This window comes from Cricetulus griseus, chromosome 4 (assembly GCF_003668045.3).
Source record: "Cricetulus griseus strain 17A/GY chromosome 4, alternate assembly CriGri-PICRH-1.0, whole genome shotgun sequence".
NCBI classification, from domain to species: Eukaryota; Metazoa; Chordata; class Mammalia; order Rodentia; family Cricetidae; genus Cricetulus; species Cricetulus griseus.
In genome coordinates, this window is record NC_048597.1 from 226,848,620 (window position 1) to 226,992,798 (window position 144,179).

Sequence of the window (144,179 nt, forward strand, 5' to 3'; positions counted from 1 at the left end):
CTCCTTTCTGTCTTGTAAAGATTGACAGAGTATGACCCAGAGCCAGATGTGGCCTTGACTAAGTCTCTCGTTGACTTTACGTGCCTCAGTCTCCTCATCTAGATAAAGAATGCTGAAACCAATTTCTGTCTAATGGAGCTTAGGAGAAAACCTGGCGAGGTGTCAGGTGGCGTGCCCACCTGGCCCAGAACAAGCTCTTGGTAAATGTTAGCTCTCTTTTCTCGCCGCTGCTTTGATTGCTCCTTGTGTGTGAGGGACAGGATTGCCCACTGAATGACCCCAGAGGTTCTATCGTGGTTGCCAGGCAACAGACTACCTGAGCTCTCTCTCCTCCTCCTCCATCAACAGGGAGAGTGTACGTATGGGATTTGAACTTTTCCTAAGGCCCGGGGTGCTTGAGGCTGACATCCCAGGACTGTTCCTGACATGCGCTTATTCTTGCCCCCACAAAGCCCTCAGACATAAGGGCATGGTTCTTGGTGCTTGGTGCGGGGCTGGGAACATGGGGTTCTGATGCTCATCTTGTCGACTGTGTGCCCTTGGCACTGACATTCAGCAGCCAGCCTACACCGTGAGCTAGGTTCACCCCACCTCACCAGGGCCCTGCCTCCTGCATCTGGCTACGCTCTCTGCCATGATGTCAACTGCTCCTGGGGTCTCAGACATGACCTCATACAGAGAAATCCTGCCCACACCTGACCCTATATTTCTGTGCCTGACTAGAGAGAGATAGACCTACCTTTGGCCCAGCATCTTGAACCAAACCAAATCAATTTGGGGTTTTCCTCCTCTCTAGTCAAAAAACAAAAGGAATGGAACAAAACCTGGATCTCCTTATCTGCATTACCTTGGTAACATGTTTGTTTTTCCACCTTAGACGATAATTATTTATTTATGTGTTTTCTATGGATTTAGTATGTATGGTATCTGTCCATGTTGTTGGAGGAGGATGCATGTGTGTGCAGAGGCCAGGGGAGGGTGTCCAGGAACAAGTGTCCTGCTCTATCACTCTGTCCTACTCCCTAACCCCGGAGCTAGGCCAGCGGCCAGCAAGCCCCGAGAACTCTCCTGCTTCGGCCCCAGTGCTGGCATTGCAGGCAGGAGGGGCCATTCCCAGCCTGTGCATAGGCGCTGGTGATTCAGACTCGGTTCCTTGGGCTTGTGCGGCAAACACTCTCGCCAACCGAGCCTTCTCTCTGGCCCCACCTTGGGGGCTTCTCTTGCCATCTACCTTGCTACCAGTCCCCAACTCTAGGGGCCTTCCAGACTCTTGGAGTATCCAGCTGGTCCCAGTGTCACATCATGTCAGCCCTGTGTCCTCCTCAGCTCAGCGTTCCTTCTCCACCGGGATCAGGGTCACTGTTGTTTTCTTCTCCTCTCTGCCCATTCAGTCCAGACATTTTCTCTGCACTGCTCCAACGCCTCCAAGTTATCAACAGGGCGATAGCTCACTCTGGTATTTGAGTCTTTTCACAAATAGACAGAGAAAGAGAGAGTGTGTGTGTGTGTGTCTGTGTGTCTGTGTGTGTGTGTGTGTGTGTGTGTGTGTATGTCTGTGTGTCTGTGTGTGTGTCTGTGTGTGTGTCTGTGTGTGTGTGTGTGTGCGCGTGCGCGCGCACACGCGCATGCGCGCGCACACGCGCATATTATACAAATGGATGTGTGGTACACAAGGATGTGTGTGCATGGGTGTAGAGGTTAGATGTCAACTCAGGCCTACCTTATGTTTTAAGAAAGAGTCTCTCACTGGCCCAGAACTTGCCAAGTGGGCTGGCTGGCAAGTGAACGCCAGGTGCTTTGGTATCTGCTTCCCCAGCACTGCGCTGGAAAGCATGACAAACCACAACTGGCCTTTTCTCATGGATTCTTGGGACTGAACTTCCATCCTCATGCTTGCAGAACGAACCCTGCTGACAGCTGTCTCCCCAACACTGGTTCCTTCTAGAGGCCCTGTTGCCCGTGTCCCACTCACCACACTCCACATGCGGTCAGCTGGGCAACTGGAATGGCCTTACATATCCCAACTTCCACAGTGCTGCTGGGACTGTCTCCTCCACTGCACACACTCTGCCAAACAGTCTCAACTTGTCAAAACCCTACCTGTCCATCAAGCTCAGCCAATTGTCACTCTCCCCTGAAGCCCTCTTCCATCCGCTTCCCGAGAGCAGAGCTGTGCCTGGTGTCTGGCATTTGTTACATTGCGGTTCTTTATCACCTGGGAACACTTGTGGGATTCTCTTCCTAATTAGCATAGATGCTCTACAGGTCATGGGTCATTGGTTCCCAGCTGTTACACAAGGTGTGCCAGCCTCATCCTCAGGACACGACTAGTGACAGGACAAGTGTGTGAGAGGCTTCTATGTCTGTGGGGTTAATCGGGACATTCCCTGTGTCCCCACCCTGGGGGAATGAGCCCCGGGCATCATTTCAGCCTCCAGGGCTACATCCGGTTTCCCAGCACTGGGATCACAAGCACCCAACACTACCTCTGGCTTTCTCCAAGGCTTCAGGAAGTCTCCATGTCCTGCCTTGGGTCTCCTCCCTCAGCCTTGTGGCTGTGGGAGCACCAAGCTGTCCTAGATCACGGTGGGGCACTTAGGAAGAGCGAGTTGGGTGTTTGCTGCCATCTAGTGAAGGAAGTGTAGTCCAGCCTCCGGCTGGAGCTGGTGCTTGCCTTTGGAGGAACCCACCATGCCTAGCTAGGATAGACACATGCAAGGGGCCTGGAGCTTCTGCACAGAGAAGATCCTATTCAGCACCATGGACGGTGTGCTGCAGGAGCAACAGCCCCCCCTGGTGGATCCTCCCACCTCCAGCAAAGAGGCATTCCCCAAGAAAGAAAGCCAGCCCGTTTAGAAAATTTGGTGTGTTTGGGGGTGAGGGGGAGTGTCCGGCGCTGAGAAAGGAAATGTGAGCGCTCATCCCTAACCAAGATGCTGTCTCCAGTAGACAACATGCAAAGGAAAACTGCTTTTCTCCAATGGCGTCTCACTGGTATATAAACTACACTTAAGGACAGATCCCATGCCCAGCAATAGATGCCCAGCACAAAACAAACTCGGTGGTATTTTTGTAGATTTTTTTTTATTATATTGCTTTTTTAATCTTACTGGTCTTTTGCTTGTATATTATGGCATCCAATTTTGTGTTTTTATGAGTTTTCTCTATCTTTGTGTGTGTGTGTGTGTGTGTGTGTGTGTGTGTGTGTGTGTGCATGAATGTGTCCATGTCTATGTGTGTTTCAGTTTCTTTTTTTGGTTTTTTGTTTTGTTTTGTTTTGTTTTTCAAGACAGGGTTTCTCTGTGTAGCTTTGGAGCCTATCCTGCCACTCCCTCTGTAGACCAGGCTGGCCACAAACTCACAGAGATCCACCTGCCTCTGCCTCCAGAGTGCTGGGATTAAAGCCTGGCTTCAGTTTCGTGTGTGTGTGTGTGTGTGTGTGTGTGTGTGTGTGTGTGTGTGTGTTTCCCTTTTTTATTCTTTACTCTTTTTTGCCTGATTGTTTCCTAAAGGGGGAGGGAGGGATGAGAGAAGGTGTGGAGTTGGATGGGTGAGAATGTGAGAAGAATCTGGGAGGAGACGAGGGAGAGGAAACTGTGATCCAACTATATTGTATGAAAAAATATTTTCAATTAAAAATAAGGGAACCTTGGCAGGGATCTGTAAGGTCCCACCCTCAGAGGCATTATCTAGCCTGCTCCATGGGTTGCCACCTGGACCCTAAGGAGAACTTGACCATGACTTTGGACTGATCTTTACAGTCCTACATGGGAGGCTCATCTCAAAGGATCCCTGGTCCTGCAAGCCCCTCCTCCTTCTTCCTATCATGGTTCCAAAGCTTGACCTACCCTCTGTTGCTGTGACAAACACCATGACCAAAGACAACCTGGGGGAGCTCGGGGTCTATTCCAGCTCTGTCACCAGGTAACAGTGCGTGACCAAAGGAAGTCAGGGCAGGAACCTGGAGGCAGGAACTGAAGCAGAGACCATGGGAGAATGCTGTTCGCTGGCTCACCCTCTGGCTCCGGCTTGACTAGATTTTTATACAGCCCAGGCTCATCTGCCTGGGGATGATGCGTCCCACTGTGGGCTGGGCCCTCCCACGTCCATCATCATCAAGACAGTCCCTCATAGTCCTGGCCAAAGAGCAATCTGATTGAGCAATTCTTCACAGTTCCCTCTTCCCAAGTCACTCCAGATTGTGTCAAGTCAACTATAAAAACTAACTAGCCCACCCTGACTCCTTGGGCGCTGGGATTACAGAGGGGTTGACACCCCTACATGACTGATACAGTTTCAGGAGTGCTGAGGATCAAACTCGGGTCCTCATGGTTGCCCGGCAACAACATTCCCAACTGAGCCACCCCCAATCCCCGGCTCTAACTCTGCAGGTACTTTAACCAGAGTCAACCAGACTTCCTCATTGGTTCCAGCACATGGTGGGCTGCAGCCAGCTCAGGCTAGCTCTCGAGCATTCCATACACGCATTTCTTTTCAGCTCCTCATCCAGTAACTTCTGCATTTGCAGCTTGGAACCAGTCATGGTAGGGACATTCACATCACAGAAATCTGTGACTGCCGAGACACGGGTCTCTTCCTTGTGAAGAGCCCACCACTAACACCTTCCTGACAGATGTCTGGCTCCAGGCCTTATTAAACCACAGCTTACAAAACCACCACCAGGAGGGTCATTTTAGCCCACTGTCCCGATGAAATGCAAACTGATGTTTTGTTTATCTGTTTATTTGTTAAACACCTGTGACAGAGAGGCCGGAACTTCTGAAAACAGTGCTAACTGGCAAAGTAAGGATCATGCTTCAGGCTTGAGCTACACACCTAAGATTCTTAGTTCTGGTAGAGAACACCGGCAGCAACCTTTTGCTTATTGCAGGTTTTGACTTCTCACTTAACATGCAAAAGAAACATGAAACATTAAACAAATATGTTGGGAAATGTGCCGAGAACACAACCTTAGATTTTCGTGTGATTTTTTTCCTTCTCATTCTTTTATATTTATATAATTTGAACTGTATTTCAAGCCTACCATCACTGTGCGCCCCCCCCCCCTTTGCAGCCCTTCCCAATGTCTTTTCTTCATTGAATCAGTCCCAGACCTCGGTGGGTAGCCTTATCTTAAAACCCTTCAAGAATCATTTTTAAATAAACACTAATACGCCACCTCTTTTAGCAGAGAAAAAAAGTGGAACGCTCGTCCAGTGAGCTCACTGCTTGCTCGTAGACTGAGCTGTGGACCTCCAGAGCACACAGGCTGGGAGCTAGGCTGGGGCGGTAGGGGTGGAGATGAGGGCTCAGTCATAGTGAACTTTGATCTTGGGCACATCCAAGCTAGACAAGTCTCCGTTGCAAACTGTTGGGCGTGACGAACTCGACCTGTCTTGCAGCTTCAACTTGATCATCTTCTCCACGTGTTTTCGGTAGGCCCTCTGGATGACGGCGGCACACAGCTCCTCCTCCTTTCTCTTGGTGGTGGTGACTATGGGCTCGTACAACTTTCTGAAAGGATTGGCCTCCATGAACTTATCCTCCATCAGCGATTTCATGGTGTCCAAGCCGCTGGAGTTCCCGAGGACCCTGGTGGTGAAGGCAAAGAGAACGTCCATGCAGTGGAGACGATCGCCCGTCACCATGGGCAAGTCCATCACCAGAAACTGAAACTTGTTAGGCTTGGCCACGCGCAGCGGCTCAGGCAGGGCGTCCGCAAAGTCAGAGAGGGCCGAGTACTGGATGAACTGCGTTGCTTCGGGGTCAAACTTCTCCCAGATCTCATAGAAGATTTCAAAGTCGTCTTCGCCCAGGGGGTCCGCGCTCTCCTCGGTGGCCGTGTTGAAATTCTCTAGAATCACCGCGATGTACATGTTGACCACGATGAGGAAGGAGATAATGATGTAACTGACGAAATAGATGATGGCTACCCGGGGCTGCTGGCAGCTGTCTTGGGAGGAGGAGTTGGTGTCGGCTTTTGAAGCCAGCATGGGGCTGAGCAGAGAGTCCCAGCCAGCTGAAGTGGTCACCTGGAAGAGGCAGAGCATGCTGCCCGAGAACGTTTCAAAGTTGAAGATGTCGTCGATTCCAGAGCCCCTCTCCACTTTGGAGAAGCAGTTCATCCCGAAGATGGCGTAGATGAACATAACGAGGAAGAGCAGCAGGCCGATGTTGAACAGAGACGGCAGAGACATCATCAGAGCAAACAGCAGCGTCCTGATGCCTCGAGCAGCCCGGACCAGTCGGAGGATGCGGCCAATCCGCGCCAAGCGCACGATTCGGAAGAGCGTGGGAGGGAAAGGAACGCTGTTCTCCAAGCCAGAAACCAGGGAACCTGCAGAGGGAGGGCCAGTGAACTCCCAGCGTGCACCGCCCTTGCGACCCCAGCTAGTCCTACGCGTTACCTACACTTTGTCCTTTATTTGCAAAACTAAGAAATGCCCGCCTGTGTTTCAATTTGAAAAATACATCTCTAAGGGCCACGAAGTCTTAGATGGGACTTTTGATGGGGGCGGGGTGGGGTATACATTCGAAGACAAGCAAGGGAACTGTGGAAGGCTATACAGGGTTTTTTGCCTATGATGATGTTCCTTTTAGCTACCCATGGGACAACACCTACCATGGTTGTCCCTGTTTACCGAATGCAGATGGAAGGCAGGCCATTGTTTTTCACATGCTGAACCTTTCAGAGGGCATGGTGAAGCTTCTGCTGGAGTTTGGCTTAAGCCTTGCTTGAGCTACAGAGGGAAACTGTAGGATCGGAGAGACCTGAGTTTATTGGGACAAGGGCTCCTTCATCTAGGTCTCCCTACAGCCCTCTGCAGGTGAGGACACACTAACTGCTGTGTGGGGCGCTGGAGGGAGGAGGAAGTCCTGAGATGCTCCCCCTTTAGCCCACAGCTGCACACTGGGCTCTCCTGTTTGGCATTCCACTCACTCTGGGGACCACTGAGGTGCCCAGGCTCACCTGAAGCTAACATGTGACGTTGAGAGACATGCTCTCTGTTGTGGACACCCTGGAAACGGAGTCTCAAACAGGGCTTTGTGCAAACTGATGAATATTTGGACCCGAAATGTCACCCTGTTCTCGCCTTCCCTGCTGAGCAGGCAAGAGCTAAGGGGTGTTAGGAGTTTACATTTTGGCCCAAATATTATAGAATGGCTGGAACATGCTTGCCTTGTGTAGACATGGTTTTCCCCTTGCTCTGAGGTCATTAGGGATCATGACAGTGAAATGTTTCTGCCAGTCTCCTGATGACTACAGAGAACTCACTAGCTATACCTCATCATCTGAGTGTATGAAAGCGGTATGCTAACTGAGTAGACGATCCTAACAAGGTTTGATGGTGTCAACTCAGCAATACCGGCCCTTTCAGGCTCAACCTTAAATACCACCTGGACTAATCAGGTCTGTATGAATCTGTCCTTTCTCTAAGTACAGGTGTGTGTGTGTGTGTGTGTGTGTGTGTGTGTGTGTGTGTGTGTGTGTGTGTGTGTGTGTGTGTTTTAAAATGAGTAAGTGCTATCCACCAGTCACACTGCTAACTCCCAGGGAGAGGCTCACTGATCACTCATTTAGCAGTCATTACTGCAGGAGCTGAGGAAGGAGCCTGGGGAAGAGTGCAGGCCAGGTGTTGGATATGCATACATAAAGGCCCATGGACTTCCACCCACACTAGGGAACAGAATTTGGCTTCATGTGAACAGTCTGTCCTGCACTGGGCCCTGGAGCAAAATTTCTAGTAGTTCGTGTGACTTCAGGCACCTAGGAGCTGGTGGAAGGATCCTAGAGACTTTTCTAGCAGCTTCACAATGCCCCGCATGTCCTGGAAAGGGCAACAGAATGATGACGCCTTTGCATGTGGGCAGAAGGGCTCCTGGCACTCCCTTTGTGTGTGTGTGTGTGTGTGTGTGATTGTGTGTGTGTGTGAGAGAGAGAGAGTGTGTGTGTGTGTGTGTGTGTGATTGTGTGTGTGTGAGATTGTGTGTGTGAGAGAGAGAGAGTGAGTGTGTGTGTGATTGTGTGTGTGAGAGAGAGTGTGTGTGTGATTGTGTGTGTGTGTGTGTGTGAGATTGTGTGTGTGAGAGAGAGAGAGAGTGAGTGTGTGTGTGATTGTGTGTGTGTGTGTGTGTGAGAGAGAGAGAGAGAGAGAGAGAGAGAGAGAGAGAGTGTGTGTGTGTGTGTGTGTGTGTGTGTGTGTGTGTGTGTGTGTGTCAGGGAGGGGGGTCAGGTCCCAGACTCCTCTGATCACCATCACCTAACTTCTACTGATGTCACTTTCACCTGAACTTGTGGTTGGGACTAACTACTAAAGACCATAGGTCTATTTTGCTGCCAATACATGGGCCTATTTAAACTATCTACATAAACCTCATGGCTTTGAACCCAGGCCGACCCTGACACAATCATTTGGTAGCAAGGGTAACCAACACTCAGATCTAATGCCTGTGATGCAGCCTTTCCAAGATGGGAAGATTTGTAAGATCAGTTTTCCTTGTCCCCTTTGCACTCTGAACTATGAGGACACCTCATGGGCCCCACTACACACACACGATGTAAAAAGTGAAGTTAAGTCAGATGGGGCAGCTCACACCTATAATCTCAGCACTTGGGAGGCTGAAGTAGGAGGGCTAAATGAATTTGAGGCCAGCCTAAGCTATATGGTGAATTGCATGTCGACCTGGACTAGAGTGAGACTCCATCTTAACATTCCTCCTCAAAAAAGAGAAAAAGAAAAAGTCAAATTAATGGATTATCTAAAATCAGACTTTAGAGACACAAACTCTAATGGTTTAGCCGCTTGGAAGTATACTAAGCATGCACAAGGATGGGTTTTGATTCTCAGAACTGGGGGGAAAAGTAAGAGAGACGGCTGGAGAGATGACCCAGAGGTTAGAAGCAGAACCTGCTGTTGTAGTGTGCTTGTCTGTAATGAGATCTGGTGCCCAATTCTGGCCTGCAGGGATACATGCAGACAGAACACTGTGTACATAATAAATATACATAATAAATAAATAAATCTTTTGAAACTCCAAAAAAAGAAAGAAAAAGATAATAAAGCATACGATGATAATTCTTTTTTCTTCCATTCTTTATGGTTTAGGCAGCATGTCTGTGGTTATGAAAAATCCACTGACTACAGACAGGCTTGCTGGTGAGTGTGTCAAAGCACCTGGGACATGCCCAGCCCAGGCCCTGGCTCCTGAACATGGATTCAGGATAAAGAACAGGCACCGCTTGTCATGTGAGGCTGTCTTGACGCCTCGGCAGGAGGCAAGGAAGCCCCGGCATTGCCATGTGCTTCAACAGCTGCTCTGGCCCCCTTGTGGGTTTTGAACACAGGCACCAACAGCAGTGCTAACAGCCAAACTCCTAAAACCACAAACCACCCACCAGGGCTCATGGTGGCTCTGAAGAGATAGAATTCTGATTCAGCCACCTGAGATGTCAGGAACCCCTGCAAAAACTGTTAGCAGAGAGACTTTGTTTCCCTCCATTGGACAAGCAGATTCAACTGTGTGCAGTCAAGAAAATGGAAATCACTGCCTTGTGGCAATTCCTAAACAGGGCATGACTTCCCTAGCCCTCCCCACTTTGCCCCAGACTCTACATTAAGCCTAATCTGTTGCTTTGTGGAGAAACTTGACATGCTTTCAAATGATTAGCTTCGAGGTTTACTTCTGCCTCACCCTGGAAAGCCCTGGCTACAGGTTTTACTTACTAATGATAGAAAGAACCACGACCACACAATCAAATAAATTCCAGCCATTGGTGAAGTAGTATTGCCTCAAAGCAAACATTTTGATGAGACATTCTATGGTAAAGATGACCACAAAGGCTATGTTGATAATATCAAAGATATTCTTCACTTCTTGGGTCTGGCCTTCATATTCAGCCATCATGATAATCATATTTAGGACAATAAGACCCAGAATGATGACGTCAAAGACCTGGCTTGTGACCAGGTCAAAAACAAAGGCTTGACATTTATTCTGAGGAGGAAAAAGAAAGAATAAAATTATGTCATTGAAACAACAAAATTTGTTTTTTTTTTTTACAATGAAGGCAGTTTCTTAGAATATGCACAGACCCTTTCAAAGGACAAGAGATTCTTATAGCCTCCCATTGTTGCTTTGCTTCAAGTTCCATAGGGTGACTGTTTTTATGTGCTTAGGCTTTACTTTTAATTCTACTTTAAAACAAAAATGCAAGTCAAAATATCCTCAGTCTATGGGGCCTCTGGTAGTGGATCAGTACTTATCCCTAGAACACGAATAGACTTTGGGAGCCCACTCTACATAGAGAGAAACTCTCTAAGCCTAGACACGGGGGAGGGCCTAGGCACTGCTCCAAATGATAAGACAGACCTTAAAGATCCCCCATAAAGGCCTCACCCTTCCCTGGAGGGCAGAAAGGGGATGGGAGGGGGGCCTGTGGAGGGCAGGAGAGGGGAGGGACAGGGAATTAGGATTGACATGTAAAACAAGCTTGTTTCTAATTTAAATAACAAAGAAAAAATATCCTCAGTAGCAACACAACTTTAGTGGTGTGATGATGTGGTGTGATGGGTGTGGTGTGATGGGTGTGGTGTGATGGGTGTGGTGTGATGGGGTGGTGTGATGGGGTGGTGTGATGGGTGTGGTGTGAGGCTGAGATAAACAGCTTGTGTCGGCTTCAACAATATAAAAACAAACCTCAATGTCCACATCCGCATTTACCTGAGAGAAGGACACAGAGAACATCTATTTCTCTTGGACAAAATGGAACAGACACCTCCAAGGCTCTGTTTGTCCATTCAGAATAATTAGAACTTCAGCAAAACTCTGCATTAAAGTCCGTTGTCAATCCTGGTTGGAATAGGCTAAAAAACAGCATCCCAGCCCCAAAACTACCAAAGGTGGAGGAGCACTGGTGACTTCATAGGATGACTGGGGGTGACGTTGAACATTGGTTTCTTTTTTCCAAGTATTAATTTTTTTAAGATTTATTTTTGCTAGATGTAATGGTGCACACCTTTAATCCCATGCACTTGAGAAACAGAGGCAGGAGGGTCTCTGTCAGTTCAAGGTGGCCTGGCCTACATAACAAATTCCAGGCCAATCAGAGCCACATAGGGAGAACCTGTGTGAAAAGAAAATTAAATGTGCCCGCTTCTGGCCTCTGTGAACACTACATCCATATGGACATACAGACACACAGACACACTTACACAAGTGATTTTAGAGCAGTAAAAAGAATACTTCCTTTAAAATCAACAGGAGATATTTCAGAAGCCTGTGCCCTCACCATCTTATATCACACAAGTGTATTTAATGCCAGTTGCTCTCACCAGTGGCCTTGGGATGGGTTTCTGAGGTTTTTTGGTTCCTAATTTTTTCATTGCATTATAGTATTTCTTCTGTTCTTCTGTCATAAAAATGTCTTGGCCACCTAAGTACATGGAGAAACCGATAGCTAGTTAGTTACTGCTAGCCATTTTTGAAAATCATGTCCCGAATTTTTAGAAATAATTTTAAAGTGACATATCACTTTTGTCAATAGTTCCTATTCCCAAGGGAATTAAAAGAATATGGACTCAGAGACCAGATGGAAAATTGATTTTTAAATAAGGGATAAAAGAGAAACAAAGTCAATTCAATCAGTTACAGCCCATTTTTTAGAACACAAAGTTTACACTTTTTTGTTTTGTTTTTAGTTTGTTTTTTTGTTTTGTTTTGTTTTTTGAGACAGGGTTTCTCTGTGGCTTTGGAGGCTGTCCTGGAACTAGCTCTTATAGACCAGGCTGGTCTTGAACTCACAGAGATCCGCTGTCTCTGCCCCCCAAGTGCTGGGAGTTTAAACATTTTAATGAACATACTACAGAATCTTTGTAAAAACTAAATACAGTTCAGTTTGCGTGAATTAAAATATACATAATAGAAAATATTCCATATTAGAATGCTCTAATTGAAATTAGCTACAAAAACCTTAGAATAAAATCCCACAGAAGAGGGAGATGTGTGGAAGGAGGGGTAAAGGAGGGAAGGGGTTTGACTAACACACATTATATACATGGATGAGCATGCCAGATAACATGAACCCACAATTAATATGTACAAACAACTGGGTGAAATTTTTAAAAAGAGAAGAAAAATACTATAAAATGGTACTTAAATTATCTTAAATAATTAATGCAACATTTCTAGTAAAAGTTAATTAAAATCTTCCCAGAACAATGAGTTTTAAATATTCTCACTGCTAATTAGGAAAACAAGCTAGGATTTTTCATTTCTAGAAATTTATGGACCAAAATAATAATCTAGAAATGTCAGATTAAATAGAACAGACTTCTTTAGAAATATGTAACTGAATTTTTACAGAAGTTTGATTTTTAAAAAAAAAAAATCTCCAGGCTCTGAAAATTAAGAGATAAGAAACAAAATGGTTAGTTTTTCCCAAAGTCAGTGCTGGAGGCTGGAGAGATGGGAGCAAACTGTTCTTGCAGAAGACTTAAGCTTGGCTCCCAGCACCGACATCTGGCAGCTCACAACCATCTGTAACTCCAGCTCCAGGGGATCCCATGCCCTCTTCTGGCCTCTTCAGGTTCTGCACTCATGTGTGCATACACACACACAAACACACACACACACACACACACACACACACACACACACACACACACACACACGCAAGCATCTTTTTAAAACAGGATTGGCACGTTCAGGGCAGTATGGACGTAGACAAAAGCATCTTTTTTTGTTTTGGTTTGTTTTGGTTTGGTTTTGGTTTTTTGAGACAGAGTTGCTTTGTAGTTTTAGAGCCTATCCTGGCACTCACTCTGGAGATCAGGCTGGCCTCAAACTCACAGAGATCAGCCTGCCTCTGCCTCCCGAGTGCTGGGATTAAAGGCATGCACCACCAACGCCCGGCCAAAAGCATCTTTTTTAAAGGGAAGGCAAGTGTCCTTTGACAATGAAAGCCAACAAGAAACTCAGTTCTCATTAGCAGTAAAATGCTGCTCTTCTCCAATCATTTGACTACAGACTTGTGTCTACAGGGCTTGGGTTTGAATCCTCTCATGTGGACCAAAGCTTGCATAGTCCTAGAAGTCAGCCTTGCTTCCTGGTTATTTCTGGATACCAGGTAGAAATAAGTCATATTCATTATAATAGTGTTAACTTGACTTCTTGAGACTATAATACATATGCCTGGGAAAAAGACAACGAGTAACTGTGGATATTTAAAATATTGATTTTTGTGTTAAATGACACATATGTATGTTTGTGTGTGGGTATGTTAACATGAGTACAGAGGCCAGTAGAGGGCGTCCAATGCCCTGGAGCTGGAGTTAAAGGCAGTTGTGAGCTGCTCAACCTAGGTGCTTGGCTCAACCTAGCTCAACCTAGGAACCAAACTCTGGTCCTCTGCAAGGGCTGTGCATGCTCTTAACCTCTGAGCCATGTCTCCAGCCTCTGCCTGTAGAAATTTTAATTGTCCATCATCACCTGTGCTCTTGATACCAAGTTTCTCAGTGTAAAAAAGAGAAAGAAACACACCAGGAGAGAGGGGAAAACCATTAGACATCCGCTTCTTTATCTGTGTTTCCTTGTAGCTTTGGACTTGAAGCAGCTCCTCTCTCTGTCTCTGTCTCTGTCTCTGTCTCTCTCTCTCTCTCTCTCTCTCTCTCTCTCTCTCTCTCTCTGAAAAGACCTAGAAATAATGACAGTGCCTATACCAGATGTGGTTTTGAAAACCCCCAGAATTCATTAGTAGACAGAGGGAAAGAAGATCCAACTTAAGCCTGGGTCAACCTGTCACACCAGACACAAAAATGCTGCCACATGCGAGGGACTTGTTTTACATGAATCCTGATTTGGACCCAAAACTTCACTATAAAGAAAGAAATAAAAAGATAAAAAAATTAATAAATCTTTCATGAAAATTAAAGATAGTTGTGAATAACTGTATCAAAACATAAAAAAGTCAGTGATCTCAAGTGAAGAACTTAATGATGTGTCCGCCCAAAGGACTCAGAAAAACAAGAACAAATAGGTAGATGGGGAGAGATGGAGTGGATCACCACAGAAACTAATGAAATGGAAAGAGGACAACGCAAAGAAGTGAAGAAACTAAGGACTGGAGAGATGGCTCAGCACTGGCTGTTCCTCCAGAGGTCCTGAGTTCAATTCCCAGCAACCACACAGTGGCTCACAACCATCTGTAATGAGATCTGGTGCCCTCTTCTGGTGTATAGGAATGCAGGCAGAACACTATATATGTAATAAATAAATAAATCTTTAAAAACAAAACAAGAAACAACTAATTAACAGAGCTAGAGACAAAAGAGGAGCCAAACGCACACACCGCATACAGAGACATACCCCAAAAAATTGCCAAAATGAAATTCATTATTTTATATACTAACTTTGAAAATTAAATCTTGTGCATACTTGGGAGCTGAGGCAGAAGGGTGGTTATGAGTTTGAGGCCAGCTTGGGCTAGCCTGTGAGTTACAAGCTAGCCTGTCTCAAAAAAAAAAAAAAAAAAAAAAAAAAAAAAAACCAGTAGCAGCAGCAATGGCTATCTTAACAAAGAAAATTAAATAGAGACAATCTGATGAATTTGAAGAATTCATGTAAAGTTTTTTAGGTAATGTAATGACATTGTGGTTATGTTTGAAACCAGACATGTGGGCAAGCAAGATGGCTCAGCAGGTAAAGGAGCTTGGAGACCTGAGTTTGAGCCCCTGAACCCACACAAAGATGGAAGGAGAGAACCAACTCCACAAAGTCGTCTCTGACTTCTACATGTCCCATGCTCACCAGTGTATCATGGACATGTATACAATAATAAACAAAGTTTAAAGACAAGTTTGAAAAAAAGTTTGAGACCAGCCTGGGTTTATTGTGAAACCCTGTCTGAAAAAAAAATACAAAACATCAAACTCCGAAATGTAACTCTTCCTGGGACTGTTCTTTGTTTTTCTGTAATGAAAAACAGATACGTTTTAAAATATTTATGGTGAGATGAATTGAATCCCACAGAAGGGTCTGTGGAGGCGTCGCTGGCAGAGGGACGCTCTTAGTAGTCAATGCAATGCTGGGTGCTGGGTGTTCTAGATTCATTCTAGAAAATTCTTGTACACTTTTGAAATTTTCTGTAATAAAAAAATAATAATAAAGAACCAAAAGGATGCTGTGGTGTGATCCACAAAAGGCTTTCCAGCAGTGGGGTTAAGTCGAAGCCGCAAGGTTGACATCAAAATTGCTAGTATTGAGCCTGGTCTACAGAGCAAGTTCCAGGACAGCCTCCAAAGCCACAGAGAAACCCTGTCTCGAATAAACAAAACAACAACACAAACAAACAAACAAACAAATTGCCAGTATTGACTGCAATCAGGACATGCTTTACAGAGGGGACTCTAAGCCACGCCTCCTCCCAGGGCAGCAGGCTCAGGATGGCTGTGACACAACAAACAGCACAGGACTCCCTGCAGATGCTGAGGTCAATCAGTCAGAGCAGGTTGAGGTCAGTCAGAGCCAGTTGAGGTCAGTCAGAGCCAGGTGTGGTCAGTCAGAGCCAGGTGAAGTCAGTCAGAGCCAGGTGAAGTCAGTCAGAGCCAGGTGAGGTCAGTCAGAGCCAGGTGAGGTCAGTCAGAGCCAGGTGAGGTCAGTCAGAGCCAGGTGAAGTCAGTCAGAGCCAGGAGAGGTCAGTCAGAGCCAGGTGAAGTCAGTCAGAGCCAGGTGAAGTCAGTCAGAGCCAGGTGAGGTCAGTCAGAGCCAGGTGAGGTCAGTCAGAGCCAGGTGAGGTCAGTCAGAGCCAGGTGAGGTCTGTCAGTCAGAGCAGGGTGAGGTCAGTCAGAGCCAGGTGAGGTCTGTCAGTCAGAGCAGGGTGAGGTCAGTCAGAGCCAGGTGAGGTCTGTCAGTCAGAGCAAGGTGAGGTCAGTGAGAGCAAGGTGAGGTCAGTCAGAGCAAGGTGAGGTCAGTCAGAGCAAGGTGGTGTTCAGATGAATTAGAAGAGGACAACAGAGGAAAAAAGAAAAAAAAAAAAACCTTAGGATTGTTATAAAAACCAAAGATAAACTCGGAGCAGAGGGATTGAGAAGAGCCTTGTGTTCTTAAAGGAAAGAAAGTCCAAAGGGGGATTTGATTCCACAAAAATACTCAAGTCTCTAAGTTTAAAAATATTAATGCAAAAATGTAAGAAGTGGAGCAGGGAGGGTGGCTCAATGGGCAGAGTGCCAGGCAGAGTGCAAGAATGAGAGCCTGGGTTGGTCCCCAGAACCCACATAAAAAGCCAGGTGTGGGGCTGGGTGTTGTGGCTGAGTGGGAGAGCACTTTCCCGGTATGGACAAGGCCTTGGGTTTCATCTCAACACTAACAAAAAATAGAATATACGAAAGCTGGGTGTGGCAGGCAGCACAGGCCTGTAATCCCAGCGTTGGGAGAGACAGGCAGATCCCTGGGGCCAAATCAGTGAGTTCCAGGTCAATGAGAGACACTGCCTCAAAAAAATAAGGTAGAGAGACACTGAGAGAGATCCCAATGTCAATCTCCAACTTCCACACACATGAACACGTGTACACACACACACACACATGTATACACACACAATGTAAGAAGGAAGTCACAAAATGGACTTAGTAGGTTGCATATACATGAGAAAAGAATGGCAATTTGTCTTTAAGATAGTCAGAAGATAGAAACAGAAGGTCCTTGCTGGTATTTAGGAGCGCCAATTGATAGTGAGGCCTGTAACTTCACAACTGATCAAAGAAACAGAAGACCACGGAGCCACACTTTGTGCATCTGTCTAGGAAAGAGACGGTAAGTGGGAAGCAGGGTGGTGAGGACTCGGTGCAAGGCGGTCCCCAGTCGGGAAGGTCGCTGGGCAATGCCTCTAACGTTTTCATTACAGGGAGTTATACTAAGAAAATAATCAGAGATAACCAGAATTTTATGAATGTTCGTGATTGATTAAGCCATCAAGAAAGGTAGAAACAACTTAACTGGAGAAAAAGAGAGGTACGGTCAAGAGAAATTATGGTCTATAATTCAGCTCCTGTGTGCGTGTGCATGTGCGTATGTGTGTGTTGGTGTGTGTGTGTGTGTATGTGTGCGTGTGTGAGTGTGTATGTGTGCATGTGTGAGTGTGTGTGTGTGTGTGTGTACGTGTGTGTGTATACAGGTGTGTGCATCCATGTGTGTGCAGAGGTCAGAAAAAGGCATTCTGTGTCCTATCCTATCACTCTCCACCTTCTTCCCCTGCCACAGGGTCTCCACAGTGAACCTGGAGTTAGTCTGGAAGCTGGAAGTCCCAGCAGCCCTCTTCTCTCTGTGCCCAACAGCACTAGAGTTACAGGCATATGGAGCTGTGCCCAGCTCTTTACACGGGGATGGGGAATTTGAACTCAGATCTTCATGATTGCACAGCAAGCATTCCTAACCACTTAGTCACCTCCCCAGCCCTGAACATTCTTACAGCAAAATTGGCTTTATAAAAAAGGCTATGACTAATGAGTTCATATACCTGAAAATTAAAAGTATGAGAGGATACACACACACACACACACACACACACACACACACACACACGGGGGTAGTTAAGAAGTTGGCTGGAGAGTGAGCTCAGTGATTAAGAGCACGTGTTGCTCTTAAAGAAGAACTGGGTTCAATTCTCAGCACCCATATGGTGACTCACAACCATGTGTAACTCCAGTTCCAGGGGATCTGGCACCCTCTTCTGGCCTCCTGGGCACTGTACACATGAGGTACACAGACATATATTTAAGCACACCACCACACATAAAGCAAAAAAAAAAAAAATGTCTTTTTTTTTAACTGAAGAGGATTATTCCAAATTATACCAAAATGGTGAGGCATTGTCTAAAGTGATCATCATTTGATGACTGGAGTAAATGGATCTAAATTTTCTTTTATTTTCCTTAATTTGCAATGTTAGTCCAGGGCTCCAGAGATTTTCTACATCAGAAAAAGAAATTATCAGATTGTTACTGCCTGAGACAGGAGCCTGCCTAGCTCACGTCTCCCTCAGTCATCTGACAGAGCAGCTTCAGGAGATCCAGGCTGCTGGGAGCCAAGACACAGTAACCCAAAGAGGGAAGCCTTTTCCCTCCATTGTGGATAACAAAATACTCTTGAGATGATGTTGGTGTGTGACTGCAGGATCACACATGCTAATCACGCTGGCTACTATTCTCTTCAGGGCCAATTAGCAGCACCTGGTACTCAACAATAAGAATCTGAATTAAGACAGAGCTCCAACACCATGTCTGAGCAGAATTCAGATTCTGTTCCCTCAACTTTGAGGAGACCACTTGGGTCTTTGCCAGGCTAGAGGAGCCGAGATCCCTGGCTGCCGTGAGCAGACCAGAATGGCACCATGAACAGTCTTCTACATGACAGTCACCTCCCCTCACCACCTCAGCAGACCTGGGTGAGCCAGCCCAGCTGGGCCAGCATGCATACTTATCTTTTTCTGCTGCTGGTTGAAGTTGTCAATAATAACGCCGATAAAGAGGTTCAGGGTGAAGAACGAGCCAAAGATGATAAAAACCACGAAGTAGAGATAGGCAAAGCGATTTGCCTCAAAATCTGGCTGCTCATCTTTCTGTTGGGGACATTTTAATGAGAGAAAAACAGTTACTGAAGAAAATTCAAGCCGCCCTAGCTGCCTAGTCCAGAAGACCAGCATGGATTTCCCCAGCAAGTTTAACCACACAGCATCTTGCTGGCAGCTGTGAACCACTGGGAGCCTCTTCTTTGGATTTCTTGCTTAGCTCAAGGTACACAGGGTGGGGAGATAGGAAGCAGGAGGTTAGGGCTTTTCTCCCACCCAATGAGAAGCAGTAGGGGAGGAATGTGGTGGTGTTTGTCTTTTGAAAGTCTCCAAATGCCTGCACAGATAGGCCTTTGAGAATGAGCCCAGCAGAGGACACGTCCACCTCAAGAAGAGGTGACCGGACTTCACGGCTGTTCCACACCTCCCGGATGTCAACATTCTGCCTGTGGCTGTGTCTTCTCACTCGTGAGTTGCCAGCACCTGGCACACCTTCTCATAAGTAGATCCTCGAGGCACAGGAACGAGCCATGAATAAGTGAGTGAGAGAGTGAGCTCCTGTGTGGTCAATAGCTGATGACAGACATGCTTTCCCAGCTCAGGGCATGCCTCAAGCCACTCAAGAGCCTTCTTGGCCGGGCTTCTCTCTCTCATTCATTCATTATCTATCTATCTATCTATCTATCTATCTATCTATCTATGTATCTATCTATGTATCTATCTATGTATCTATCAATCTATGTATCTATTTATCTATGTAAAGAACATGTGTGATATGCATGCATATGTCTATGTTTGTTCACATGTGCTGTGCATATGCTTTTAAATTTATTTGTTTATGTGTGTGTGTGTGTGTGTGTGTGTGTGTAAGTATGCCATAGTAATTATATTTAGAGACCGGAACAACTTGCAGGAGTTGGCTCTCTCCTTCCACCATGTAGGTCAGAGGGGTCACACTCAGGTTGTCAGGCTTGATGGCAAATTACCTACTGAGCCATCTTTCTAGGCCTTGCTACCTTGGGCAGAGTCTCTCATTTGAACCCAGAGCTCCCCAGTCTATCAGCCCACTTGCTTCTGGGATCCCATCTCCATCTTCCAAGTACTAGAATCACAGGCAGAGAGTGTTTCCATGCCAACCCAGCATCTATGTGGATTCTGGGGATCCAAACTCTGGTCCTCACTCATACACACATATCACACACAGAGACAATAAATTAAAAAATAAACATTTAAATTGCATATATATGGCATCTGTAATTGAGATATAAATATTACAATAAACTATAACATTAACGGTTAAGTATCTTCTATTAGCTTTGGCTTTCCAGGAATGAGACTTTATTCATGTACTGAGAACCAAGCTAAGTGATTTGTGTCTGTGCATTATCTACATGTAGATGTCAGTCTGTGGAGCCATGAGGAAAGCAGTTAGCCGTGAAGACCCTCCTTCCTCAGTGCTGCATCTCTCCTGTTTCTGCTACTGTCTGTGGTCCTCACCACATCTCAGGCATCAACTCTGCAGCCTCCCCAATACAGTAACCACACATGCGTCATGATAAGAAACTAAGAAAACTTCCTCCTTTGCCGTCTGCTCACTGTCCAGCTCCGGTAACTCCCTTCCCAACCTTTAACTGAACCAAACGAGGAATGGGAAACAGACTAGACTACTGACTGCATTTCCAACTTTCTCTTTCACTGAAATTCCACAGTTGGAAACCACAACCTTTACTCCCCAGAGAACCTGAAGCCATGAGAAGTTACTTTCTTGCCCCAGTTTAGTCCAGTCTTAATGCTTCCCTGAGGTTAAGACAAGCAGGCTCTGAAAGGTGGTTTCCTCCTCTCTGTCACTTGGAGATCAGCTAGAGCACATCGGGCTGCCTTGCTAAGATGCTTAGACTCTGTCAACTCAACACAAATTAATGTCACCCGGGAAGAGAGATCCTCAACTGACAATTGCTTCTGTCAGACTGGCCTGTGGGAAAGTCTGTAGGGCATTTCCTTAATTCCCAGTTGATGCAGGAGGACCTATCCCTAGGTAGGTGGACCCAAGTTGTGTAAGGAACATAGCTGATCAAGCCAGAGAAAGTATGTTTGCTAGTTTTATGTCAACTTGACACAAGCTAGAGTCACTGGAGAGGAGGAAGCTTCGATTGAGAAAATATTTCCATCAGATGGGGCTGCAGGCAAACCTGCAGGACACAGCCCATTATGGGCAGGGCCATCAGTTGGCTGGGAGGATCCTGGATGCTATAGGAAAGCAGGCTGAGCAGGCCATGGAGAGCAAGCCAGCAAGCAGCTCCCTCCATGGTCTCTGCAGCAGCTCCTGCCTCCAGGTTCCTCCCTCCATGGCCTCTGCAGCAGCTCCCGCCTCCAGGTTCCTGTCCTGACTTGAGTTCCTATCTTTGCTTCTCCCCTCAATGGACTGTGATGTGTAAGCCGAACAAAGCATTTCCTCCCCAAGTTGCTTTTGGCCATGAGTTTCATTACAGCAGTGGTAACCCTAGGAAGGACAAGAAGTAGGCCAGTTTTTCTCTGGGGCCTCTGCTTCAGTTCATACATCCAGATTCCTACCTTGAGCTCCTGCCCTGGTTTCTCTCAGTGATAGCCTGTAACCTGTAGGTTTAAACAAACAAACAAAACCCTCCCCCTTCCCCAAGTTGGTTTGGTCAGCATGTTGTCACAGCAACAGAAAGCAAGTTAGGACACATGGGATTCTCTTCTTTCACCCTTCTCCCCTTACCACACAGAGGGAAAACGTTGGACTCTACAGAATACTGGGGTGTCAGGCCCAGCAGAATAGAGTAGAGCTCTTTTTATCAAACAATGTCTATAACATAGTTCTGCCTCCAGAAGAACAAGACAGAGAGGACCTGGAATGATAAAGTTGTCATGCAGGAAGTTTGGGGCTGTCTGGGTGCTCATATCATCTCTGGTTGGAGCGCAACATTCTAGAACATAGTGAGACATGGACTCACCCCTCTGGAATCAACAGCAGCCTTCATAATGTCCAGCCAGCCCTTATATGTTGCCTGAAACAGACACAGAAAAATTTGGACACAGCTGTAGACTTTTTTCATCGACAGATGCATGCCTGTGAAATATTGCCTGGCCCTGTGAGCAGGGTCCGTCCTGCCCCAGAGAGAGGTCCACACAGTAGAACGGTTGGAAGAAACGGGGTGGGAGGGAGTCATTCATTTTCTCTTTCTTCCTTCTCCAAGACTAGTGATTTTAAAACAAAGTGAATTGCTACACTATAGGTCATTTGGGAAGAGTGGGGTAAGGTTGGGCTACCTGCCCCACACCTGGTTGCTGCGGCTTAAAAAGAGAAGTATTGCCAAAAGCCTGCTCCTCCCTGGCAGATGCTCTCAACAGCAAGCGAGGAACCCCAGAAGACAAGGCAAGCCGAACAGACCCTGACAGGGGCCTTGGTATGTGTGATGGCTAGTCTTCACTGTCAGCTCGACTGGCTCCAAAATCACCTAGGGGTACACACATCGGGGAAGGTGGTGAAGGTGTTTTTGAGGAGGGTTAGTTGAGAGGAGAAGACTCGTCCTGAGTGTGGGTGGTATCATCCCACAGGGTTGGGGTCCCTGAGTGAATAAAAAGAAAAAGGCGATCCGAGCACCGGCACCCGCTTCTTTCTGTCCACTCCTGACTGTAGAGCCAGTGTGACCAGCTGCCATATCTAGAGAATCTGCTCCACCATGTCTTTGCTCCCCACCATGGTGGTCTAGTTCCTCAAACCACGGGCAAAAATAACCCTGCCTTAAGTTGCTTTTGTCAGGTGCTGTGGTTTAAATGATAAATACACCCATATCCTTGTGTGTTTGAACACTTGTCCCCCATCCCCGTGTTGGTGCAGATCATAGAATTTTAGGGTGTGGACCCTTGCTGAAAGAAGTGTGTCACTGGCATCGGGCTTTGAGGATTTATAGCCTGCCACCCCTCCTGTGTACAGATGAAATGTAATCAGCCAGCCTCCGGACCCTTCTATCATGCATTGCTCTGCGATGGAATGGGTTCCCTTTGGAGCTATAAGCTAAAATAAAACCTTTCTTCCCTAGCTTGCTTTTTGTTGGTTATTTTATCACAGCAACAGAACAGATACTAAGGTGTCAGGTGGTTTGTCAAAGAAATGAGAGACGTAACTAAGCTAGACACTCTCCGTGAAATTTCGCAAAGACGCCCCACCCCTGTGCCACCCCTGGGAAGAGGACTAGGATCCACAGTCTCGGTGGACTAATATGATTTTAGGCTTCCAGGTTTTCTCTCCCTGGAAGAAGACATACCCAAAGCACTCACCACCTGCAGCAGAGCGAGGTAGGCGTTCCCCACGTTGTCAAAGTTGACTTTCGGGACCTCCCACGAGTAATTGCTACTTTGACATTGGCTTTGGTTTCCAATTTCGGTATGATTCAAATATTTATTTATATCTGTTCCATTAATGCATCTTCCAAATTTCCCAGAAAAAAAATTTACTCCCAGGATGCAAAATATGAGCCAGAAAATGAGGCAGACCAGCAAGACATTGAGAATGGCAGGTATAGCACTGATGAGGGCGTTGACCACAACCTTTGGGAAGCAAGGCAGAGGAAAACATAGCAGATGGGGCGCCCAGCATGCTCCCCATCTTCCCCAGCGGACCTAGTGTGTGGGACTGGACCTCTAGAGTTACTTTGTCTTTACCCTGATCATCCCTCTCCCAACCCATGATGAGCTCTGCTTTCTGCTCATACGGCCACCAAGCATGACCTCAGAAGTGCCCTGTGAAGATGACACTAGACACGGGGCATGTCTTTACCTAGGATGCTGAAGGGAAGACAGAGGCGGCCTCCACTGTCAAGAAACAGACCATGGCATAGTCTTTTTCTCAGCTTCTCATAGTCCAGGCCCAGGTCTGGCTGTGTAGGACCCCAGTAAAAAACTGACCAAAGCCCGAGGGCAGATGACCTCTGCCTGTCATGTTAACTAAGTTTCCACCCATCCACCCAGACATGTACCTTCATTCCTTCAAACTGAGACAGCGCCCGCAGAGGCCTCAGTGCTCGCAGAGTCCGGAAGGACTTCAAGCTTGGTAAGTTCATGAGACTGACCACAGACACCTGTGAGAGGAGACACTGCTTGGTGAGGACAGCTGCCTGGGCAGCCAGGACTGCCAGCACAGGCTCAAGGGCTCATGTGCTCTCTCTCTCTCTCTCTCTCTCTCTCTCTCTCTCTCTCTCTCTCTCTCTCTCTCTCTCTCTCCCTTTTTTCTTTTGTTCCCCCTTGGTGTGTATGCATCTGTCTGTCTGTCTGTCTCTGTCTGTCTGTGTATCTGTGTGTGCATGTGTGTGGAGACCAGAGGTCAACTTGTGGTGTCTTTCTCAATTGCTCTCCACCTTATTGTTTGAGACAGAGTCTCTCACTGAACCTGGAACCAAATCCACTAAGAATGACTGGCCAGTGAAGCCTAGCATACCCTTGTCTCTGCTTCCCTAGTTCTGGGGTTACAGATGTGTGCTGCTCTGCCCAGTTCCTAGTTCCGGGGTTACAGATGTGTGCCACTCTGCCTGGTTCCTAGTTCTGGGGTTACAGGTGTGTGCCACTCTGCCTGGTTCCTAGATCTGGGGTTACAGATGTGTGCCACTCTGCCTGGTTCCTAGTTCTGGGGTTACAGGTGTGTGCCACTCTGCCTGGTTCCTAGTTCTGGGGTTACAGATGTGTGCTGCTCTGCCTGGTCTTTACATGAATGCCAGGGATCCACACTTAGAGCCTCATGCTTACATGATCACCTCTCCAGCACTATCGAGGACTCTATTTCTGAGGTGTTGAGCACAGTGGCAAGCCAGATCCTGCTGGAAGGGCAAGAGCAGTTGCAGTGAGGAGTGTGTTTGTATCACTTGAATCACAGAAGACACTGAGAAACTGGTGTGAATTCAAGGAAACCAGATGGCCATGACATCAACACACAGGGCAAGCCCATAAATCAGATCCTAGATTGGGCGGGAGCATGTGTTGGATGGCTACATTACAAAATGTGTGGTCAACATTAAGTATTTTTTATTTAGTACTGGGGAGATAACAGAAAAGTGCCTGCCTCTCATGAATGAGGGCCTGGGTGTGGGTCCCAGCACCCATGCAAAAAGCCAGGTGTGGAAGCCCATGCCTGTCATTCTAGGGATGGAAGGTGGGGACAGGAGGACCCCGAGGAGGCCAGCTAGCTTAATGTACATGGTGAAGCTCCAAGCCGTGGAGAGATCCTCCAATAGACAAGAAATGGAAGACACCCGAAGACAGACATCTGTGGTTGTCCTGACAGCCATACTTAGGCTATACACATGCAGTGTACATCCAAACCCTTAGGTGAACTCACACAAATTCACACATGTGTGCATGTACACCATGCAAAAAAAATAAAGTGTTTGAATGCATCATATTTAAAATAATGTTTTTACTTTGTTGGGAGAATATTGAAGCAGTTTCCAGCAAACTCTCCTCTTCTACTCAGAAAGTATACTGATAAGTCTTTCTGCCAAGCTGCCAGAGTCCCGCCACCATGTGGGCAGTCAAAATAACACATAGAGTCTTATATTAGTTTACAATGCTGCTGGCCAATTGACTAGGACTTCTTATATGCTAGCTCAGTCTTAATTATCATAAATCTATTTATTTTATAAGACTTATCTTATTGAGGACACCTGGATGGGTGCCCACGTGGTGGCAGGGCTCAGGCGGATGGAGTAAAGACTGATTGTAACAAGAAAGGACGGCGAAGGTGGCCTGTTCTGAAGTGCCAAAGCAAGGCTCTCATTATGGGAGGGGACATTAGGCACCTCTTCATCTCAGCCTCAAGTTAGTTTCTGTTCCATCAAATCTGGAGATCGTGATCAGATTCTCCCACAAAGCAGCCATGATCTTTTCCACTGTCATCTCTGTTCAAAGGGACAGGTATTCCAGTTTTTATTTTTATCTTTTCCTGACTTGCATTGATCATTCTGCTCTTTTTTGAGCACCCCCCATGGTGTATAATGTAAATTGTATATTGTGTATTATACACCATGATGCTGCTACTTCCCGTTTTTTTGTATGAATGTGAGTACCTGCACCCAGCCACACATGTTAAGATCAGAGGACAGCCGGCAGGCGTCTCTTCTCTCCTACCATGACCTGGCTCAAGCACCTTCACCCACTATGCTAACTCGCTGGCCCATACCGTTAACTGCTTTGGAATATCACAGGACACAAGAGGTCACATTTTCCGGACCTGTTCTCCTTTGGTAAATGACTAGGCTTCCTCCCTTTCTTTGTTGTAAAAAATATCATAAGCTGACAGACATGTGTGTTTTTCTTGGATACATGTCCAAGAGTTTCCACGGGATCTATACTAGGAAGTGGCATGTCTAGCTTATAAATAGGCACGGTTTGTAATTTTATCGAATAATGCAAAACTTTCCCCATAATGGCTATTCCAATTAAGTTGTTAGCTGTGATTAGAGATTTTAATTTCCAATTCTCTTCTTAATTCAGGTGTCACTTAACTGTAAAAAATGTTTTTCAGTCTGGGTGATGCGAACTCTCACTCGTGAAATGAGTCAGCAATTATTCACACATGTGTCAGCAACCCCAGTTTCTCCCATCTGTGCCCTTGCTCAGTCTCACCTTTGGGTGTCAACTTCCATGTGATTTGTATCATATAGTTCATATATTATGGATATATACTAATACCTGTCATGTGCACAACAAATACTAAGTCCTGGGGTCTAATTTGTCCTTAGTTACAATTTTAGCATTGCTGAGTAGAAAATAGAAGTTGTACGTTTTCAAGGAGTTGAGCTTACATATTTTTATGTTTTAGGTTTGTGTTTTCCTACTCCAAAATTATTGTAAGTATCGTTAACCTTTTTCCCATTTATTTATTGTGGGAGGGCACTGTGTAGAGCTCGGAAGTCAGAGGACAACTTGCAGGACTTGGCTGTCTCCTTCTACCATACAAGCTCTGAGGATTGAACTCAGGTCATCAGGTTTGGTGGCAAGCACCTTTCCTACTGAGCCATCTCATGGCCCCCATTGTATGTAATCTTGATTGATTTGTGTGTAATCTTGGTGGTTTTAATAAGAATGGCCCCCCATGGCTCATCGTTAGTGGAACTAACTGCTTGGTAGGATTAAAAGGATTAGCAGGTGTGGCCTTGGTGGAAGTGTGGGAGAGGGGGGGTTTTGAGGTTTCAAAAGTGCTTGCTCACACTCTCCATGTGGATCAGCTCCAGCACCACGCCTGCCATGACCACTGCCTGAGCTACATGAGAACCCATCTCAAAAACAAGCAAGGGTTACGCTTGTCTCGTTTGGTTAGTTTACAGTTCCCCTCGTCTATCCTTCAAAACAGCTTGGTTAATATTGAATTTAGTAAAACTTGCCTGTGCAAACCACCTGGGCCTGCTGATGTCTGTGACACTGTGGCTTTAGATGGCTTTTTGACATATTTAAGGATCGCTGCTAGGTTTATACTATCTATTGTGAATTTGCTAAATTTAAAGTGTTCATAGTCCTTGCTTTCGTGTTTTTGTCTTGATGTGTATGCACACTGCGTGTGTGCATGTGGAGGCCCTGAAGTCAACGTCAGTGTCGTTCTCAACCGCTCTCCACCTTATCTTCTGAAACCAAGTCTCACAGATTCTGGAGCTCACTCACCAGTGTGGCTAGCGAGCCCCAGGGGTCCTCCAAGCTGGGGCTCCTCAGAGCTGGGAAGACGGCACCATGTAGATGTACCTGGCTTTTGTGCACAGGAGCTGGGGATTGCACCTCAGGTCCTCATGACTGTACATCAAGCACTTTGCCACCTAAGCCAGTGCCCCAGCCCCTTCCCTGCTTTCCTAAGCAGAAGTGGGATCAATATAACGGTGGCACCTGTTAAAACCCTGCACCCTGCAGTGAGACTTCCTAGGTTTGAGTCTCGCCTCTACCACTTCTCAGCAGGTAGTCTTGAGCATTTCAGAGCCTTTGAGTTACTTTCTTCCTCTGAAAACAGGGAAAATAAAAGCCCTTCCACAGAGAGTGACTATAATAAGTAGAAGGAAGAAGACATTTGGCACAGGTGGCAGAAAATGTGGCTGTCGCAAGATTTTTTTTTTCTCCAGACATAGCATGATGCCATCTTGGGCTTTGTGCCTGGTAGTCATGGTAACTAGAGCAGACTGGTAGAGTGCCAGCCAGGTCTATGGAAATGCAGCTATGGGCATTCCCTAAGGGGCTGAAGAAGGAAGACCTGAGATTCCCTCACCTGTGCCCTCCCTCTCCCACCGCAGGTCATCCTGGGAGACCCTAGAGTATGTAGGGAGTGGACGGTTGACTGACAACAGGGCTCCACGATGCACCTGCCTGTAGATGGGGCCAGACTCTGCCGTGACGCAGCTGCTCTGGGGTCACCCACACCCTGTAAGGAAGCCCAACGGGCTCACCAAGTGGGACTAGAAATTGTACTTTAGTGTATTGGTGCCCATCTGGGATGAATACACAGACGTTGGTTGTTTCTCCCCAGGAAAAGTTAAGGCAACAGCAATAAGGAGAAAGCAGCAGAGCGCATCCACTATTGCTATTATTAACGTCAGCACTGCAGGCCTGGAGGGACAAAGCCCAGCATCACCACTGATCTGTTCTGCGCCCAAAGCTAGTTGTTGACCTTCTGAGCTGCAGGAGCCTTTATCTTTAGTGTGGCCGACATCACAGAGTGCTGATGCGTTCCCCACCATTGTGGGGAATAAGACAACGTCCATGAACCTTCCTCTCCTACCTCCTAAACATCAGTATCAGAAAAATAGAAAAAGAAAAAAAAAGTTGGAAGGAGAAGGAAAAATAGAGAATGCCCGAAGCTCCTCTAGGTTTCCATCAGACACAAGCGGTGATCAGAGAGGTGGAGCAGTGCCATCTTGGACATGCTTGGGACAGTATGTTTATGAAAGGCAACTGTGAGAGGCAGGGCCCACGGGGGCTGGACCACAGCTGGACAGATGACAGGGAGCAGTAAGTACTGTAACAGTGCACGGAATTATTTTGGGAGGCACGCATATGAGGACCACAGGAAAGGCAGCCCCCTCTTCCATCCCTGCCCCAACCCGAAAGGGCACAGAGACAGTAAACTTACGATTACAATGAGGAAATCGAGCCAGCACCAGGCACTGGTGAAATACCTTCGAAATCCAAAGGCCACCCACTTTAGAATCATCTCCAGGATGAAGATAAATGTGAAGATATTGTCAGTACACCTTAGCAACCGCTCAATTTGGGGCCGTTTGGAGATGTTGACATCTTCAAATATCTAAAAGAACAAAGCATAGCCGTAAGCCAGGTAGGATATGTGCAGAGCACCTTACTGACTTTGAATTTTTTTTATATTTTATGTGAATAAAAACTAGTTGGTATCTTGGTGATGAAGTTTTGCTACGAAAAGATTAAGGCAGATCTTTTCCAATAAAATGTATTTCTTGGTTAAATAAATATGGAAAATTCCATGTCCATATTTCTCTTATCCCAGTGATCTCATGGCCTCTCCTCATTGGCCCCCTATGATGGCTAATGTGGTCAAGTTAACAGTCTAGAATCACTAGGTAACACAGCTCTGGGCATGTCTGAGAGAGAGTGATGGGGATGTCCTTTTGTGTATATGTTTCTCTTATTGGTTGATGAATAAAACACTGGCCAATGAGGCAGGAAGATAGGCGGGACGAGGAGACAAGGAGAATTCTGGGAAAGGTAGGCAGAGGAAGCCCGCCAAAGACAGTCACTATGTAGGGACTGGGAAGAAAGGATGTGCCAGGCATTTTCCGGTAAGATAAAACCACGTGGAAATACACAGATTAATAGAAATAGGTTAATAACTAAGACAGAGTTAGCCAATAAGACGCCCTAGCCATCAGCCAACAGTTTAATAATTAATATAGCGTCTGTGTGTTTATTTAGGGACCTGGCAGGACAAGAAAAATCCAGCAACGAGAGAGTTTGTAGGCTGCGTTAACAGAAGTGGGAAGAACCCTAACTATGGGTGGTTCCAGCCCATGCTAGGATCCTGAACCAAATAAAAAAGGAAGAGCAAACTGAGGACCCCAGTCATCTCTCTCTCTGCTTCCTGACCACGGCTGCAGTATGACCAACTGCCTCATGTTCCAGCTGCCAGGACAGACTGTACCCTCACAGTGTGAGCCAAAATAACCCCTCTCTCTCTGTGGTGGTGATTTTAATTGTCAGCACAGTCTTGTTGTTAATTTTAATTGACAAAGTCTTCAATCACCTGGGAGAGAATCCATGGCGGATTGTATAGATCAGGTTGACCGGTGGATGTGTCTGTGCCTGTAACCAATAGTCTTGATTATAATTAGTGTGGGAAGAGCCAGCCCACTGTGGGCGGCACCATTTCCTGGGCAGGAAAGAGACCCTGTATTGTATATGTATAGCGTGGGTGCTAGGTATGGGTGCATTCATTTCTACGCTCTTGACTGAGGCTGCTGCCTATTGGGATTGTGGACTGTTGGCCTACTAGCCGCTTCAAGTTCCTGCTTTGACTTCTCTGCAATAATGGACTCTAGCCTGTAATTATGAGCAGAGTAAATCCTTTCTCTTTAAAGTTGCTTTTGTCGGGGCATTTTTATCATAGCAGCGGAAGCGAAATTAGAACATCTCCTTAAGTTGTTTCTATTGGGTGTTTTCCACATCAGCGAGAAAGGTAACTAACATGCCTCTGAATATAAGAGTGTCTTCCTACATAATAGATTGCCAAGTTGTTGTCCTCACCGTGCTGGGCTGCACCTTGAACTGTGAGCGAAAATACAGGGTGAAAGTCGCTAGCACAGCTCTTGCCTCGTCTCTATCCTGCTGGTTCCTGCTCAGCCTTGTGAACGTGGCTGAGTTGACATTCAGCAGGAAACTGCCCTGGTCCTACAAGGCTGGGCTGAGCACTGGTCCTGCTCAGCACCCTTCAGCCTCTCCAGCTCTGAGCCCATCACTCACAACGGTGGTCTGTAATCACTGCATCTGTCTTCTCTTCTGGACACCATGCTCCTGGAGGCCAGGGGGTGTCTACATTACCTGTCTGCAGATAACAGCTAAATCCAGACAGCACAGGCTAGCTTTCTCTTCTGGAAGTTGGCTTAAGCAGGTCAGAGACATGCAACTAAATTTCAAAAGGCTCCCTGTCATACCAGGGACAATTTTTAATAAGAGACATTTGTTACTACTGTGCAGTTGTCCAGACCCAACCTTCTCAGAGCCTAACAAGCCCCACACCACCTTGGGAACTTATTGTGATGTAGGCTCTGACTCAGTGGTTTGGGAAGGGCTCAAGACTCGGCTCTTAGAGCTAGCTTCTAATAATGTCAATGGTGTTGGTCCTTAGGCCATAGGCAGTGGTGATGGGTTGGACTTTCCTTATTCTCACTTCTATGCAAGCATGTACAGTGAGATGGGCCAGATCTTTCTCCTGGTGCGCTCAAAGTGGTGTGTTCTGTACTGTTCTGCCCAGCCTACGTCTGCCTCTCTGAAAGCAGATTGGGAGCTAGGACTCTGCCTGCTGGCAGGTCTCTGATCATGTCTTCTCTCCCTGACACTACAGGGCATGTGTCTATGGCTTCTAATAGCACCACTGCCTAACTGCTGCTTGGCACCATTGCATGAAATAATACAAATGCAAACATGCTACCCTTGACACACAAGCAATGGGGAAGTGATCACCAAAGACTGGCAACCAAAGTCCATCAGGGGAGTTCCCAGGATGGTTCTAGAGGAACCCGCATTTTTGTTTGAGGAATAACCTCTACCGTGTGTGAAGTATGGGGGTGACACTGGTGCCTGTCCCCAGTTAGCATGGTCTGTTCTCCTCCTGTCCTTTCCCTTAGGACTACGCATGTACGAAGCACTAGACAGAAGGCATGGGACACAAGAAGGCTCTTCTGCAGAGTCTCTTCTGCTACAAACTGTCTGTGAAATGATCTGTCACTCCAAATCAAGAAGCGTTCTAGTCACTTAGCATGACAAACAGTGAAAGTTTAGTTTCCTGTTTGAGCCATGTTAAGGAGAGATACAAGACAGGAGAAGGAGAACGAACAGGAACCTGAGGAAGAGTGGGGGTTGAGAAAAAGGGAAGAAGGTACATGATAAGGGAAGCTGGGAGTGGCTGGAAGGAGTGAAGAGAGACCACAGAGACACTGGGGACCCTGACTCTGAAGGCAGATAGACTCGGAGTTACTCATCAGCCTCACTGAGATCTACATCACACCTTGACCAGGAAGGATCATGAACAGAATACAGCATCTTCACAAGTGATGGGAAATATCCAAGCAACTGGTTATATCCTGATCCGTTCCCTGTAGCCCCTCCCCTAATATTTTGTCCTTGACAGCAATATCGTGCTCTTCAGGGAAAGTGAGAGGAGGAACTGTCTGAAGTATGTGACACAGTGGAAATGTCTGGGAATCTTCCGGAAGTGGGGAACAGGTGGGCAAGCCAAGTCCAAGGGCTAGACGTTAGAAGGTTCTTTCGGACACTGGCCTGAGTTAATCCTCTCCGACAGGGAAAGCACCTCGGAGTGGGGACTCTGACTATAGACGTGTGAAACCCGGCACACTGAGGAGCTGTCAGTGAAGAGCCCCCCTTGCTGCCCCGCTGCCCACTCTCCTCCCCAAGAGCACCCCTTACCAATGCTCCACTGCTCAGCAGGATGACAAAGATTATAAAGCTCTCAAACCAGCTGTGCTTCACAATTTGGTAGCAGGTTTTCCGAAGATTCCACCACACAACCCAGCGGGGCTTTTTCTTGTCTGTCTTGTGGCATAGAAAATGACAACTGAGGCCTGAAAGGAATCATTTGCAGTGTTAGTGTCTGGAGTGAATTGTGTTACTAACCTCAGCTCATCACTTTATGCCCCTTGCCTTGTGAACTGTAGCTTCCCCCACCAGAAATGATCTCTTTCCAAAGCCTGAAATCTGGGCTCAGCTGTGCTGCCCTACAGGAAGACATGAAGTCACAGTGTGCCAGCTTGCCTGTTTCCACTTGCCCTCTTGTGCCAGCTCTCCAAAGGTGACAGCTGCAGGCTAGCCCATTGGTTCTCACAGAAACAGCTGCAGGCTAGCCCATTGGTTCTCACAGAAACAGCTGCAGGCTAGCCCGTTGGTTCTCACAGGAGATGAGCCATGTGCGGCAGAGCCAACTTGGTCACATGATCAAGCTAGATCTGCTGACCCCCCACCCCCTCACTGACACCACTGACATGAACAAAGCCATCTACATTCAGCAGAGACGCCCAGCCCAGGTAAACTGATATGGAGGCCTATTTACCATTGTTTGCCACCAATGATTTGTGGTTGCTAACAATGCCAAAACTGTGGGTAGGGAAGTTGTAACATACAGATAGCACCCAAAAGGTTTCAAGAAACTTGAGGTGAGGGTTCCAAGGCTTTGTGGACTCAAGCCACACATGGGAGAACTTCATCAATTGTAAAGAGGTTTAGAGGCAGCCTTTGCTGTCAACAAAGGCACACTTTTATCATGGACCACATTGCCCTGCAAACCTTACTCCCCTTCCTCTCCATCCATTCTGACAGCAGATGTCCCAAGGGCTCTACAAAGTGACTGATCTGTTGGTCCAACTAGTTCTCCAGGTGGGCTTCCAGATGGTTACTCTTTTGGGCCATGTGAATGGAGCACACCCAAGCCAAGAGTTTCTTGAAATCCCCTCTACCAGAATCTAATAATGTAATAATATGAGTGATAGAAACGGACATTCATCCAAACCACAAAGCTACAGAGAACATAAAGGCTCCTTGAGCTGTGTGCAAAACTATGGCATATGCCTTTGGGCAAGCATCTATCTGTATGTAAAACTATGGCCACTTACCTTTGGGCAAGCATCTATCTGGTTGCTTTTTGGGGGTATCCACATTGTGCGAATTTCTGCAGATATTCAGGTCAACTGTACTGCACTCTGAGAGCACACTTGCAGCATCCGAGTTCTGCATGTCAGAACAGGGCAAGAGGAAGGCAGTCACCAAGACGACCAGGCTAGAACCAACTAGGCAAAGGCTTCCAGACACAAGGGTGTTAGTGACATGCTGTTCCTGCTGGGACTTTTTATTAAGTTCTTTATTGGCCTCACTTCAGGAGAGAAGTCTCCATGGCTAATAAGCAGCCAGGTACATGTGTACACAGTAGCTCAACACTTCCCCCCCCTACAAATCATAACCCTAATAGACCGCCAATTAGAGGAGTAGATAATAAGAACACTACTCTACTTAGACTAATCTTCAGCTATCCCGACCATAGAAGAATAGGTTAGGTCAGGCTGGATTTAACTACCCTGTAGGAGACATTCTAGCAATGCCTAGAGACAAGGGTTTTATTTTAATAAAGGAGAGAGAGAGAGAGAGAGAGAGAGAGAGAGAGAGAGAGAGAGAGAGAGAGAGAGGGAGGGAGTTCAGGCCAGACAGAGTACCATCTTGGGAGTTACTCCTCAGAATCTAGGCATCTTGGTTTGTTTGTTTGTTTGTTTTGTTTTTTGAGATAGGGTGTCTCATTGGTCTGGAGCTAACAATCTGACTGGCTAGTGAGCCCCAGGGATCTTCCTACTCTGCCTCCACACTACTGGGGATTGCAAGCATCTGCCACCATGCCTGGATTCTTGTGTGGTCCCTGGAGATCAAACTCAGGTCCCTGTGCTTACAAGACAAGCAATCTTCCAACTGGTCCATCTCCCTAGAGCTAAAGACATTTTTAATTGTCACAACTAGTGAGATACTCCTGATTCTAGTGAATGGATGCCAAGGATTATGGGCAGTCACCCTAAAATTCACAGGAAAGCCATCAGTTGTCTTGCCCCAAATGTCAAGGTAGCAAAACTGACAGACACTAACTTGATGGTGACGTCCTTCTGCATATCTGTTTCTCTTATTGCTTGATGAATTAAACACTGTTTGGCCAATAGAGTCAGGAAGATAGGTGGAACTAGGAGATGAGGAGGATTCTGGGAAAGGTAGGCAGAGAGAGACCACAGGAGATGCCATGTAGCTACGGGGAAGACAGGATACACCGGCGTTCTCTGGTAAGATAAGGCCATGTAGAAATACATGGATTAATAGTTATGGGTTAATAACTAAGAGAGATCTAGCCAGTAAGAAGCCCTAGCCATCGGCCAAAAGTTTATAATTAATATAGCATCCGTGTGTTTATTTGTGGCTGAGAAGAGCGGCAGGATCTGGTGGGACAATAAACTCCAGCAACACTAACTTACACCTTTGTTTGAGAGTCAGCGTTGGCAATCATGACTTCATTTATTCTGATACTGTCCCACAAGGCTATTCTGGAGAACTGTGGGGGGGAGTCACATGCTCCTCCCAATCGTACCCTGGGAATATTACCTTTTGAACACTCTGTATGGTTAAATGGGGATCTTCTTCAGCGAACACCTCAGTTTCCACATCTTGGTCATCTGGGCTGGTGGGCTTCGTGGTCTCCAGAGGGACATCATAGGTCTGACACACAGAAGCCCAGAGTGGAGTTAATATCTCTCTGGACAATTCACTGGACATGAAGAGAGTTCGATTTCTACTACTAAAAAACTCAACATGGAAGTTTACTGGAGAAACTACTGAACAAAACAGAAACAAAAATGTATTGTAAAGTGACTTAATCAAAACAGTATGTTTCCAGTCCAAGACCCATCCTATCCAATTAACTTGGAGGTAAAATATCCCGTGGTTGGAAGGGAAGGAGAAATAGAGACGTGTGTGTGTGTGCGTGTGTGTGTGTGTGTGTGTGTGTGTGTGTGTGTGTGTGTGTGTGTGTGTGTACATGCCTGATGTCTTTCTGAATCATTCCATCACCCTATTTTTGAGAGAGTCACTTACTGAACCCAGAGCTCACCAGTTGGCTAGACTGGCTGGGCTACAAGAAGCAGGGGTTCCCTGTCCTCATATCCCCGGTGCTCAAAGCACTTACCGCCATACATACCTCTTTTCGTTTGCTCGTTTTACTGTGTGCCGGGGATCTGAACTCAGGTCCAAATGCTTTACCTGCTGAGCCACCTCCCCACCCACAATATGGAGATTTAATATATTTTAAAATGTGTCCATTCAACTCAATAGCTGACTAATAAATCACTGAATAAACCGTACTGGTATGTGTTGCCACAATTTACTAAAAAGTAAAATTCACAATTACCTGATAGACCATGAAGAATAATTGAATATGGAGGGTCTCCTAGCAATTTAGGGTGGTGTCATTGTGACAAAAATCTAGAATCACCTGGGATCTGAGCCTCTGAGCACGCCTGTGGAAGGGTTATCTTGATTGTGTTGAGATGAGAAGACGGTCCACTGTGGGTGGCACCATTCCCTAACTGGGATCCTGAACTGTGTAATGGAGAAGGAAGCCGAGCAGTGGCATGGATCACTCTCTGCCTCAAGGCTGCAGATGTGATGTAAGCAGCTACCTCAAGCTCCTGCTGCTTTCATGGCGACACCATGGTGAACTGTACCTTGAACTGCATGTCAGAACAAACCTTCTGCCTTAGACCAGAGCAACAGAGAAGAAAGCTAAGACATGTAGGAAACAAAAAACCATAAAGGAAAATACAAAAAGAGCACTTCACAAAACGGAAGGCTTGGTGTGGTGATCTGCAAGGACATCTAGAAACGGCGTGTGACAGCTAATCCTGGTTATCAACTTGACTGCTTTGGAATCAGCTGAAACCCAAGCTGCTGGTTAGTTGATCTGTGAGGGTTTTCTGACATTCCCTATGAAGCTGCAAACACAGCACTCATTTGAAAGCCCTCCTGGGATTAGCCTGATGTGTCAAAGATCATACACATTTTATAATGGAATAGCCCTGAACCATACCTAGAACACAATGGGTAACAAGTGCCCCGTGGTGACTGTATGTTCCAGCCACTTCCATACCTGAACTTTGGCACCCGCTTGTGAGACAGATGGGACTCTGAGTTCACCATAGCCTTCCATGTCATCCTCTTCCTCTGCGAGTGGGGCCAAGCGAGCCCCCTCGTGTCCAGCGGTCCAAGTCCTTAGTGCATCGAACTCCCCCCAGGGCTTTGTATCAAGGGGAATAATGTCTTTGTCCTCGCTGTCAAAACTTCCTGTGATCTCTTTTGGCTTTGGTGAGTTTTGCCTCCTGCATTTCTTGCAACAAAAATCCCGAAGGGCACGCACCAAGAAGGAAAAGGCCCGGTAGAAGCGATCCAGAGCCAGCTGCACTTTGGTTTTCCGGGTCTCTCCTTCGGGGCTCCCATCCCTCTCCTCGTTGCTGAAGGAATTGAGCAGCAAGGCAATGAAGAGGTTAAGCACCTGGGGTGGATAATAAGGGAAATTTAGCAAAGGAAGAGGCACTTGGAGTTCCTTGAACAACCTTTCCCCCAAGGCTCAAATTCTAATCTAAGGAGACTTCTTGCACCCTCCCAGCAAAGCTCTCCCACATAAGTGAGTGACAGGATGAAGACCAAGAGAGAACGGGGACAAGATGCACAGCAACTGACAGGGTGCAAACATGGGAAAGGGTGCGTCCGGAAACTATTGAACTGAGAGAATCCAGACATGGGAAGACAAACACCACAGGCTCTCTCCCGCACGCAGGTCCCACTTTTAAGGTTTTGTGGATGAGTGTGTATGCGTGTGAGTGTGTGTGTGGTTATCAGTCATGAAATAGAAAGTAAACTACAAGATGAGGAAAAGAGTTGTTTTTGTTTTTTGTTTTAAAGATGGAGTTAATAATAGAATACATGTGACATGGAAGCAGAAAGGGTCTTACTGGGGGTGGAACAGGAAGGGGGAGGTGGAGGGCCCGAGAAGTGGTCAACGAGCGAATCTTGTGGGTTAGGAAGCTGGCTCGGCAGTTAGAGTTCAAATCCCCAAAACCCACATAAATGCTGGGTGGGCTCGAAAGCCCTCCTGTGATTCGAGCCTCAGAGACAGCTGGGAAAACTCTAAGCGAGCTGGCCAGGCAGAACAACCACATCTGTGAGCTCTGGGTTTGGCTGAAAAGTCCTGCCTCAAAGAAAAAGATGGAAGAGTGATCCAGGATGATTTCTGACATCACCTCAGGGCCTCCCTCCAACACACACACACACACATGCCTGGACATACATGTGTGCCCACATATACAAGCGCCCACACACATATGAACATGCATACACACTCACGACACACACATACACATGAAAATAAGAAAAAAAAAAAAACAAGTTATGCCCGCCGCGTGTTGGTGCTTTTAATCCCAGCACTCGGGAGGCAGAGGCAGGCGGATCTCTGTGAGTCTGAGGCCAGGCTGGTCTACAAGAGCAAGTGCCAGGATAGGCTCCAAAGCTACACAGTGAAACCCTGTCTTGAAAAAACAAACAAACAAACAAACAAACAAATTATGTATGTAAATGTCACAATGCCTTTCTCTGGCCTGGTGTTCACCAGGTAGGCTAGGCTGGCTAGCCAGCAAGTCTCAAGGGATCGCCTCTCTGCATATTCCCATAGCACCGACACAGCAGCCACCACAAGGCTCCTCATTTACATTCATTCTGGGATGGAATTTAGGCCCTTGGGCCTGTCCATCAAGCATTTTCCCACGTGAGTGAGTGTTTTTAAGAATGAAAAGTCAGGCCAGGCGTTGGTGGTGCACGCCTTTAATCCCAGCACTCGGGAGGCAGAGGCAGGCGGATCTCTGCGAGTTCGAGGCCAGCCTGGTCTCCAGAGCGAGTGCCAGGATAAGCTCCAAAGCTACACAGAGAAACCCTGTCTCGAAAAACCAACATAAATAAATAAATAAATAAAAAGAATGAAAAGTCATTCCCATGTTTCCCCGGTAGACACCTCTTTATATCTTATCCACCGAATCAAGTCCCACAGTCCAGTGGTTCTCACCCTGTGGGTCATGACCCCTGTGGGGAGTCACATATCAGACATCCTGCATACCAGATGTTTACATTATGATTCATAACAATAGCAAAATTACAGTAATGAAGTAGCAACGAAATAATTTTATGGTTGGGGATCAGCACAACATGAGGAACTGTATCAAAGTGTCTTAGCATTGTGAAGGTTGAGAACCTCTGGCTTAGTCAATCACTGACCAAGAGAACAGGATTTCTTACAACAAGCATCAGGGGTATACCCGAACGGGCATGGCCAGTAAACCACATGACAACACATGTCCCATGTGTTAAAGAGGTTTTGTCTCGTGTCTATACCTTTCTTGGGTCAAATTAATGATATTTTTTTCAGCTTTTATGTGTAAGAGTGTCTTGCTTGCACGTGTCTGTTCGCCAGCTGTTTGCTGAATGCCCGAGGGGTCCAGAAGAGGACATTAGGTTCCCTGGAACTGAGTTACAGATGACTGTGAGCTGCCATGTGGGTGCTGGGGATTGAACCCTGGGTCCTCTGGAGGAGCGGCCAGTGCTCGTAACCACTAAGCCATGCACAGCTGGGCAGCCGCACAGATGAACTCACAGCGGTTAGGACAGTGTTCACGAACCTGTGCAAGCCCGAGCTGGACCAAATCCCAGCCTGGAAAGGGTGGAGGGGGAGGTGGAGTAGACATTTGTAATTGATAGCTGCAGCAGAGGGTCAGCTCTCTTTAAAAGCGTCACTCCTGGTAAGTTAACCACACTCCAGGGGAAGGCCACGCAGCCAAGAATATGAATGAGCAGGAAAAACTTGACTTGATGGGTTAAAAGAAAAAAACAAAACTGTACTGAGGTGGGAGGGAGAGAAGGTGGAAATGATCAAAGCAGAGCAAGTGGAACGGAGCCTGAGCCACTCACCACAAGTTTCCCTATCACCATGATCAACAGGAAGACGACGACACACAGCAGAGATCCGCCCATCCCCTCCATGCATTCCCACATGTTCTCGATCCACTCCCCGCACAGGATGCGGAAGACCACCAGGAAGGAGTGGTAGAAGTCTCCCATGTGCCAGCGCCGCATGCACTGCGGCTTCGTAGTACACATGGTCTTGTTGAACTTTTTGCCAAAAAGCTGCATGCCAACAACGGAAAAAATGAAGACCACAATGGCCAGCACCACAGTCAGGTTTCCAAGCGCACCCACGGAGTGGCCGATGATCTTAATGAGCGTGTTTAGAGTGGGCCAGGATTTGGCTAACTTGAAGACTCTCAGCTGTGAAAACAAATAACAAACAAACAAAAAAAAAAGAAAGTTATGCTCACCCATCCAGGGAGCCCATCATCCAGACTATGCCCACACATCCACGGAGCCCATTATCTAAAAGCAAGTGACAGTCCTCAACCATGGCAATTAGGACTTTCAAAACTGGCCACATCCACCTGGTGCATAGTTACCGGCTTCCTATATAAAATGCTAATTTTCATTTAAAGCTCTTTTTCCATGTTTTTATTTTATTTGTATAGGTGTTTTGCCTGTATGTGTGCAGTATTGGAAGAGGCCAGAAGACGGATTCAGGTGCCTAGGACTGACATTACAGACAGCTGTGAGACGGCTATGGGTGCTGGTAATTGAACCTGGGTCCTCTGGAAGAGCAGCCCGTGCTCCTAACCACTAGGCCATCTCTACAGATCCTATTTAAATCTTTTTTAATGTATGTACTGCTGAAGCGAGCACATATTTAAATCTTTTTAAAAATTATGTTTATTTATTTATTTGTGGAGAGAAGGACACACATAGCTGTCCTAGTTGGCTTCAGCTGTTATCTGAGGGAGTCCCGACTAAAGGGCTGTCCAGGTCAGATCAGAGCAATCCTCTTTGGGCAGCACCACCCCTACACAGGTGGGTCTGTGCAGTGTAAGAAAACTAGATTAGCATGGGTCTGCGAGCTAGACAGCCAGTAAGTAGCATCCCTCCATGGTTTCTGCTCTGATTGCTTCGCTGCAAGTGACTTGCTGCGCTGGTTTCCCTCAAAGACAAACTAAGACCTGGAAGTGTAAGCCATATAAACCTTTTCCTCACAAAAGTGACTTTGGGCCTGAGTGTTGAATCACAGTAGCAGAATGAGACCAGAATGGTGGTCAAAAGGACAGCTCACAGGAGTCAGTTCCCCTTCTACCATGTGGGGCCCAAGGATCAAACTCAGGTCATTGCACTTGGCAGCAAGCACTTTTCCCTACCTGAGCATCTTACCAGCCCTACATTTCATTTTAAAATTGCAAATACCTTGTTCTGGGGCTGGAAATATGGTTCAGAAGTCAAGAACACTTGATGCTCTTTCAGAGAACAATCCCCAGGTCCCAGCACCCTCACTGGGCAGCTGGCATCCAGATCTGACGTTGTCTTCTGACCTTGCCAGGCCCCTGCACACACGTGGCATACATTCAGACACACACACACACACACACACACACACACAAAACTTTTTGAAATTGTTTTAAGGAAATCAACCTTAACTGCTGGGTATGGCGGCACACACCTATAATCCCTGGCCTTGGGAGGAATGGGAATTTAAGGCCAGCCTGGGCTACCCAGGGAGGTGGATATGTGCAAATTTTGTCCTGGAATTAAGGTGAATTAGTCCAAGGTAGTTGTTACTGAAATAAGAGAGGAGCCAGTGTCAGGTGTGGTGGCCCATACTTTAGCCTCAGTGCTTGGGAGACAAAGGCAAGTGGATCCGCAGGAATTCACAGCCAGCCTGGTCTACAAAGTGAGTGCCAGGACAGCCAGCCAGGACTATATAGGGAGACCCTGCCTCAAAAAGACCGGGGGGGGGGTGGGTGGGGGACGGGTTATGAGGAAAAGTGGGGAAATGGGAGAGGAGAGGGGAGGGGAAGAGAGGCCAGGGGAGGAGATGAGGGGGAGCAGGGGAAGAGAGAGAGAGGAGGAGGGGGGAGGGGAGGAGAAGGGAGGGCAGAGGAGGGTAGAGGAGGGAAGGGAAGGGAACAGACAGGTGAAATGGCTCAGTGGATAAAGGCACTTCCTGCCTGTCTTAGGACCTAGCTGTGAGCCCCAGGATCCGCAGGGTAGCAGAGCCTCATCAACTCCAGCAAGCTGTCCTTGATTCTGCCGGTGTACCACGGCGTGCACACACCCACACACGTGCGCAGTAAAAATAAGTTTATGATGGAAAAACAAAACAGAAGAAAGCGCCTTACCACTCTGAAGGAAGCCAAGAAGGAGCGATTTGAGCGACTGCTCTTATCCGACAGGTTGTTGTAAAGCACGTCCGCAAGACTCAGGAGGGCCACAATGCTGTCGAAGATGTTCCAGCCGTGGCGGAAGTAGTGGTAAGGGTCCAGCGCGATGATCTTTAGACACATTTCGGCTACGAAAATCCCAGTGAAAACCTGCAATGGGACAAAGGAGGCCTGGAAACTAGCTTGCTTTGGAGACTCCTGCTTAAGGGTGGCCTGGGGGAACCAAAGCAGTTACAAAAAGAAATCACTAAATCAGCACAGTTGTTGAGGCCAACCTAAGGTCCAGGCACCAGGCACACAGCCACAGCACCTCACTACACTGCCATGGCTGCAGCCCACCAGGAGGCCATAGAAGCAGGGCCTTTGACTGCTGAGGCATGGCCACACCCATATTCTGCCTCCAGCAACATTCCTGCCTTAAACTGTTTTTATTAATTTCTTACGTTATCACACAAAGCAATGGGTTTGATGATGACATTCTGACACATGCTTGCCGTAATCGTCCCCTCCCCCTCATTCCTCCTGCTCTTGCTTGCTAGCCCCCACCCCAGGAAAATACATAAAACTGGGGAGTTCCCTTATTTTAAAATTTTAAAAGTATGTGTTGCTTTTTCAGTTAGAAAAAAAAAGAAACTTTACAAGGGGAAGATTGGATATTCTGGTAAGATTTTTCAATCCATGAATCCATTAGCTAATTAGAGTGAAGCAGCCACTGACTAATTGTGTGTGGTATCTGATACATGAGAGTCTCCTTTCCCCTTGAGGAAGAAAAGATGCCTCCCACAGGAGCCACGGATGAAAGTGAGCAGTTGTTCAAAGTTCAGCTTCCTCCGTGTCTTCAGTTTTCCATTTTTACTGAGACTCAATCTGTTCAGTAAGAACCAGTGACATAATCAGGAAGCAAGCCCCCACCCCACTCTCCCCGCAAACAATCAATACTCTCTCTCAGGAACATGCCCCCCTCCCACCCCGCTCCATACTGCCAGGCCTGGTTCGTCTTTCCTGAGAATTTACCAAAGCTCCACTGTTTCACGACAATGGTGTCCACAGGAGCACAGGGGCATGGAGGCCATAATTGTGGGTCTCTAGAGATGGTTGATATTCATTTTTCTTGGGGGCAGGGGATGTAGTGGAGACAGAGTCTCACGTAGCCCAGGCTAGCTCTGAATTTGCTATGTGACTGAAGATGGCCTTGAAAGTATGATCCCACTGCCTTCACTTTCTGAGTGCTGGGATCACAGACAGGCATCACCTCGCCTAATTTACATGGTACTGGGATGGAGCCCAGGGCTTCACGAAGGCTCTGCCAGCTGAGCTACATCTCAGCCTGGTTAGCATCTTCTGGGTTTTCTCACAGCACTCACAGTGTTACTATTGGGGTTGTCTACTCCGGCTTGAACATGACTAAAGAGACATTAATGTGCTAGAAGGTTAAACTGAGACCCATGGAAAACCATAGAGGCCACCTGCGCAAAAACTCTGACCCAGAGTCACCTTTCGCCTTTATTCCAGGTGCAGAACCCAGGCTGCAGTTTAGGTTGTTACCGAAAATGCCTGCATTTCAACAGAGTTACGGTTCAAAATTCCTTATGCCTTGCAAGAGCCCCTGATTACCCAGTTTCCTATTTTCAGTAGATTTATAAAAGCGTCATCCATGTTGTGGTGCTCCATGGCCAGGAAGACGGTGTTGATTATGATACAGATGGTGACGGCCAGCTCAGTAAAGGGGTCTGTCATCACGGTCCGAAGGGCCTTCTTCAGACACAGCCACTGGGGGCTGCAGTCCCACACCAGGTACTTGGATGCCAAGTTTTTCCCACATGGGAGGCAAGGCTCCTGGGATTTTTCTTGTTCTGGAAGAGAATTGGAAGGATGGGTAAGGCGTTTGCTCCCACCCAGCCTGGCCACTCTCTGCCGGCGTGTGCCCCCTCCTCTGTCTTCCCCAGGGTGTTTGTCACGTGGCCTGTCATCAGGGCACTTGAGTAGAAAAGGTTTTTCTGCAGAACACACAGCACAGAGGAGACGATCTCTGCACACAGCTAGCATGCTCAAAGCCAAGTGAGTCAGAAACAGATGCAGAGGCCTACTCAGATTCGCTACGAACTCGCCCTCCAGAGAGACAAGGTAGCATAGGTACAGGTTTCTTAAGAGAGGACGTGGTGGTGGCTGTAACTGCACAAGGGGTGGCCAGAGCTTAGGAGAAGAAAAGGTGGGTTAAGCGTAGGGACAATTGAAGGTACGACTGTTAATGTCCATTGTCAGTTTGGCAGGATCTAGAAATACCAAGGGGATGAACCTCTGAGCATGTCTGAGTGGAAATTCCCTGCATTAATGGAGGTGGGAAGACCTATCTTAGATGAGGAAGGCTCCATTTCATGGTCGGAGGCTTGGATTAAACAAAAACAAAACAAAAACAAAACAAAAACAAAAAAAATCAAGAACACTGGCAATTCTCTCTCTCCCTCCCTCTCTCTCTCTCTTTCTCCCTCCCTCCCCTCTCTCTCTCCCTCCCTCCCTCCCTCCCCTCTCTCTTCTCCCTCCCTCCCCCCCCCTCTCTGTCTCCCTCCCTCCCTCCCTCCCTCCCCCCTCCCTCTCCTTGACTACAATCACAAGATAACCAGTTGCCTCTCATTCCTGCCTCCATCCCCCTACCCCATCACCATGGAGGGCTTCAAACTGTGGTCCCAAATAAACCTTCCTCCCTTTCTTCCTTGGGTGGCCTTTGTTAGCTTATTTTGTTGCCAAAATGAAAAAAAAAAAAAAAGCAAAAATTCAGGTATTCATCAGTTACTTAAGCTCAGGCCCTTAGGCCCTGCACCCCTGATCTGCTGGGATCGTTTCAGGGACTCATAAAGGCCAAATAAAGTTACATCATAACTCAGAAATGACCAAGGGTCCAAACCCTCCCAGTCTTTCATGGACTCCAGCATCTATCCTTTACCTGTGGCTCCACTGCTGGCTGTTAATCACAGGGTCTCTTTGGCCCCCACCAGACTCATGGCTCTAACTTTGAGAACAATTACAATTACCACCTCTCTTTTCTTTTCTTTTCTTTTCTTTTCTCTTCTCTTCTCTTCTTTTTCTTTCTTTCTTTCTTTCTTTTTTTTTTCCTGACCGTTGTCATTGAGATCTGAGGCTGCTCAGCCTGCTGTGAGGCGTCTATGCCATCTATCCCACTCGGGGCCCCACCCAGGGACCCACTCGGGCGAGCCACTTTGCTGCATGCTCCTGAACACTGGGAGTCTCTCTTTGCCGTATGGCACAGTGGGTAGGTTCCCAAGAAACCTCTTGGGAGGGGGGAGGAGGCTTCTGGAGGGACGTAAAGAACTCACAAAGGCCCAGGCTTTGCCTCCAGTGGGGAGCTTACCCTGCATGGTGATGGTCAGGATGCTGACGGCACTCAGCGCCCTCTGCCTGTGGAAGTGATCCATGTGCTCGTCAAAGAGGTCCACCGGCAAGTTCTGGGACAGTCGTTTGGTTTGCTCAAGCAGTTGAGGCTGTAAGAGAAAGAGTAGTGAGCCTTCTTCTCAAGGCAGGATCTGACACTCCCAAAATTTCATAACGATGCCAAATGAAGATGCTGAGCGTTTGTACGGAGCGGCTCACTGTGTCTTCACAGCACGTTAGATGCGCAGTTTTCTTTGTCCATGTGTAACAAGCTAGAGAAGGGAAATTGAGCCGGGCGGGCGTTGGTGGTTCACGCCTTTGATCCCAGCACTAGGGAGGCAGAGGCAGGCGGATCTCTGTGAGTTTGAAGCCAGCCTGGTCTACAGAGTGAGTTCCAAGACAGGTTCCAAAGCAATACAGGGAAACTCTTGTCTCGGAACCGCCCCCTCCCCCCCAAAAAAAGAAAGAAAGAAAAGGGATTTGGTCATTCGCTGTCCTTATACTCCTGCATTTCTGGAGTCTGGCCTTACATTTTATGCTTCAGTCACTTCCAACAAAGAGAAAACAAAATACTTTTTACCTTAATGATAAGAATGATTTTTAAGGATTAATAAGATACTAGCATATTTTTAAATAATTTGGGGGTGGTTCGAGACAGGGTTTCTCTGTGGCTTTGGAGGCTGTCCTGGAACTAGCTCTTGTAGACCAGGCTGGTCTTGAACTCACAGAGATTCACTTGCCTGTGCCTCCCGAGTGCTGGGATTAAAGGCGTGCGCCACCACCACCCACCCAGCTTTAAATAATTTTTGCTATCAAGCATCAACCATATCTTAACTCTGTATCACAAGGTCCACTCAGTATCTTTGCTGGGATGTCCCATTGGTCCTCAGTGCTTATATGTCTATCTTTGCCACCCTTAAAGTATGTCCTTTCTTGTCCCAACAAGTCATCAACTCAATAAGCCACAAGCATGGAGCCCACCCCTGTTCAACTCATTCACCAGGCATCACCTTCTGCAGGTCAGCTCTCTTCATCCTTGATTTCAGCTATTTCCTATGAATTCAAACCCTCCCTCCCAGAAGAAGGAGGGAGGCTCCTCAGACTCAGCAAGCTAAGGAAACCCCCAAGATTCAAGAGCTTTGGAAAATTCAAAGATCCACCAGGCCAAGTCATGAGGTTTTAAAATGTCTCATGTAGTTTGCAAGTGCGTGTGTCACAGCACACGAGAGAGGTCAGAGGACAGCTTGAGGAGATTGGTTCTCTCTTTCTATCCCACCATAGGGGTCTGGAGGGTTAAATTTGGGTCATGGGGCTTAGGAGCCATCTTCCTGACCTGATCTGTTTCGGTGAGATTGTAAAAGTCAAAGACAGTTGCTGGAAAAAGTGGAGTCTGTCTGACTGGACACAGTTGTGCATAGATTTCTGGGGATAGAACTTTTGTGAGTTATCACCCACGCTGAGGAGGGCTTTTCAATGATACAGTTATCTTTTAGCCCCCCACTGTGCCTATAAGAAACCCCAATAAAATCATTGGCTCACCAAGCTAGGCTTGGGTGCAATTCTTTCTTGGGTCTTGTCACTGATGCCCTACCCGGGTGAGATGTTTTATTCTCCCCAGGAAAAGTTACACACTGCTCTAGCCCTCATGTAAGCTGCTGCCATCTCTTGCTTGGTGTTACTGTGGCAACGTCTTAATTGGTTTCCTCTAGGCTCTTCCAATCCCCTCTCTTCAATGTGTTTAGCTTGTTGAAAAAGAAATTTCAGCTTCAGACCATGAGCTTTAAATCATTATAACTAGGCTCAAGCAAGCATACCTTCATTAATCAAAATAGCAGCCATTACAATCAACGTGTTTTTGCCAACAAGAACTAAGTTTGTTTATCCAAATAGCATACAAATCCCCACTTTGGGGTTCCATGGACTCTCAGAAAGCCTCTCTGCATCCTGCTGGCTGTGGAAGCTTGTTCCCTGCAAAAAGTTGCCAAGATGCTTAAGACACGACGGAAGGTTAGTGAGATCAGGTGAATGTGGCAGATGAGACAAAACTTTGATGCCCTATTCCTTTCGTTTGTAAAGGGTTGGTTGTCATGTGTGTTCAGGCATTGTGGAAAAGAACTAACTGGCCCCTTGTTGGCCCATGCCAGCTACAGGTGGTGCAGTTTTGAGGGCACATTCTCTAATGAGTACATGCCTCACATGTAATGATGGCACTTCAGGAAACCAGACTGGTGGCAGACTGCCAAAGAGTGCCTAGGACCTTTGTCTGGAGCAGGCGTGGCTGTTGAAAGTGATCTGTCATAACCGGGCATCACTGGTTGTTGTATGAGATCTGCTGGTCCTCAGATGTCACAATCCAGTAGAGAAAGGGTCTGTTGTTGTGTAACATGAGTTCAAAACATGGTTTTTAGATTTTGGTCAGCTCTTGAGGCAACTGCTGTTGAGTTTTCTCAGCTCTCCAATGTGCTTCAAATGTCAAATGGCTTTAAATGATCCATGTTGAGCCCATTGACAACTTCTCCTCAAGTTGGAAGAAGATGGGACAATCAGTCACTGTCAACTCCAACAGCTGGCCTCTAGCCCTTCATCTTCAAGCCTCTTGTCTCCTTTGCAGGACTTATTGGGCCACCACACTACACTGTATATTCACTAGGAGTTGCTGGGCCAGTCCCTGACGTCATGAGTCGGCTCTGCTGCCTTGTGGCCTGATGGGGAATGTACTGTGTATGTTTATCTTATTGATTGTTAAATAAAATACTGTTTGGCCAATGAGATAGCAAGTTAGACCAGTCTAGGAGTCAAAGAGGATTCTGGGAAATGTAGTAGAGAAGTGGTGATCCAGGTAGGAAGTGACATAGCAAGGAGACTCATATTTAAGTAAGGAGAAACAGGAAGTGGCACTTTTTCCCGTTCGCCTCCTCCAGCGGCAGGATGTGAGCCACCCGCAAGGAGGGACGCCAATAAGGCATCCGACAAGATAAGTCTTATAACATATATAGATTTATGATAATTGAGACAGAGCTAGCAGATGAGAAATCCTAGTCATTGGCCAAGCAGCTTTGAACCTAATACAAGTTTCTGTGTATTCATTTGGGCCTAACTCAAGCAGGTGGCTGGTGTAAAGCTCACAAGTGGCAGTGGGGCTCAGGCGGCTTTGGGCAGAAAGATTTATCGTAACAGTGGTCCATTTTTTAAATCAAGTAAGAAAAACCACTAGAGTTTTCATTTTATCTCACTTTGTTTCCAAAGTACAAGGCAGGGATTCTCAGCCTGTGGGTGGCAACCCCTTTGAGAGTTGAGTGACCCTTTCACAGAGGTCGCCTAAGACCATTGGAAAAATACAGATATTTATATTACAACTGATAACAGTAGTAAAATCACAGTTCCAAAGTGTCAACAAAAACAATTTTATGGCCAGGTGTTGGTGGCACACGCCTTTAATCCCAGCACTCGGGAGGCAGAGGCAGGCGGATCTCTGTGAGTTTGGGGCCAGCCTGGTCTCCAGAGCGAGCGCCAGGATGGGTTCCAAAGATACACAGAGAAACCCTGTCTCAAAAAAAAAAAAAAAAGAAAAGAAAAAAGAAAACAATTTTATGGATGGAGGTCACCACAACATGAAGAGCTATGTTAAAGGGGTCACAGCATTAGGAATGCTGGAAATCACTTATAGATAAGGTAATAAATCATTAGCAAGAAAACACAAAGCGGGAAATGAGTATTAAAATGATATATAACAAATCTTTGCTTGTTAATATTATATTTCAATAGCATGCAGTGAATTTCAACAATGCAAAATCACGGTCAGTTTTGTATCAACCTACACCCAAGTTTTCAAAAACATCCATCTCCAGCTGGGCCTGGTAGGTCACGCCTTTAATCCCAGGACTCAGCAGACAGATAAATCGGTCTCCGTAAATTTGAGACCAGACTGGTCTACACAGGAAGCTCCAGGACAGCCAAGGCTAATTACTGAGACCTCATCTAAAAAAAAAAAAAACTTCTCCCTGAGTGTATTAGCACACGCCTTTAATCCCAGAACTTGGGAGGCAGAGGCAGAGGCAATCTCTGTGAATTTGAAGTCAGCCTGGTCTACAGAGTGAGTTCCAGAACAGCCAGAGCTACATAGTGAGACTCTGTCTCAAAAACCAAATAAAAACAAAAAACACACATCTCATTCTCTTGCTTAAAACTCTTCACAGATTCCTGGTTGCCCTCAGCATGAAGACTGAATGAATTCCTCAGCTTGGCTTTGAAGACCTTTTGTGACTGCCCCATTTTACCAATCCAGACTCTCACCATTGTCCCCTAGACACACACACACATTCACACACACACACACACACACACACACACACACACACACACACATAAATGCACACATACATGCATGCACACACACATACATGCACACACACACATGCACACACACATACATGCACACACACACACATACACACACACATACATGCACACACATACATGCACACACATACATGCATACACACATACATGCATACACACATACATGCATACACACATACATGCACACACATACATGCATACACACATACATGCACAGGCATACAAATAATTAAGTGCACACACACACATGTTCACACACACACACACACACACACACACACACACACACACACACGCACGCACATGTTTTTAAATGGGCTGTGTTCTGCTCCTTTGCTTCCAGGCCTTGGCACACATTCCCTGCTCCACTGGTAACGCCTGCTCTTCCTTTTGCCTGGTGAATCCCACTTGGCTCAGACACCGCTCTCCTGGGAATCTTTCCTGATTCCCTTCCAGTTCTCTGCTCTTCCTTCAGCTCCAGTCACTTCTGGGATGGTTCGCACCAAACAGATGCTCTTGGTTCCCTATACATATGCCCTAGGGCCTCACCTCTTCCTCTTGTTACCCAAGCCCCTCTGTCCCATTTCACAGCAAGTCAAACACACAACACTTGTGATCCCCAGTCCCTAGCAACTGTAACCAATGACGGACCAAAATTAATGCATCTATATATAGATACAGAAATAAAATAGAGACAGCTACAGATGGACAGACAGATATGCTCTAACACCATAGCTCCATGGGGTTCAACCTCCCAGGACCCTGGGTGGCAGCAGGCTAACAACGTGCTTCACTGGACTCCTTCCCTCCGCGCATAGCGCACTCTGCTCCCCCTCCCGCGCATAGCGCACTCTGCTCCCCCTCCCGTGCATAGCGCACTCTGCTCCTCTCCGCCAGGGACACTCTACCTACACTCTAAGGCCTTTGGCTTTGCTTCAGAGGGAGTCAAGAGCCACGACACCCTTTCCAAATTGTCTGTGCCAAAGGACACACCCTTAGCCTGTCTGTAACTAATCTAAAGAGTTCCACTTGGGAGACGGAAGACCAGGCTCATTTGTTCAGCTCTTGGTCCTGATCTGGCCACTGCCAGCCTAAATTGAGAACTTTGAGTTTTAATGTCTAAACTGATTTAGGTGATAAAATGGAATGAGGATGATCCGAGGCCCCTCCTCTGGTATAACTCCAGCTCATCTTAACCCTTCTCATCCCAGCCACTCAACTCTCACTACACCAGAGCCTGAACACCAAACATTTCTACTGGGTCTCTGAACCTGTTCTTGTGACTGAGAGGCCAAGTCTTTCTGTTCACGGAACTCCTTTGTCTTATGTCTATGATCGGCCTTTCTTTCTGCCCCACCAAGCCTGGATGCCTTTGCTTGTATTTGCAGTTTTCAGTTAGATGGCCTCTAGGTTGCAAGTACTTATGTCACTGGCAACTTGTTATCTTCATAAGAGAAAATAATACTTGTTTAGTTTCTCAGGTTGTCCGCCTCCATCTGCAGACTCACAAAGTAGTTACGGATGTGTATGTCACTGGGCTCAGTCTCGAATTCAAATGTCTTTTGAGCATAGATAATATTAGAAAGTTGTCACGTGCTTTACCTCACTGTAAATCTTAATTTGCTACAGCATCCCATGTATATAACTTCAACTCTTGTTTAGAAAAATAAGAGGAAACATTAAATAGGTTTGAGAAAAAAGTTCAAGTGGATGTAAATTATAAGATTATGTTTTTAGTTTAAAGGTAAGGGTAAATATTTTAAGTACAGGTAGTTTTGTTTGTTTTTTGTTTGTTGAGACAGGGTTCTTCTTTATAGCTCTGGAACTTTCTCTGTAGGCCAGGCTGGCCTCTAACTCACAGAGATCTGCCTGCCTCTGCCTCCTGAGTGCTGGAATTAAAGGCCTGCGCCACCACTACCAACCTAAGGATAAACTTTTTGATGATGGCTTTTGCCCTAAGAATAAAAAAATGCTAGATGAAGACAAAGCCACAAAAGCCAAAGCCAAGTCATAGATGGTCTGAATAATACAAGGTTTACAGAAAATAAGACTTAAGAATAACATGTGTTTGGTGGTTAAGTTTATAAATCCCTAAGGTTATAGTGGTCTATTCGTACAAACAAAAATTGACTTAAAGATGCATGCCTACCCACTTATGTCTTTGCTAACTTTGTTAATTTTTAGCCATTTGAGGAAACTGAGTCCTATAAAAGACTGTAAAGGAAAAGAACACTATAAAGGGTCGGGAAAATGAAGTCCCCAGTCTCTCTGTGGGCTGTGTCTATGGCTTAAAATTTATTTTGATGCTAAAAGATCTTCAAGTCAAAATTGCAATTTTTAAAACTCAAAATCTCAACAGGGATAAAATTATAAAATTCTAATCTTATAAAAGCTGCTAACTTACTGTAAATTGTCAGACACAGCTACAACATAAAAGCCAATCATCTGTTACCTCATAAGGTCCAGTCAGTTGTGCAACTGCATTTAACCTCACTAACAAAAAATTACAATAATCTTAATGTAAAATGTTTTCCTCATTAACTTTGTTTCTTAAACTTCCTTCCAAAGTCGTACAGTTACGACCTCCTGACGCATGTCCTGGATCTGTGGCATCAGCTACGTTTTGTCGTGGCCCCTGATTGAACCCTCCTCTGAGGCTCTCTGGCTGATGTCTGTCCCTTCTGCACCCCCACTTTGTCAGTGTGAAGCAGCTAAGAAGAGGCCAGTGCCCCCAACCCACTTGGGGCAGTTCGAGTGATCTCTGAGAGGGGTCTAATAGGACGTGGGCATCCAACTGATCCCTCTTTGTGTCACTCTGGACCTTGTTTGCAGGACTAGAAGTAAACAGCTGGGCTGAAGCCCTGTTTGCATCAGCTAACCTCTGACTCATAGGCCTTATCCTTCAGGATTAGCGGGACTCTGGCTGCTGTGGTCTGCAAGGCTAGATCTGGCTGCTGCTAAGGATGGAATCTGTGCCCTCCTCTGTAGCGGCCTCATCAGTGAACTTGTAGTTCACACAAGTGTAGTGGCCACACCCTTTGGGCGTGGTTTCGGGTGCAGATGTGACCCCTTTGAGGTAGAGGAGCTGAGGGTGTGCTCTCTTGAAGAGCATCTGAAGGGCAGAGACCACATCTTCTGGAGCGGGGAGGCCTCAGCGGTTATTTACTGTTATCTGTGTAAGCTCTTCCCCAATAAAACCCCTATTATCATTTATCTTGGGTCTGGTGAACTCATTTAAACCCTGCCTTCATTCCTCCGTGAACAATGCTGCTTCTTCTGCACCAACAAATCGTAACTGGTTCCAGATGCAGCACAAGGACCAGACAGAAACTCGGCCACAGCCCCCTCCTGTGTGTGGGCTTCTGGGTTCCTCCCTCTCTGGGTGCTCCTTCAATAACTTCCCCTTTATTATCTCCACACTTATACTTTACGCTGTCTTTTAAATGTTTGCTCACTGAACTCCCCCCAGACCCAAACAAAATGCTCCACATAATGGCTCCCAGTGGCTCTCACCCTCCAACAGCTCCATTCCTTCCTGATACACCTGGAAAAGACCTTTTAGATGCTGTGGAGGAAATCTGGCTGCAGGGACCATTCTCCCTGTTACCCCAGGCCAGACACAGACGGTCCTGTTTTCTCCTGCTCCTTCCCTTGGATGCTCTGTAGCTCCCTGCTTCCGCTGGCTCACTCTGGTGCAGCAGTCCAGCGGTGGTCACCTGAACCTACTCTATACCCACTTGGTCTCACCAGCTCACTCTGTCTCCTCTGCCTCTACCCATCCTCTCTCTCCACCTTCCTAGGCAATCTCGGTTTTTCTCTGTAACTTCGTCCCCAGATGGTGGTCCTATTTTTGGAAGGTTATGGTCCCTCTGGAACAGGGTGCCATTGACACAGGCCACTGAGGGCTTTGAAGGTCACATCTCCTGTTCCAGTTTAGCTCTCTGCTTCTTGGTCATTTGCCACAACGTAACCATTCTGCCTCATCCTCCTGCTAACACAGTCTGAGAGCTGCCCTTGAAGCCAGGCCTTCCCCACCAGGTGGGAATGAATGCCCAAAAACTGTGGCCCAAAATAAATCCTTTGTTCCTGAGTTTTCTCCATTGGGAGTCTTGCCACAGTGACAGAGAACATGACTCTCACACACAGATATTTATAAACGTGTCCTGGGATCACGGCACAGATGAAGGAGGGTGTGGGCAAGTGCACGATAGAGAAACGGTGAGCAAATGCAGAGGAGTTCCTTCGTTGGATGGCCAGCAGGTCCACGGCCCTGAACACATAATAGAACTTCAGATCCTGGGGAGGAGACTTACGTTTTTAGAGGAATCATCTTCCAAATCTGAGGCTGAGGCCGGATCCTTCTTAGACTTTCTCGTAAAGAAGGACTTTCTTGTACTACCAAAAAACTTCCTCTTCTTTGGAGAAAAGGACGATGCTTGAAGGGAATTAAGCGAACTTCTGTCGATTCCCATGGCAACCAGAGCCTTTGAAAGAGAACAGAAGCAATTAATGAACAGATTATTCCTCCCTGTGGACATGCCAATGACCTCAGCCTCAGCGAGCTATTCTCTCTCCCCTCATAGTGGACCCTTCAGATCGCTCTTTGCCTCATTTGAATGTGTTAGCTGGGCTGTTGTTCATCCAGGGAGCGGCTTGGTTTTGCACAGGCCTCACAGTGTCAAAGGTAGGGTTAACTTTTGCACATTTCCCAGCGACTAACCCTAGACTGTGCTAGGGATGATACGTATTTATACCTGGGGACACCAAGGGCTTACCGCAGGCTTCCATCAGACAAATCTTGTTACGCAGAAGATAACACAGAATGTAAAAATACGGCTCCTACCCTGAAAAACTTGGAGTTGGAATAGAGAATGTAGGATGCCAGGATACCTCTTGGGGTGGCCTGCAACAGTGAGGGGATTCCAGGAAGGGAAGAACAAGCCTGCCTCTGTAGTAGAGCCCCAGCCCTCCACCAGGCAAAGTTCTGAAGAAAAATGCCTTCAGATTCACATAAGATAGTTTACAACAGAGCCTGAATTTACACATAAATAAGTTACATTCTGTAGCTGGTAATTTAGTGCAAGTTCAAGATGGTACAGGCTTCTGGGATTCAAAAAGCATTGAAACCACATTCTCAAGAATCCTGTGTCCACAACCCCAGAGAGCCTAGGTAACAAAGAGGACCCTAAGAGAGACACACATGGATGCTCCTACGAAGGGGAAAAAGACAAGAGCTCCTGAGTAAATTGGGAGCATGGGGGCAGTGAGGAGGGTGGGAGGGGAGAAGGGAAGAGGGAAGGGGGTGGGGGGAAATGCATAACTCAAGAACAACAACAAAAAAGAATACTGTGCGCAGACCAGATTGCTAACAGCAACAGAGCCAACCTACAAGGGCTCAAATTCTCAGTAAAACACGGGAAACCAAAGACTGACCTCCCCGAAAGAGGCAGCCTTCAGCCTCCATCGCCTGCCTCTGGGTCCCCTGAGGCCCCTGAAGCAGTTCTGCTGTCTAAGCCCCACCTCTTTCTCCTCCCTTAAGAGCTGCTGTGCTTCCCGAAACATCTTTTCCTTGGCCTCTGTCTCTGCGGCTACATTCCTGTTCTGTTCTTCATACGCCATGGTAACGACAGCCAGGGTTAAGTTGAGCAGGTAGAAAGAGCCCAGGAAGATGACCACCACGAAGAAGAAGACAAAGTAGATTCCAGAAGTCCGGAGGATCTGTGTGGGCCAGAACACAGCTCTTATCTATTGGATCTCCCATAGTCCTGCAGTCTAACACGGCCTCAGATACTCAGGCCTCCAGCAGGAGTGTCCAGCCAGTGGCCCGGGACAGTGCTGAGTGCAGCCTAACAGACAAATGGCGAACTTACTAAAATATGAACTATTTTACAGTATCTTAAGTGAGAAATTTGTGGATGGCAAAGTGCTGTTGCAACACCATGCAAAAGAAATAACTTGTGGTCTTGCCACACGCAAACACGGTGTGGCCCCTGATAATTCCTCTCCGTCCATTGTGACTCGGAGAAGCCAAAGGTTGAACACCCCTTCCAGCCTCCATGGTGAGTTCAGGCTGTCCACATAGAGAGAGTATTGCTAAGGGCAGAAGCATAGGCAGGGGTAGAAACAGATCTGTTTGTTCTCTTCTTTCAAACACCCTGTTCCATTGTCTTGGAGGTTTTTTGGGTTTGGGGTTGGGGGGTGTTGTTTGTTTGTTTGTTTGTTTGTTTTATTTTTCAAGACAGGGTTTCTCTGTGTAGCTTTGTAGACTGATCTGGCCTCGAACTCACAGAGATCTGCCTGCCTCTGTCTCCCAAGTGCTGGGATCAAAGGTGTGCGCCACCAATGTCCAGCTTGTCTTGGAGTTTATAACAGTCTCTGGAACAGAAGTCAGCTGTTCTGCCATGCTAGATAAGGAACAGATGGGAGCTGGAGGGCAGGTGTTAAATACGAGATAAGTGGGTTGGTAATGCAGGGAAGAGGTCAGGATGGTGAGGTGAGGGAGAAAGAGAGAATAAACAGGAACCTGTCGATAAAGCTTCTCCCAGGAGTCCTGAGTCATAACCCGGAACATGGCAAGAAAAGACCAGCCAAAGTTGTCAAAGTTCGTGTAGTTATAGTCTGGGTTGAACGAGGTTTTATTGCATGTAGAGCCTTCGGGACAGCGGCTGGACGTTGGAAACAAAGGAATTGAGAACAGGTTATATTTCCCCCAGCCCATCTTTCCTGCTTCAGAGGGCCTTGGGCTTCTCTCAAGAAAACGTAGAGAAAGGGTGGCCACCCCACCCCTCCCCCACATGCTGAGTTTCCCTGGTGTCCCCTGAAGCCTCCCGTTGACCCTTCCAATGGATCGATGAAGAAACCCTATTAGCCAGGTTTTCCTTGAAAGATTAAGTGCAGATACAAGGCACACCATTGATACAAAAGCCCAAATCATGGGGGCTGTGGGTACCAGTACAGGGTGGAACCTGTCAACCTCCACCATGGAAACAGGAGGAGCTCAAGAGGCCCCACCCTCTCCATGAGAGACTTTGACAGTTAGTGGTGGCTGGAGAAGGTAGTGCATGCCTTTCCTCAGTAGTGTCACCACTGGTAAGCTGTCAGCAATAAATAATCTCTCACCTGTGTGTGTGCAAGCAACCCTAATTCAACTGGGTGGCCTGCACACATACATGTGCACACACACTCACACACGAGTGCACACACATGAGTGCACACATACATCACAAATGTAGGAGGACATACTGGAGACAAGACAGGTTTCAGCAGGGGAAGGAGTGGGGATAAGGAGGGCAATGGAGAAAAGAACTGAAATTCACTATACACACGTATGATTCAAACTGTCAAAGGATAAAAAGGTAAACTGAAGAACAAAAATGAAATTGGAGAAAAGAACAGAGAAGGAATGAACTTTGGGACAACGATAATTTACATAATTTAAAATAAAAATCTTGCAGCTTAAAAAAAAAGTATACAAAATGGTCATTAAGTCCTTCTGTCTGTCCCCTGGTCCCACTTAACCATGGGTGCCAGTTAACAATCAGCTTTAGAAGCTTCCAGGTTCTAAAGGGAGAGAAACACACATGCTTAATTGTTCATTCGTCCACACACACCTTTACAATAAGCCCGCCGGAGCGTGTCTCAACCACTCTCAAGCAGCTTTCTTGTGAGAAGGTATCACCTGCTTTCTTATGAATAAATATGATTTATTCTATGAACAAACAGGAGGTGTTTCCTTTTGTGTCTTACAGTTATCACTTATTTAACTTCTCAGTTACCTTTGCAATACTCACAGATCCATTCCATAAATTTGAAGTATCGTTGAATTTTCTATATATTTCCTGTGAGCTACCAATTCCACATAACTAGGGAGAAATCTGCTAGCAACACTTGCAAATAATTTGTTGTTGTTTTAGGGGGTTTTTGTTTGGTTTTGTTTTTCAAGACAGGGTTTCTCTGTGTATTGCTGGATGTCCTGGAACTCGCTCTATAGACCAGGCTGGTTTCAAACTCAAAGATCCGCCTGCCTCTGCCTCTGCCTCTGCCTCTCAAGTTCGGGAGTTAAAGGCGTGCGCCACCACTGCCCAGCTAGAAATAATTTCTATTTGAATAACACAAGTCTAAGCTTGTGTAAGCCAGGCAAGGCAGCACGTGCCCATAGTCCCAGCTATTTGGGAGGCTGAGGCAGGAGGATCCTAAGTTTGAGTGGCATATAATGAGACTTTGTCATGAAAAGCAAAAGTTAGGAGCCTGGACAGGAGTTAAGAGCACCGGCTGCTCTTCCAGAGAGACAAGCTTCTATGTCCGGCACCTCATGTCAGCACACAGCCACCTATAACTCCAGGCCCAGGGAATCCGAACCCCTCTTTTGGCCTCTGCAGACACTGCATGTACATGATACACAGACATACATGCATGCAAAACATGCACACACACATAGAAGTTAATTTAAAGTTTACTAATTTAAAACTAAAGTAAACAAATAAATAACCCAGAGCTGGAGAGACGGCTCAGCGGTTAAGAGCACTGGCTGCTCTTCCAGAGCACCCAGGTTCAATTCTCAGCACCCACATGGCAGCTAATGACTGTCTGCAACTCCAGTGCCAGGGGATCTGGCTCCCTCACACAGACATATATGCAGGTAAAACACCAATGCACATAAAATTTTTTAAAAAGTAAGTCAAAATAAAATAAAATAGCTGGGCATTGGTGGCGCACACCTTTAATCCCAGCACTTGGGAGGCAGAGGCAGGTGGATGTCTGTGAGTTCAAGGCCAGCTTGGTCTACAAGAGCTACTTCCAGGACAGGCTCCAAAGCCACAGAGAAACCCTGTCTCAACAAACAAAACAAACAAACAAACAAACAGAAAATAATATAAATAATAATATAATAATAATATAAATTAATTAATATAATATAAATAAATATAATATAAATAAATAATAATATAAATCCCTGCTTAGCCATAGGAAACTCATCCCTGGGAGCTCCCACCACTGCACTAGTCGTTACATGAAGACTATTTGCACATATTCCAAAAGGTCTTGGGGTGGCCGACACGGGAGGAACATAGCCTAGACCTCTTACCTGTTACCGAACCAGGTGCCACACATGATGAAGTCGTCACTATTTTTCTCCTTTACAAAGCAATCCTCTAAGAGAAGAAAGTCATAGGTTCCGATTAAAAGAGAAAAAAAGACCGACATAAAAAAGAATAGCAAATTTGTCAGACTCTTTTTCAAACAGCTAATTTTAATCCTCTGAAGTGATGGACAAGGCATTGAGAGGGGAATGGAGCCTTAGAAAGTGAGGGGGTGGAGAGGAAAGGAGGAAGGAAGGAGAACAAGAGGATGGGCCATCGCCATCACCACGTGACCACACGGAACATTCATCACCCCCCCTCCCCCCGTGGACCAGATGGCCAGCCCCACGGAAAAGCCAGACGTGACTCGGCCATGACCATGTGAAGAGAACCCAACTACATGAAGTTCAGGATCATCAAAGAGGAGTGTGTCTGACCTGACCTCGGGGCAGAGAAGGTAGGCACCGAAAAAGCATCCACATTGCAATAATAATAATAATAATAATACTTGAAGTGGGGAGGGGTCTTGTTCCCTTTGGCCAAACCCAGGAGTTCTGAACTCCCTCTGAAAACCATGCTGAGTCAAAGGACTGAGCTCTTACGTCAAAGGGAGCAGTCACTGCTCTTGTAGACCTGAGATTTCCCTTCCCCAGAGAAACTCAGAGAATGAAGGAATTCTCCACAAAGTGTGTGTGTGTGTGTGTGTGTGTGTGTGTGTGTGTGAAGTCCGGGGTGGATAGTCTCCCTTTGCTCCTAAGGATAGTGTAATCAGACGGTACAAATGGGGAGCAAGTCAACCAGGCACAAACCAAAGGGAACTCACTGTTGGATGTAGAGTTGGGGCCACAGTTGTCCTTAATACATCTCCGGTTCAGAGTTCCCATGAAGAGCTGCTGACCAACCAGGGCAAAGATGCTGAGGCAAAAGAGAGTGAGAACCATGACATCTACCAGCTTCTTCACAGAGCGCAGCAGGGCCCCAACAATAACCTTCAGACCTGAGGGGATGAGACAGTTGGGGAGAAACAACCTTCAGCCCCTGACCAGACATAGGCAAGGGTCAAGGAGGGATGAATGGAGGTCTGGGAGGCTGTGTGGTAAGAGACACACTGTCAGCATCGCCATACTTGATCTCAAATTGCATGACAGAGCCACAGTAACGAAGGCAGCCAGAGGAGGCACTGACACCAACCAGAAAGAATTCGGGACCTGGAAACACAGCCACACAGGTACAGCCACCCGATTTTTGACAAAGATGTTGAAGACAAACATCAGAAAAGGAATGTCTGCCTTTTCAATAAATGTTGCTGGGGAAGCTGGCGGTCCACTCACAGAACAAAACTGGATTTGTACTCGATGGGGGATGTCCTTCTGTATCTATGGGGGACGTCCTTCTGTATCTATGTTTCCCTTGTTGGCTCATGAATAAAACACTGATTGGCCAGTAGCCAGGCAGGAAGCATAGGCGGGGCTACCAGACAAGGAAAAGGCTTGGGAGAGGACACAGAGAGAAGCCTTGAGGGAGACGCCATGTAGCTACCGAGAAGATAGGACACTCCGGACATTCTCTGGTAAGATAAGGCCATGTAGAAATACATAGATTAATAGTTATGGGTTGAAAATTAAGAAAGAGCTAGCCAGTAGGAAGCCTGAGCCATCAGCCAAACAGTTTCTAATTAATATATGTGTCAGTGTGTTTATTTGGGGCTAAACAGCTTCGGATTAGAGACCTTATTTGCAAGACCCAAATCTCTAAACCTGCTAGAGAAAAATTCGGGAAATAATTCCTGATACAAGCGTAGGCAATGGCACTCAGGAAAAGATGCTGAAGGCTCTGTTCCAGGAACAGCAGCAAAGGAACAACCAGCCAAGTTTCGAGGCAGCTTACAGAATGGGAACAGACCTCTGCCAGCTGTACAGCTGCAGAAGAGTAGCATGGAGAAGCTACAAAGAACTCAAAAAATTAAGCACTGATAAAACCGTCCAGTGACTAAGTGGGCAAATGAACTAAACAAGAGATTTTAAATTAAGTGTATTTTCATTTTTCAAATCATACTTTAAAAATAGCGCTGTAATAGAATGATTTGATGACAGTTTTAAACAGAAGAAGAAATACAAAATTTTCATGTTATCAAGTCCCTTTTCTCAAAACAAATGTTTTTTTTTTTTAAAAAAAAAATCACTTTTTCTTAGCAGGTCACTGTGAGAAGCGCATTCAGAGACTGGCTGTGTCTGATTCCGATCTTGCTAATAGTCCAGGGAATTAAGAAGAAATCACAGTGCCTATAATTCCCACTTCAAAGCAGTAACACATGCTGGATTGTGTTGGTTGTGACTGGCTCCTGCTGCTTCAAAATCAAATGGCTGATCTGTGTATGGAAAAAACACTCAGTGTCCTGACACACTCATATCCCCTGAAGATAGTATTTTTCTCTCAGGGAGCGTTCTACTTGCATTCCCCATGGCTGAGGACACTGAGTGTTTTGGTTTTTGGTTTTTGGAGACAGGGTTTCTCTGTGTAGCCCCGGCTGTCCTGGAACTCAAGAGATCCTTCTGTCTCTGCCTCTCAAGTGTTGGGATTAAAGGCGTGCGCCACCACTGCCCAGCCCAGCTAGGGTGAAGAGAAGGAAATCTGGAGGGAGAGACTGGGTGGTGGAAAAGAAGAACTGGGAGGGGAGAAGGAAGGGAGGGAGAAAGGGAGGGAGGAGGACGGGGAGGAATGAAGAGAGGGGCTGATGAGAACGTGTGGAAGAAGAAGAGATCCTTGTCCATTGCTGGTGGGAATATCAATTTAATGCAGACACTATGAAAATCAACACAGAGGACCCTCAAAACCTAAACGGAGGACCACCATGCAACCTTGCTATATCACTCCTAGGTGTATGATTACCCAAAGTCAACATGCAGCAGAGACGTCTGTTGGTGTGGTGTCCTTCATAACAGCAAAACCAGAGAGGTGGCTGTGAACCCACCCAGTGGAAAAGCAGCAAGGGCTCCCAAGTGCGGACCCATCTCTCCAGACCCCCATTTGGAAATGTCTTAATGTCAGAGAACATTTTAGCTAAGAGTCAGTACTGGAAGTGTCTTACCTGAGACCACAGAAATTGCTTTCAGAGCTCTGAACACTCGGAAGGTACGAAGAGCTGAAAGATTGACTTTGGTACCTGGGAAACACGTTGCGACCCTAGGAGACAGAAGACAGGGAGAGCCCAGGTTGCTGGGTACCACTGCTGGGTCATACATTCCAGGAAGGCCAGAGATTGGTGGCGGTGTCTTCTTCAATCTCTGTCCACCTGAATTTTTGAAACAGGGCCTCTCACTGAGCCCAGGTCTTACCAGTCAGGCTGGACTAGCTGATGGGCATGCCCCGGGGATCATTCTCTGGGAGAATGTGTGACTCTGGGAAAATCAGTCTCACAGAGCTGGTGTTGCACACACATGCTGCCACAAACAACTGCTTTCTTGTGGGGGCCTGGAATCAGTCTTTTACTTGCACAGCAGGCACAGCAGGCACTTTCCCCACTGAGCCATCTCCCCTGCCCTGGAACCCACGCTCTTAATCACCGAGTCACACCGACAAAGGCCGGGAGCACATAAACAGTGATCTTCAAACATAAAACTCAGATGAATAGCAGCTGCCTCTAATGACTCTGTGACAGAAACAGGGAAAATATAGGCAACGCTAGCCACACTGCCTGGTACTATGTAACAGGTAGTGTACTATTGTCACGCTGGCTTGATTTTTTATTTTATTGACTCTATCATTTGAGTATCAAAACAGTGTTTATTTCCAGGAACAATTTCTACACTCACCTTGAATCATCCACAACTGATTCAAAATGAGGTTGTGGTGTGGCCCAGGGGGTAAAGGCACTGGACATGCAAACTTGAAAACCTGAGTTCAATGTCCAGAACCCACGTAAGAAGCCAGACGCAGCATTGCACATCTGTAATCCCTGCAGTCCTATGGCCATGTAAGAGGCAGAGGCAGGAGGATCACTGAGAAGCTCACAGGTCTGCTAGCCTGGAATATGCAGTGCAGCAGTAACAAGACAGGCCCCAGAAGTTGCCCTCTGACCTCCATGTACATTCTGTAGCACAAAAAGTTGGGTGGGGTGGGAGTTCTGGGGAGGTGACTCAGTAGTTACAATGCTTTTCCTGCAAGCATGAGGACCAGGGTTTGGATCTCCGTTGGGTGGATGTGGTGATTGAAAGAAAATGACCCCCACAGACGCATAGGAAGTGGCACTGTTAGGGGGCGCAGCCTTGATGGATCAGGTGTGGCGTTGTTGGAGGAAGTGTGACTCAGTCTCTTCCTGCTGCCTTCAGATCTGGATGCAGAACACTCAACTACCTCTCCAGAGCCATGTCAGCCTGCACGCCGCCATGTTTCCTGCCGTGACGATAATGGACTGAACCTCTGAACTGTAAGCCACCACCTCAATTAAATGTTTTCCTTTGTAAGAGTTGCCATGGCCCTGGTGTCTCCTCACAGCCATAGAAACTGTAGGACAGTGGGCATGGTAGCCCACCTAAATTCCAGCCTCAGAAGACTAACCACACCCGTGAACTCTGGGTTTGATTGAGAGACTCTTACTGAATGAATAAGACAGGAGAGCATGGTTCCTGACATCAATCTCTGGCTTCTACATACATGTGTGTGCATGCAAAACATGTCTCAAAAACCAAACCAAACAAACAAAAAATCTCATTCGCTTGCTTAAAACCCTTCACAGTTTCCTTCCTCTTACCCTCAGCATGATGACTGAATGAAACCCTTGGCTTAGTTTTTAAGATCTTTTGTGACTGTCCCATCTGACCAATCCAGAGTCTTGCCATTGTCCCCTAAACACACACACACACACACACACACACACACACACACACACATTCACACACCACACACCACACACACACACACACCACACACACACACCACACACACACACACACACACACACACACACCACACACACACACACACACACACACACACACACACACACCACACACACACCACACACACACACACACCACACACACCACATACACACACACACACCACACACACACACATGCACGCACACACACCACACACACCACACACACACACACCACACACATTCACACACACACACCACACATATTCACACACACCACACACACACACACACCACACATTCACACAAACCACACACACACCACACACACTCACTCACACCACACACATACACTACACACACTCACCACACACATACACACCACAAACATATACACCACACACACACAGCACAGACCACACACACACACACACACATATACACCACATACACACCACATTCACACACACTGGGCCATGGACTGTAACACAAAAGCACCAAGTAGGAAATCATATCATGCCATATGCAGCAATTAATTCAAAATTAAACTTAGAAGCCCAAGCTAGAAAACTTGCTGAAGAAAGTCTTTGTGGTCTCACAGTAGCCAAAGATCCTTGCCAGAGAGTCCTTGGTCCTCCCTCGGTGCTCTGACACCCACGCGTGTGCAGCCCTGTCCTGGTAACCTTCCACCGTATTGTAATCATCATTAATCCTGTCTTCCTCTGAACTGTGAGCATTGTGGTGGTGAGGGCCACACCTTTCTGTTGTTTTGTGTTTTGTTTCTACAACCCTGTACTTAGAGAGGCTGGCTATCAAGAGGTCACTGTTGGTCAGTGAGTGACAACATGAGCGATGGGTGTGTGCCTGGAGGCCCCTGGCCCAGTAGCTTCCTGGTGTTGTTCAGAATCAACCAGTGCCCCACTGAGGGACTCAGGCAACCTTGGGTCACCTCACCCAATCCTGTGAATCTACACAGAGGCCCACAGGGAGCCTTCTTTCCCACCCTGAGAGTCTCCCGACAAAATCTTTCAGCACTCTTACGCTGTTCCAATGACAATGAAATCCAGCCAGTTCCACGGGTCTCGGAGGAAAGAAAACTCATCCAGGATGAAGCCTCTTGCCAATATTTTAATCACGGCTTCTAAAATATAAATCCCAGTAAAGATGTACCTACAAAACAAATCATTCGTAAAAAGAAGGGATGAGAAAAGAAAAGAACCACACTGAGGATGCCGCTCAGCAGGTGGGTGTTCGCCTAGCGTGTATGAAGCCTGGGTTTGACTCCCACCCACCCACACCCCACCCATGGTACCACATAAACCAGGCTTGCTGGTGCATGCCTGTAGTCCCAGCACCAGCCGGATGGGGTAGAAACAGGAGAGTCAAAGGGGCTGGAGAGATGCTCAGAGGTTAAGAGCACTGTTTGCTCTTCCAGAGGAGCAGAGTTCGGTTCCCAGAACCTACATGGAGGCTGACGGCAATCTGTAAGAGGGATCCAATGCCCTCTTCTGGCCTCCATGTGGTACACAGACATACATACAAGCAAAACACACATACACATAAAATACATAAGTAAAAATAAAATAAATACTCTAAATACAGGAAAAATAAGAGTTGAAAGTAAAAGATAAAAAATGATGCTGGGCACACCTTTAATCCCAGCACTTGAGAGGCAGAGACAGGCGGATCTCTGTGAGTTCAAGGCCAGCCTGGTCTACAAGAGCTAGTTCCAGGACAGCCTCCAAAGCCACAGAGAAACCCTGTCTCGGAAAGAAAAAAAAAAAAAAGGTTTATTTTTACTCTATTTATGTGGGAATGTATATGTGTGGGCATGCGCACATGAATGTAGGTGCATTCAGAGGCCAGAAGAGGGCGTCAGATCCCCTAGAGCAGTTGTGATCTATCCAATGCGGGTGCTGGGGTCTGAACCCGGCTCTTCTTCAAAAGCAGTGGCTTATTTAGTCCCGGGGACGGAACCCAGGGCTTCGTGGACTTGAGGCAAGCACTCTACCAACCGGGCCACATCCCCAGCCCCTTAGCCAGGCTTCTAAAGAAGAAAAACTTTAGAGCACGTGGATGCAGGGACAGTACTCACTCGGAAATTTCCATGAGTAAACTTCCGTCCCCAGAATTAGCCATGAACATACAGTTGATGAGCACTGTACAGATGATGAGCATGCTGAAGAGCGTGGCAGGGCTGGTTAAGGTGCACACCCTGTGGGACCCGACAACCCCGAGAGCAGATGGGGATGGGGACAGCCATTGTGATGGGGACCTCTGAGCTGCTTGCATGCAAGAGTTGGCGCCAAACAATTCCGGCTTCTCCCCTCCTCTGGAGGAGGCTCCCTGCTAAACAGCAGCCCCTCATCTGAAGAACTACACTCCCACACATCTGGCTGATAGAGATTTTAAAAAACTTAAAAAAATAAAAAAATAAAACAAAAAAAAATCTGTCCTTGAGTCGGAGGTGTAGGTGGCTCAGTTGGTAGAGTTTACCCAGCATGCACAAAGCCCTGGCCTCAATCCCCAAGCCCTGCACGAACCAGGCACAGGCGCCAGGGAGAACAGAGAGGCATCTGTACCTCAACATCATCCTTGGGCCACAGAGAGTCCAAGGCCAGCCTGGGCTACATGAAACCTGGTGTCTTGTGTTCTAGAAACTCCCCACAGAGTCAGGCTTAGCTGGGACTGCAGCCTTGCTTGACACATGCTCATACCGTCCCCTGGCAGTGCAGGAGGACAAGTCCCAGAACATCCTGCATGCTAAAAAGGTACTCTGCCCTGAGTACCCCCAGCCTGCTCAGTGCTCTGTCCTGAGTACCCCCAGCCTGCTCAGTGCTCTGCCCTGAGTAACCCCCGAGTCTGCTCAGTGCTCTGCCCTGAGTACCCCCCCAGCCTGCTCAGTGCTCTGCCCTGAGTACCTCCTGAGTCTGCTCAGTGCTCTGCCCTGAGTACCCCCCCCGAATCTGCTCAGTGCTCTGCCCTGAGTACACCCCCCCAGCCTGCTCAGTGCTCTGCCCTGAGTACACCATCAGCCTTCTCAGCCCTTCCTCTTTTCCAGCCTGCGTTCTTTCTTCCTTCTCCAGAGAGTTCTCTACTAAATCACTTAAACAGGAGTCCCCTACACAGACCCTGCTTCCAGGGGACCAACCTAAATACTGACTACCATTCTCAGCAGTAGGTCTATGTGTGCTAGTGCACACTGGCCTTCTCTCTCACTGGTACAATGACCTAGCCTCTCAGCTACCTCCACACACAAGAATGCTTAATAATCCCCATGTCTCTGTCCTCAAAATCTGAGTCCAAAAGGTCTACATCTTAAGAGTCTAGAAGGTCACATCAACTGAGCCACCTCGGGCTTTATAGGGTGGGGGATGGGGTGAGATAGCCAGCACAATCCTCCACAAGAGGCAGAGGCCTCTCGATACACCGGTCTTGCCAGGGAGGAATGCAAGCTTAGCCTAGCAAGAGGTTTCTGTTTGCGTGTACACAAATGTTTGGTATGCATGAGCATGCACGAATGTGTGTGTGTGTGTGTGTGTGTGTGTGTGTGTAAAATGCATGTGCGTATGTGTGCGGTTCAAATGTGGACAGGGGCGCTATGTGTGCCATGGTGCATATCTGTGTTGTCTTCAGGTGTCTTCCTCAGTCACTCCCACCTTATACACTGAGGCAAGGTCTATCCATTGAACCCAGAAGTCACCCATTCAGCTAATGTAACCAGAGGGCTTGCTCTGAGGATCCCAGAGCTGGGATTGCAGGCAGACTGTCACGGCTGCCTAGCATTAATGTGGGTGCCGCGGATCTGAACCCTGGTCCTCACACTCATGTAGCAAACGCTTGACCAGCTAGCTAAGCCATCTCCCCAGCCTGTGGGATGGGGGTTTGTTTTTAGAGAAAAGCTGAAAATAGGACCCTCGACGCCAGAAAAAGTCTCCGAGATGCTGCAGACACTGTACAGGTCCATCAGAGTCCATCTATCGGCTCAGTGTGCACAGGCTGCCAGTGTGCAGATAGCACATAGCATCTCTAAGATGCCACTGCTTGTGGAAGCCGTTCTGATGCCTCCCTGGCTCTGCAGTGTCCATCTGTCCTGCTGTTTCTGCAGTCACTTGGAATCGAGAGCCTATGGGTCTGTCTCCTGGGCCACAGCTGCTCACACACACCGCCCCACACAGCGCCAGACCCACTGTAATAGCACTTTGGGAACAAGGACTATTTGCTTCCACTGAAATTGGAGCTGGGACGAGGCTCATCTATCAGATAGAAGCCCTGTGTTCAGTTCCCTGCACTGCATAAACTGTGTGGAGGTGCATTCCAATAGTCCCAGAAGTTGGTAGGTGGAGGTCAAAGAGATATAGTTTGAGGTCACCCCCTGCTCCATAGGGATGTCAAGGACAGCTTGGGCTACAACACCCTGATTCAGATTAATAACAACAGTACACACACAGACCCCTGGGGCTTCCCGAAGCCTGGACCTAGGGAAAGGATATGAATGGACAGAGATCCGAATCACTAAACTTCTGACGGGATTGAAAGGCCCCAAAATGAACAAGGCCCGCTTGGCACTGAAACGATATATTGTCCTCTTCTTGTTCAACACCATGAATGTCTGCGAAGAAATCACAACACAGAAATTAACACATTGACAAAACAACACTCTTCAAGAACACATCTGGAGAAAATTCTGGGGAACCACATCTTGAAACCTGACTAGTAACCGCAGCTTCTGGTGGTAGAATTATTGACCAGCTACCCTGTGATTCTGGAGGCCAACAGCTCCTATTACATGATCTTGACTTCAACACTAGTGTGCTGTGGGCTGTGTGTGACATTACAGTACATGCTGAGGACCGCAGTCCTGAAGCTACAGAAAGCAGGGTGTGGGGTCATACCTGGGCAAGCAAACCTCTGATATGGATCTTCACATATGCTTGTGTGGAGCAGGACTAGAAGGAGCCCACGTAGGCACCGAGCTGCAACAGCCACACATAGTAGGCATCTTAAGTTACTACCATTCTCAAAGACGTTTTTGTGTTTGTCTTATGATACAAAGAGACTTAGAGTCTGTACCTTTACAAAGCAGGTCTGAACAGTTCTAATGAAATTACCGATCTGTTCCTAACCTTCAAGATATTCCCGGGGCTGGTGAGAGAGCTCCACAGGGGAAGGTGCTTACCACCAAGTCCGAAGGCCGCAGTTCCATCCTGAGGACCCATATGATGGTGGGAAAGAACCGATTCTGGCAAGTTGTCCCCTGACCTTTGCACATGTGCTAAGACATGCACTTGTATACAACACACACTCACTAAAATTAATTGATTGATTGATTAATTGACTGACTGACTGATTGATTGATTGATTGATTGATTGATTGATTGATTGAACAAATAAATGTAGAATCTTCCAGGGGGAAAGGATACCAAGCGTGATGTAGTGTCATGTATGATGCTGACTGCTGAGTGGACAGTATCTGGAATTATGTAAGTTTCTGCACATCTCTGTGAAGGATTCTCTACACTGTGTTGATTAAGGTGGGAAGACCCATCCTAAGTGTGGGTGGCACTGGGATCCCAAATGTGGTGACACCATCCATGGCCTGGGATCCTGACTGAGTAAAAAAGAGAAAATGAGCTGAACAGCAGCATTTGGCTCCCTGCTTCCTCACTGTGAATGAGATGTGACCAGCCACCTCAGGCTCCAGTCACTATGACCTTTGGCCTCACAGACTGTAGCCCCACAGGGTGAAGTCAAAAGAACCTTTCCTCAACTGAGTGACTTCCTGTCAGGTGTCTGATGACAACCACAAGAAGAGTAACTAACATACAAAGACCTCACTCTCTCCTCCCCGACACAAGCACAGCAAACCTATCTGTGGCCCTTACCTGAGGAAGGAAGGGGTACTGCCCTAGGCATGGCCGTGTTGCCTCTGTCTGTGACTGGGGCTCAGCTGGCCCTTACTGGGTAGGTCCACAGATGTTAGACACAGGACGGACCTGCCAAATGATGAGTTCCCACATCTAAAGAGCCCAGTGGGCTATCTTAGTTTCCTTTGTGTTGCTGTGATAAAGCTCATTACCAAAAGGAACTCGGGAGTAATGGGTTTACTTGGCTTACACATCCCAGTCCATCATGACACGAAGCAGGAACTGAAGCAGAAGCTATGAAGGAACGGTGTTTACTGGCTCGTTCTCCATGGCTTGCCCAGTTTGTTTTCTTACACACCCCAGGGCCACCCACCCAGGGAGCTGCGCCCTCCTGCATCCATCATTAATCAAGAAAATGCCCCCACAGACTTGTCCATTGGCCATTCTGATGGGGACATTCATTCTCTCAACTAATTTTTCCTCTTCCCAGGTGGTCTTAGGTTGTATCAAGTTGACAAACAACTAACCAGCACACATACTATATCCAGTTCTTCCTAATGTGTCTCTGGGCTCTGGGAACAAAGTAGCCCTGGACAGAGCTTGTCACTCACTAGTTTCTACAATCTGCCCCAAGCCCCCCTTTCTATTTAACAGTAGATCAGCTCTCCTACCTGTCCAGAGGCCAACAGTCACAAAAGCCTTACAGAGAGAGAGCCATTCCTGTCTCCCACCCCATTGCTCCTCTGGTGTTAGGGGAAATCCCACTTGACCTGTGGTCTAGCCTGTTCTCAGATAAGACGGGCAGGCCCAGAGCTGGAAGAGAAATTCTACTCTGGCTCTATACCAGCTCATTGTAGCCACCTCCCTCCCATCGGTGAGTTGCTGGACACACCGATCTGTCTGCAAGAGAAAGCATGGCCAGAGTGCCTGTCTTACCCCACACAACACATGAAATGGGCCATGGGGTTCCTTTGGTGCTAGGAGCCTGTGAGCCAAGACTTCTTAGAAGGGTCCTGTGCCTTCCTTTGAGTAAACGCCTTTCCAGGGCAGAGCAACCTCTTCTTTGAGGACAGACACCCCTGATGACGGGGGAGCTCCTGTACACTTTAGTTGTATCACTGTTTCCTCTCCCTGCTTTAAATATTACGGCTAATGGTGCCTTTCACAACACTTGCCAGGGCTTTAACGACTAGGACAGGGTCCAGCTCCTCCGACCGGCTTCTGACACGTCTCTACTTCTTTCTTCCGCAGGAGGGAGCGGGGCCTAAGTTGCGGAGAACTAATTAAGTCTTCAGATTGGGTCCTGGCTGTTTGGGCTGTTTGACCATATAAACTTTGGGGTTCCTCATCGTTAAGGCACTGTGCTCTCACATGAATGCTGAGTACACATGCCACATAAGATCAAGGGTGTGCTGGGCTCAAAACAAAAGCCTTGCCTTCCAGTTCAAAGGCTGAGCCCAGGCTAAGAAGTGATGGCCCTAAAACCAGAGCCTGCCCCCCCAGAGTCAGCCCCTCACAAAGCTATTGCTTGTCCTGTAGGCTTCCTACCCAGCTCTAAGGCAGAGAGAAGATTCTCCCTACCAAATCTTCCATGACAACCATGCCCCCAGAAGCACCTGAGATTCTGGGGAACAATGAAAAGGAGAAATGAGTGCTTTTTTCTATCTCTCCCTCCCTCCCACATGTACTCCACGTTTGCTCTAAGTGGTCCTTCCCCATCCATGTTTGGTCTGGCAGCTCTGCTGTTTCCACTTAAAGGGCACGGACCCAGGCAACCACTCTTTGAGAGATCAGGGTTCCCTTGCTGTCAGCAAAAGATGCTCTTGGCACCACAGTCATTACACTAAAAATCCCCCCAGGCTCCAACTCCAGGGGATTTCACCCCCTTTTCTGGCCTCTGTGGGCACCGCACACACATAGTACATAGACACACACAGACAGACACAACACCATGCACATAAACAAAAACTAATTTGGAAAAAGAAGAATTAGATAGAGGGATGGTGAGATGGCTCAGCAGGTCAAAGGTACTCGCCAAGCCTGACAACCTGAAGTTGATCCCAGGACAAATGTGGTAGGAGAGAACCAACCCCAAAATCTTGTTCCCTGACCTCTGCACGTATGCCATGGCACATGGACACACACACACACACACACACACACACACACGACAAATGAATGTAATAAAGTTAAAAGGCAGAATTACATGTAGTAGATAAACCATGGAGGCTTCCATATTTTCACATGGGGTTGGCATATAATTCAAATGTGCCCGCTTGATTAACATGTACTTAGCCTTCATCAAAGGTGCCTACTTTGAATCAATTATCAGTTTGACTGTCGTTAATCTCACTCCACAGTCTAGAAAGCCTATTGACCAAATGTTTTTTGAGATGCCACTCTGGCTGAAATGGGCATCCCTTTGCAGAGCTATTATTAATTGTTGACGTCAATATAATTTACAATCTGTAGAGTGATTCCACAGCACACCTTGCCTTGGGGTGGGGAGATCAGCCATTTGTACCCACTTTAGAGACAGGAAGTGTCTGGAGGCATGAGCCAGTCTGGAGTGGTGGCCTGACCTCCCTTCCCTGCCTGCCATGCTCTGTCAGACATGCCTGTTTCCTGTGTTGACCTTTGAACCTTTCTGCCTCATCTCCCTCCCAGCACAAGCATTAGACCAGCAGATAAGACCCCACGTTGTTTCTCAGAGCTACAAAGACAGGGTGACAGCAGAGGAGAAGTGAGGCCTGCCTCCCACACACCCCAAGAACCAGTAACACAGTTGTGAGTGCAGGCAGGGACACCCCAGGACTGTGTGGAAGTACCTTATGGTCTCTGTAGAATGGGTCCAGGTCTTCCAGGGGCTTCGCTATCAGATCGTGGGGAATGTCACCGTAAAGCTTTGGCAACTTCCTGGAGGCCTTTAGGTCCAGCTGAGGCCGAGGCTGGGGCTCAGCAGCTGCCTTGTCCTTGGACTTCTTCTTCTCCTTCTGGATGGCGATTCGCTTCTCTATTGCAGCCAGGGAGTCAGAAGTAAAGGGGCGGAAATTCCGCTCGTCTGGGAAGATCACTGGGTAGTACCTGTCCTCCATCTGCACCCTTGGGACAGAGACGTGGTGGAAACAGAGTTCTCAGGATAGGGATGGAACTCGGCTTCTCTGCAGTTGGCTCTCAAGGGATAGCGTCCTGGAGTTCTACAGAAATGGATGCTGAAATGACAAAGCTTGGATGTCTGTTCTGCAGACCAGAAAAGGCTACCATATGGTCACAGTAGAAGCTTAGGGCACAGAATCGATACAGACCGGAAGGATAGACCGGGGCACTTTGTATTCTGTATGCTTTTCATGTTGTAGAAAAGGTCTTGTGTGGGGCTGGAGAGATGGCTCAAGAGGTTAAGAGCACTGGCCGCTCTTCTAGAGGACCCGGCTTCAATTCCTAGCACCCACATGGCAGCTCACAACTGTCTGTAACTCTGACACCCTCATATAGACATAAATATAGGCAAAACACCAATGTACACAAAATAAAAATAAATAATTTTTTTAAAAGGTCCTGTGTATATACATTGTAAGCTGGTCCTCTGGAAAAGCAACAAATGCTCTCAACCAATGAGCCATCTCTCCAGCCCCAAGAGTAAGCATCTTGTCACACAATCACCTTCAATCAATATTCACCTCCCCTAAAAGAATAGGGGAGATAAAAGCACCAAACTGATGACCAGACTCCAAATATGTCTGATGGCCAGGAGACTAAATCCTGCAGCAACTGCAGAGCAGACAAAAAGAACAAAGACCGGGGGCCTGGCGCCTGTCTGTCCACAGCACAGGGCACGACAATAGTCCTTTGGAAAATACACTGCTACTGAAACCAGAACTGGAATTACAGGCAATGGAACACACTGACCATGGTATATCTGTTTGTCATGCTGTAAAAACATGCTCCTGTGAGACCCACAGAAAAAGAAGTGCCCTCAGGATCTAGCCCAGCTGATACTGACTGAAAATGTATTAATTTACTCAAAAGAAGTAACAAGGGGGTTGGAGAGATGGCTCAGTGGGTAAATATGCTTGTCCCCAAGGCTGACAGTCTGGGTCCACTCCCCCAGACCATGTGGTAGAAGGAAAGAACCAACTCTAGTAAGTTGTCCTCTAACTAATTTTCACACCGTGCTGTCCAACATAGGTGAGGGCGGGGTGGGGGGGTGGGGGGAGATGGGGGATGCGGTAAATTTTTGATTAAAAAGTACCAAGGAAACTACTACAAAACACAGTTTGAAACCTCTTCAACACTTCACAAGAGCACAAACCTCCGGTCACATCTTCCAGAGAAGACTGTTTCTAAAAAGACTCACATGAAAGTAGAAAATATGGGGCTGGAGAGACGGCTCAGTGGCTATGGTCTCTTGACTGCTCTTCCAGAGTTCAATTCCCAGCACCCACATGGCAGTTCATCACTATCCTTAAATCTAGTTCCAAGGGATCCAACTCCCTCTTCCGGCCTCCATGGCACTTCATGCATGTGGCACACAGACATACATGCAGGCAAAACACCATACATATAAAACAAAACATTTCTAAAAATTAAAAAATTTTAAAGTAGAAAATATGTCTCTTCCAACACAGCAATTAATCCCAACATTTGACTATAATAAGTAAAACGAAGCAAGGTTGCAGGGTTGTTCCAGGGGTTAGCGGTTCACTAGCAACTGACCCAAGAGACATTGCAATGGATGAGATGCTGTATGAAGAATTCAAAGCAACTAGTTCTTTAAAGGTCAATGTATTGCAAAACAATACAGAAAGATAGTGGGACAAGTTAAGAAAGACAAAATATAAATGAGAAATTCAATAAAAAGATAGATATTTAAAAAAAAAAGCAAAAGCAAGTCTTGGGTATGAAATACTCATTGAGCCAGTAAAATATTTGAGTAGAAAGCCCTGCCCCCTCTAGGGACCAGCTCAAGCAGAAGAGTGTCCCAGGACATGAACACAAGTGATGAGTTAGAGCAACGAGACAGTAATAAAGAAAACACTAAGAAATTATGAACAGAATATACAAGAACTCTAGAGGGTGGAGGCAAGAAGATCTGAAGTTCAAGTTCATCCTTGGCTACATAGTTGAGTTTGAGGCTAGCCTGGGTTATGTGACATTCGGTCTCAAAAATCAAAGACAAGTTTTACATATTTTTGTGTTAAAGACACAGAAAAGTATCTAGGGAAATGGTGTCTAAAAAACAAAAACAAAAACAAAAACAAAAAAACACCCTCCCAAGTCCTGGAAAAGATATGGACATACATGTATAGGAGGCATTTACGCATGACCAGATGAGAGCTTCCCCATGCCATATTATAGCTACACACAACAAAGGACTGAGGGAGATATGAGGGCCCTTCTGAAAAGGACTCCAGTATCTCAGAAAATACTATCAAAAAGTGAAAACTGGAATTACATCTTATAACAGTGGAAAACTAAACAGTGAACAGAGAGCTACAGTATGGGAGAAAATCTTTCCTGGCCATTTATCCAACATAGGGTTAACGCCCAGCATTGTAGAAGTACACCAAGTGAAGAGATAAGCCAACCAACAAGTGAGTAAAGTGTAGGGCTTTACATATGGCTCTCAAAAGAGGGGGGGCAAGTGGCTAAAGAAAGGTGTTCACTGTCTTTAACCACCAGGGAAACGTCAATCAAAGACACATTGAGATTCCATCTAAGGCTAGAGCTACCCCTCATTGGTGGAGTGTATGCCTACCAAGTGTGAGGCCCTGAGTTTAATCCCCAGTACAACAGATGATAGATAGATAGACAGACAGAGATAGATAGATAGATAGATAGATAGATAGATAGATAGATAATGGATAGAGAGCTTACCTCACACTGCCGGTGGGAATGGAAAGTAGTTAAATCACTGTGGAGATCTATGCAGAGCATCCAAAAAAAATAGAACTACTGTGTGGACCAGATAGAGCACTGCTAAATTTACATCCTCATGACCCAAAGACAGCACCCAACAGAGACATCTGCACATCCACAGTCCCTGGGGCATCATTCACAATATACAGCTTGGGACTCTACCTCAAAGTTCAGCAATGAATAAGCATATCTTTCAATGAAATACATGTGTGTTGTTCAACAATAAATGAAAAGGAAAATACACTGCCTGCAGCAAGACAGATTGCACAGAGATTACCATGTTCATCGAGATAAGCCAGACTCAGACAAACACTCCATTCCCCCCCCCCCCTTATATGTGGGATCTGGGCTGGGGACCAAGTCATAAAAGGGTGACTACTGAGGAAAGGGATGTGTGGAGGGTAGGAGAGACAGCTGTATAGGATCAAGGGTATTGTGTGCATGTATGAAAATAGTGATACCCACTGCGCTGTGCAGTCAGTGCACACTAATAAAAACATTAACAAATAGGCAGCAAAATACAAGTGAGAAAACAGGAAGGACCAGAGAAGGTGGAGACGTAACCGTCAGCAAATTCCATCCTCATCTTTCCAACAGACAATTCAGTAGCTGCTACTCAAGTTTTGATAAATGAAGAACCTGGAAGTTCAAACATCACCGGCCAGGCGCAAACAAACCCTGGTAATGCTAAGGTTGCCCATGGGGATGAAGGTGGGCTCTGAAGAGCCAGAAGTCGTTTGGAGAGAGGACAGTGTCCTGGAGAGTAGGAGTCAAGGTACGAAGGTGCTGGTGCCTGCACAAGGACTTTGGGCTCCAGTTATAGCAAAGTCACAGGACACACTATGTTGGCCACCTCCATCCTTTCATTCCTGCTCAGTGCCCTGAGGTGATCCGTATTTGACTCCTGGTTGGGGTCGCTTGTACTCTAGTTGTATCTAGACAGTGACCAGCAGGTGAAGGTCAGGAATATCCTCCTCACTTCTTCCTGATTCTGGCCATCAGCCACGCTGGAAGGCAGTCCTGCCTGCCTTCTCTTACCCCTTCTGATACTGGGTGTTATAGTCGCCCGCCTTCACCAGACAAAGAAATACACCATGGGGCATTTCCATGACTGATACCTGCCTGCACCTTTTTACAAAGTCCCCTTAATAAATCCTTCTCCAAATGCCCAGTTTCAATGTGCCAGCCACCTGTTTCCTGCTGTAGCTCGTAAAAACCATTCATTCAATCACATTTAGGAAACACAAAAGGGAAATGGTCCCCCGCAAGCCACAGCCACCAAACACAGGCAGGGTTAATGTGTTGGCATACTTCTCTACGGTCTCCTTTTCATGCCCGTCTTTTGCGAGGCTGTCATTGTCACTTGCCTGCAATCACACGTGGTCATCTTCTCACCGAGCCCCATATTACAAACACTTTAGCAGCCATAGCTACCATTTAACAGGGCTTGCTCTGTTCCAGGTAAAACTGTGGGTGTGGAATTCGCATTATCTCGCTTCATTCTCGAAGCAATCTCATGAGGTAAATGTCCTTGCTGCCATCTGAGAGAAGAGCTCCCAGCTAGAAGATTGCTTTCATCATCTCTCTAGGCAACTGTCTGGTCAGACCCTCACTTTACCCCAACCAGTGGGAGAAATCTAAGAAATCACGAAAGGTTTGCAACTGCCCACCAAGGACATTTCAGGGGGGATCCTGTCCATATAACGAGAATAGCAAAGGTCACACTGACATGCATGAGTTAATAAGAGCTACAAAATAAGCTCTCCACGGATTCTTTCTGATAATCTACAAGGTAGGCAGTGTTAGAAGATGGCAATTTGACAGCTTGAGGCATCAGGGCTTCGAGAGATCAAGAGCCTTGCCTATGGGTACTAGATGAACCTCAAGCCCAATCAGCTCCTGGCTGCCCTGAAATTCCACCTTGCTGTTCATCCCCAAGGAAGGCAGGAGGAGGCAATCAGGAGAGGAAAGCCACAGCAGAGCTGTGCGCTGTGTGTGACATACTTCCCAGGACCTTCCTGTTCACATGCTTGTCACAGGCATCCCACTGTCCCCACCAGGTCACCCTCACCAAGGTGGTAGGTGAACCATGAATATGTTCCATGGTGCCTCCTTGTCCATGTTGGGTGATGGAGCCGACCAAGCTCCTAAGCCATGTTTATTTATGTGGATTACAACAAGAAGGATGTCATCTCTCCATTAATGGATTCCATAGGAGAACCAGAAAGCAAGTGAGCATGAGCAGATGCTCACACAAAGACCCCTGGAGAACACCAACCACAAGATTAGCTCCTCAACAAAGACACTGCTCAATAATCTCTGGTTAAGAGTCCATAGGGGGACCCAGAAAATATTTGGGAGATTTGTGCCAGTCTCTTAAATTTGAGACGTGATTTATGCAAACCTTGTCTAGAGAACCCCAGGTGCTGACATCAAGCCCCCAGGGTGGTGAGCATCCATCCGAGCAGGACAGCCAGCCTCTCCTATCACCTTCTCCCGAACTCTCTGAGAAGCACCTGGCCATGCATCTCCTACCTGGTCCCCACCTCTGATTTCAGTGGGATATGGTTACAAAAGGACTTGATCTCCAGCCTGACACAAACAAGCAAAGCTGTCTAATGCCAAGCCCCATCTAGGAAAAGACAGAGGATCAGGGTAGCTCCAGCCGGTGTCTTACCTGTCTTTCTCTGAAAGGCGTCTCAGGGCACGGTATGGCTCCACAGATTCTCGCTCTTGGCAGTGGGCTAGAGCTCGGGGAGGGGCATCTGGGAAGCTGGGTGGAGCGCAAGAAGGACAGCAAGTGGGAAGAGAGCCAAAGTGATTTTAAAGAGTGGAGAAGGAAGCCCTGAAACCAGAGAAGTGACTGAGAGGGTACTTACATCTTGCCTTTAATCAGTGCTTAATCTAACTCTGCAGAGAGGGTCATTAATAAAGAAACAGGTTGGTTTTTCTCTTCAGCCTCATCCAAGAGTGTGAGAGAAGACAGGAAATTCTCTCTGAAAAGCCACACTCTGCTCTGCCTTGGGCTTCACCTGTGGGCCACCTGAACCCGGCTGTTGAAACCCACATATCGTGCTGCCCCTTACAAGGCATCCAGTCAGCATCCCACCCTCTTTCTTTTCCTTGTGCTGTCTGTACCTTCATCCAGACCTTGGAGAAACATACACTTAGCTTTTATGGGACCACAGGGATGCCAAGACAATGGCCTTGGCCACGGAAGCAGTTCTGCAGAGGCCCTGTCACCAGGCCCCAATATTCTTCCGTGTAAGCTGCTGGGTTGTCTTGTTATTGTTTATTTTTCATTGTTTTAATTTCTGGAGAATGAGATTAATGCAGCTCTCAGACCGCATCACAGAAGGTTCTTTGTGCAGTGGCTGACAGTTAATGCAGAAGGTCACAACCAGTCACAGTGCCCAGAATAAGGGTCAGCGGAGTCACGCCCCCAGCCCCAAGACTCAGGGACCATCCAAGAAGATGTGTGGGAGGCTGTGAGAGTCAGAGGCCATAGAGGATCACAGGGAAATAGTGTCTCCAGGACGTGACAGGATGGACAGACTCAGAGCAGCTGTGGTTGCCAGCACAAGATCAAAGCCAATCACCATTCCAGGATGGAGGTGGGAGGGGCTCAGGAGACATTGACAGTCAATGGCTGCTGGGAGAGAGATTTTCTTTAAGGGTGTGGCCCGTGATGGATCAGCCCTGCTCCAGTGAAGGCCACACACCCAGGAGCATGTGGACACAGCAAACTGCACTTAATAGAGTATCAAATCTTTAAAACAAAAAAATTCAGGTGGACCTCTAAGTTCAAGGCCAGCACAAAAACACAAAACAACAGCAAAAATTTTAAATAAAAAAATGAAGATATGAGGTTGTGATGGGTGACGATGGATCTGGAATGAGTTAGGATTAGGACTGGGGGTAAAAATGATGTAAACAAATTGTACTCATGTATGGAAAAAATCTACCTGGCAAGTGTCACTCTCTAAACCATTTTCAGATATTGCCATAGTCAGGAGACCAGCAGGTGGATAGCTGGCTTTTACAAGCAGACAGTTGATAGATGCCCTGTCTAAAGGAGGGTGGGAAGGGAATTGAGCGGAACACTGAAGACCACCTTCTGCCCCCATTTATAAGCTGAGATGCTGGGCAGATAGTGAAGCCTCATCTTTCTCCCTGTAAAATGGGTTAACTCTTTCAAGTCTCCTATTAGGAGTGAATGTGACCATAACTGGCAAACTCACAGACTCTAGCTATAGAGAGTGTGTGTGTGTGTGTGTGTGTGTGTGTGTGTGTGTGTGTGTGTGTGTTCAAGAGCAACTGAACACACTCATATGCATGTGTATCATGTGTAGAGATCAGAAGATATCATCTCCTGTCATTCCACAGACACTGACCTGATCTCTCTGAGAATTTAGACTGGCTGGCCAGCAAGCCCCAGGAATCTGCCTGTCTGTGCCTCCCCAGAGCTGGGATTAAAACACGAACCCCCACCCGACTTTGTTTGTTGTGTTTTGGTTTGGGTTGGGGGGCGGTTGCTGTTTTTTGAGGCAGGGTCTCACTATGTAGCTCAGGCTAGCCTCGAACTCACATAGACCCACCTGTCTCTGCCTCTGCTAAATTAAAGTCATGTGCCACCACACCCAGTAATTATACAGAGACATCTGTCTGCACTTGGTTATGTGCTCATGTGTGCAGGTGCCTACTGAGGCCAGAGGCATTCCATCTCTTAGAACTGGAGTTACACGCAGTTGTGAGTCGCCATGTGGTACTGGAAACCGAACCCAGGTCCTCTAGAAGAATACCAGTGTTCTTAACCACTGAGCCATCTCTCCAGCCCATGGCCCCATGGTTTTTAAGGCAAAAAAAAAAAAAAAAAAAAAAAAAAAAAAAAAAAAAAAAAGCCTTGTTACTTTCTCATTCCTAGGTCCTCTGGAGAGGAACTCAGAGCAGAGTTCACAGAGGCAGCCTGTGGCCTGGCAGGGTACACACAGCCTGGCTTTTAAAGAATGAATCAGAATTACAAGTCTTTGTGTGAGTCGGGATAAGAGAAGGGCAAAGAAGAGGAGGCGTGCTCCAGGCCACTAAGCCCATTTTTATGTGAATGAAAGCACACACCTTGGAGAGATAGGAGGTCTCTGAGCCCATTATCTTTAAAAGGCTCCCCTGGCTTCTTGATTTTTTTTTTTTTTTAAATATCAATTCTTTTCAGATATTTTTCCAAGTGGTGTTTGGGCTTCCTGAAGTTTCAGAGAGTACTTGTAGATTCCTCTTCGAGGTAAATGCAAATAATTTCAAGTGTCAGGGCTTAGTGACAGGGAGAAATATACAAGCGCAGGCCACTTGAGCTGAGGCTTGTGTCTGGTCTTCTCCCTTGAGCTGTTTTCACCAGGGGTATTTTAGTGCCACAGTGAGAAGGAAACCCCTCAGGGTTGTGCTCCTCTTAAAGCATTAGACTGACATTTTGGCGGGCAGGCGTTCATTTGTTCATTCGGAAGGTGGATACATGAAACAGGACCAAAGGAGGGAGAAGGAAGCTGGAGAAGGAGCAGAAGCCAATGAAGATCTGTCCTTGTGGTTATTATGGTGATCAGTCTCTCTGGGGACCCTCTGAGGAGCCATGAAGGATAGACTTGCATATTAGGAGTCTGGCACATTTGTCCTCTGACGCACATTCCCTGGTGGCACTGGGCAATGGTCCACAGCCTGATGGTCTTACCATCCAGACTATCACCCTCTCAAGTAGCCTCCTCTCACACTGAACAAACTGACCCATGTCACTGAAGGGTGGCATGAACATGTGTGGTCCTTGAAGCTTGCATGGAGAAGATGTCGCCTGTTGTGTGCCACTCTCTTGGCCTGCCTGCTCTGTGGGAAGCCAGCCACAAGACTGTGAGAACACTTAGCCCTGTACAGAGTCTGCGGTTGGAGGAATTGAGGCCTCTTGACAACAGCCAGAACCAACTCAGCAGCCACATGAGTGAGCCACCTTGGGAGCAAGTTTCCCACTGTCAGCCAAGGCTTAGTCTCCTTCCAAAGCCTTGGGCTGTGCTTGTTCAAGGACTGAGCTCTCAAAGCTCTGCAGAAGGCAGCTGCTGAGACGGAAAACCAAGGGACCCAAGGCAAACCCTTAGTGTGGGAGGGAACCACCCAGCATGGGGTTAGCCGAAATCAATGACAGGCTGAAGGAGTGCTACAGGGCCACCAAAAGCAGCTGGGGTACTCAGAAACACCACAAAAGGCAGTTCTTACAGGAGGCTCAGGAAATAGCTCAGTGAGAATCCACATAAGAAACTAAGCATGGAAGACCTGAGTTCGGGTGCCACCACCCACATCAGACAGCTCACAACCATCTGTAACTCCAGCTCCAGGGGATCCGATGCCCTCTTCTGACCTCCATGGACACACGTACACACACACACAAAAAGAAATATTAAAAAAAGAAAAGGTGGGCGTTGGTGGCGCAAGCCTTTAATCCCAGCACTCAGGAGGCAGAAGCAAGCGGATCTCTGTGATTGGAGGTCAGCCTGGTCTACAGAGTGAGTGCCAGGATAGGTACCAAAGCTACACAGAGAAACCCTGTCTCGAAAAACAAAATTAAATAAATAAATAAATAAATAAATAAATAAATAAAACAGTCATGATGGTAACTGCAGCACGGGGGAAGCAGGGACAGAAGGATCTCAGAGGCTCACTGGCCAGCCTAGCAGAACAAAAGAACCACAGGTTCTAATGAAAGGTCATGACTCAGAAAATAAGGTGCATGGCTCCCTAAGAATGACACCCAAGACCGTACTCTGACCTCCACAGTCAACTACATGCAATCACACCACACACACACACACACACACACACACACACACAGTAGTTTTCAGTGCTTATTTACCAAGGCATCAACCCCCAGCTGCTACCACTCCTTGCAATACAACAGTGATAACCACTCTGTCCTCTGACGCCACAGTTCATTCCTGTACTGGAAGCTTCGCTCACTCTGCCTCACAGTTAGTTACTGATGTCCAGTTACTGATGTCTGCTATTAGAGATTCTGCCGGTTGTGTGTCACTGAAGCCTAACCTTAGCTAATACAACAGAGAAAAGACTTTGTTGTCAGGGAACTGGGGTGTCACACAGAATTCAAGGGGAACAAAACTGTGGTCCTCGTTGGGATTGAATTCAAATTCTGCTCGTGTCTCTATGCAACCGATCTCTGCCTCTGCTCTTAGCTCCCTGTGCTCCTGGAAGACCTGACAGAAACACGGAGCCTCTGCTGTGGTCTTTACGTGTCCAACTCTTTCACTTCCAGATGCAAAGCTCCTAGAAAAGGGACTGACTGATCCCGCCTGAGCCAGGATGTCAACCCTGACCCAATGTACAGAGGGAAGGAGGTAGAGTCAGGATGATGTGCCATCCACCAGAAGGATTAAGAAGAAATGATTCTTACAGAAACCACAAATTCAAGGAGGAGGTGATGGGGAGATGGCTCAGTCAGTGTAGTGCTTGCCTGAGTGCAAATCCCAAAACCTGGAGTTTTTCTTGTCCTGTCAGGTTCTGCCACCCTTGAGCCCCAAATAAACACACAGAGATGCTATATTAATTATTAAACTGTTGATCGATGGCTAGGGCTTATTTTTTATTTTTATTTTTTTTGAGGACTTCTTATTGGTTAGCTCTGTCTTAATTACTAACCCATTTCTATGTATTTCCACTTGGTCTTGACTTACCAGAGAATGCCCAGACCTGTTACTCCTTCGGCAGCCTACATGAGACGTCCTCTCAAAGCACCTCTCTGCCTACCTTTCCCAGAATTCTCCTCTGGTCTCCTAGCCCCCACCTATCTTCTACCTCTACTGTCTACTAGCCAAATAGTGTTTTATTCATCAACCAGTAAAAGAAACATATACAGAAGGACATCCTCCATCACCCACCTTATAAAGCCAGGTCCAAACATGGCCCACCTGTAAGCTCAGTACTGGGAAGGACAGAGACAGGGATTCCCTAGACCTTGCTCGCCAGCCAAATCCATGCACTCTGGGTTTAGTGGGAGACCCTGTCTCCAAAAAAACAAAAAAGGTGGAGGGGCTGGAGAGATGGCTCAGTGGTAAAGAGCACTTGCTGCTCTTCCAAAGGGCTTGCATTTGGTTCCCAACACCCACTACAGCCTCACAACTGCCTGTAAGTTCACAGGCATCCACTATCAACAACAGACCAGAGTAAGAATACCACTAAAGTCAACTTAGTGAGCCAAGAAGTCTAAGTGGAATTGAGTATGGGTGAGAGGTGACTTACAGGATGGCCCATTAAACCCTATTTACAGCGTTCAGCTGTTTTCCTAGTCCAAAGTCTCAAGATCGTCCACATTCCTCCAAAACCAGCACGGTCAGACCTGTCACAGCAATAGCCCACTCCCTGGTACCAACTCCTGTCTTAGCTACTTTTCTATTGCTGTGTTAAAACACCATAGCCAAGTCAACTTATAGAAAGGGTTCATTTGGGGCTTACAGTTCTAGAGGGAGTCCCTGACTGTCATGACAGGGAGCATAGCAGCAGGCAGGTAGACAGCGGTGGCTGAGAGTTCACATCTTGATCTAAAAGCACAAGACAGACAGACAGACAGACACACACACACACACACACACACACACAGAGAGAGAGAGAGAGAGAGAGAGAGAGAGAACTCAAAATGAAACCAGCTTTTGAAAACTCAAAGCCCACCCCCAAAGACACACATAGCCAAAAAAGGCCACACCTCTTAATCCTTCCCAAACAGTTTTACCAACTGAGGACAAAGTATGCAAATATATCAGCCGATGGGGGTGGGGGGCATTCTCATTCAAACTACCACAAAGAGAAATGACTCACAGACAGCTGCATCACAAAAAGCCCAACGCAGTGTATGAGCACACTGCACAACCTACAGGCAGCTCAGCAGGTTGGAGTGTACCCTTTCCAGGTATCTCGGTCGGTCTGAGCCTCTTCCAGGTAGCAATCTGGCATCGGCTTCTCCCAGGCAAGTTGGCTGGTCTGAGGGTGTCTCTTAGCCATTCTTAGAGCCTATATAAGCTCAGGGAGGGTGGGGCCTAGTGGATCTTGTGATAATCTTGCTTATGCAAATAAAGCTTGTCTGAAGATCAGAGGATGGAACTTGCCATTAGTTAGCCATAGAGGTCTGGAGGTCTGTACAGACAGACAGGAAGTGAGATGGCTGGGCAGAGAGAGGATATAAGTGGGGGTGGGAGGATGGGGAGGGAAACAGGAAGTCTTCCACCGGGACGCTAATGAGGTAAAGGTGGCTTTGGCTTGCTCCTTCTCTCTGATCTCTCAGCATTTTCCTCTATATCTGACTCCGGGTTTTTATTATTTAAGCCAATTAAAAGCTCCATTTACAGAATCTAGTTAGTTTCAGGGACTTCCTGAGGCCCCTGAGTTGTGTACTTCCTGAGCTTCCCTGCAGAATGGAATACTTCACCCCCTCTTTTTTTTTTTTTTTTTTTTTTGAGACAGGGTTTCTCTATGACTTTGGAGGCTGTCTTGGAACTAGCTCTTATAGACCAGGCTGGTCTTGAACTCACAAAGATCCGCTGTCTCTGCCTCCTGAGTGCTAGGATTAAAGTAGTGCACCACCAATGTCCGGCACTTTACTTCCTCTTAGAACACCCTGTGCCTTAAAGAGCTTCATTCAAAGATAGGCATATTTTATCTTCAAGGAAGTTGCTATACAATACCCACACATGTGGCACACACACACATAAATAAATAAATAAAAGTTTTAAATAACAAGGTGGCATGAGATCAAGGAAGACACCAGACATTGACCTCTGGCCTCTGCAAACATGCACACACAAGTGCACACACACATATGAGTACACATACGCTCACGCTAAGAAAAATGAAGAGACAGCAATGTAGCCCATTGTGAGAGTCAAAGGAGGTGACGTGTGCATTCTGTCTGTTCACAGCAAAGTCAAACATGGTGCAACTTGGCTCTGACTTGAGAACTGATACAGCTTTTAAGGTTCGCATTTTAAATGTCCCCCAAAGCACACTGACGTCGGCTTTGTCCCAGGCGATGACACTGCTAAGAAGGGAGGGAACATCAGGAGTGTCGTTGGAAGAAGCAGGTGGCTGGGGATGTATTGTGTGAAATGTCCCCACGGATTCACCATGTTGGGACACGTGGCTCACAGGTGGTAATGCTGTGGAACCTTTAGGAGATGGAAGTAGGTGGCCAAGAGATGGCCTTTCAGGGCTAGAGCCCAGCCTACTTCCGGTTGGGACTCACTCTGCTTCCTGATCTACAGGAGTATAACAAGCTATGCTGTGAGTTTCTGCGCCATAGGCAGAGCCCAGGCCAGCACACCTTCCCCACGTGTCCCCTTAACCACAAGCCAAAATAAATTCTTCTCATTAGGTTGCTGCTGCTAGGTGTTTTGTCATGGCGATGAGGAAATTAACTAACACAGAGCATCCCTTGAAGGCTGTGTGGGAACCCTGCCCCTGTTTCTCCCTCTCACTTCCTGGCCACCTTGAGATGGACATCTTTCTCTGTCCTGCGTGTCTCTGTGTGTCCTCCTCATCATGGGCCCAGAACAATAGGAAGAGATGTGGACTGAGACCTCCAAACCCATGAGCCAAAACTATCTTTCCTTTAAAAAGAAACTATTTACTCATTTGCTTTGTTTCTGTGCATGTTCACCCACACACCACTTGGCACATATGTGGAGGTCAGAAGACAGCTTTGCAGGAGTTGTCCTCTCTTTCCACATGTGAGCTCCAGGGATCAAACTCAGGTCATCAGGGTTAGCGGCAAGCTCCCTAGCCAGATAAGCCATCTTGCCAGCCCCTTTCCTTTTTGAGATGTTTATCTTGGGTGCTTTGCCACAGCAACAGACAGCTGAGCTGGTCAGTAGAAAAGTAGATACAAGCTGGGCGTTGGTGTCCCACGCCTTTAGTCCCAGCAGTCGGGAGGCAGAGGCAGGTGGATCTCTGTGAGTTTGAGACCAGCCTGGTCTACAAGAGCTAGCTCCAGGACAGTCTCCCAAGTCACACAGAGAAACCCTGTTTTGAAAAACCAAAAAAAAAAAAAAAAGAGAAAAAAGAAAAAAGAAGAAAGAATGAAAGAAAGAAAGAAAGGAAGGAAGGAAGGAAGGAAGGAAGGGAGGAAGGAAGGAAGGAAGGAAGGAACAAAACACATGTACACAGAATTCAGTATTAAAATCAAGACTTGGTCTTGACTCCACATAGCTCTGCTGCCTTCAGTTATAAAATCTAAATTTGTGATATTTAAATGATCACAGGCTCAGATAACAAAGGATTCACGGGTTCACAGTATGCACAGGAGGAAAAGCAAGACAAATTAAATTCTGTGGCTGCAGTAAGAGTTAGCATTTCCATGTAGTGTCTTCCACTCACACAGGGCAAATGTTCTATATATATTCCACATTTTTGGTGTGTGTGGGGGGCGGTATGCGTGCCTTGTGTACATGTACAGACAGGGTCTCACTGAACCTGGATCTGGGCTGGTGGCCAGCAAGCCCCTCAGTGATGGGATTACAGATGTGTGTGACCATAACTGTTATTATTATCATCATCATCATTATTATACGTGGGTTCTGGGGATCTGAACTCCAGTTCTCATGCTTACACAGCAAGCACTCTGCCTGCTGAGCCGCCTTACCAGCACACGCTCCAGCCTCTCGTGAGCAGCTGCTGCAATGGGCTACTGGCTATCCGTGCAAGAGCCAGACAGGCAAGAGATGGCTGGAGGAAGAGGGCTGGGACTGAGCAGGCAGACAGGCATGCCGCCAGCCTGGGGCTGAGCTGGACGGCCAAGTCTATACGGAAGGCAGGCCGGTGAAGGGACTGGCTAGGAGTCAAAAGGGATGTAATCAGCTTAGGAATCACAATGAACTTAGTGCCATGCTAAATAGGCTTTAAATATTTCTCCAGTGACTCTGGCTTTAGTCTTCTTGGTTGGCCCTAACTGGGTAGGTAGGTGGGGGAGGTGGAGTCTTAAAGCGGCAGCATAAAAGCAGGTGCAGCAGGGCTGCAGCCACGGAGCAGAGAGAATCCAGGAACTCCCTGACCCAGCAGCCGAGCCACACAGGCGAGTTGTGAGCACTGCGACAGATTCCTGAAAAATAGGGAGGAGAGCATTAGAGGAAGACACACAAAGTGGGCCTCTGACATACACACATGAGAACACACACACACAGGGGTGCTGGAGCAGACACACACACACACACACACACACACACACACACACACACACTCTCACACGTGCTGGAGCAGACACACATACACACACACTCATACACGCACACACACTCACACACACACATGAGAACACACACACAGGGGTGCTGGAGCAGACACACACACACACTCATACACTCACACACACACACACTCACACACACACACACACACACACACACACACACACACACCAGTTCTTTTCTTCAGTGTACTGCCGTGACATCAAACCTTGGGGACCACTCCTTGGGGACCACAGTGGAGCTGAGCTGCAGTGACAGGAAGAAACATGTTTGACTGTTAGAACTCCTGAGGGAAATTTAAATGGTGTGCACAGAAACAGAACATCTGATAACTGAGGTCCAAGGTCAGCAGTGGAATGATTAGAGTCTCAGGACAGACTGGAAGTCCCTCCTCCCACTCTCTCTCAGCCATGAGTAAATTGCTTGACGCCAAAGCTAATCCACTCTGACACTGGGAGCATGACGCCTGGCACAAATGTCTTCCACCAGTACAGTGGCCCCACCATGAAACCTCCAAGAAGCTCGACCAGGTGGCCACGTGACACCATTAAAATTACATTCCCTTGTACCCATTGTCAGTTGTCGGCTGCTGGGGGAGAGCCAGTTTTCCTCAGGCGTGACCCCTGCTAGGTTGCCGGTGCTCCTGAAGTTGGTCTCATGTTGGTAGCACCAGGACTTACGTTACTAAGAAGATGGACTGAAAGGAGGAGGGGAAGAGGGATGAAATGGGGAGGGGCGTGGCAGAAAGGGGTCAGAGAGGAGTTGGGAGGTGACCACGCATATCGTGCAAGTGTGTGAAACTCTCAAAGGACCAACATGTGTGTCCTAAGTGTCTCAGGGCAGCACACTGTCTCTGTGATGTCCTCCGTCCCCGCCCCTGATGCCCTCTCTTCTGACTCTCCTGTTGCCACAGAAGTATTAAGGTACAGCATGACTCTGACTGGAGTTTCTGTGGAGGACAGACCAAGAAGGGATCCTTCTTGGCCTTCCCCAGTCCCACTAGACCCCCAGTTCTCTTGTTCTCTCCCCACCCTCCATTTCAGCAATAAAGGATAAGTCTGTCAGCATCTCCAGCACAACTTTTTTTTTTTTTTTTTTTTTTTTTAAGACAAGGGCTCCTGTGGCCCAGGTTGAGCTTTAACTTGGTATGTGCCTGAGGAGAACCTTGAACTGCTGGGAACCTTGAACTGCAACCGCCACACTCAGTGTGTGTGGCGCTAGGAATCTAGCCCAGGACTTCATGCACGAGAGGCAAGCACCCTTCAAATTTTCAAAGTTTGTTATTATGGTGTGTGTGTGTGTGTGTGTGTGTGTGTGTGTGTGTGTGTGTATAATATGTGTGCATGCACTTTCCACAGTGTGTGGCAACCAGATGATAACTTTGTGGAGTTGGTTCTCTCCTTCCTGAAAGGTCTCCATACCCCTTCGTAGATTTCTCCACCGATGCAGTAAGCCAGATCAAGCTGAATTAAAAAGTAAAAGACCTGGTTTATTGAGCAAAGCAATCCAGGTGACTCTTCAGCCCCCAGAGATGAGGTGGGGGAAGGGGACAGGAGAGAAGTCACATGGACGCTCTGAAGGAGGGGGCTTAAATGCCCTGGAGATGCAAGGTGGGGCAATGAGGTGTCCTCCAAAAGCTGGGTTTGTACCCCATCATGACAGGCTGGGTCTTGAGCAGCTAGCAGCCTGGGGCGGGGGAGCAGCCCCAGCACCAACAATGCAGAACTGGGCTTTTTTGGTGGTTCTCTGAGAGGGCAGGATTCGGAGAGTGAGAACTGGAGTGGGGCTGGAGATTCCAGCTGAACACATCCACCTTTACCTGAGTTCCAGGGATGGAACTTGGGTTGTCAGGTTTGCCTTCGCTCATTGAAGCTGTTCCTCTCCAACTGAGCGTGGTGGCTCACACCTGTAACCCCAGCACAGAGGACAGATTCAAGAGATTCACACACTCAAAGACAGCCAAAGACAGCTATAGGAGATAGGAGACCCTATCTCAAAACAAAACAAACAAAACAAAACAACCAAACGGGGAGGGGGAGGCTGGAGAAATGGCTCAGCAAATAAAGGCACTGGACACTCTTATACAGGACTGGAGTTCCGTCAGGCAGCTCACAACTGCAACTGCCTGTAACTCCAGCTCTTGCCTCTGTAGACACTGCACACACATGCACACACATGCATGCACATGCAAAAACAAAAGAACAATGCTATCCCTCTCTATTTTCACACATGCACAGTGCCCTGGGTGCTTTATCTCCACCAGGTTATCTGTTTTTGTTATTTTTTTCAAGCAAATAAAATGCTTTCTCTAAAGAAGTTGTGATAAAGAAATGCACCCTCAGTCTGGAGAGAGTTCCACCGTTAAAAAAAAGGCTGGGCTTACGACCTAACGTAGTACCATCATTTGGAATTAGCCATAAGCTTGCTTTATTTCCTGTGTTGTCACTTTATATTCAATTAAGAAATGTAACAGATTCTGTAGCCAAGCATGGTGGCACATGATTGTAATCCTAGCACTTGAGAGATGGAAACAGAAAGGTCTATTCAAATCCAGCTTGAGCTACATAGTGAGTCTGAGGCTCCTCTAGGCTACCTGAGACCTTGTTTCAAGCAAAATAGAGAGTGGAAATTTTAGTTAATCTTCTATTCAAGGCCTGGTCTATCATATCACTTACTCAGGCCTTGAAGCAAGCATGTTTGTAGGTACTTACAGAATGAGACCACAGTGTCGACCCCTCCTTCTGTGTTGTCACCTCCCACCACCCCGCCCCGCCCACTGCTGCCTCCTCAATAAGCCTGCCATCTTGGAATCGCTGTCTTTGTGATCTCCGCACTAGGTAATCCAGCCTGGGCGTGCACTGGCTCCTTGGAAGGCCAACAGGCATTCTCCCATAACTCCCAGGCTGGTGGTGACTTCTGAGAAGTCAGAGGGCCATGTGCACATCCGAGCACTGAAGCTTCAGTGAACCCCCAGAGCTTATCTCGAGGTCCAGCTTGAAGCATGGACTTCAAGAGTGCCCCCTCTGTCGCTCCAAAAGGCCCAGACTTCCGGGCCCATCATCCACCATCAGGGAGTTGACAGACCTAAAGACATGAGAAGGGCTGCAACCTGGCCCCTGTGGAGTAATCAGGGTTTCAAAGCCTCCACGGCACAAAGTGAGCCTGCTTCTACTGTGGGCTCAGGTGTTCATCTTACATGGTGAGCATTTACCAACTGAGCTGTCTGCAGTACCCCAGCCACAAGTCTGGAACTCTGTGTCTGATGAGGGTCCCTTGCTCACACACATAGCCCAACAGAGCAGATTTGAAAGAAACCTGATGGGGACGTCCTTCTGTATATATGTTTCTGTTATTGGTTGATGAATAAAACACTGTTTGGCCAATAGAGGGAGGAAGATAGGCGGGACTAGACCACAAGGAGAATTCTGGGAAAGGTAGGCAGAGAGAAAAGAGATGCTATGTAGCCAAGGAAGGAGTAACAGGTTGGGACTCTTCTCCGGTAAGATGAGACCACATGGAAATACTTATGTTAATAGAAATGGGTTAATAATTAAGACAGAGCTAGCCAGTAAGAAGCCCTAGTCATCGGCCACCTGTTTTATAATTAAATATAAGTCTTTGCATGCTTATTTGGGGCTGAAGAGTGGTGGAACCTGACAGAACAAGAAAATCTAGCAATAGAAACAAACCCAAGTGATCCGAGACTTGAATGGAACACCAACTGCCTTATTTCTTTTGTCTATAGCTGTGGTGAATGCTCTGACAAAAGAGCTGGAGGCAGAAAGGGTTTGTACATCATGGGGGGGTGGTCAAGGCAGCAGAAACTTGAAGGGGTTGTCACATGACATAGGCAATGAGGAAGACAGAAGGGTGAATGCCCCTTGCTCTGTTCCTTTTATCCATTTGCACAACGCAGGATAGGGAATGATACCACTCTCCGTGGGTGGGTCTTCCCACTGCAATTGATTTGATCATAGGTATTCTCAGAGGCTGACCTAGATCTAGATAATCCCTCAGAGGTGTGACTGGAGTTTGCTCCTAAGTGATTTCTGCGAAGCTGTCAATCAATGCTAACCTCACAAGTGCTCGATTTCCTTTGTAAGATAGGTCCTGTTCTCATCTGGCCTATGCCACAAGTCCATACCTGAGATTCTGCCAAACACCCACTAGGGCCACCCTCTCCCTCACCCCCTCCCCACGCTGACACTAACATTTCTCACTGGTTCAAAGCATCTTTCTCCACATCTGACTTCTGTCAGACTCCAAGCCTATTGCACATCATGGACACACCACGCCCTGTCTACGTCATAAATGACCTGGTTAGTCTAAAAGCTGGTCCAGGGCAAAGACCGCATCTTCTCCCCCAAATCTCCCAACACCCAGCCTGGGGTTCAGACTAAGTCAACATAAAGCATCTAGGGGCATGGCTCACTTGGCAGAGCGTTTGCCTGGGTTCAATCCCCAGTGCTGCATAAAACCAGGCATGGTGGAACACATCTATAATCCAAGCACTCAGGAGGTGGAGGCTGGGAGGGTCGGAAGTTCAAAGTCATCCTCTTACACAGGAGTGTGAGGCCAGCTGAGCTGGATGAGACCCTGTCTAAAACAAAATTAACTAACACTGTTTTATGTTAAATGGGCCAGAAGACATTAGGCGGGAGAAGGCTCAGATGCTTCCAGAAAAATGCTTGTGCCTTAAAACTCAGAGAAGGCAGGAGTGGGGAGGAACAGAAGGAAAGAAAAAGGGAGGGAGAGGGAGGGAGGGAAGGAGAGAGGGAGGGAGGGAGGGAGGGAATGAGAAGGGAGGCAGGCTAAAAGCTTATGGAATACACCGAAGAACTGTGCATCAGGACAAAAGCTCATTTGAAAGGGCAAAGGAAACACTAATGGTGCTCTGAATATGAAAGATTATTACTTAAATCACTTGGTTTCGCTCTTTGTTGTTACGAACAGTTAATTGGAGGGAATGAAATGCTTTGGGGAAAAGTCTCAGAGCCGGGCCTGCCTCTGTGGAGTGGGAGGCCAGAGCACGGAAAGCCTCCTGTAGACACTGGCTGTGGCTTCTCCAGGACCACACAGCCACCTGGCAGCACCAAAATGGGGGGAGGCGGGACAGGATGACACTGCTCAGTGCCCAGGCTCAGCAGGGGCCACACAGCATTTACCTGCACTCTGGTCCCCTAAGAAGCTAGAGCCACTGACAGACACAATGACCCAAAGAAAAGAGGATGGGAGCGGCATGGTGCTCCTGGCTCTGAGTGCCCTCCATTCCCTGCCTGGGCCCCACTGCGAGTGTCTCTCCTAAAGAAAGCTAAGTGCTGGGCTAGGAGATGGCTCAGTTGGTAAAATGATCCACATGTAAGATGAACACCTGAGAGCGGTCCTCAGAGCCCACATCAGAACCAGGGTGTGGTTGCATGCTCGCATCCGAGGGTCCCAGGGACAGGTGGCACGGGCTCACTGGCCACCTTTGAGTGAGATTTGGACCAGTAGATGATGCTGGAGAGAGTTGATGCTGGAGAGATGGGTCTGCAGCCCAGAGCACTTGCTCACAATTCCACATTCACTCCCTCACTGCAAAAGACAGCAGGGTGGCGGGAACTTGAAGCATCTGGTGACGTGGCACCCGCAGAGTTCAGGTCCATGAATCCTGTGACACCAGCTCCAAGAGAGACAGAGACCACAGTGTCACTTGCTGTCTTCCTGTCTAACCAAGAAAGAAAGCACAAGCCAAAGGTTCAGAGAGAGACCCTGCCTCAAAGGCCAGGCGGAAAGTGACAGAGGAGGGCACCCAATGCACTCCAGAGGCCTCCACATAGATACACAGCAAACAAACTGGAAACACATCTGTGCATGTACGCATACAGACAAGCACATACAAACCAAACAGCTGTTTGCTGAAAAACAACTTCTGTCCTCCACATGCATGTGCACGCTTGTGCGTTATACCCTACACACACTTAGACACACACATATACACACTTGTACATGTGTACCCTACACACACTTAGACACACGCATATGCACACTTGTGTATTATACCCTACACACACTTAGACACATGCCTGTGCACACTTGTGTATTATACCCTACACACACTTAGACACATGCCTATGCACACTTGTGCATGTGTACCCTACACACACTTAGACACACGCATATGCACACTTGTGTATTATACCCTACACACACTTAGACACATGCCTGTGCACACTTGTGTATTATACCCTACACACACTTAGACACACGCCTATGCACACTTGTGCATGTGTACCCTACACACACTTAGACACACGCATATGCACACTTGTGCATTATACCCTACACACACTTAGACACACGCCTATGCACACTTGTGCATGTGTACCCTACACACACTTAGACACACGCATGTGCACACTTGTGCATGTGTACCCTACACACATTTACACACACAGGCACGATGTTCATGCAATTAATGCTGTTTTTTTAATTATGTGAGGTAGGTATGTGAACTTGAGCACAGGTGCCCCTGGAAGTCTGAGGCTTCAGATTTGTTGGCGCTAAGGTCACATGTGGGTTCAATCTGCATAATGTGAGCTCCGGGAACCAAACTCAATACTCCATAAGAGCAGTAGGCACCCTTAAGCACTAAGACATCTCTCCACGCCCCTCTTATTTTTTTTTTAAATGTGCATATATCTGTGTGGGGGTGTTTGCATGACAGTGTAGTGCGTACAGAGGCCAGAAGAGGGCGTGTCAGATCCCCTGGAGCTGGAGTTTTGGATGACTGTGATCTGCTGGGAATTGAACTCTTGCAAGAGCAGTGTGCATTCTTCATTGCTGAGCCATCTCTCCAGCCCCCAGTTAACATTCTTGAATTGTACACTAGCAAAGAAAAGAAGGAGAAGGAGGGAGGGGAAGAGGAGAGAAAGAGAGGAAGGAGTGATTTCTGGCAATAACCCTCCAGTCTTGGATTTTATTAATAACCCTGTGGTGGGTGGGAGAAAGGTACTGGATAACATCAGCAAAGAGAGAAATTCAGGAACGCAGAGCTGTGTGACAGAAAAAAATCCCGTACACAATGTTTACTTGACAACACTTAAAGAGCCTGAGTGACACCATCCCGGAGTCAACATCAAAATGTTGAGATCCGCATGTCTGTGAGATATTTAACAAACATGATGGAGAGGCAATTCTGTGATAGCTGAAGTAGACAAGCAGGGTTCTGAGATTCGCCAAAGTGTAAGGTGAAAGGCCTGGGTTTTCACGTACATTTCGTATTTAGTCTTATGTTTAAAGACTGCTCCTAACCTTCAGTTTTGTCAGCAGAAAACATTTCCATTAACTATAATCCTTGGAGTAAAGCTTTTATTTCAGGATAAGAAGCTTTCTCCCAAGCTTGTTAATTAGAGGCTCACAGCTTCTCCTTGTAAATCACAAGTCAACACCAACACCAGATGTGCGTGATGTGTGCGTGCGCGAGTGTGTGTGAAAACCAAAATGCTAACAAAGAAAGGTGCGGAAGAGAATAATTTTATATTTAAAAGCCATGGTGCTTAAAGAGCCTAGAATAACATTTCCATCAAAATGGAGAATTAGGTACCTTGAATAATTCCTGAAATCAAAACAACTAACACAATGAATAAAACAATAACAGATGAAGATGTAAAACATTTTAAAAGCTGCAGCGATTTAAAGAGCAACATATAAAAGAAGCAGGAGCCTCTGTGTCTTGGTTTTATTTCCTATTGATGTGAAAAAATAACCCAACCAAAGCATCTTGAAGGACAAAGGGTTTCCTGAGTTCAGTTCCAGGGGGCAGTCCATCGTTGCAGGAAGCACCGTGGTAGGAACTTGAAGCAGCTGGTTCCGAGACATCCACAGTCAAGACATTGAGCAGTACGTTAACACACAGACGTTTGCCCACTTTTCACTCCCTGCACTCTTACGAAGTTCAGAATCCCCTACCTAGGAAATTGTGCTGCCCGTGGTGGGCTAGGTCAACTAACAAGCAAGCAAGTCCCCGCACAGACAGGTCCAACATCCATAGACCATTCTGGTCTGGACAGTTTCTCACTGAGCCTGCCTTCCCAGGAGATTGCATATCCAGTCAAGTTCACACTAGGACTAGCCATCTCTGGCTGGAAGAGCGTGTTGTGTAGTGGCATCTGGCCTTGCCAGTGAACTTGTAGTAGTGGATGCCCTTTGGGCATGGCTTCAGGTGCAGATGTGACCCCTTAAAGACAGAGGAGATGGTGCTCTCTCTCTCTCTCTCTCTCTCTCTCTCTCTCTCTCTCTCTCTATCTCTATCTCTCTATCTCTCGGGTCAAGGAGAGCATCGGAAGAGTAGAGACTGCGTCTTCTCGAGCAGGAAGCCCTCGGCGGTTATTTGCTCTTCCCTGTGTGAGTGCTTCCCTAATAAACACCTATTCATCATTTATCTTGGGTCTGGCGAACTCATTTAAACCTCCACCTTGGAAGGAGTTTTCACTCCCTGCAAAGCCGTGGGTACCAGGCGCCTCCTTTCAGATGGCTACACAAGAGGAGAAAGGCAAAAATCCAGGGCGCTCTGGAGTCAATGCTTAAGGGACTCCAGTGTCAAGGGCAGCAGAAGGGCCGCACCTGGAATAGGAGGTGAACAAGCAGCCAAGGGCCTCTAGGAGGCTTGAGGACCAACACGGGTCCTTTCTTGAGAATTAAGTATTAGATTTGTAGATGGGAATTTTAAACAAAAAGTAAAATACAAAAGGATAATCTTACAAAGTTCCTCCTGACAATGGACTGTCTCCTGGAAACTAGGGCCAAATATACCCTTTGTCCTTTAAACTGCTTTTGTTGGACTATTTTCTCATAGTAATGGGAGGTGAAACCAAGATACACACATTCATGCAATTAAATACCAGATTAGACACATATGAAGAGAAAAATAGTCATCTGGGAGGTTGACAAAAGTAAATTAAATGAAAATACCTCACAGAAATACAAAATTATACGAAGGAATTAAAGATGTATTTTTATTATTCTCTTTCTCTAGTGTGTGTGGGGGGAGGGAGTGCATTGTATGTACATACTCGAAGAAGTGCACACATGGAAGCCAAAAGTCATTGGGTCCCAAGTAGCTGGAATTACAGTTGTAGCCTACCAGATGTGGATGCTGGGAGCAAAACTCTGGTCCTCTGAAAGGGCAGTACACACCATGAACCACTGACCCATTTCTCCAGCCCCTGATATAAGATTTTAAGAACAGAGGAGCATGGAGGGGAAAACAGTATTGAATGTGTTATCTTAGCCATGGAGGACATTCTATGACATCCCAGAAAAGCTTCTTACAAATCCAAGAAGCTCAATGAACCCTAAACAAAAACAACCATTTAAGAAATTACTAACAACTGGCTTTTTGGAGCCCATTCCCCATGGAGGGATACCTTGCTCATCCTAGATACAGCAGTGAGGGCCTTGGTCCTGCCCCAAATGATGTGACAGACTTGGATGATTCCCCAAGGGAGGCCTCACCCTCTCTGAGGAGTGGATGGGGGGGATGATGGGGGGGTGAGAGAATAGGAGGGAGAGGGAACTGGGATTGGTGTGTAAAATAAGATTGTTTTTTAATATAAAAAAGAAATTAATAACGCACATGAGTATGAAATCCCAAGACTTCAGTCTGAAAGTCTCCGAGAGAAAAGACAGATTCTGTCCCCGTGAGTGGCAGTTTAATTGATGACTGGCCTCTCAGTGGTAACAGCAGAGTCTATAAAACAAACCGATAAAATGCCTAACGGCGCTGAGAAAGGAGGGAAGCGTCCAAGACCGTCAACTCGAAACTTCAAGAACAAGGGTGAGATGCAGACAATTTCAACCAAGAACTTGTCAGGAGCCAGCTCTGGTCAGATATAAAAAGTCCTTCTTTACAGAGGCTGGCGACCTCCATGCTAAACCACCAATTAGTCAAGCGCCCCACCCCTTAGGTTAGCGTTTGACATAACCACAGGAGGTTCCCGACACCTGCCCTGGCCTGAGAGCAATCACCACTCATTCCTCGCCCCACTTCCTCTTTCTCTGCTTCCTCCTTTCTCTTTAAAAACCCCTTGTTATTGTTAGACCCCCGAAAACTCAAGTATCGGGGTCTCAGGCCAGGTTCGCGGTCACCCCAATCACCAGGCGGATTCGAGAGCTTGCTGCAAACTGCACGAGGCTTTATTGTAATTTAACGAGCTAACCCCATGTTAGCTCGGGTCTTTCACCCACCCGCCATGGCGGACAGCTAGAAAAAGACGGCTCCTAGGGTCTCCCCAAAGATCTTATAGGGCAGCGTAAGGGGAGTGTCTAGGGGTACGCACAGGCTCAGGATTGGTGTGCTTCCAGGCTTGGAGGGCTTGCCCTGTGTTGATTGGTCAACTGGTTGTTATGGCCCATAGGCCCTCCCAGGGTGGTTGCTATGCTCTCTACGTCATTGCTGTGTGCTTGTCTGTAAAGCACACCCAGGGTCGTAAAGCATAGCGCCACCAGCTAACTTCTGATTGGTTCCTTGTCACGAGACAGGCATCTGACCTCTAAGTGACCAAGGCAAGTTTATGGCAAGCACGTGTTCGGCTGTTATGGCTGCCAAAAGGGAAGCCGGTTCCTTCAGTTATAACAATAAAATTTAGACATTGACAAGGACACTGCTTGGTCTGGCTTCTTCTTTCTCACCCATTATTTTCAGGCCTGGTCCTCTGACCCATGAATTACCAGAGCCCCACTGGCCAGGGCAGGTGGCGCCCAAATGTGCAGCTCGAGGTACAGATTCTTTGCCGAATGGAGACCCCCTCCCCCAAGGAAACCTCGGCAGTGCACGCCGTCAAGGAAGTCTCGCTCGCCAGATTGTGATGGACGCTGGTCTGGGAATGTCCTCACCGCTCATGAGTGACTGATTCCCTGGTAAGTCCCCCTCATTCCGTTCCATAATAATGGGCCAAAAATTGTCTAAGGAAGTCAAACACTTCCTTTCGGGAAAGAGGAGTTTGAGTAAAATGTAAGGACTTGATTCAGTTTTTTGCCTTTTTGTCAAGAACATGTCCATGGGTCATTTTAGAAAGCCCAGACATTCATCCCCTAACTTGGAAAAAGGTCAGAGAAGGACCTTAACAGATTGCTCATAGAAAAGGGACCTGAGGCAGTTCCCTTACAGACTTTTAGTTATGGGGCCTTGAGCCTCATTCCCCTAAAAACCTTAAAAATTACCCTGTCTTTAGTTCAAACCCCAAACCAGAAACCGACCACCTAAGTCCCTCAGACGAGGAGTGAAGGGACCAGCTCCCCTTTCGGCAGCCATAACAGCCGAACACGTGCTTGCCATAAACTTGCCTTGGTCACTTAGAGGTCAGATGCCTGTCTCGTGACAAGGAACCAATCAGAAGTTAGCTGGTGGCGCTATGCTTTACGACCCTGGGTGTGCTTTACGGACAAGCGCACAGCAATGACACACAAAGCATAGCAACCACCCTGGGAGGGCCTATGGGCCATAACAACCAGTTGGCCAATCAACACAGGGCAAGCCCTCCAAGCCTGGAGGCACACCAATCGTGAGCCTGTGCGTACCCCTAGACACTCCCCTTACGCTGCCCTATAAGATCTCTTGGGAGCCCCTAGGAGCCGTCTTTTCTAGCCATCCGCCATGGTGGGTGGTGAAAGACCCGAGCTAACATGGGGTTAGCTCGTTAAATTACAATAAAGCCTCGTGCAGTTTGCAGCAAGCTCTCGAATCCGCCTGGTCATTGGGGTGACCATGAACATGGCCTGGGGCTCCGATACCTGAATTTTCCGGGGGTCTAACAGGAGGACCAAGAAGCGGTGGCTGCTTATTACAACCCCACTGGCCTCCCTTCTCGGGCTCTGCGGCCCCTACAGGGTTTCCGCCCTATGCCTCGGCCTCCTTTGCCCAGATAGTAGAACTCTTGGCTATAATTAAAGCCTAGACCGCTCCCTATATCCGCCATCTGCAGTGCGGCTCCAATCTTTTCCACTCTTCAGCACCTGATTTTAACCCGAACCTCCCCTTTCTTTATTGGTCACATTCGGGTTGCTGGGCCGGATGACGTGGCCTGGCAACGTCCCTGCCCTCCCTGCCTCCCCGAGGACCTGCCTGCCGAGCCCGGGCTAGCAGGGGACGGCTGGGCCTTTGGGCATGCCGCTGACATGGGGAAGTGAAGCACCTGTGCCCGCCGCAGCGGCGGCTCCTGAGCCAGCATGGAGGAGAAGTACGGATGCGCAGGCCGGGCACGATGGCACATGCCTGTAGTCCCAGCTACTCGGGAGGCTGAGACAGGAGGATCGCTTGAGTCCAGAAGTTCTGGGCTGTAGTGTGCTATGACAATCGGGTGTCTGCACTAAGTTGGGCATCAATATGGTGACCTCCCGGGAGGGAGGAGGGGGGAGGCACCAGGTTGCCTAAGGAGGCAGAGTTCTATACCCCACTAAAGGCAATCATAAGAACTTACTCAATCATGCATTGTTTGTGCTAAATTTCCTCACATATGATGCTACAGGAAAATCAGCCGAGGATTTTCTGGCATCCATCAACGGCTCAACATTATGCTCAGGCCTTATGGAAAGACCCCCTAACTCACAAATGGCACGGACCAGATCCAGTCCTCATTTGGGGAGAAGGACATGCATGTATTTTCGATAATCAGGCCAATAATGCTAGATGGTTGCCTGACCGCCTTTAAAAACTATATAATCCACCCAGGGAAGCCCCTGAGAAGCCTTCTAATTCTGCTTAATTTTAGATAAAAGATGCTGTCTTTCTGGCTACTTGTACGTCCCCACCTTTGATTGCCATTGCCGCTGCAAGCCCTTATCAGATCTACAACTACACCTGGATGATTGTCAATCAAGCCGGTGATGTTGCCTACGCCTCCACAGCTATTGCAACCACCCCCTCCTATTCGCCCCTGAGAGTTGACTAATGTGCTTTAGCCTTAGGGGCCTCTCCAGACTGGGGAACCCCTGACCATTTTCCCCCAGGACCTCCCTCCTCCGCTGACCTTCTGCTATTCTTCCACCCCTCCCTTTTATCAGGGAATTGCAGGCACTTACTAATTCCTACCTTGCCTGTTCTACTGGATTGACTACTTATATTGTCACCTCTATCTTTTCTAAGACTAACCAGATTCATTAAGTCTCAGATTGACACCATCCTCAAAAAACCTCCATTATCATCGCCTGGAGGTACTAGATCCTGAGCTGCCTGACCGTAATGAAAACCCCAACAGTCCTAAAGGACAGGATTTTTCGGGCCTTGAACATCGAACCTCTCAATTTCCTTGGCCTTGGAGACGTCGATGATGGGATTATCGTGATGCCACAGGCCAGATGCCGACCCATCTCACCGGCTGTAGCGCCCTCCATGACGGGATTAGCGTGAGGCCGACCCCAGATGCCCACTCCAAAGCCCTCTCGAGCTGCTCAACTTATGAAAGGTCCCCGGAGTGCTGGGGGTGGATTCACCTCACGTAGCCTAAGACAGAGGTTCTACCCCTCACTGTCATATAAATGACAATATCATAGACATAGGGTCCTGGCTGTGGGTGCCCATCACGTAGCCTAAGACAGACGCTCCATTCTATTATACAGAAGAAAGAGGGAGATGTCAGGAGCCAGCTCTGGTCAGATATAAAAGTCCCCTTTACAGAGGCTGGCGACCTCCATGCTAAACCACCAATTAGTCAAGCGCCCCACCCCTTAGGTTAGCGTTTGACATAACCACAGGAGGTTCCCGACACCTGCCCTGGCCTGAGAGCAATTACCATTCATTCCTCCCCCCCACTTCCTCTTTCTCTGTTTCCTCCTTTCTCTTTAAAAACCCCTTGTTATCAATAAAATTTAGACCTTGACAAGGGCACTGCTTGGTCTGGCTTCTTCTTTCTTGCCCATTATTTTCAGGCCTGGTCCACCTCTGACCCAGGAATTACCGGAGCCCCACAGGCCGGGGCAAGAACTAAGAAAAGTTGAGTTGTCAAAAGATCCCCACTAAGGAGAATAATCAAACAAATACTTCAAGAGGTAGAAAGATTGTCCCACATGGTATAAGCCTGAGAGACAGGGGGATGATGAGGAAAACCATGTTAACACATGGAGGTAGCTGATCACACACTACTGACAGCCCCAGCAGCCACGGTATTATCTGATTTGAGGCTCGGGGAGGCTGGCAGACGTACAATACCGGATGACAAAAACATGTTCGTTGCAAGAGGTTAATGGCCCTTGAAGCGTTCTGGAACCCTTGTATTTGTCTAATTAGGTGGGAGGGTTTAACACGCTGCCTGACTGCAGCACGCTAAAATAAGTTGCTAAGGAAGTAGACAGAGATGGCATAGCTTTCTCCAAGCGTGTTGAGAGGGAAATCATAATAATAAGAAGAAAAGATATTAGATGTGGGCTTTGTTGGGCATTCTGCAAAGAGAAAGGAGCCATAAGCCCGTCACAAAGCGACACGTACTAGGGTCTCGGAAGGGAGTTTGCTCTGCGGTCCTCTCATAGTGAGGCAGGCATGTCCTGCAAGCCTGTAGCTCCAAACAGGAGAGGGGGCAGAGACGGGATGATCACCGAGACTTGCTGCCTTCCAGTGTAGCCAAGAAAACCTGAGTTCCAGGTCCAAGGGGAGAGCTGTCTCTAAGGAGTAGACAGATTGCTAGAGGAGAACACTCAGCTCAGCGCCTCCTACTGGCCTCTGTGTATATGTGCAGGTGCATACACACTCTTGTATACACTCACACAGAGACGTGCAAACAAACACAAATAAACAAGTCTTTAAAAACAAACACTATTACTTAACAAGCAGGTAAGATGGTGCATCCCTGTAGTCCAATCATAAGTTCAAGGCCAGTCTCAGCTACACAGCAAGTTCACCTGCCCTATGAGAGAGAGGGAGGGAGGGAGAGAGAGAGAGGGAGAGACAGAGAGACAGAGAGGGAGAGACAGAGAGGGAGAGACAGAGAGGGAGAGAGGGAAGGAGGGAGGGAGGGAGGGAGACTGTGATTCTGCTGGGAAGAAAGTGGTTGGATGACGGTGATCAGTAGAGGGTTGGCAGAGGGGAGGGTGGGAAGTTGTTTAGTGGTCACAAAGTTTCCATACTGGAGGCTGCAAGCGTGGTAATTAGCCTCACAAGCATGTCTGTGCAGTTTATACTCTTGGACTCCATGCTTGAAAACTATTAAGACGACGTGACAACACATCACCACAGTCAACTTGGTGGCATTTGGAGTCACCTGGAAAATACACACAACCCTGAGCTTGTCTATGGTAGTGTTCTCAGAAACAGGCGCTGTGTAATAAAAGAGCAGAAAGTATGTAAGGATAAATAATTGAACAGCCCAATTACAAATGGCAGTATTGAATTTTATTCAGAATGTCAATACTTAGGCTATAGATGTAGCTCAGTGGTAAAGGATTTTCTAGGGTGCACAGAGCCCTGGGTTTGAAGCTCAGTGCCTCAAGACAAATAAATAACTAAATAAAAATCAAATTATGCACTTGTCATACAGTGCAATTAAAGTAGAAGAAAATAGAAATGTGGGAAGGGCTGTTCCTCGGGGTGCACCCCACAACGTCCTGCAAGTCATGTTTTATTTTAAAGATTTGCTTACATTGTGTGTGTGTGTGTGTGTGTGTGTGTGTGCATGAGAGAGACAGAAAGAGAGAGAGAGAGAGAGAGAGAGAGAGAGAGAGAGAGAGAGAGGGTGCCACATGTGTACAGTGCTTGCAGCCAGAAGAAGGCATCTGAGCCCTGGGTGCTGGAACTGAACTTGGGTCCTCAGAGAGAGCAGCAAGTCCTCTCAACCACTGAGCCACCCTCTGGCCCCTGAAGACACTTTACATGTGTCAGGCTTCACAGTTGTTTGCAGAGATGACATGAACTTTTCGTTATAGAAACGCCAGTCATCTGTGCTCCAATGCGGCTCCTCACTGGCTTGTTCCTGCCCCACAAACCCTGTACTGTCCACATGAACCCAGGGCCTTTAATTCTTCCTGCCCATGAGCCAAGCAATGTGGCTTTCTTCATCCTATACCTCTGTGTACCCTCACACATGCGAACACGCAAACACAGACACGCCTCTGTGTACCCTCACACATGCAAACATGCACACAGACACGCCTATGTGTACCCTCACACATGCAAACACGCACACACATACACGCCTATGTGTACCCTCACACATGCGAACACGCACACACAGACACGCCTATGTGTACCCTCACACATGCAAACACGCACACACATACACGCCTATGTGTACCCTCACACATGCAAACACGCACACACATACACGCCTCTGTGTACCCTCACACATGCAAACATGTACACACATACAAAGAGTAAAGCAAAACAGCAGCAACAACCAACAGTGGGTCTCTGCTTCACTCCTGGCTCTTAGAGTCCACAAGTGTGTGTGCGTATGTGTGCATGTGTGTGTGCATGTGTATGTGTGTGCACGTGCGTACATGTGTGTACATGTACATGTGTGTGCATGTATGTGCATGTGTGCAGGTATATGTGTGTATGTGTGTGTGTGCATCTGTGTGTGCACACATGTTAGGAGGAGGGGGCCTGTGCTGAGCACAGGATGTCTTTCCCCTTTCTCTTCTCCACCTTACTGTTTTTGAGACAGGGTCTCTCACAGAACATGGAGCTCACCAGGAAGACCCCAAGCCGAGGACTGGCCATTGAGCCCCAGGATCCTCCTGTCTTAGCCTTCCCAGGTCTGGGGTGGAGGCATGAGGCTGCCAAACCCAGCTTTCCTTGAGTTCTGGGGAGCCAAACGCACACAGGTACCCAGGATGGCACAGCAAGCACTTTGTCCACTGAGCTGCCTCTCCACCATTAGACATAGTTTAAAACCAAAATGCCTAAACCTGAAATGTCCCATAGCAGTGAATGATGCTGGATGCAGCACCTCATCCTCTCAGTGGTGGCCCAACAATTCTGCTGTTCGCTACCCCTCCTTCACCCACCCTCTGGGAGACTCAGCAGTAACCAGCACCCTTTACCAGGAACTCAGTTTCCAAGGCTACCGTCATCTGACTTGGTTCTTGGTTTTCTCGCTTGTCTGCCTAATTCAGGAAGTCCTAATGTGAGCCACCGTGTGTTTACAGGCCTCCTCGGCTGCTATGATTTTCTTCAGGAATGTCACTTCCCGACCTGGTGGGCAAGTTCTGGAAATAACTACCTCCCTTTGACCTGTAATTACATTTCCAAGAAGTCACTCAGAAAGCCGGAAGTGGCTTGAAGCTGACTCCAATGTGACCTTAGCTCTGTGAGCTGGGAAAGGCTGAATGTCAGCCACTGTGGCCAGCACAGTAGGCCAGTGCTGTAACCATCCTGGCAGGAGTGGAGAGTTTAAAGGGACACTGTGCCCCTCTTTTTGGCCATCAGACTATTGAAACAAATTGAAATTTCTCCTGGAATCCCATTCTGGGAGGAGGAAAAGGCCGAAAAGGAGACTGTCCACCAGGAAGAGATGTCACATGACACAGTTTTGACAACTGTGCAAGACAGACTGGAACCCAGTGGTGATGAGTGGGGCCAGGACTGCTTAGCTATGCAACCTCTTGCCTGGTGTCTAAACCTGAACCTCAAACCAGGACCCCAAGGTGGAGAGAGGGGTGGGGGTGGGGAGAGGGAGGGAGAAGCCATTCTGAGCCCTGTTTGACATTGTGAGGGCCCAAAAGCTAAGCGTTGTGGGTGAAGTGGCGGCTGCCCTGCCTCCCCACACCTGGACCACCCCATGCCACAGAATTCCTGGAACTTTTAATGGGCATGCAGGGCATTTGTTTGCAGAGAGCCAGGAAAATTGGCTTCCTCTCCAGCAAAGTGCACACAAGTCTTCCTGGCTCCTGAAGGCACCATGTTTTTCTTAATGGTTTAATGGACCCTGAGTAAACAGTAGGTGAACCCTGACTGAAATGGGAAAGTCTGAGCTTGTATAATACAGCCCCGCAGTGCTAACAGGGTTGGGTGGGAGCTGCTGTAAATCCTCCCCAGGAACCCAGCGAGGTGAAAGCACCCTGCAGCCTGTTCCATTGAAGTGGGCTTGAAGAGAGGTTTTGTTTATTAGAGGAAGGAAATGTCTCTGAAAGCAGGAATCAGCACAAGCAATGGGCAGCTCAGTAGTGAGGTAGCATGGAGCCATCCCAAAGGTGTGCTGCCAGCCAGCCATGAGGGGACACTGAGGGGACAACTGAGGAACAGGTTGAGATCTGGAGAAAGCACCCAGGGAGTAAGTGCCTACACCAGGGTCAGGAGCCAGGCAGTCACAGGCCCTGATTGTCAGCATTCGCTCTGAGGGGAATCTGTCCGAGCCGGTAGTCCCTGGCACTTAGACAGAGGCACCACATACACTCCAAGCATTTCTATTTATTTTCTTCTGCTCCGTCTCTCTCCATCTCAGTCTATCTCTGAATCAAGAATGACCTTCAACCTTGCCAGCTTATACAGTGCTGGGGATGGAACTGGAGGTTGCGTGTGCTATGTACAAGCCACCCACCCACTGTCAGGACCATCATTGAGTTACTTCATTTAGTTGTCATGATAATCTCATAGAAAAAAAGAAAAAAGAAAGAAAAAAACTGGCTTCTCTTGGAACATGAGAAAATCTAACGTGTTAGACACCAGTGAGACCTGTCAGCTCTGGGGCAGACCCAAACAGAGTGGGCTGCTCCAGATGAGCCCACAAGCCACGGATCCTGCCACTCAGTTGTGTGGCTTATTTCGTGTCTGATACCTGTCACTTGTGGCTTCGTGGCCCCTGCATCAGAGGATCTTGGTAATTTCTCCTCCACTCGAGTGAGTTGGCATTCTCTCTCTGTTTAATTCCCCCTTTCCCAAAGTGGTCAGATCACTGATGGTCAAACCTCAGGCCTTGGAATGTTTCAGCCAAGGACTGAGAGAAAACAGGGCCCTGGGGGCCAAGGAAGGATGCTTATTGCAAACCTTGTAGAATGGAGTTTCGGGGGACACTGGGCCCTCTACAACCTGCCCTCCCAAACTGTGTCAGGCACTTGGCCCTCACAGAAGGAACTTACTTAACCTCTCTATTCCTCAGTTTCCTCATCCACATGTTTGTTCGTTCGTTTGTTTGTTTGTTTGTTTGTTCGTTTGGAGATAGGGTCTTAGAAAGCCCAGGCTGCACTGTGACTGGCTGTGTAGCTATGTAGTATGACCTTCATCCTCAGCCTCTACCACCGAAGTGAGGGAATACAGACTGCACCACAGCTCCTGGTACCCCTCATCTGAAGTCACAAATTGCTCCTGCCTTATGGGGAGGTTGTGAGGGGCAGAGTAAAGATTTCTTTGGGTTGTTTATGACTGTCAAGTTTCTAGTCTTAATCCTTTGGCTCCATGACAGTTTTGCCATTCCATGAAGAGGAGACAAAGCCCTTTCTGCCTGAGCTAGCCAATGTTGCATACTCCACAGGAAGTCACTTGGAGACAAATTCTACACCATCGGTCTCAGTTCTGTGCTTTCCCACTTGGTCTATTCTAAACCAGTCTCTGGAGATGGGAATGATCAGTTAGTTCATTGATTTGTTCCCAAGATAGGCAGCTAAAGAGAAGCCCTGCTGATGGCGTCTCTAATTCTTTTTTCACCCCATTGCTTTGGGAAGGTGTCCACACTGGTCACCTTCCACGGCTCTCCAACCCTCCCTCACACACTCCACACTAACTACCAGTTCACCAGGGGAGGGGGCTAAGATGTCCTGGATGGACTCAAGAGGGACATCCGTTGGGGTTATGGCGTTTGTGGGGAGAGTTATTAATGCTATAGACAGACAGACAACAGCTTGGCAGGGCCTGTGAAGAGAGGAAGTGAGGGCCCCTGTTGCAGAAACGGGGATCTCTTCTTACGCCTTTCTGAGGATGGATGAGGTTTGACAGCACAAGCCTGCAGCCGGGCAAGTGGCAGGGAAGGAAGAGGGTTGGGGGCTGGATGTGTGTCACCAATTCCCTCTTAATGTAAACTCACTTCCCCAAGTGGGAAACCTTGAACCTAGAGGTTCTTTAGCGGGGTCTCAGCAGGAGCCTGTGTAATCTGTGAGAGAAAGGGCTGCTGCAGGGGCCGTGGCCTGAGTGGCAGCTGGGACACTGGGACACTCCATTCTCACAGCAGGGAGGGATCTCAGGGCAATCTTGCTCCTGGCCAACAGGTCCTTTTCACTGCGATTCTTTGTAGACTGACCACCCCAAGCTTTGGTTACTCCTCACTCATCTGTGATTCCACCAAGGAGTCAAGACCCTGTTTGCCTGGAGAGCAGTGTGCTGACAGCCGCCTGTCTGCTCTGCTCTCCCAGGGAACACTCCTCTCCTTGGTGAGGAATCTTGTTCACACCCATTTGGCTTCACAAGCGTCAGAATAACTCCCATCCCACCCTATCCCTGCCTGCAGCCCATGCCCGTGGAACTGGTACACAATCCAACCTTTCCATTTCATTTCCATGAGTGACTGGGTACCAAATCTCCCCACTGAGCCCTGGGAGTGAGCAAGCCTGAAGGTGAGAGACTGTCCTGCCTGCTATGCTCCACGAAAGTGGTAATTCAAGGCCCCTTTTTCGTATGTAATTAAGAATTTCAAAACAGTAAGAGTCCATTGTTAAACCAGCACAGGTGGCTTCCAAGTGTGTGCCCTGTGATTCACAGCACGCAGACAGGCAGGCACACATACACATACACCCTAGCCCTGCCTGCCTGTGACTTCCCTTACACAAGCTAACACTCTTCATTAGTTCCAGCCATGTCCCCCTCCAGCCCTGACTGGGACCACACAGGTCTGTGAAGGAAAAATAGTTTGTTTTCTCCATTCTGTCTCTCACTCACTCTCTAGGTCTACTCGTACCTGGCTTCCCACCTCCTGGACCAGGTACATATAGCCTGTGGTTTCATCTAAATCTCTGGTCAACCCCATCCCTCCACTGTCTGACCACAGAGGCATCTTGCAGTTCATATCTGCTCCCTGGAGGTCCTACTGTCTTCTGGTTTGTGGTGGTCTTCATAAACACCTCTTCCCTCTGTCTCCTATTGCACCCCCATCTTTAAAGTCCTGCCCCCATTACCTCCTCCACTGTCTCAAACACCTGTTCAGCAGAGTCCAGCCTGAAGCTCAGGAGTTCTCCCTCCCACCCTCAGCACAATCCTGTTAGGAGGTTTATGGGGTGGACCGTATTCTAGAGACCATTGGTAAGTGGTGAGAGATATTTAAGAGTCTATTTTTATTGCAACTGTGATTTTATAAAATGAGAAAAGACAGATTTGGGTGGACTAAGTGGCCTGCCCAAGGACACACAGTGAGTTAGTGGCAAAGTCAATGTGGGATTCCAACTTTTACTAACCCCTACTATAATTCCGTGTGTGTGTGTGTGTGTGTGTGTGTGTGTGTGTGTGTGTGTGTGTGTGTGTAAGGTAATTAGAGACTGATGAGGTCATGGTGACTATAAGGACAGGCATAAAGGAATAACAATATAGCAGCTTTAATAAAAGCATCATTGAGGGCTGGGGTGCAGCATGGTAGATAGGGTTCTTACCTGGAGAGCACAAAACCATGGGTTCAAGTCCCAACACCATACAAACTGTGTGTGGTGGCACATGCCTGTAATCCCACTCTAAGTAAGTAGAGGAAGAGGATCAGAAACTCAATGTCATCCTTGGCTGCACAGTGAGTTCCAGGGCAGACTGAGGATACATGAGACCATGTTCCTTCCCACCCCACTAATCCCCCCCAAAAAAGATTGCCTGTGTGTTCTTCAGCACCACTGAGAGGCCTGTGTCTCTCCCCCTGAGCTGTGTGACTGGTCCACTCAGGATGCTCACCTGAGGGAAAGAGGCTGTCACGCTAATGAGCAAATGAGGCCACATCTTGGTACACCAGAGACCCCAGCTGAAGATCCAGCTGAGACCCCCCTTGAGCAGCCAGCCAGGTGGGTTTTAATGTGCAGCCCCTTACCTACACATCTTCCCAGCTGCAGCTCCCAGGAGAAGGTGGGAGGAGAGTGCAACCATCCCCCCCCCACCCCCAGTTCTGCTTGAGTCCCTGACCCACACACCGAATCTGTGAGTGTAATAAAGGATTCCTCAGAGATAGTGAGTTTGGGATGATTTGTTACACAGAAACCTGTGATTTCCTCGTGGAGTCCTGGGATTCCCTTAGCAGGTGATGAGAAGGTGTGGCTTAGGAAGGAAACAGACTTAAGGGGAAGCCCTCTTCATCCATCCTCTCCATCCAGGGCTGCTTTCTGTACATGCGGGGTATACCAGGGGCTGAACTCTGCTTCCGAATTTAGCTTCTCAACTTCTCCCCCTCCTCCCCAAAGGAAGAGTTGGGGGTGACTTCTACTGGAAGGAACTGTTGGGAAACTGCAGGAAAGCAAAGGTGCAAATGCTTTCAGGATGGTTGTAAAGCCCCCTTCTGCTCCCCGCCTGTCTTGCCTTGGCAGATCCACCCCAACTCTGTCAAAAACATTCTCCCAGCCCAGCCATTAGCTCCTCCAGCATCGGCCGCCTTCCTCCGCAGTTTGCACCTTTCCAATAAAAGCCTCGCCTCTTGATTACAGAGTGCTCCGCCCTAATTGACTTCCAGGCATTAAAGTTTTACCGAGATGATCTCAGAGGCACCCCTGGGGAACAGGGGAAAGTGCCAAGGAGCACTGCTGCCTGAGGAGGTCCTGGTGCTAGCAGAGCGCTTCCAAAACCATGGGCCTCCATTTTGGAAGAGCACTTTCTAGGGAGCCAACAGAACAACTCAGAGAAAGGCAAGTGTTCTCTCTCCTGCCCTAAGCGCTGGAGTGGAGGACCCCTGGGGTCTAGGGTCCCTGTTGTAATTCACTGACCTGTGCTATCTGCTATGATTTGCTGACCATGGTTGACATGAAGCCTGTTGGGAAAGCGATGGAGTGAAGGGCACAGTGTGGCCCCCGAGAAGGTAGCAAATACAAAATACAAGTCCTGTGAGACGAGCGGGTACTCAGCAGGATGAACTGGCCAGAGACAGGCCTTGGGCTCAGGTGTCTACAGCGAAGATGAGCTCTGGCAGACCTGAGAGAGCAGGCTCCTCCCTCCCCTCCTCCTCCGTCCTCTCAGAGCTTCTCCTTCACACCTTACACCTTGTATCTGCATGGGTCACAAAAAGAGCTGAAGACACATTTTTGGAACCTTATTATTTGCACTTTTTGTATGCGTACAACTCCCCGTCATTCTCTCCCTCCAACCTCTAACCCCACCCCCCAAACCCCCACCAGAGATCAAAGCCAGAAGCTCACTCATAGCAAACATGTGGTCTACACCACTACGCCACTTGTCCAGCTACAGCCTCATAACCCGATTCCTTTTAAATAGCAAATTATCCTCGTGGTTTGCCAGCCACATCCTGCTGAAGTGTTTTTGCACCTTTACTCTCAATCCTTTTTTATCACATTTATTTAGTGTGTGTTGGTGTGCACACATGTGTACCTGTGGAGGTCAGAGGACCACTTGTAGGAGTTGGCTTTCTTCTTCTACCATGTGGTGCTGGGGTTTGAACTTGAGTCATCAGGCTTGGTGGCAAATGTCTTTACCCACCAACCACCTCACCAGCCCAACTTCAGTCCCTTAAAAGATTTTCTTATTTATTCGTGGGGGGGGGGGCGGCAGGTAGTGTGTGTGTGGTCACATGTGGAGATCACAGGACAACATGCTGGAATTGATTCTTTCCTTCTATCCTATGGGTCCCAGGAATCTAACTTAGCTCATCAGTCATGATGCAAGACACCTTTACACCTGAGCCACCTCCCTGGCCCCTTAAACCTTTTGGGGAACATGTTTTTTGTTGGTTTGTTGAGACAGGGTCTCATGTACCTCAGACTGGACTCACTACATAGCTGAGGATGACTTTGAACTCCTGATCCTCCAAACTCTACTTCCTAAGTGCTGGGATTGCAGGCATATATATACTACAGTCCCCAGTGGAATCTCAAACCTTGCAGCATCCCCCTGGGAGTAGCATGGTTGCTCTGTTCCCTATAGGGAATGAACGAACAGACTGGGCCGGCAATTTACCAAACATCCCATCTCCCAGCTGAATCTAACCTGGTCCTTTTCTCTTGGTACTTAAGGACAGGAGGGGTTTCACTGGTGTCTTTTCTGCTTTTCACTTTGTCTTGTCCACAGTTAGCCCTGTGTCACCGTGAGGGCTTCCTGCGAGTTCCTCCTTCCCTGTCACCTTAGCTGTGGCCCCAGTGTAGACTCAGCAATCCCTGGGGCACTGGTCCCTCTTGTGTCGCAGGGAGAAGAGAGAAGGAATATTTCATCCCCTCCAGGCTCTGCTCCACTGAACACACAACACACCAGGGCACTTCCACACCTTGTGGGCCCTAAAGGCCCAATGGAGAAGATTTAAGGCTTTGAGGGAGTCTATTTGATGATAAAATAGGTCCTGGGGAAAAGTTCACTTAAGCAAATCTGCTTAATGGGAAGTGACATTTTATAATAAGCAGTGAGGATGACGGGCGATGAAGGCTGAATCTTAAAAAACAGAAACTTAGGATCCTTGATTTATTATACATCCAACCGTATTTGTATTATAATTACATCTGGGGACAGTTTTTTCAGGATAGAAAGATAAATCAAGACTTGTTTTGGGATCGCTTTTTTTTTTTCCTCAGAAAACAAATAAATGTAGCATGGCTAACTCTGTCTGTAGGGCTGGAGAGATGGTGCAACAGTTAAAAGCCCACCCTGTTCTTGTGGAACATTGGAGTTTGGTTCCCAAAGGCCATGTTAGGTGGCTCACCACCACCTATAACTCCAGCTCTCGGGGATCTGATGGCCCCTTGCAGCCTATACTGGCACCTGCATTCCCGTGCACATACCCACACACAGGTACACATATATACACATAATTAAAAATAAAAGACGACTTTAAAAGATAGCTAGCTATGGCATGCATCGCTTCTTATTTGATCTTCACAGCAAGCTATCTTTAAGATTTATTTTTATTTTATGTGTATGGATATTTTATGTGTGTGTGTATAAGTTCCACGTGCATGCAGCACCCATAGGAGCTAGAAGGGCTCCCTGGAACTGGAGTTTACAGATGGTTGTGAGCTGCCTCATGGGTGCTGGCAACATCCTGAGCATCGACCCCAGCTTCCCACAGCTTTTAAAGAATTTTAAGGGAGGTGAATTCTGCAAAATGATCAACAGCTTCTCCAGGACCCCTCCCCTTATGTCGCCGCTGCCTGACTTCCTTCGGTTATAAGCAGAGGTTCGCCAGACCCTCACTTCCTTGGAGACTTTCTAATAATTACCACATCATCCATGAGCCATCGCCCCCACCTCCCTTGGGGAAGCCCTGCATCCGTTGTCATACGGGCGGTTTCACTTTGTGGTTGGTTGGCATAGTGATCACAGTACTGGGGGAGAACCGCCATAAGAACAGCCAAGAGCTGAGAGTGAGGTCAGCTGTGCAGAGATCTGTTCCAGAGCGAAGATTTCACGTGGCCTGACCCCTGCTCCCTGACTTGTAATTATGGGTAATCCAGCGATAAATGTCCAATGCTGAGGTTTCCCTGTATTCAGAAACAGGAATTAGCATTGCAAGTTCTAGCTGAAAGGGCTCCTGGGGGGGTGGGGGGGTGACGGGCTCACTGCCGGAAGGTGTCTGCTCTAGACCATGCAATGCTGCCCTTCAGGCAGAGCCTGGAGGTTTAAACATTGGAGTTGTATCCCCACACCTCAAGCTAGAACACTGAGACTGTAAAGTGACACAAAAGTCTGCTTTGTGCCAGTGTCTGCAGAACGTAGGTAGCATTTTCACCTGCTTTGTGTTATTGTGACCCACTCTAGAGAGTGACAGATTGCATGCGTCTGACGGGGGGTCTGCTGCTTCACTGTAGATAGGGTGAGGTAGACTTTGTGAGAGCTGAGAAGGCTTTGAAACCCTTCTTCAAGCTGACCTTGAACACCCACGTAGCTGAAGATAACCTTAAATGTATTCCGTCTTCACCTCCCCAAGTAATGAGATTACAGACGTGCCCCCCCCCCCAGCCTGGCTTATACAGGGCTGGGATGGAATCCAGGGCTTTGCACAAACTAGGCAAACACTCTACCACCAGAGTTGTACCTCAGCCACACTTCCTCCTATTTTATTTGACCCTTTTTATGAATATGGGTGTTTTGCCGGAATGTATGTTGTGAACCTGTGTGTGCCTGATCCCCCACCCCCACCCCGGGTAAGTCAGGAGAGAGGATTAGATCCCCTGGAACCGGAACTGGATAATTCCCAGCCATGGTGTACTCTGTCTGTAGTCCTGGCTGTACTGGAACTCACTCTATAGACCAGGCTGGCCAGCTCACTATTCCCTCACACTCGAAAGAAAACTCTTGTTCAAAATCAAGGCCAAGACACACACACCTTTAATCCCAACACCCAGGACGCAGCGTCTGGAGGATCTCTTCCAGCCTGCTCTACAGAGTGAGTTCCAAGCCAGCCAAGGCTACTACACAATGAAGCCCTCTCTCAAAAAGATAAAAAAAAAAAATCAAGGTCAATGCCCTCATTCTCAATGTCCTCAAAGCTGTTTTCAGTGTGTGTGTGTGTGTGTGTGTGTGTGTGTGTGTGTGTGTGTGTGTGTGTTCCTCTGAATCAAATTTTACCAATTGTGTCCCAACCCTACACCTTAAAATTCAATGGTCCATTTTCCCCTCTAGGTAACCCAGTCCAGGTCTGACCATCAGGATTTATTCTTTTTTTTGTTTTGTTTTGTTTTGTTTTGTTTTGTTTTGAGACAGGGTTTTTTTGTGGCTTTGGAGGCTGTCCTGGAACTCACTCTGTAGACCAGGCTAGTCTTTGAACTCACAGAGATCCACCTGCCTCTGCCTCCTGTGTGCTGGGATTAAAGGCATGCGCCACCGACTCCCAGCTCAGGATTTATTCTTATCATATCTTCCTACTACTTACAGCACTGAGAGTGCTGATTTAACACTCACTGAATGGACAGGTGCAGGGGCCCACACAGGTGCAGGGGTGCTCACAGGTGCAGGGTGCTCACAGGTGCAGAGGCCCTCACAGGTGCAGGGTGCACACAGGTGCAGGGTGCCCACAGGTGCAGGGGCCCTCACAGGTGCAGGGCTGCTCACAGGTGCAGGGCTGCTCACAGGTGCAGGGTGCTCACAGGTGCTGGTGAGCACACAGGTGCAGGGTGCATACTTGTAACTCTAGCACTTAGGCTAAGAGAACAGGTTTTACAAATTCAAATCTAGCCTTGGCTACATATCAAGACCCTGTCTTTAAAATAACAAGCGCCAAGCAATGGTGGTACATGTCTTTAATCCCAGCACTCGGGAGGCACAGGCAGGCAGATCTCTGTGAGTTTGAGGCCAGCCTGATCTACAGAGTGAGTTCCAGGACAGCCAAGGCTGTTACACAGAGAAACCCTGTCTCAAAAAAACAAGAACAAAAATAATAATAATAATAATGATCATGCCAAAGGGTCCTTGATTCGTCAAAGTGATGTCAGTCTTCTGAACTCAATTATTTCAATGAGGTAAAAGCCACACAACATAAAATTTACCATGTTAATCACTTTAAAATATACAATTCTCTATATTGTATTTAAATTGTATTTAATGTACTTAAACTGTCACACAGCATCATCACCACATCAGTCCAAAAGTTTTTTCACTTCAAAAGGAAACCATGTGCCCATAACTGTCAACCTTCATCTCCGCCATTCCCAGCTCTTGACAGCAATGAAATTAGTTTGTCTCTCTCTTTTTAAAAGTGGTAGCGTTTTTTAATTGTTTAATGTTTCTTTGTTAATCGAGTGTGTGCACATGGGCACATGTGTGCACCACGGTGCTCAAGTGAAGGTCAGACCACAGCTTTTGGGAGTCAGTTCTCTGCTTCTACTACATGGGTCCTGTGGATCAGGTGTCAGGCTGGACAGTGAGTGCCTTAACACACTGAGCTGCCTCATTAGCCCTTTCATTTTCTTTTTCTAGGTCTCTGTCATAAATTAGAGCACACATTATATAACCTTTTACATCTGGCTATATACGTTCGCTGTGTCCATTCCCTAATTGCTTGATGGCCATTTGAGTTGTTTCCTCCTTTTAGCTAAAGTAGATAACCCTGGTGGGACTCTAGTGGACAGGTTTCTGTGTGAGCACACACTTGTTTTCTTTAGATAGCATGTCTAGAATTGAAGTGTCTATGGAACTGGCTAACCCTAATGTCTTAGTCAGATCTCTATTGCTGAGATGAAACACCATGACCAAAAAGCAAGTTGGGGAGGAAAGGGTTTATTTACACTTCCACCACAGTTTATCATGAAAGGAAGTCAGGACAGGGACTCAAACAGGGCAGGAACCTGGAGGCAGGAGCTGATGCAGAGGCCATGAGGGTGCTGCTTACTGGCTTGCTTCCCATGGCTTGCTCAGTCTGCTTTCTTATAGAACCCAGGACCACCAGCCTGGACTGGCACCACCTACAATGGACTAGGCCCTCCCCCATCAAGCACTAATTAAGAAAATGCCTTACAGCTGGGTCTTATGGGGACATTTTCTCAGTTGAGGCGCCCTCCTTTCAGATAACTCTAGTTTGTGTCAAGTTGACATAAGACTAGCCAGTGCAACTTGATCCCTTGTCAGCTTGACACACAAACACATCACTAGTAAGCCACACCCCTTTCTTATTTGACCCCAAGATCTCGCAATAAAAACATGAATAACTTTAAAAGTCTCACAGTCTTTACAAATTCGAACACATTAAAATTTCAGTTCCTTAAAAATAGCCAACGTATTTCAAAATTGAAAGTCTTTTAAAATTCAAAGTCTCTCATTGTGGGCTCCAGATATTTTCTTTTTGTTATAAGAGATATTCGTATATCCTAGGGTGTGTGTGTCTGTGTGTGCGTGAGTGTGTGTATTTCTGTGTGTGTGCATGTGTGTCTGTGTGTATATTTCTGTGTGTGTGCATGTGTGTGTGTGTGTGTGTGTGTCTGTGTGTATGTCTATGTGTGTGTGCATGTGTGTCTGTGTGTGTGTCTGTGTGTTTGTGTGTCTCTGTGTGTGTGCATATTTGTGCCATGGCATGTCTCATGCCTGTGGAGACCAGAGGACAACTTGGAGGACTCAGTTCCCTCTTTTTACCATGTGATACCTCGGTATCAAACTCAGGTTGTCAGGCTTGGCAGCAAGTGTCTGTACCCACCGAGTCATTTTTCTACCCTTGCTTTTTTTATGAGTGTTTTGTTTATGGGTTTGCATATGTACCATGTGCCTGCAGAGCTCAGAAGCTCAGATGCCCTGGAAACAGAATTGTGAGCATCATATGGGTGCTGGAAACCAAACTCAAGTCCTCTTCCAGAACGAGTGCTTTTAACCACTGAGCATCTCTCTAGCCCCCTGATTTTGCTTTTGAGACAGGATCTTGCTGTAGCCCAGGCTGAGTTGGATTCATGACGATCTGTCTTAGCAGCCCAAGAGCACAGGCATGCACCACTCATACCTTACACAAGCATAGTCCATTCAACTTATTTTTGACTCTTTATCCTGTAAATACCTTGTAATTTGTTTAGGATTGTCAAAGACAAGTTATTTATTTAGCACATCTATTATCTCCCCTGTAGAAAAAAGACTCGGGAATGGGTTAGAATCAAGTAGGCTGGGAATGTAGCCTAGTGGCAGAACAACCATCTCACTTGCACAAAGTCCTGGTTTCTATCCCCAACACTACACAAAAAGTGATGGAGAAATAACCCACTATAAACCAGGCGGTGGTGATGCATGCCTTTAATCCCAGCACTTAGGAGGCAGAGGCAGGTGGATCTGTGTGAGTTCGAGACCACCCTGGTCTACAAGAGCTAGTTCCAGGACAGCCTCCAAAGCCACAGAGAAACCCTGTCTCAGGGGAAAAAAATAAGATCCCACTATGGGGCTGGGGGTTGGCCCAGTGGACACCCAGGACTGGGGGGGGGATGCGTTCAGTGTACACACAGGGCTGGGAGGAGTTACCAGTGGTTACCTGGGATTCAGGGTTGCTCAGTGGTTACACAGGGCTTGGGAGGTGGCTCAGTGGTTAAGCCCACTTGCTGCTTTCACAGGAGACCCAAGTTCAGTTGCCAGCACCCATTTCAGATGGTTCCCAACCATCCGTAACTCCAGCTCCAGGGGTTCCATGCACTGTTCTGGGCCTCCTAGAACACTCACATGGTCACAAACCCTTCCCATATGTGCATATATAATTAAAACTTTGGAGGGTGAGGGAGACAACATTTTTCTAGGAGAGAGAGATGGCACCTTAGTTTTTCATGCAGACTGCCATCACAGGGAGGCTTAGATTGTATTTGACAGACGGGAGGTGATAACGTATGTCTTTCATCTGGTGAGAGAGCGCAAGAGTGTAAAAGAACAGAAGTTGGGTGCTTAAGCAGGGTGTGTGGGGGGGAGTGAAAAAGAAAAACTCCACTGTTCATGTGAGAGCTTCCACGTCCATAGGAAGCAGGGGCAGCAGTCCCAGGAGAGTGGCGAGGGTTCTCAGCCCTGCCACTCGCCCCCTAACTGAGCATAGCCTTGGCCTCAGCCTCCTGTGGGACAGGAGAACTGTACTTGCTATCACTAAGATTATCATTGTGTCCAAAACTTATTTCAAATTCAACCAATCATATTCTGCACAGCAAAGGCAGGTTAAGCCAATCCACACAGAGAAACTTTTTCACTTTCAAAATGGAAATAAATGCATTTTTGGAAAAGGAAAACATGCCTAATTGGAGCTTTGAGACATGAGAATTAAATAACCCGGCATCTTGTTGTTGAATAAAATCAGTGTTCTGGGTGGGTTTCTGCACGCCTGGGGGTTTCCATCTGAGCTCCTTCCCTGCCTCCTACGTTTCACTGGCGATGTTGTCTTCTCTCGCCCATCTCTGGGCAGGTCACTGCGCTTAAGTAACAGCAACGGCGCTCATCACTTACCTCCTCTTTGGCTCTCATTTCTATAGATTCTCCTGCAATTATGTTGCTTTACTGAGGATGGCTAAAAATGTACCTGCAGCGAGAACTTGTAAATGCAAGATAAATGCTTGATGAGCTGCAATTAGGGGTAACCGAAAATAAATACCAGGTGAAGGTTGGCACTGTGCGTCAAAGTGCATGAGAAGAGGTGAGGGGCACCTTTCCTTCTCTTTTAACAAAGGACCAAAGTGAAGGAAATTCATCATAATGCCGCCACTTAGAGATAAGTGCCTCTAATAGATGCCATCATTAACAGAGGCTACCGGTCCTCCGCCTTGGTGACAGATCAACTGAAGAGTCCCAGAAAGCATCTCAAAGGTGCAGGGCATGCAACACTTCCAGTGTACAGGATGTGTTTCAACGCTACAGCTGTGAGGAGCCCAGCCTGTGCTGGAGATAGTGCCAGACAGAGAGGAAAAGGAAGAAAAGCCCATATTCTCCCTTCCTTCCTTCCTTCCTTCCTTCCTTCCTTCCTTCCTTCCTCCCTCCCTCCCTCCCTCCCTCCCTCCCTCCCTCCCTCCCTCTCTCTCTCTCTCTCTCTCTCTCTCTCTCACACACACACACACACACCACACACACACACACACTCACACACACACACACACACTCACACACACACACACTCACACACACACACACACTCACACACACACACTCACACACACACACACACACACACACTCACACACACACACACACACACACACACACACACACACACACACACACACACACACACGATCACACAGGGACTCCAATAGGCATCTTGTAAAACACAACCGACCTTGAGAAAGGAATGGGCTTTTCCTCCATTTTGGTCTGTCTTGGATCAGGGGCTGCCAAGGTTAGGAAGGCAAACAGCTTACTCTTCCGGTCTCAGAGGCCAGGGCATCCTCACCTGTTCTTCACCCACAGCAAGGCGAAGCGTGGGGTGCAGGCCAGGCCCCTGCTTCAGCTCAGGGGTCTGCATTAGAAACTACCTGCTGCCTGTGCCCTTTGCTCAGGGGTCTGCATTAGAAACTACCTGCTGCCTGTGCCCTTTGCTCCCGTGTAAATCCAGCTCTGCCTCCTGCCGTAGGGCAGCTTCTGTATCCCGCTCACCGTGTCAGGCAATGGAGCCAACTGTTCCAACCTTTGTTATGTCTGAATCCAAAGCAAGAGCTCTACCCCTGAGCCACATGCAGGGGACTGGAGTTTTTGGCTCCCCCATTTAAACATTGAGTTCATAACATCAATATGATGGTAGTAGAAGGGCTTCGGAGGGAGCAATTAGGAAAAGAGTGAGGAGCCATTATGAGTGGGATTAGTGTTCTTAGAAACACAGTGGGCATGGGGAGGGGTAGAGAGAGAATTCAGCTCTTAAGAATGGCTACCTGAGTTCAGTTCCCAGCACCCACATCAAATGGCTCCCAACCACCTGTAACTCCAACTCCAGGGGATCTTACGCCACGTTCTGTCTTTGGAAGGCAACTACAGCCTACGCATATGTGCACATATGTGTACGTGTGTTTGTGTTAAATCAATATTTAAATAACCGCACACAAGACCTTGTTTCTTCTTTCCCTGCCGTCTTCCCTGTCTGATGATACAATGAGATCTGCAAACTTGAAAGCAGATGTTCCTCAGATACCCGATCTGAGGAGGATTTGGATGTTTGAGCCACACTTTATTCAGAATGCTGCCATCTAAGAAGGAACTGTGTTAACCACTTTTCTCCTCACTGTGATAAAAATCCCTGGCAAAGGCAACTTAAGAAAAGAAGTGTTGGGGCTGGAGAGATGGCTCAGAGGTTAAGAGCACTTCCTGCTCTTCCAGACAGAGGTCCTGAGTTCAATTCCCAGCAACCACATGGTGGCTCCCTACCATCTATAATGAGATCTGGTGCCCTCTTCTGGCATGCAGGGATACATGCAAGCAGAACACTGTATACATAATAAATAAATAACTAAATCTTTAAAAAGAAAAGAATGGGCTGGAGAGATGACTCAGAGGTTAAGAGCACTCACTGACTCTTCTTCCAGCGGTCCTGAGTTCAATTCCCAGCAACCACATGGTGGCTCACAACCACCTTAAATGAGATCTGGTGCCCTCTGCTGGCCTGCAGGCAGAAGACTGTATACATAATAAATAAATAAAATCAAAAATTCATTAAAAAAAAAAAGACAAGAGTTCTTCCTTTGAGCTCACAGTTTTGGGGTGCAGTCCACTAATGCAGAGCAGTAGGTGGCTGGTCACAATGCAAGTGCAGTCAGGAAGCAGAGAGGTGAATGCCACTGCTCACTCGTTCATTTTTGTTCATTCTGGAGCATGCCACGCCCACCCCACCCCACCCCACCCCCGAACGGTACTGCCTAAATTTAGGGTGGATTTTTCTACCTCGATAAACCCAGTCTAGAAACTTCCTTAAAACATACACATCAGCCACATGTGACTCCTGGCTGATTCTGTTCCATCTCCGTGACAACCAGTATTAACTGTCACAGCACAGATTGCCATCCTAGAGGTGCCATCTACCTCATTTCCAGGTAGCAGATCATACAGAGTAGAAACAAAGATGGCCGTTCATCCCCGAGTTTAGCCCTGCCTCTCTGGTCAGAAGATCAGCCTTGATTTTGAACTCCTCAGCCTTCAGAACTGTAATAAATGCTGAGTTGTCTCGAGTACAATGATTGGATGATGTAACAAGATAATTGCACTTCAATTTGAATCATCTCAAACAAGGTGTTTGGACGATGTGGGGCTGTAACACACATTTGTACTCCCAGGCCTTCTACAGAAAGATGGGGGACTGAGAATTCCCGGAAGCTGGCACAATGTAGGAGAGGCAACAGTGAACAGGGGGCCCTGTCACAAGCAAGGTGAAAGGTGAGGACCAACATGCAAGGGTGCTCTGTGACCTCTACATCCATGCTATGGCAAGTGTACACCTACACACACACACACACACACACACACACACACACACACACACACACTACACATGCACGCTATACATACACACACATACACACACTACACACACACATACACTCTCACACACACATACACACAGAAAGACACTCTCACACAAATACACTCAAGCACACGCTACACATGTGCACACACACATATAGACATGCTATACATGCACACACATTCTCTCTCTCCTTTCTCTCTCTCTCTCTCTCTCTCTCTCTCTCTCTCTCTCTCTCTCACACACACACACACACACACACACACACACACTACACATGCACAGAAAAATGATTTTTAAAAGCAAGATACCTGAAATATAAAGCTGCTTTTAAGATTTTTCTCTTTGTTACTGGTTTTATGGCATGCCTTCATATTGGTGTGTGTGTGTGTGTGTGTGTGTGTGTGTGTGTGTGTGTGTGTGTGTATGCGTGAACACACAGTTGGCTATTTCTGGAGGATCCTGAATGCATAAAGTTCTAGTTTCCACCAAATCTGTGAAATGTTCATTATTTCTTTAGCTTTTTCACATAGAGGCTGGCCCAGAGCTTGCAATCCTGCCTCAGCATCACAGCTTCAACTTTTTTTAAAAAAAGATTAATTTATTTTTAATCATGTATACCTTGGGGAGAGGCGTGTGTATGTCCATGTGAGTGAGTATAGTGTCCGTGGAGGCTGGAAGAGGGTCTTGGGTCCTCTGGGGTTACAAGTGGTCGTGAATCGCCCCACCTGGGAACCAAATTTGGGTCCTCTGGAAGAGCAGCCAGGTGTTCTAACTGCTGAGCCATCTCTCCAGCCCCTTCAAATGTTTTCTTGTGTCTCTTCCACTCTTCCCTCTACTTGGGAGTTCCTGCTGGGGAGATATACAGAGGAACGAACAAGCCCTGGGGAAGAAGATAGATACAGGAAAATAGGTTAGTTTAAGTTAAAAGTGATAGCCAGAAGTGAGTCTAGGCTGAGCGTTCAAAATAATAAGTCTCCGTGTCGTGATTTGGGAGCTACTTGGTGGTCTAAAAGAAAAAAGGCTGGTATTGCCCTAGGTGTTTTTTCTTCCAATTTGTTCACACTGTAGTTCTATTTGATCCTTTTTATATATTCTACATCTGCACTTAATTTCCCAACATACGTGTTCAGTTTTAATAACTATTTTAGCATCTCTGTTTAATTATAGTATCTGTGTCCAGTCTGGGTGGTTTCAACTGAATAATTTATACCGTTGCTATGGGTCATATTTTCTTGCCTCTTTATTTGCCTGACAACTTGGTACAGGCAGGCAGAAACTGTGAAATTTACTTTGGTGCATGTCAGTGGATATTTCTGTGTTCCTGAATTCCTGGGCTTTGCTGTGGAATAGCAATAAGTTACTTGGAAAGGGTTGGTTCCTTTGGGGTCTAGATTTTCAGTGTGTTCATTTGCTTTTCTTTTGAATGTCCCAGGCTAGCCCTGAATTCACACTGTAGCCAGGGATGGCCTTAAACTCTGGATCCTCCTGCCTCTACCTGCCAAGTGTTAAAACTCTAAGTGTGGCACACCAAGCCTGGTTCCGTCTGTCTGTCTGTCTCTGTCTATCTGTCTGTCTGTGTGCATTTGTGTATGTGTGTTCATGTGTGTATGTGTGTTCATGTGTGTATGTGTGTGCATGTGTGTGTATGTGTGTGCATGTGTGTGTGTGTGCATGTGTGTATGTGTGTGCATGTGTGTATGTGTGTATGTGTGTGCATGTGTGTGTATGTGTGTATGTGTGTGCATGTGTATATGTGTGTGTGCATGTGTGTGTATGTGTGTGTATGTGTGTGCATGTGTGTGTATGTGTGTATGTGTGTGCATGTGTGTGTATGTGTGTATGTGTGTGCATGTGTGTGTATGTGTGTATGTGTGTGCATGTGTGTATGTGTGTGTGCATGTGTGTGTATGTGTGTGTATGTGTGTGTATGTGTGTGTATGTGTGTGCATGTGTGTGTATGTGTGTGTATGTGTGTGTATGTGTGTGTATGTGTGTGCACATGGGCAAGAGTTCCCACTGACATGCATATACATTGCACATACATTGAGCACACGCATTGCATGAAGTGTGTATGGAGGACAACTTGTAGGAGTCCATTCTCTCCACCATGTATGTTCCGTGGGTCAAACACACATGTGCGTGCACACACGGTGGGGTCCTAGAAAGAGAGGAGATGACACCCTGTAGAAACTGGTTATTTCTTTTCATCTTGTGGATCCTGGGAATTAACCTCAGTTTGTCAGGCATGGTGTCAAGATTTCCAACCTACGGGGACATCTGTGGCCCCCACATGGGGGTCGAATTCAGGTCCTCATGCTTGCAAGGCAAGCACTTCACTAACTGAGCTGCTTCCCCGGTATCCCTTCTGGAGGGAGACTTGGTTCAGGTAGCCTCTGTCGTCAGGTACCCCCCACGTGTTCAGTCTATGGAAACGCCTCACCAAATGTCTCAGTGAGGGTTTCTGTGCTATGATGAAACACCATGACCAAAAGCAAGCTAGAGAGGAAAGAGTTTATTTAGCTTACACTTCCACCTCACAGTCCACCATTGAAGGGAACCAGGACAGGAACCCAAACAGAACTGAAACCTGGAGGCAGGAGCTGATGCAGATGCCATGGTGGGGAGCTGCTTCCTGGCTGCTCCCCATGGCTTGTTCACTCTGCTTTCTTAGAGAACCCAGGACACCAGTCCAGGGATGGCCCCACCCACCATGGCCTGGGCCCTCCCCTGTTAATCACCAATTAAGACAATGCCTCAAAGCCAGATTTTGGGGGGATGGGGATTCAAGACAGGGTTTCTCTGTGTAACAGCCCTGGCTCTCCTGGAACTCACTCTGTAAACCAAGCTGGCCTTGAACTCAGAGATCCACCTGCCTCAGCCTCCTGAGTGCTTGGATTAAAGGTGTGCGTCACCACCGCCCAGCTATAGCCATTTTCTCAACTGAGGCTCCCTCCTCTCCGATGACTCTAGCTTGTGTCAAGTTGACATAAAACTAGGCACCACACTAATCCTTACTCCAAAACTGTAGTACGTGGTCTGCTCCTAGCATACCTCATAGCTTCACCAGAGTGGTTGCTGTGGCCGGCTCACCTCTCAGCCTCTAGAATTGAAATCCACCCTACTGCTCACTTACAAGCTCTCAGGACGATCTTGCCAAAGACCTACCTTGGTATGTTCAGAGTCACAGGTCATGGGCTCCTGGGAGAGAAGAGATAGGAGAAGAGCACAGATTGTTTCCAAAGAAATCTTTCTCCCCATACCCCTGACACTATCGAGTCTCCTGAACCACCTAGGACCAGTTCTTGGGAGAATTTTCTTCATTAACCTGCACGTGGGATTTGTTTTATACTTACTTGGGATTGCATCTTAATCTGGTTGTGACGCTGTAAACCTGACAGGGCCGGGGATCATTAAAAGGCAAATGTCTAGGTGTGTCTGTGAAGAATGGTCCAGATTTGGTTACCTTGGGTAGAAAGGCCCCCAAATGTGGGCCTGGGTCGTGAACGACAGAGAAGAGAAAGCCACCTGTGTCCTGTCTGCAGACCCGGTGTGATCAGCTATGCTCTCCGGCTCTTGCAGCAACTTCTCCACTATGATGGACTCCATCCCTCAAACTGTGAGTCAAAATAACCCCTCCATCCTCAGGAAGATTTTGTCAGGTTTGGGGCTTTTGTAGGTGGAGTTTCTTTCCAGCCTGGTCCCAAGCTGTTTAGCCCCCAATGAACACACAGAGGTGTCTATTACTTATAACCTGTTGGCCGATGGCTCAGGCTTCTTATTGGCTAGCTCTCTCTTAATTACTAACCCAATTCTATTCATCTAAGTATTTCCAGGTGGTCTTATCTTACAGGAGAAGGGTCTGGACCTGTTCCTCCTTCCTCAGCTAGCTACAAGACTTCTCTTTCTGGTGGCTTCTCTCTCCCTCTCCCCAGCATTCTCCTAGTCTCCTAGTCTCCCCCCCCCCCATCTTTCCTGCCTGGCTACTGGCCAATCAGTGTTTTATCCGTCAACCAATAAGGGAAACAGAGATACTGAAGGACATCCCCCATCCGGCTTTGGTTCTGACACAGGGTCTCTCTATGGTGCCCTGGCTGTCCCAGAACTCTGCATGTAGACTACACAGGCCTCGAACTCACAGACATCTGCTTCCTCCCAGATGCTGAGATGAAAGGCATATACCACCACACCCAGGCCCTGTCAGGTATTTCACTCAGAGAAACGCAACTGATCCTACTTCTACCTCAAGTAGTTAAACTGAGATAGGAGACAGTCCATTCCATGCCACTCCCTCAGCTACACGAATGGTAGGTGGCAGGGGCATTAGCGGTCTGTCAATGACTCCTTTAATCTGCCCCTGTTGCTTTCTCCAACAATGCTTCACTCTATTGACTGTAAGTACAGCTCCAGGATGAATTGCTAGGAAAAAAAAAAAAAAAAAAAAGAACTGCTAAGTCACTTTCCTGGGTGATTATATTGATTTACCCTCACACTCCAAGTGTATAAACGATGGCTTCCCCACGTCACCTGAACACAGCGTCTCATTAAACTTTCAGGTCTTTTCTGAGCTGTAGGAGAAAAGTGGTGTTCCCGTAAACACATATTTTCTTCATTATGAATGAGGTTAAGGACGTTCCCATACGAATTCAACCATTTCTTTTCTTTCTCTGTAAGGCACCTATTCATGCCCTTTGCTCATTTTTTTTTTCCTATTGTGTTTTGACGCATTCTGTGTTAGCTGGTAATCGTTCTTTGTATTACTAAAGAAATTGGTTCTTTGTCATGTGTGTTCCAAGTGTATTTTCCCCGAGTGGTCCAGGACAACCAGAGCAGGGCTCAGTGGGTTGGGGAGGTAGCGCCAGGTGCTTAGGACTTGGCCTCTTACAGCCCCTCCTCCTCCTCCTCCTCCTCCTCCTCCTCCCTCCTCCTCCTCCTCCTCCTCCTCCTCCTCCTCCTCCTCCTCCTCCCACGAGTCCCAGCCCTCACCTTCTCATTCACAACAGCTCAGCAATGAAGACCTAATTGGCTTTCGGGGAGAAAAGGATGCCTTGGACTGTCGCCATGGAAACTGCCCCTCCCACCGCATTTACCTTTCAAAGGCTTCTTTGGGCATTCATGTACAACAGATTAGTGAAGAGAGATTTCCAGACTTGTGGGCCTGGTTTTGACTGCAGTTTGAAGGTGCTTATAGAGGCATGAAGAGCGCCGGTGGTTTCTGCTGTGAAGTTACAAGAACAGTGTTCGGCTCCAGCCTCGGCGGAGGGAGGGTTTGTTGAGGAATTAGAACGTCTCCGCTGGGCTTGTGATCTTCCTTCCTTTCTTGGCTTCCACTGCAGAACTTGCTGGTCTCAGGGGTGGTTTTTGTTTGCCCAGCAAAAAGCAGGAGCTCCTAGAGATCAGTTCCCATCTGGACTCCAGTGGGAGCCAAGACCACTGGAGATGTTATATTAGGTGAGGAGGGGAATCAGAAAGCAACTCAATTCCCCCTAGAGGCCAGGGGAGGGTTAGCGAGAGGGGACGGGATCTGCAAGAGATGAAACCCACAACTGTCCACCCGGCTTGATGGTGGTGCTCTTGGGGCTAAGTCACAGGCTCTGGGATTTCCAGAGCTGATAATGACCCACTATAGGCAGAATAAAGGCCACTGACCTGTCACTTCCAAGGGACCGTGTTTCTGAGACACTGGGCTCTAAACACTGTTTCAGGGTTTTTGCCCCCCAACCCCCCAGTATGATCCTGAGATTGGCATGTGACCTTGTGATAACTGCCATAGCCACAGGTGTACTGACTTGACTGAGGAGGAGTTCCGCATCACTTTGATCAGGTGGGAGCCCAGAAGAACACTGAATTTTATTTTTAAAATGATTTTTTAAAATTTTAAAATTTCTGACATTTTTGAGCAGACACAGCGCACCTGTGGAAGTCTGAGGACGATTTGTAGAAGTTATTTCTCTTCTTCCTCCACATGGGTTCTGGAGATTGAACTCTGGTCATCAGGCTTGGCAGCTAGCACCTTCACCTGCTGAGCCATCTTGACGGCCCAGAATTACATTTTATCTTAATAACTGGATATGGCATCTACGTAGACACATTCGAGTCTGTGGGATCAATGTTTCACCCGCCACACTTTTTTGCCGTAAGTGTTGGAGAGTCTTAGCCCACTCAGGTCCTTTATAAGAACCACATGCCAGAAAGGGAACATTTGTGACACAGTTATTATATTGTTTTTATTTTGTTCACTTGGTAAATTATCAAGTCACCCCTTGTAACCATGGTGACTAGTTTCAAAACTCCCTTGGGTACCAGAATTCTGGGATGCTCAAAAGTCTTCTATATAAAACAGTGTAGGATCTCCGTGGAATGTCTGCACATGCTACCATACACTCTAAGTCATCTCTAGGAGTGAAATTTAAATGCTAGGTAAAAACTGTTTGATTTAATGAATAATGGTAAGAAAGACACTGTTTGTGTTTGGTAAATATGTAACCTTTTTATCAAAAACTGTTCATCTGAGTGGCTTAAATCCATAAACCCACTGACCTTCCAAACACCCAAATTGTGCTGTGTCTTCATTTAGCTTGTCTTCCTAATAAGTTATGCCATTTTTTGGAAGAAAATCCATTTCTTGTAGAGGCACTTTGGCTGTGGCTTTTCGCCTGTGGGGAGTAAGTAGCAAACATTCTCAAGTCTCATAGCCCAGGACTTCTTACTCAGGGGCTGCATGGACGGCTCTCTACTGCCCTCGAGTGGGAAATGTGGGCTGAGCATTTCTAGACTGGGAAATGGTTTGTTGTATTGATACTGCGACAGCCACCCCAAGATAGAGGAGACTGCTTTCTTCTCAGAGTATTCAGACATAAGCTGGCTGCCGAACCCTGTGGCTTCTTTTCGCTTGAAAGGGAAATTTCAAGACAGCATTTAAAGCAGGTCTCTCCGACTACATGGAAACATCATACAATTTTTGACATAAACACTCCCAGCATCTTCTTAGACTTTCTGAGGGAGAATACAGAGATGGCCAGGGATGGGGCACTGTATTTACCAAGTGGGCAAAATAAAAACAATCTAGAAGATGTATCCCAAGGATGGAGAGATGGCTCAGTGATTAATAGCTTTTGCTGTTCGTGCAGAGGACCAGAGTTCGGTTGCCAGCACTCCTGCCAGGAAGCTCACAACTGCCTGTAGCTCCACCTCCAGGAGACCTGGCTTTGTGGTGGTTTGAGTAAGAATAACCCCATAGGCTCAGACATTTGGATGCTTTGGGAAGAATTAGTAGGTGTGACCTTGCTAGAGGAAGTGTGTCACTGGGGGTGGGCTATGGGGTTTCAAATGCTTGAGCCAGGTCCAGTGTCTCTCTCTTCCTGCTGCCTGCAGATCTGGATGTAAAAGTCTCAGCTCCTCCAGGATCATGTCTGCCATGTTCCCCACCAGGATGATAAAGGGTTAAACCTCTGAAACTTTAAGTAAGCCCCAATAAAATACTTCCTCTTATCTTGGTCATGGTGCCTCTTCACAATGACAAAACACTTGAGTAAGACAGGCATCTTCTACTGGCACCCTTGCACACCCATATATACCTGCATTCACAAGTCTGTGTGTGTGCGCACACACACATGCACTAAATGAGTTAAAATAGTATCACAAACATGTCTTTTATGTTATGTAAGTTTTTGTACGGAAGTTGAACTGGCTGTAGCTTCCGAAAACACAAGTCAAAAGAATTGTAGTGGGTGTGAATTTCATTTCACAAACTCTGACTTAAGTTTGGGTTCACGCTACACAACTAAAAATTGCTCATACAAACCTTGCTTGGCCTGTACTTCGCTCTTGAATGGCAGTCTTACAGCCTGTCACACATCACTGTACCTTAGTTCTTCCCGGAAGATTATGCTATAAGGAAACCATACAGTTTTTTTGTTTCTCTGATCTGATCCACAGCCAGGATGGGTTTCCAGTAAACTGAAGGAACCAGCTTCCCTTTTGGCAGCCATAACAGCCGAACATGTGCTTGCCATAAACCTGCCTTGGTCACTTAGAGGTCAGATGCCTGTCTCGTGGCAAGAAACCAATCAGAAGTTAGCTGGTGGCGCTATGCTTTACGACCCTGGGTGTGCTTTACGGACAAGTGCACGACAATGACACACAAAGCATAGCAACCACCCTGGGAGGGCCTATGGGCCATAACAACCAGTTGACCAATCAACACAGGGCAAGCCCTCCAAGCCTGGAAGCACACCAATCGTGAGCCTGTGCGTAAGCCTGTGCATACCCCTAGACACTCCCCTTACGCTGCCCTATAAGATCTTTTGGGAGACCCAAGTAGCCGTCTTTTCTAGCCATCCGCCATGGTGGGTGGGTGAAAGACCCGAGCTAACATGGGGTTAGCTCGTTAAACTACAATAAAGCCTCATGCAGTTTGCATCAAGCTTTCGCCTCCATTCTGTGTTTGGGGTGGCCGCCGTCCTGGGCTAAGATTCTGGAAGCCTCAGCTTTCTGAGGGTCTTACAAAACAACCTGACTAAATGAGCCTAAGCGTGCTATTCTGTTTTTAAGGGAAAATATCCATCAGTATTAGTTACTTTTCTGTCTTGATGAAATAACAAGACCAAAAGCAACAACTCATGGAATAATTTACTTCAGCTTATGGATGAGTCAGCTCCATCACGGCAGGGAAGGCATAGTAACAAGTGACAGGCCTGGTGGCAAGAGCAGAATGCTGAGTGATTCCGCCAGGGAGCAGAATGAACTGGAAACGGGGTGAGGCTAGGAATGATGGAAGCCCACCCACAGTGACGTACAGCCTTCAGCGAGGCCTCGCCAGCTCAACCAGGGCCCAGCGTTCAAATACCTGAGCTATGGCGGGCGTTTCTCATTCAAACTGCCACGCCATTTTTTTTTCTTTTTTATTTTATGTGTATAGGTATTTTGTCTGCATCTACAGTATGTCTGTGAACCACGTATGTGCAGTGGAGGCCAGAAGAGGGTGTCGAGTCCCCTATGACTGAAGTTATAGACAGCTGTGAGCTGCCATGTGGGTGCTGGGAATTGAACCCTGGTCCTCTGGAAGACCATCCAGTGCTCTAAACCTCTGAGCCATCTCTCCAGTTCTGCTCCATTCCACTTTTAAACACCCAAATAACAGAAAGTAGTTGCTGTAAACCAAGGTTCTGCATGGTTTTGTGTTTCTATCTTCTTATGTGTTTATTATGATACTAGGGATTTTACCACTGGGCTATATGGCTAGCCCAGTTTCATTTGGAGGGGCAGTAATTTGTATCACACACTTATTACATGTCAAGTATATGCTAAACACTCTATGATTGTTTTAACAGTGTACCTTTCATTTACCCTTACACAATTTCATATTGAAGGAACCAGCTTCCCTTTTGGCAGCCATAGTGGTAGAACACGTGCTTCTATGACCTTGTCCCAGACACTAGAAAGTCAGATTCCTGTCTCGTGACAAGGAACCAATCCGGAGTTAGCTGGTGGCGCTATGCTTTATGGCTCTGGGTGTGCTTTACGGACAAGCGCACAGCAATGACGTAGAGAGCATAGCAACCACCCTGGGAGGGCCTATGGGCCATAACAACCAGTTGACCAATCAACACAGGGCAAGCCCTCCAAGCCTGGAGGCACACCAATCATGAGCCTGTGCGTACCCCTAGACACTCCCCTTATGCTGCCCTATAAGATCTTTTGGGAGCCCCTAGGAGCCGTCTTTTGCTAGCCATCCGCCATGGCGGGTGGGTGAAAGACCCGAGCTAACATGGGGTTAGCTCGTTAAATTACAATAAAGCCTCGTGCAGTTTGCAGCAAGCTCTCGAATCCGCCTGGTCATTGGGGTGACCGCGAATGTGGCCTGGGACCCCAGATACTTGAGTTTTCGGGGGTCTAACAATATGTGTAAACAATGCAGCTTGATCGTCTGCTCCCCCAACTCACCTCTTCTGCTCCCCCAAGGAACCCCATCTCCTCCCTCCTACTCCCCCCAGGGACCTCCATGTCCTTCCCCAACTCCTGTAGGCACCCTCAAGACACTTCTCACGACTATGTCCTCTCCTTTCTGTGTGTTAATAGGCCACTGAGTTCATTTGGTGCTGCAGTTAGAACGTTGAACTGATCTTGTACAGGTAACTACGGCGGCATTTTGTTCACTCTGCAATGGCGACGTCATATCTGAGAGACAGCATCTCGCCGTCTCCACCCCATGTCAGAGACATTCCCTGAGACTTGCCGTGGGGGGAGGGGTGATACAGATGTGTATTTAGGGCTGAGCACATATTCGTACCACTTTTGAGTCTCTCTCTGCGTGAACTGCTGCTCTACAAAAAGAGAGGGCGCCTCTGGCCATGGCTGAGGACAGTACTAATCTATGAACACAAACATGTAGTAGCATCTTGTTCTGTCAGTGGACTTAGGGTGGTGGCCGCATCCCAGGGGCGTGGCTTCAGGTGTGCACAGGTGACCCCTTATAAGGAAGAGGAGGGGATGCTCTCTCTTGGGCTGTGATCAGAGCATTGGAAGGGCAGAGGCTGCATCTCCAGGAGTAGGAAGATGGCAGTGGTTGTTATTTGTCATCATTGTGTGAGTGCTCCCCTAATAAATAACTGTTACTCCTTTGTCTGGTATGATCGTGAGCCACCACGTGGTTGCCGGTAATTGAACTCAGGACCTCTGGAAGAGCAGCCAGTGCTCTTAACCTCTGAGCCATCTCTCCAGCCTCCTGTAGCCACGCCCTAAGATGTGCCACTATGTAAACAGAAAGAAGTCTGGCAACATGTAGCTTAGCAAAGCAACAGTAGCAGGTTCCTCCCTTGGGCCATGATCTCCCAAGCCATGGGATTTACAGGACCAGGCCTGAATCCAAAAGTCGTTGGTTATCCTCATAACTGTCATGCCACCACCATGCCAGTGAGCACATCTCGCCTGGGGTTGTCTGCAGGGATATCATGGATGCTCTGTCTTCCCTAGCAGGCTGCATAGCACCTTCCGCCACTATGAAGGCTAGTCCTCAGGGAAGAGATGTTCAGCTCAGTTCCACCTTGATGTCTCTGTGTCCAGCTTCCGAAGTGTATAGTGTCCTCAGCAATAGTGTCTCACTACTTAGTTATGGTGGGCAACCCAGAACAACAGCTATAGCCTGTCTTGTTTGGAGGGACCTCTAGGGCTTCCCTGACCATAAGTCATAGGAAGCTATCCCATGCCTGGTATTGAGATTTTCATTTAATAACCTATGACTTCTGGGGGAATAAGCGCCATCCATGCAGGGTATCTATGTTCAAAATTCTATTTTTATATACCTATTTTCTTTTTAAGATTTACTTCTTTGATTTCGAGGCCAGCCTGGTCTCCAGAGAGAGTGCCAGGATAGACTCCAAAGCTACACAGAGAAACCCTGTCTCGAAAAACCAAAAAAAAAAAAAAAGATTTACTTCTATTTTATGTGCATGAGTATTCTGCCTGCGTGTGTGGGTATGCAGTAGCTGTGGAGGCCAGAAGAGGGCCTTTGGAATTGGAGTTACAGACACTCATGCTCTCCCAGGGGGATGCTAGAACCCAAATCCAAATCTTCTGCAAGAACAAGTGCTCTTAATTTCTCAACCATCTCTCCAGAGCCTTTGTATTTTTTTTTAAATTAGCTTACAAAGATAGTGGGTTTCCATGGGGGTTATAATACGTTAGCCATGTTCCCTGTCCAAGGTGACCATTTAAAATATACTGATTATCAAAACAAAACAAAAAAAAGGAAACGGTGTTGCACGCCTTTTGTCCCAGAACTAAAGGCAGAGGCAGGCGGATCTCTGTGAGTTTGAGACCAGCTTGGTCTACAGGAGTTAGTTCCAGGACAGCTTCCAAAGCCACAGAGAAACCCTGTCTCGAAAAATCCAAAAATAAAATAAAATATACCGATTGTCTTCAATCAATATACCAGGGTCAATGCTAACATTCTCTCGCTTAACTTCCTAAGACCCATATTACCAGCTGGAGTGGCAGTGTCTGTGATTCTAGCCCTTGAGGGTCTGGGGCAAATTCCTGAGGGGGCTGGTGAGATAGCTGGGGTATCTCACCTGGGCAAAAGCCCCTGCTGCCAAGCCTAAGTGAGACCCTTTCAAGACCCACAGAGTGGGAGGAGAGATCTGACTCCCACAAGTTGTGTTCTGACCTGCGAATGCGTTTGAGGTCAGCCTGGTCTACATAGCACATTCTAGGCCAGCCAGGGCTACACAGCAAGACCATGCATCAAAAACAAGTAACAAGCCGGGCGTTGGTGGCGCACGCCTTTGATCCCAGCACTCGTGAGACAGAGGCAGGGGATCTCTGTGAGTTCGAGGCCGGAGAGTTCCAGGACAGGCTCCAAAGCTACACAGAGAAACCCTGTCTTGAAAAACAAAAATAAAACAAACAAACAAAAAAAACCCCAAGTAATAACATTTTTTACTTTAAATTAAATTTAAAAGCTACAGATACGGAGATGGCGTCGGAGACACGGCTCAGCGGCTAAGAGCACTGGCTGCTGTCGCCGAGGACTTGGGTTCGGCTCGCACGATGCTCACAGAGGACGCTAACTCCGGTCCCCGGGGACCCGACGCCCCCTGGCGACCCCCGTGGGAACTGCACGCACAGACGCGCAAAAACAGGCAATTGAAACTTTAAAGAAGTGTGCATAACCACGTGTGCATAACCACGCCGGCCGGGGTGGGCCAGTGTCGCGCACGCCGGCGCTGGGGCGGCCCCGCCTCCTCCGGCCGGCAGGTCCGCACTCAGGCTCGCCCTCCTCCCTGCTACCTTCTGCCCAGCCGAGGGAACAGGGCGGGACATCCGCCGGCGCCGACCCTCTCCCGGAAGTGACGTCGGAGTGTCAACATGCAAGATGGCGGCCCATCACCGGCAGAACACGGCCGGGCGGAGGAAAGTGCAGGTATGGCGGCCGGGCTCCGCGGCCTGGGCGGCGCGGCCGTCGGGCCGGCTTCCCCCGCGGGCGGGCGGGGCCTCGGGCCGCGACCGGCGGGGTTCGACGGCCGAGGATGGCGGGGCGGGGCGCAGCCGCGCGAGGGGTGGGGCCGCGGCGCCAACGGCCTGGGGCGGTGGCGGGCGAGCGGGCGAGCGAGCGGGCCTCGCGGCGGCCGGGCGAGCCGGCGGGCGGGCGGGGCGGGAACCGCCGTCCGGCCCCGGGCCTGCGGCGGCGCCATGGGCCTGCTGCCCGCTCACCTGCCTCTGCTGTCCGCCGCCTTCCTCCGGAGCGGCCGCGACCCTGCGGCGGAGGCCACGCGGCGCCCGCGGGTGGGTGAGCCCCGGGAGCCAGGGCCGGCGGGGGCGTGGCGGGGCCGGGCCGCACGTGGGAGCCCTGCGCCGGGGCGAGCGGCCGTTTCCCCTCCCTGACCGTCCGCACCGCGCGTCCGTCCTCCCGTCTGGCTCGCTCCCCTCGCTCCTTGTCTCCGCAGCCTGGAGCAGCGGGTGGTGCGGAGCTCGTTTAGCCCTCGCCGTGGGTGCTTTGGGTTTCCCTAAGTCACTTGGGCTGGGTGTGCGCCTGAGCTCAGCCTGCGGCCCCCGGGGTCGGGGACGGAGTTCACGGGGCAGAGCTTCCCGTCCTAAGCAAGGTCAGCACCACCCCATCCCATCCCACCCCACCCCGCCCCGCCGCCGCACCGCACAAAACCAGGCCTGGTGGTGGTGCCTGCCTGCACTCGTAGCACCCAGCCCGGGGGTGGGGGTTAAAGGCAAGAGGATCAGAAAGTCAGATCCATTCTCCCGCACCTAACTAACGGCTACCGGAGACCCTGGCTCAAAAAATGTTATCTGCTGCCTTTTATCTTCAAGGATGGGTTTGTTGGTTCGTTTGTTTTTTTAAGCCCTGCTGCAGGTGTTTGTGTGCAGCTCGGAAGGGCGCACACTGAGTCATCAGGCTTGTACCGAGTGCATAGATTGGCCCCACAGAGGGGAAGAGGGGGAAAGGGTTTAGCAGCCACAGATTGAACTTTGTGTTCACGAGTCGGGAACCGGAAGACAGTTCTAAAGCTGTGAAATTTCCTGGAAAAAAAAAAAAGTGTCCTTTTTATGTTACTGATCTCGCTGATCAGTGTTCCTGTCCACTCACTAGATGGTTGTTAAAATGACTTAAAATTGAGCGAAGGAGATGTCTCCGTCTGGGAGAGGGCCCGGGCCCGGAGCACAAACATGATCTAAATATCTGTCCTCTGACTTAAAGGGGAGCCTGGTATGTCCGTTGACACTTGTAATCTCAGCGCTAGGGATTCCAGAGGATCTCCGGAAGCTTAATGGCTAGCTAGTCTCGCTGATCAGGGAGCTCCAGGACCATTAAAGAGATAGGTGGGGGGGTGAGCAATCAGAGAAGACACCCAAATCAAGCTCCACCCCCCACAGTCATGTGCATGCAAGTGTTGTGCACACACACACACACCCCATACCCTAATAATAAAATATTTAAAGAATAAGAGAAATTACAAGACTCTAAAATCCCTTAGCTTTCCCTGAATAGGTCTTGTTTTTCTTTTAAAGGGCATTCGTGATGGCATTGAAGTAACCCCAGCTTCCAGGCCAGGTGGTGAGAGTGCCGTTTCCAACTAAGCTGTAACTTAGCCATGCTCTGCACACTAGGATGGTGGTTAATGGAGTAAGGATTCTCAGCTCTCTCAGTTTGGGGCAAAGATTTAAAAGACAGGGGCTGGTGAGATGGCTTGGAGGGTAAAGGTGCTTGCTCCCAAGCCTGAAGCCTTGAGTTTGATTCCTGGGACCCACTTGGGAGAATGTGAGGACTGTTGTCCTCTGACCTCCAAAGGTGCTTTGTGGCACCACCATCCTACATATATGCATGCTTTAAAACATTTAAAAGTCAAAGCTGTAAGCCGGGTGTTGGTGGCACACGCCTTTAATCCCAGCACTTGGGAGGCAGAGGCAGGCGGATCTCTGTGAGTTCAAGGCCAGCCTTGTCTCCCGAGCGAGTGCCAGGATAGGCTCCAAAGCTACACAGAGAAACCCTGTCTCAAAAAACCAAAACCAAAAAAAAAAAAAAAAGTCAAAGCTGTGGATATACCTCAAAGGAGAGTACTTGCCTGCCTTGCACAAGGCCCTTGAGTTCAGTCCCTAGTGTCGTTTAAAAGAAGATTAGGACAATAGCACTAGAGGAGAGGGGGGATGAAAGTGAGCCACAGCAGGTGCAAAACCAAACAAGTTTCAATAGGCTACATGTGGCCAGTGCAAAAGCACAAGGGGGAGGTGTCCACTCTCACCCACCAGAGGAGGACGTTAGACTTTGCTGTTCAGTGCTTTGTTCAGCAGCAAGCAGATTGTAACTAGACACGCCACTTCCTATCAAGGGTGAATTAGCCTGCTGAAGAGAAAGCTCAGAATTTGTCCAGTAGGGTTCACCTTACTGTGCAGGAGGGGGTGGGTGCATGTCCACACATGCTCATCTCATCGAAAGAAGAACCCACAGATGGTAAAAAACTGTGGATTCTCCTTACCCTCCTGTGTCACCCTACACTAGGCTTCTCGGCCTGCTCTCTCCTGGCACTTTAGGTTAGCTCAATCTCCCCTGACTTCGGCCCACTAGATGTAAAGGTACCTCTCCAGTCGTGACAAGGGAAGTTTCCTTTGAGTCAGAACTGATGCTGATTGAAAGCTGTGCATAGGCTTTCCCAGTTTGCTTCCTGACTTGTGTGACTTTTTACTTTGAACAGAGTTGTAGCATTCACTGCTTTGTGTCTTGTTTTGCCAAAACCTAGTGTGTTACTTTTAAAAATGTGTTTTGTCCTTTCCTGGTAACAAACTCCCTTAATTCCCCCCCCCCTCAGGAAGCAGAGGCTGGCCTGATCTACATACCACATTCTAGGTCATGAAGGGCTACATTGTGAGACCATGTCTTTAAAAGAAATGATTCTACAAAATCACATATATGTCTGTAATCTGTGTCTCCTTATCTAAGAGTATTTGTTTTAGGAATATTGTTATTGTGGGAAAAAATAATATCTATCTTTGGAAATCTCAGTGTATGTAGTTGTCAAATAAAATATGATGTATTCATATAGTGGGTTACTTTGCAATTATGGGAAAGTCAGCTAGAAGCTGGGAAGATTGTGAAGTTAGTACAGTACTAACATGAGGATCTATGTTCAGATCATCAGTCCCCACCTAAAAAGCCAGGTGTGGTGCCAGAATGTCAGTGTGGAGAAGGCAGAGACAGGAAGAGCACTGGAGCTTGATAAACTGCAGATTCTGTGGGAGGCCAGGCCTCAGATAAAAATAAGATGGAGAGTAATAAAACACAAAGCACTGACCTTGTCACCCTGCCCGGCATGCACTCTTGCGCACTCACCCTCAACATGCTAGAGCCATATCATCAAAACAGGAAGGCATCCAGAAATAAGAGCAGCAAGTCAACACAGTATGTTCCCTTTCCATAAAGGAAGATAGTGGCTTTACTGGAAGGTGTGTTGCACATGGTGGCCCATGAATCCCAACACTTGGAGGCAGAAGCAGGCAGATCTCTGAGTTCAAGGCCAGCCTGCTGGTCTACCTCATTCTTATGCTTGTGTGGTAAGCAAAGCCACTTTTTCACTGAGCCATTTCTCCATCCCAAATGCTTTTTAAAAGAGTTACAAACAGAAAGTCATAACTTAGGGACTAGACAGGAACAGTTGTGGGGTGGTGGTTATGTTTGGCCAGATTTTCCTGAACTGGCCTGTACTAACCTGCTTTCTGGAAATAGCCTTGCTCAGGAACTGTGTGCTCCTGTTCATTGTGACGATAAAACTAGAGCTGGATTGTCTAATGATGGACTCTGCAAATTGGGAATGACTTTGTAGGATATAATAATGTTCTCTGTCTTTGTAAGGGTTTGTAACTGCATGGGTGTATTGATTTGTCAAGTATCTGGCATGTTTCACTGTAAATTTTATCTTAAATAAATTATATAGATAGTAAAATCATTAACAAGTAGACTTGACACATGCCTAAATGTTTTGAAAGTGTCATTGATGTGCTGCTTGTCCTCAAAGAGGTGAGAGGATGACATGGGTCAGATGAACAGAGGGTTCAGTGAACAGAGCGTGGGCATTGTTACCTGAGGGTTCAGTGAGCAGAGCGTGGGCATTGTTACCTGAGGGTTCAATGAACAGAGCGTGGGCATTGTTACCTGAGGGTTCAGTGAACAGAGCGTGGGCATTGTTACCTGAGGGTTCAGTGAGCAGAGTGTGGACATTGTTACCTGAGGGTTCAGTGAGCAGAGTATGGGCATTGTTACCTGAGGGTTCAGTGAACAGAGCGTGGGCATTGTTACCTGAGGGTTCAGTGAACAGAGCGTGGGCATTGTTACCTGAGGGTTCAATGAACAGAGCGTAGGCATTGTTACCCGAGGGTTCAGTGAGCAGAGCGTGGGCATTGTTACCCGAGGGTTCAGTGAACAGAGCGTGGACATTGTTACCTGAGGGTTCAGTGAGCAGAGCGTGGGCATTGTTACCTGAGGGTTCAATGAACAGAGTGTGGACATTGTTACCTGAGGGTTCAATGAACAGAGCGTGGACATTGTTACCTGAGGGTTCAGTGAACCGAGCGTGGGCATTGTTACCCGAGGGTTCAGTGAGCAGAGCGTGGGCATTGTTACCCGAGGGTTCAGTGAGCAGAGCGTGGGCATTGTTACCCGAGGGTTCAGTGAGCAGAGCGTGGGCATTGTTACCCGAGAGTTCAGTGAGCAGAGCGTGGGCATTGTTACCCGAGGGTTCAGTGAGCAGAGCGTGGGCATTGTTACCCGAGGGTTCAGTGAGCAGAGCGTGGGCATTGTTACCCGAGGGTTCAGTGAGCAGAGCGTGGGCATTGTTACCCGAGGGTTCAGTGAGCAGAGCGTGGGCATTGTTACCCGAGGGTTCAGTGAGCAGAGCGTGGGCATTGTTACCCGAGGGTTCAGTGAGCAGAGCGTGGACATTGTTACCCGAGGGTTCAGTGAGCAGAGCGTGGGCATTGTTACCCGAGGGTTCAGTGAACAGAGCGTGGACATTGTTACCTGAGGGTTCAGTGAACAGAGTGTGGGCATTGTTACCCGAGGGTTCAGTGAGCAGAGTGTGGACATTGTTACCTGAGGGTTCAGTGAGCAGAGCATGGGCATTGTTACCTGAGGGTTCAGTGAACAGAGCGTGGGCATTGTTACCTGAGGGTTCAGTGAACAGAGCGTGGGCATTGTTACCTGAGGGTTCAATGAACAGAGCGTAGGCATTGTTACCCGAGGGTTCAGTGAGCAGAGCGTGGGCATTGTTACCTGAGGGTTCAGTGAACAGAGCGTGGACATTGTTACCTGAGGGTTCAGTGAGCAGAGCGTGGGCATTGTTACCTGAGGGTTCAATGAACAGAGTGTGGACATTGTTACCTGAGGGTTCAATGAACAGAGCGTGGACATTGTTACCTGAGGGTTCAATGAACAGAGCGTGGACATTGTTACCCGAGGGTTCAGTGAACCGAGCGTGGGCATTGTTACCCGAGGGTTCAGTGAGCAGAGCGTGGGCATTGTTACCCGAGAGTTCAGTGAGCAGAGCGTGGGCATTGTTACCCGAGGGTTCAGTGAGCAGAGCGTGGGCATTGTTACCCGAGAGTTCAGTGAGCAGAGCGTGGGCATTGTTACCCGAGGGTTCAGTGAGCAGAGCGTGGGCATTGTTACCCGAGGGTTCAGTGAGCAGAGCGTGGGCATTGTTACCCGAGGGTTCAGTGAGCAGAGCGTGGGCATTGTTACCCGAGGGTTCAGTGAACCGAGCGTGGGCATTGTTACCTGAGGGTTCAGTGAGCAGAGCGTGGGCATTGTTACCCGAGGGTTCAGTGAACAGAGCGTGGACATTGTTACCTGAGGGTTCAGTGAGCAGAGCATGGGCATTGTTACCTGAGGGTTCAGTGAACAGAGCGTGGGCATTGTTACCTGAGGGTTCAGTGAACAGAGCGTGGGCATTGTTACCTGAGGGTTCAGTGAACAGAGCGTGGGCATTGTTACCTGAGGGTTCAATGAACAGAGCGTAGGCATTGTTACCCGAGGGTTCAGTGAGCAGAGTGTGGGCATTGTTACCCCAGGGTTCAGTGAGCAGAGCGTGGGCATTGTTACCTGAGGGTTCAGTGAACAGAGCGTGGACATTGTTACCTGAGGGTTCAGTGAGCAGAGCGTGGGCATTGTTACCTGAGGGTTCAATGAACAGCGTGGACATTGTTACCTGAGGGTTCAATGAACAGAGCGTGGACATTGTTACCTGAGGGTTCAGTGAACCGAGCGTGGGCATTGTTACCTGAGGGTTCAATGAACAGAGCGTAGGCATTGTTACCCGAGGGTTCAGTGAGCAGAGTGTGGGCATTGTTACCCCAGGGTTCAGTGAGCAGAGCGTGGGCATTGTTACCTGAGGGTTCAGTGAACAGAGCGTGGGCATTGTTACCTGAGGGTTCAATGAACAGAGTGTGGACATTGTTACCTGAGGGTTCAATGAACAGCGTGGACATTGTTACCTGAGGGTTCAATGAACAGAGCGTAGGCATTGTTACCCGAGGGTTCAGTGAGCAGAGTGTGGGCATTGTTACCCCAGGGTTCAGTGAGCAGAGCGTGGGCATTGTTACCTGAGGGTTCAGTGAACAGAGCGTGGACATTGTTACCTGAGGGTTCAGTGAGCAGAGCGTGGGCATTGTTACCTGAGGGTTCAATGAACAGAGTGTGGACATTGTTACCTGAGGGTTCAATGAACAGCGTGGACATTGTTACCTGAGGGTTCAATGAACAGAGCGTGGACATTGTTACCTGAGGGTTCAGTGAACCGAGCGTGGGCATTGTTACCTGAGGGTTCAGTGAGCAGAGCGTGGGCATTGTTACCCGAGGGTTCAGTGAGCAGAGCGTGGGCATTGTTACCCGAGGGTTCAGTGAGCAGAGCGTGCGCATTGTTACCCGAGGGTTCAGTGAGCAGAGCGTGGGCATTGTTACCTGAGGGTTCAGTGAACCGAGCGTGGGCATTGTTACCTGAGGGTTCAGTGAACCGAGCGTGGGCATTGTTACCTGAGGGTTCAGTGAGCAGAGCGTGGGCATTGTTACCCGAGGGTTCAGTGAGCAGAGTGTGGGCATTGTTACCTGAGGGTTCAGTGAACCGAGCGTGGGCATTGTTACCTGAGGGTTCAGTGAGCAGAGCGTGGGCATTGTTACCTGAGGGTTCAGTGAGCAGAGTGTGGGCATTGTTACCCGAGGGTTCAGTGAGCAGAGCGTGGACATTGTTACCCGAGGGTTCAGTGAGCAGAGCGTGGGCATTGTTACCTGAGGGTTCAGTGAGCAGAGCGTGGGCATTGTTACCTGAGGGTTCAGTGAGCAGAGCGTGGGCATTGTTACCTGAGGGTTCAGTGAGCAGAGTGTGGGCATTGTTACCCGAGGGTTCAGTGAGCAGAGCGTGGACATTGTTACCCGAGGGTTCAGTGAGCAGAGCGTGGGCATTGTTACCTGAGGGTTCAGTGAGCAGAGCGTGGACATTGTTACCCGAGGGTTCAGTGAACAGAGCGTGGACATTGTTACCTGAAGTGTGTGTGGTGGGTGTGTACTGTTCAACTCTATAGTTCTTTCAAACAGTCAACAGGCTCTAAAGATAAAAACTGATGGTGGTGGTGGCCCTGCATGCCTTTAACCTCAGCACTCAAGGGCAGAGGCAGGCAGAGTTCAAGGCCAGCCTGGTCTACAGAGAGTTTCAGGAAAGCCCAGGCTACCTCTCTCAAAAAAAAAAAAAAAAAAAGATCATGGTAAGCAGTAGAAGAAACAGAAGTTGTGGTTTGAGATGGGGGTCTCAATGTGTGGGCCTGGCTGACCTGAAACTCACAGAGGCCTGCCTGCCTCTGCCGCCACATGCTGGGATTAAAGGCGAGCGCCTCAATGCTAAGCAAAGGTGGAATCTTTGTGCTGGTCAGAGAAGTCCTGCTTGAGAAGGTGACTTGAAAGGCTTTGGAGAAAAGGAACTGAGACAGTCACTAAGCCATCTGGACAAGAGTGCTCCATTGAAAATTCCCAGTGAAAGTGTCCTGAGGTAGGAATGAAAGCCTGTTTGTAGAACAGTAAAGAGGCCTGGGGTTAGGGGAGGAGGAGTAGAAGATGGAGTCAGAGAAGTGGCTGCAGACCAGAATGGGGAGGCCCTTCAAGTCAGTAAGGAGCTGTGAGTGGGTGAGGGGCAGTCAGTGGTGGCTTCTGAACAAAGGAACAGCATCACACACACACACACACACAGAGAGAGAGAGAGAGAGAGAGAGAGAGAGAGAGAGAAGCCTCTCCATCCTTGTTGGTATTCACTGTTTCTGTGTTTTCAGTCCCTCACAGTTTGGAAAGAGTACAAAGTGGGAGTCCCAGGGATAAGTAATCCACAAACCTTGAAGAGTAGAGAGGCCATCGATTCAGATGAGAGGAAATGCACTCTCATTCTGGTCTTTCAGATACTCACATAGAGGTGAATTAGTGCTCAGCCCTGAGGAGCCTGAGGGAGTTGTTCAGTGTTCCCTTTGTGAGGCTAGAATGCTTGGGGGATGGGGGGGGCTTGTAGGAGTTGACTCTTTCCTTCACCATGTAGATCCAGGGGTGGAACTCAGGCCATCAGGTTTGGCACCAAGTGCCTCTACCCACTTGGCCATCTCCCCAGTCCTCCCCCTCTGGTTTGGGTCATCTTTCTCTTCCTTTTTTAAAAAGGTCTCTATATACCCTGACTGTCCTTGAACTCACTGTGTAGACCAGGCTGGCCTAGAGATCAGATATCCTCTAGCCTCTGCCTCCCAAGTGCTGGGTTTTAAGACTTGTGCCACCTGGCCCAATCCTCTGTTTTTTAAAGTGGATATTATTTTTATTCTATAAGATGCCTGTGGCCATCTTTATATGAAAATTGTTCTGTTGCTGTGGTAGGCGGAAGGGGCTGCCCCCAGAAATGCTGGTGCTCTTATCCCCGGGACTGTCTTCCCACACAAGGGTGTCTGCAGGCATGAAGCACCATACTTTCCAGATTGGAAGGTTGTTCTAAATGCACAGCAAAGCCAGGATTGGCCAAAGGACAAAATTCAGAAATGTTGCAACACAAGAAGATCCTAAAAGCTTAAGGAATGTCCTAGGGGGGAAGGTAAGGTGTCCAGGAGAGAACACAAATGAGGCCACTTTGAAAGAGACAGAAGGCACGGAGTCAGTGGTAACAGTGGGTGCTGGAGGAACTAAAGAAGGCTTTGTACACAGAAATCCACCTTTGTTTTTCCTCTTTCTTTCTTTTTTAATTTTGAGACAGGGTTTCTCTGTGTAGCCCTGGCTGTCCTGGAACTCGCTTTGTAGACCAGGCTGGTCTCCAACTCATAGAGATCAGCCTGCCTCTGCCTCCCTGTTTTTTCTTTCTTTGTAATGCTTGATGCAGAACCAAGCGCCTTGCACATGGCAGGCAATTCTCAGTCAGCCCTCATATCTAAATTTCTTCATGTACTTCAAGTGAGAGGGTAGAGGAGAGACCTTTGCAGTCACCTGGTGTATGTTTTCGCTCTTCAGCAGAACTGAGGAATGAGCGAGGCTAGGCGGTACCATTTGTGCTAAAAGCTGTGAGTGCTCTGGCCCAGAACAATGGGAAAGGGAGACAGCAGAGGTGGAATGTAGCACTGATTCTATTTGTTCCTAATGATTAAAAACCCAGAGACACATTGGGGTTCAAGCTGAAGATCAGAGAAGCAAAGCAGCCAGCCACTAGAGAGCTCCCACCTCTACCAATGCTCAGCTCAAAGGGGCCATCCTGTCCTCAGACTGCATCTCCAGACGGCAC

At 47.7% G+C, this 144,179-nt stretch overlaps 2 protein-coding genes across 4 annotated transcripts in view; one reads left to right on the forward strand and one right to left on the reverse strand.

The window, feature by feature from the left end:
• Positions 1–5,309: 5,309 nt before the first annotated feature.
• On the reverse strand, positions 5,310–72,352 carry Scn11a (sodium voltage-gated channel alpha subunit 11). The gene is made up of 26 exons (XM_027415551.2): positions 72,086–72,352; positions 67,884–68,002; positions 65,486–65,578; positions 64,432–64,560; positions 61,600–61,694; positions 59,335–59,508; positions 58,517–58,583; positions 55,955–56,096; positions 54,952–55,149; positions 53,745–53,915; positions 45,053–45,182; positions 43,300–43,538; positions 41,644–41,835; positions 39,344–39,700; positions 36,480–36,881; positions 34,940–35,053; positions 33,424–33,538; positions 32,225–32,379; positions 28,683–28,856; positions 23,563–23,664; positions 22,865–23,134; positions 21,538–21,591; positions 18,472–18,613; positions 11,334–11,434; positions 9,726–9,996; positions 5,310–6,337 (listed from the first exon to the last, which is right to left on the reverse strand). The coding sequence occupies exons 1-26, from the start codon at positions 72,350–72,352 to the stop codon at positions 5,310–5,312; spliced, it is 5,301 nt and encodes a 1,766-aa protein (XP_027271352.1).
• Positions 72,353–134,168: 61,816 nt separating this feature from the next.
• Positions 134,169–144,179, forward strand: part of Wdr48 (WD repeat domain 48) — a 34,169-nt gene continuing 24,158 nt past the window's right edge. Inside the window, exon 1 of one of the 3 annotated variants that reach the window (XM_027415387.2) lies at positions 134,169–134,317. In XM_027415387.2, the coding sequence (XP_027271188.1) occupies positions 134,270–134,317 (48 nt within the window). In that variant the 5' untranslated portion in view covers positions 134,169–134,269. Of the gene's footprint in view, positions 134,318–134,656; positions 134,680–135,915; positions 136,031–144,179 lie in introns of those variants that run through there. The other 2 variants (XM_027415386.2, XM_035444064.1) reach the window with 2 other exon arrangements.

Coding starts and splice junctions, on each gene's coding strand:
- Scn11a (XM_027415551.2), bottom strand. CDS start 72,352: ATGGAGGACAGGTACTACCCAGTGATCTTCCCAGACGAGCGGAATTTC. Junction 61,695..64,431: donor TTCATTGTCATTGGAACAGC/GTAAGAGTGCTG, acceptor TCTGTCTCCTAG/GGTCGCAACGTGTTTCCCAG. Junction 9,997..11,333: donor AACCCATCCCAAGGCCACTG/GTGAGAGCAACT, acceptor TTTCCTCCTCAG/AATAAATGTCAAGCCTTTGT.